Source organism: Myotis daubentonii, chromosome X (genome assembly GCF_963259705.1).
Source record: "Myotis daubentonii chromosome X, mMyoDau2.1, whole genome shotgun sequence".
NCBI lineage: Eukaryota > Metazoa > Chordata > Mammalia > Chiroptera > Vespertilionidae > Myotis > Myotis daubentonii.
Window position 1 is genome coordinate 58,677,067 of NC_081861.1, and position 127,940 is coordinate 58,805,006.

The following is a 127,940-nucleotide window of genomic DNA, read 5'->3' on the forward strand; positions in this document are numbered from 1 at the left end:
CCTGGCCTCTAGTATTTAATAAAATATTAACAATGGTTATTTATATAAAAAATAAAAATTTAAAAATTTAATGAAGTGAAAAGTAGTATCAATTGAGAAGAAATCTTAATAAAAACAATGCCAATTTTAGAAAATAGTTTGTTTCTAATAAACCATTTTTTGATCTAAAAGGTAAAGAGAGAAGTTCTACTAAGTTAATAAAAGTTATGTGAGGCACCACAGACTTATCTACTTTTCTTTCCAGATCACCCCAAAGACAAAGAGGAAAAATAAGTGATGATAAAAAGGAAAATAAGATCTTAGAAATCTAGTAACAACTTTAGTATTGACATTAAGTCAATATTTAGAATGTTAATATTTTTACACAAATACTAGGGAAAGTATTCTTTTGTACAATTGAGATAAACAAAATTTTCTAATTTTTTCTAGACATATTTTCCACCAAAGCAAAATAACTATTATATATAAATCTTGTTTTACTTTGCCATGAAGATTCTTTTTTCTTTTTTTTAAAAAAAAGCTTTTTTAATAACTAGGTTTGGCTTATTTGTATAGCCATATACCTAATCTTTTTAAAAAGATGTTTTTATTGATTTCAGAGAGAGGGTGAGAGAAAGAAACATCAATGATGAGAGAGAATCATTGATCAGCTGTCTCCTGCACGCCCCCCACCTGTGCTCTGACAGGGAATTGAACCATGACCTCCTGGTTTATGGCTCAATGCTGTACCACTGAGCCACACCTGCCAGGCTACCTAATCAATGCGAGTAATAGCCTTGGGCCATCATGACCGGATGGACGACCGAACACCTGTGTTCCAGCGGAGGCGGTGGGAGTCAGGCCTGGGTACATCACCAGTTAGAAGGCATCTCAGGGTGAGGAACAACACCTCAGCCAGAACTCAAGGTCACCTGGCCTTGCCTGGGCTCTCCTCAGAGGAAGCCCTTTCCTCCATGTTCACTGCAGAGGACAGACAGGGATGCCTAAGAGGCTGGGGCCATGGTGCCCCATCCTAACCCTACTTTCCTGGCCTTCACCTGTGGCCCGCACAGAAGGGTATGTATGAGAGCCCTTCCCCTGCTACCTCTCACCACTGCCTCTGGCCATCCCTCAGCACACAGGCATATTGGCTTTTAAACGTGCCCTACTCACTTCCTCTCACTCCCTTCCAGGGCCTCTGCTCTGGATGGGGCCTTTGGAGTCCAGGGCTCTGGGGTTTTACAGCAGAGCTGGGGTGGGAAAGGGTAAACAGCACCAAAGATGGCCGATATGGCCACCCACCTCTGCCTCAGCTTGACCAATTAGTTCCGCCTCAGAACATGGCACTCAGAGAGGATCCCTACTTCCCCAGCAACGACTGTAGGGCCTCGGCCCCAGTACCAACCTCCTCTCCCCCTTGGCCCTCCCCACAGCTGGTGCTTGCTGCAGCTCTGTGTGCCTTACTTAACCACCCCTTCCTTCCCTGTTCCTACAAAGGAGGCTGCATCTTTTCATATCATATTCATATAAACTTTGTAACATTTTGGAAAAAAACAACAAAACAAAACGATGACCAAGAGAATACCAGTCAACATCCGGAGTCCGGCTCAGGAGAACGGAGAGAAGGGAGAATTCCATAAGTTGGCCGATACAAAAATATTTCTGAGTGACTGGCTGGCATGTGACAGTTGTGTGCCTGCAGAGGAAGGAGTCCAAGTTTCTCAGCAGAACACTAAGGACTTCTTCCGTGTTCTGAACCTTTGCTTTGGTTTTCAGAATTCCCTGCTCCCCATCTGTTGGCTCTCTCCCTCTGAGGGGCGCTGTCATCGTCACATGGGTGCAACTAAAATATTGTATCTCAAGAGGATTGACCCAATGTACATACTCTTTATCCGACGATGAAAAAAATCCCAAAGAATAAGAATGGAGGCTACTGTCCTTTAGGCTTAAAAAAAAACCCAGAAGTGCCCTGCGAAGAGCTGAGACTTGGTTCTGTCCACGCACCTCAGAGAGATTGGATGAGGAAATGGCCGGGTTTGGCCCTGACTTTACCCACTTATGTTACTCTTGAAGGTGTCTTTGCCACAATGTGAATAAACTGCCACCTTTTGGAGTAGGGGCTCATACGAAAGTCTGCATTCCCAACTTTTCTTGAAACAGATCTATGTTCTGCAGCTGTGGCCACCGTCCTGAGACCAGGTCCTGTCATGGGAATCAGGGGGCACTGGAGTGGAGCCCCTCCCACCCACCCCCACCCCCCGTCCCCTTTTACATTCAGGGATTGAGCTGAGCTCACTTTGGGGGAGGCCTGGCAAGGGTGACAGGTGTCACAGATAGAAGGATGGAGAATGGAGAGGCAGACACCCTGCTTGGCCCCTCCCTGGGTGGGGTCAGGCAGATGAAGGCTGGACAGCCCGCCCCACAATGGGGTGAGATAGCATCCTCTGTCCACCTCTCACCCCGTGGGCCTGACCACTCCCCTCAGCTCCAGGCAGCCCTCTGCGTTCCACGAAAGCACGCTCTGCCCTCACATGCTGCTCGCCCTAAATGAGAAGGAAGAGAGCAGATGGCCCACAGACAACTACACAGAAAGATAGGGCTCACAGCTGCTGAGGGCAGTAGTGGTGGCAGGAGCCTCTCCTGCCTACATGGCAGCAGCGCTAAGGAGCAGCAACCGAAGTGGTAAGGAGCAGTGAGCAGGCGGGCAGTAAGGAGCGAGGGGTCCCGGACTGTGAGAGGGATTTCCAACTGTTGGCTTAGGCCCATTCCCCACGAATTTCATGCACTGGGCCTCTAGTCTTTTATTATAATATGTTTTTATTAGATTTGACTTTGGTTGGTGGGCACATGGTCCAATATACAGATCTTGTAACATAGAAATCCACATCTGAAACCTTTATGTTCATGTTGACCAATGTCACCCCAATCAATTTAGTGAAAAAAAGAAGGCACTGTTTAGCTATGATGGACTCTTAAATGAGGAAAAAAATATATGTTTTTATTGATTTCAGAAAGAGGGTGAGAGAAGGAGAGGGAGGGAGGGAGATAGAGAGAACATCGATAGGTTGCCTCCTGCACACACCTGGACCAGGTACCAAACCCACAACTTGGGTATATGCCCAGGCTGGAAATGGAACCAATGACTTTTAAGTGCATGGGGGGATGCTCAATCAACTGAGCCACACCTGCCAGGGCCATCTAATCTTTTATTTCTTTAATTATTTTTATTGTTGAAAGTATTACAGATGTCCCTTTTTTTTCTTCCATTTACCCCCTCCTCCCCACTCACATCCCCACCTCAGAGCTTATATGCATATAAGTCAGCAGTTTTCAACCTGTGGGTCGCGACCCCTTTGGGGGTTGAATGACCCTTTCATAGGGGTTGCCTAAGACCATCAGAAAACACATATATAATTACGTATTGTTTTTGTGATTAATCACTATGCTTTAATTATGCTCAATTTGTAACAATGAAAATACATCCTGCATATCAGATATTTACATTACGATTCATAACAGTAGCAAAATTACAGTTATGAAGTAGCAATGAAAATAATTTTATGGTTGGGGGTCACCACAACATGAGGAACTATATTAAAGGGTCACAGCATTAGGAAGGTTGAGAACCACTGAGATAAGTTCTTTGGTTATTCTCTTCCTGTCCCCCATATCTAATTTTAAATGAATTAAAACATTGATCAAGAAGAAAAGTTAAGGCAAAAAGGAGCCCAGGGAACAATAATAATAACTTTTTTGTTATTCCTCACCTGAGGATATTTTTTCCATTGATTTTTAGAAAGAGTGGAAGGGAGGGAGATAAGCAAGGAGGGGGAGAGAGGGAGGAAGAGGGAGAGAGAAAAGAAGAAAGAGAGAGAGAGGGAGAGACATTGATATGAGACACATTGATTGGTTGCCTTTCATACATGCCACAGGGATCAAACCTACAACCCAGGTACATGCCCTTGACTGGGAATTGAACCCAGGACCCTTCGGTGCACGGGCTAGCACTCTAACCACTGAAAGAGCACACCAGCCAGGGCACCCAGGGGATAATTATTGAACAAATGACAAACCTAAGGAAAAATATTTTTTTTCTTCTGGAACATAAAGTTAAGTTTAGAAAAGCTTCCTTTGATAATCTGAAGATTATTAGGGGTTAAATAATCAAATCCCTTCAATAATTAAAGTTCTATATGATCTTAAAGACCAAAATATCATGTTCTGAAAAACAATATGGGAAGTTATTTGGAGCACAAACTTAAAAACAAAAGAGGCCTCTCTATATGAGGTTACCCATTGGGGAAGCTATCACATTTACTTCGAATCAGCTAAAGCTTCTTTTTTTCAGGTATACATTCCACACCATTAAACACTCCTTTGAAACATTTTCTACACTTGGCTTCCAGCACACCAGTCCCTGACTTTTCTTCTAGCTCACTGGAGGGTCCTTCTAAGTCTTTTGCCAGTTCCTCCCCCTCTCTGCTTTTTAATATTGGCACACTCCAAAGCTCAGTCCTTTGCCACCTTCTCTTTTCCAGCTCTAATAAATGATCTCATCCAATGCTGTGGCTATTCACTAATAACTCCCAAATTAATTTTGCCAATTCCAACTTGCACCTTGAAATCTAGACTTGGATATTTAGCTGACTACTAAGCATCTGCAACTTAACATGGTCACAACAAAACTCCTGATTCCACACTCCTCCACACTGGTTCTTCTTCCAGTATGCCTCCTCTCTGCATCCCAGAATTTACCCAGTTGCTCAGTCAAAAATCCAACAGTCATCCTTTACCCATCTCTTTCCCTCTCCTTACGCCCATTATCAGCAGATCAATATCTTCTCTACCTTTAAAGTGAGTCTGAATTCAATATCTAAACATTTCCTCTTCATCAACCACGCTAATCTAAGACTCTTACCTGGAACACTGTAATAACCTAGCTGGTCTCTCTTTCACCCTAAATCCTCTTCAGTCTAACTTCACATATAAGTTCCATATACTAGTAGGTAAGTCAAATTATGGCTTCCCATTATATATCCATTCTGGGCTATAAGGACTTTCACGAACTATTCTCTGGCTTCCCCTTGTTTCGTTTCTTACCATTCCTATTCCTTAATCACTGTTTTTATCTTACTGGCCTATTATTCTTCAAACAGGCCAAGAAAGTTAATATTTTTAAGCCTTTTCACTTGCCTTTACCACTGCCCAGAATGCTTACCCCAAATATTCACTTGGCTCATACACATTTCATTAGGGCCTCTGCATATGTCACTTCTCAAACAGGCCTTCTCTAACCACCTTATCTAAAATAGCAATCCTCTCAACATTCTGTTTCTATTACCTGCTTTTTCTTTATAGCAACTGATTTTATATATTTATTTACTGTTTTATTGTCTGTCTTCTCCAATGGGATATACTAAATTCCACAAAAGCAAGTACTTTGTAGGTGACAGCTGTTATAATCAGCACACAGAACACCTGGCATACAATATGCTCAGTAAACATGTATTGAATCAAAAAAATAATTGATAAGTGAGATTCTATTCTGAACATTATCCAATAATAGTTTAGGATTTTGCTTTAAAAGAAAAAAGAACCATAAAAATGTGCCCTAAAATAAAAAATCCTACTTGATTTCTCTCAAATGATATGAATTTTATTAAAAGAGAGAGTTATTCAGTAGCACTGAAGCAAAATTTAAAGTAAAATTTCAGCAAGATATTCTAGCTATTACAAAGTTTTTAAAAAGGCTTCAGAATTATTCCTGAAAATAAAGTTGCCTAAACACTTAAAAATGGGGTATATACATATATACACACAAACTAGAGCAGTTTCATGAAATCAAACCCGTAATACGTAGGACTGTCTTGATTATTCCACAATTCTCTCTCCTTCCTTCTCTCATTAAGTTGCTACCAGTGAAAACCAAGGAATCAGCCAACTACTTGTTAACTTGGTGTTGGTGCTATTGCTCACAGTCAGAAAAATGGCAGTATCAATGCAGGTTTCAGAGAGACAGCAGAGTATTTTGCATAAGTATGTCTGTGGCTTAACTGCTACTGTATATTACCTGCTGTCATCCATCAAGGCAGCTTATACTCCACAAGAATGTGAAAAATCCCACCACATAATGGATATATCTCTTTATATATAATTGGTGAAAGATAGAGCCTGATGATTAAATCATTTTTAGCTAGTGCATTAAAGAATCTAGACCCCGAAAAGCAAAGCTAGCCACATCAAAGCTCTCCTGAGCCATGATCAAAGGCCAGACCAAGCACTACCTGAGGATGACAGTGTGTTAGTAAAAAGTATATGGAAACTCAAGGTGAGCCTTTTGGCCTCTCTGGCAACGAGGAAGGAATTTAGTCCAGTATGCTTGGTTTGTTTCTGTCAGCATTCATTTCATGTTGATCATGGAGTTTATGCTGTCTGTCAGGGGACAGAAGAATGACGAATACTACTTCGTATGAAAAGTTTCAAGCCTTGTAAGCCCTCTGAAAATAAATAGTCCAAATACTCATTCCATTTCTTTCCCTGTAGGCACAAAAAGGGGAAGATTACTTATTGAATATTTACTATGCTTATTCTCTACCTTCTCATTCACTAAGTAACAGACAAACCAGAAAGTACCCAAAGTTTAAGGGCTAAACATTCCTTTTGTTATATTGGCAAAAAAAAATCAGCTGTTCAACTGAGTAAGAACTGTGAAATAGAAATGGGTCATCACTCCCACGCTCTAGGAATTTAGTATCTAAACTAGATAACACAGGAATAGACATTATTATATTACTGCCTACATTAAATATGTACACAGCAGAGTTTCTAGAATAATGAGACAACTGTGTTTGGGTTTGTTAAATTAGCCTTATAATAACATTCTGAATATATGCAACTGTACTGTAAAATGAGAAACATGGTCACAACAGCAAGAGTCAAATTACAAATAGTTATATTTTTAGAGAAGACTATAGAGGGTACGTGCCAATAAATTCACATAAATGTCATGGGGATGAATTCAGAAGGTAAACACTTCACTTTGACTTTGTGGAGGAAGTAGACTTAAGATTTGGGATAAAGTGAAAATATAAATTCTTCTGATAAAATGAAGCTGTATGAAATCCCTGAAAATGATAAAATAAATTTATTTACCCGAATGGAGCTCACGTTTACTGTCCTTTCTTCTGGGTATTCCTTAAAAAACAAAAACAAAAAACCATACACACAAAATAAAGAAGTGGGGCCTTTTGAGGATGGAAATATTTAGTTAGCAAAAATTAGCAGAACATTAAGATAGCTCTTCACTGATCTATTTGCTACATTCTATTCCTACCATCACTCTTGGATTCCTTTTGAATAAACACCCACTATAACTTTCCATATTTCTTCCTAAAAGCATAAACAGAAGGAAAATAAAACCAGTGGATAAAGTGAGCACTATTTTGCTAATCTATGGCCTTATTTTTAAAAAATTCTGTGTTTAGCCACTGGGGTGGAAATGAAAGGGATGGGGAGGGGGAGGGAATCTTGAAGAATGAGGAGGAAGTATGGTGAGGCACTCTGTGTACACAGTAGATTCTATAAAGCTCTGTAATTCTTTTATGAAAACTCAGACCTAAGTGATCCCATTTATTCCCTGGCCTTAACTATCACCTACTGTATTTCACTGAAAAGCCATCAATTCTAACAAGCAATATATTTTATACATTACTAAGAAAAAACTGCCTATTAAACTATATATAACACAATTTTCTCAACACTTAGAATTTTTTATTTTATAAAGATTATAAGAGTTCTAGATATAGGCAGATTTTGATCATATATCATTTTTATAAACATGAAATGATAAATATATATAAAATTAAGTGGCAAAAGTATTTCTAAAACTTGACATTCAGAGTCCAACTCTTCTCAATCACTTTATATGCAAGAGTTGTGGATATCTAAGTTTGTTCACACAATAGCACCCTCTGTGCCACAGTGCTGATGATGCAACATTTCTTAAAAGAACTAAAAGCTACCAGTACCCAGGATTCCAGTTACATAAAGCTACGCAAGTTTTGGCTCCTGTTTCAAGAAAAGTCTATAACGTGTTTCACTGCTTTCCTCCCCTCTTCCTCCAAGTCATTTGTTTTTTGTGACTTAAAACAGTGTTTCCATAGTCTCCAATTTTCCCCTCAAGCTGCTGCCTTCCATTCTGCAAGGTCTGATTCTGGCAGTCTGCCTGTACACACTCCAAAACAGCAAATGACAACTATATCATGATTGCTGCATGGTTGACATCAATCAGAAGAAGCATCCTGATCTCTAAGAAGTGAAAAAGTATGTTTTTGAAACTGATAACATATAATCCATCCTAATGAATTCCATATTTATTTCTCTAGTTCCAAGCCCCTATTTCAAATAGCCTACTTAACACTTCTTAGATATCTCACAGGCATCTTAGGTAGGTCAAAACGGAACTTGATTCTCAACTTGCCCTTCCCCGAAACCAAATAACCGCTCCTCTTCTCTAATGAGTATTCCTCTTATTAACAAACTAGTGACCTGGTGCATGAAATTTGTACAGGGAGGGGAGGTTCCCTCAGCCCGGCCTGCACCCTCTCCAATCCGGGACCCCTCAGGGGACGTCAGACTGCCGATTTAGTCCCTCTCACAATCCAGGACCGCTGGCTCCTAACTGCTCACCTGCCTGCCTGCCTGATTGCCCCAACCACTCTGCTTGCTGGCCTGATCGCCCCCAACTACCCCCCTTTCTGGCCTGATCACCCCTAACTGCCCCCCCACCACCTGATTGCCCCCAACTGCCCCCCACCAGCCTGCTCGCCCCCAACTGCCCCACCTGCCAGCCTGCTTGCCCACAACTGCACCTCTGCCAACCTGATCACCCCCAACTGCCCCTCTGTGCTGGCCTGATCACCCCTAACTGCCCCCCCCGGCTGCCTGATCGCCCCCAAGTGCCCCTCCCTGCTGGCCTGATCGCCAATTGCCCTCCCCTGCTGGCCTGCTTGCCCCCAACTGCCCCCCACGCCGGCCTGTTCAACCCCAACTGCCCCCCCCCTTGCTTGCCTGCTTACCCCCAACTGCCATCCCCTGCTGGCCTGCTCGCCCCAAATGCCTCCCCCGCCTTGCTGGCCTGATCGTTCCCAACTGCCCTCCCTTGCTGGCCTGATCACCCCTAACCGCCTCTGCCTTGGCCCCGCCACCATGGCTTTGTCCAGAATGTCTGGAAGGTCTCCCAGTCTAATTATCATATTACCCTTTTATTAGTATAGATGGAGCCACCATCAACCCAGATGCTCAATTCAAAAAACTCAAAAGTCCTTTTTTCCCCCCTCACTCCCACTTCTATGAAGTTATCAAATGCTGTCATTCTACCTCTGCAATATATCTCAAATCAGTCTGCTTCTCTTCATTCCACTATCACTATTAGTATCTCTTGTCTAGACTCCAATAGCCTCCCAGTTGGTGCCTCCACTACACTCGAGCCTCCTTTTATAACTCTATCCTCCATGAAAAAGCCAAAGTGATCTCTATTAAAGATCAACTCAGACCATACTACAACCCTATTTAAAAATCTTTCAACTGCTAACATACACTCCTAACAGACCTGTAAGATAAACAGTCCCTGGATTTCTCCAACCTTATTTCATTCCATTCTCCCTCTTGTTCCTTAAACTCTAAATCAAACTGGCCTTCCTTTTTTCCTCGAAACCCTGGGGCCATTTTACTGTTCCCACTACCTGGAATGCTCTTCATCCAGATATTCACATACTGGCTAATTCTCATCTTTTGGAAGAAATCTCAGATCAAATGTCACCTCCTCAAAAAGGCCTTCTTGAACACCCATCCCTGACAACATTCAAGTCACTCTATCACCCCACCCTGCTTATGTCCTACAAAGCTTTTCTCAAAACTTAAAAAAATTATGTCTACTTATTACATTGTTTGCTTATTGTTTCTTCTCATTAGCATATAAACTCCATTGCGGCAGAGATGGTATCTATCTTCCTTAAAATAAGCATTTTATTGATTTCAGAGAGGAAGGGAGAGGGAGAGAGAGATAGAAACATCAATGATGAAAGAGAATTATCAACCGGTTGCCACCTGCACACCCCACACTGGGTATTAAGCCCGCAATCCGGGCATGTGCCCTGACCGGAAACCGAACTGCGAGCACTTAGTTCATAGGTCGATGCTAAACCACTGAGCCATGCCAGCGAGGCAGTATCTGTCTTCTTAATCACTGTATCCCTAGTGCCAGAAGCACAGTGGAAAATAAATAAATAAGTATTAAATGAATAAACAAAGAAACAAATAGCTATTAATTCAAAGGTAATTTATGATTAGAAAGCCTAGAACTTCAGAATTTCCTGAAATGTAGGCTCTAAAAATATTCAAAATATATTTCAACTCAAAAATTGAGCTGCAGCCCAGCTGGTGTGGCTCAATGGTTGAGCCAACTCATGAACCATGAGGTCAGTGGTTCGATTCCCTGTCAGGGCACATGCTGGGGTTGCAGGCTCAATACTCAGTATGGGGCGTGCAGAAGGCAGCTGATCGATGTTTCTCTCTCTCCCTTCCTCTCTAAAATCAATAAAAACCATAAAAAAATCAATACAAACATTAAAAAAAATAGAATCTCATTTAAGAAAAAATGTGAGCTGTTCTCTTTGATTCTGAGAACTGATTGGTCAAATTAAATTCACTGAATTACTTATAAAAATTTGGCTAATTTGAAATATTTACAATGTGATGATACAGTAAAACTGTCAGAATTCAATTATACTAACATGGTACCAGAGATTATTTTTTCCACCTCAAAAGTAAGATACTTAGTGAGCCATTAGCTGGTAATAATCAGGGCTCAAAAAGCACTCTTTTAAAAGAAAGATTGGCATTAAAGCCTTGTTATTTTCAGAAACATACAGAAACATCATCAATTACAAAAATGGGAGTTTCACCTTCTCCTACATGTGCTCTGTGCCACTAGAATTTCTCCTTTCAGAACCAACCTACCTTAAACATTTTAAAAACCATTTTCTGATTTAAAGGAATAGATCAATTCCTAATCACCCAAAACAACTTTGCTTATCTATGTCCAACTTGATATTTACTACTTTAGAGACTGAGTCTTATAAGACACACACACACTCGAAAAGAAAAAAAAGAATTGACTTATGAAAAGCAATTCTGCTCTATCTATGATTCATTACATGCTTTTCCAAATAAGAACTGGATGCAACTGTGTTAAACGGGTATGGAGAAATTGACACCCATTCATTGTTAGCAATAATGTAAATTGGTATAACTTCTACTGAAAGCAATTTGACAATACCTAATAAAATTAAAAAGATATACCCTTTAAAAAAATCCTCACCCAAGGACATTCTTATTTTTTAAAATATGTTTTTATTTATTTTACAGAGAAGGGGATGGAGAGTGCTAGAGAGATAGAAACTTCGATCGGCTGCCTCTTGCATGCCACCTAGGGGGATTGAGCCCACAACTCAGACATGTGCCCTGACTGGGAATTGAACTGGTGACCTCTTGGTTCATAGGTTGATGCTCAACCACTGAGCCTCCCCATCTAGGCAGGATATTCATACTGATTTTAGAGAGAGAGGAAGGTGGGGGGAAGGGATGGAGAGAGAGAGAGAGAGAGAGAGAGAGAGAGAGAGAGAGAGAGAGAGAAAGGAAGAAACAGTGATGTGAGAGAGAATAGAGAACATCGATTGTTTGCCTTCTGTACATGCCCCAACTAGGGATTGAACCCACAACCATTCAGTATACAGGATCAATCTCCAACCAACTAAGCCACACTGGCCAGGACAAAAGATATACCCTTTTAAAAGCAATTCCACTTGGAGCAATTTTATCCAACAGACACAACTACATATGTTTGAAATGATGCATATAGTTTAAGAACATTCACTAAAGTGTAATTTAATAACAAGGTTAAGAAACAACTTAAATGCTCAACTTATAAGTTATATATTTAACTTTTATGTTAGATCCATACAATGAAATACTATAGAGACATCACAAAGAATGAGGAAGCCCTTTATGTACAAATATGAAACAAAAGCCAAGATATTAAATAAAAAATCAAGAAGCAGAAAAGTATAGTATAGTGTTGAAAAATATAATTTACAAAGAAATGTATAATATGATTCTAGAAGGATATTCAAGAAACTGAGAGTGGTTGTTTCTTCATAAAAGTGTCCAGACAAAGACATCACAAGGAAAAATCAATATCCCTGATCCTCCACAAAGTACTGGGAAACCAAATCTGGCAACATGTAAAGGGATCGTTCTCCATAACCACGTGAGATTTATCCCAGGAATGTAGCGTTGGTTAAACATCTGAATATCAATTAATGGAATATACCATGTCAACAGAATAAAAGGCAAAAACCCACATAATCATGTTTGTAGAAGTAGAAAAAGCCTTTCACAAAATCTAACACCCCTTTCATGATAAAAAACATTCAACAAACTAAAACTGGAAGGGTAACCTCATGAAGGCATCCATGGAAACCCCTAACATCATACTGGCAAAATTCTGTTTTCCCCATGATCAAGAAAAAAATAAACCTGTCCATTCTTGTCACTTTTCTTCAACATTCATTGTACCCGAGGCTGTAGGGAATGCAATTAGGCAAGAAAAAAAAAGGCATCCAGATTTTAAAGGAGGAAATAAAATCATCTGTTTGCAGGAAACCCTGAAGAATCCAATGAAAAGCTATAAAGACTAATAAATAAGTTCAACAAAGTTTCAGGATATAAGATCAATATTCACAAGTCAATTAATTGCATTTCTATATAGCAGCAATAAGCAATTGAAAATGAAATTAATAAAAACAATTTCATTTATAATAACATCAAAAATAAAATACTTAGGAGGAGAAACTAAGATGGCGGCATAGGTAAGCACCAGGAAATTGCTGCCTCCCACAACAACTTCAAAAATACAATGAAAAGACAAAACGGACATCATCCAGAACTACAGGAAGGCTGGCTGAGTGGAAATTCTACAACTAGAAGAAAAGAGAAAAGCACACTCAGACTCAGGAGCTGCGGAAGTAGAGTGCAAAGGTACGGAGGCTGGAGCGTGTGCGGAAAGGGGCTGGTACCTGAGGACGCAGCTGTCTTTTTGAATCGGGAGGGAGTCATAAGCTCCCGACTGCTCTGAACTCCGGTTCCGGGAAGTATCTGGGGACCCAGGACTCATGCGGGAAGAAGCTGGACTATCTGGCAGCAGGCAGAACTCTGAACTTGAGGGTGGCTTTCCCTCAGAGGTGCTTGCAGCAATTATCGGGACACTGAGACACATGCGGCCCCTTAGGGCAGGGCTGAGGACCAGCCATAGCTGCTTGCTCCGCCCTTTGATTTCCTGAGACCCTGCCCCACCCAAGCTGCAGCAGAGACTTTTGCATATGAATGTCCTGGCCCTTTGCAACCTGAAAATTACCTAACAAATTGCAGCTGGGCCAGACAGACCCAGAACTTCCAAGAGAAGGCCCAAGGCCCCACAGGAGCTTGCACTGCTTCACAGCTGGGCCTCAGCAGGGCACCTCCAAACTCCAAAAAAGGAAGGGGAATCTACACTTCTCTTCGTAGCTCCTGCTGGGTAACCTCAGGCAAAGGCTAAATTAGCACCTCCTTAGATCCAAGAGCCAGTGTACCCAGTGGTCAGAGGGGGACCATCCAGATTACAACTCCTCAGATCCATAAGGGACACACTCAGGGGGCAGACTCAGTGAACACCAAAGCCCCACTGAAGCAAGTCTTGCCCCAGAAGGGTGTCTTCAGCACAGAAGTTCTCCCACCATAGACACAGCTGATTCTCACTGCCAATTGGCCTGGAGGTCAATTCCTCCCAGTGATCCTACAACAATCAAGGCATAACTACAACAAGACTGTGCACAAAGCCCACAAAGGGGTGCACCAAGAGTTTCTACCTCAGGTAACTGGGGAGGCTGAGCCACTGGGCCCTACAGGACACGTAGCACACAAAACCACTCTACCAACACAGGGAAGCATAAAAAATGCGGAGACAAAGAAACAGGTCACACATGACAGAAATGGAGGAAAGCAAACGACTGGATATAGAGTTCAAAACCACGTATATTATAAGGTTTTTCAAGAATTTTATGGAAACCGCCGATAAATTTAGTGAGACCCTGGAGGATATGAAAAAAGACTAACTAGAAATTAAGCATACACTGACTGAAATAAAGAATAATATACAGAGATCCAACAGCAGACAAGAGGATCCGAAGAATCAAGTCAAAGATTTGAAATACGAAGAAACAAAAAAGACCCAACCGAAAAAGAAAAAAGAAAAAAGATTCCAAAAATATGAAGATAGTGTAAGGAGCCTCTGGGACAACTTCAAGCGTACCAACATCAGAATTATAGGGGTACCAGAAGAAGAGAGAGGGCAAGATATTGAAAACCTATTTGAAGAAATAATGACAGAAAACTTCCCCTACCTGGTGAAAGAAATAGACTTACAAGTCCAGGAAGCGCAGAGAACCTCAAACAAAAGGAATCCAAAGAGGACCACACCAAGACACATCATAATTAAAATGCCAAGAGCAAAAGACAAAGAGAGAATCCTAAAAGCAGCAAGAGAAAGACAGTCAGTTACCTACAAGGGAGTACCCATATGACTGTCAGCTGATTTCTCAACAGAAACCATGCAGGCCAGAAGAGAGTGGCAAGAAATATTCAAAGTGATGAATAGCAAGAACCTACAACCAAGATTACTTTATCCAGCAAAGCTATCATTCAGAATAGAAGGTCAGGTAAAGAGCTTCACAGATAAGAAAAAGCTAAAGGAGTTCATCACCACCAAGCCAGCATTATATGAAATGCTGAAAGGTATTCTTTAAGAAGAGGAAGAAGAAAAAGGAACTCTTACCATTTGCCACAGCATGGATGGAACTGGAGAGCGAATAAATACCACATGATCTCACTCATTTGTGGAATATAATGAACAACTTAAACTGATGAACAAGGACTGATCCAGAGACGGAGAGGCATTTATTGGACTGTCGGGCCTTGGAGGGAAGGTAGGGGTGGGTGGGGGTAAAGGGGAAAGATCAACCAAAGGACTTATATGCAAGCATATAGGCCTAACCAATGGACACGGACAACGGGGGGGTGAGGGCATGAGCGGGGGGCGGGGGAGAGGGCAATGTGGGGATAAGGACACATATGGAATATCTTAATAAAAAATATATTTAAAAAAAATACTTAGGAATCCAAAAGTAAAACATAAAGTGAAAACTATAAAAAAACTAAAGAGGACCTAAATAAATGGAAAGACATAATATGTTCATAGATTAGAAGATATAACATCGTTAAGATGGCAACAGTATAACAAACTGATCTACAGAGCTTAGCACAATATCCAAAATGTAGCTGGTACTCAAAAAAAGAATGATTAAACATGTTTTGCAATTCAGACACAATAAATGTATGGCATTTTCTATTTCTGCCATTATGGTATTCTCTATAAATCTAAAAATCTTTTAACTATCCTTACCTTTAGCAAAAAGGAAATGGCATAACTCAATAGAGCAGGGTGATGGACTAAATTTAAACTGGTTTTATACTTTGCTACTCCAATCATTTTAAAGGCTTCGGGATCAAAATACGATCCTTTCTGGAAGGGTTTGGATGTCCACAGGCAACCAACCATGGCTGTCAAATAGTGATTATATTCTTGATAGGTCTTGCTGCTGAATATGAACTCTGATTTTTTCTGTTGGGAAAGAAAAAAAAAGTGTCATCATCACCTATTCTCCCTTCCCTTCTTATTCCCAGCAGATCATATACCAGTATATCTACACTCAATTTTTAAAATATGGTGACAACAGAGGTTTATCATCCATACCTTTAGTATCAACTCATTTTTCTTTGCAGCTGTCAAATTATTTCGGTATCTAAAAGGATGAACAAATGGAATGAAATGCTTAACATTAAATGCCTTTGAAATGTAAACATACAACTGCACATTTAAAAAAATCTTTTTTAATATATATTTTTATTAATTTCAGAGAGGAAGAGAGTGGGAGAGAGAGAGAGAGACACCAATTATGAGAGAGAATCATCGATTGGCTGCCTGAGCACACCCTGCACTGGGGGATCGAGCCCACAACCTGGGCATGTTCCCTGACCAGGAATTGAGCCTCATGGTTCGTAGATTGAAGCTCAATCACTGTGCCACACCAGTGGGGCAAAAGTATACATTTTAGATATGCAGATGCGCACATACACAAATATCCAGCTATCTAGTTAAGGTTTTAAATCCTTTATGGCACATTCTCCTCAAGGAATAAAAATCAGAGGCTCATATATTGAGCTGTAGATTTAAGATATGCACTTTGACTGTATGTAAATTATGCTTCAATAAAAAGGAAAAAATAAAGAAAATGCTTTTAATGTTTCACTATTAAAAATAGAGACTCAAAAGCAGTCAGTTACTAATACAGAACCTATTTTATTAATGTGGAAAAAAGGTGCAGATAGATAAAGGGTAAACTTAAAATGTAATCTTTTCCTTTGAGCCTGAGAACTATTATCTAATTAGTCTTTAAACATTTTAACCTTGGCATAGTCCTGCAAGTTATACCAAGAGTCTACGCTTAAGGACTAAAAAGAGAAATTTCAGTCCATAAGTGAAAGAATTAGAGGGGATCAGAAATAATACTTACAGTTTCATATAACTGGCAACAGATCCCCTAACCTCCCAGAAAAATGTTCTTTTCACCAGAGAAACTATGTAGACCTAAACCAGTTGTCAGCAAATAACTACTTTTTCTCTAAGCCACAGCAATAAGAATTAACAATGCTGAGTGCAGCAGTACCACTGCATAAAATATGTTAGTATAAATTTTAAAAATCTATACTCCCAGTAACATTTAAATAAAACACACAATTAAAATGGCCTCATACCACAAGGTCATTTCCAAAAGAAAGCCATGTTTCCTATTTCATGGGCCCTGGCATAAAATGGATAATAATTTTATTGTTTTCATATTTTACAAATTATATATAATAAATTTATTATATAGTATATTAATAAATTATAACTTATTGTATAATTGAAAAATGAAGATAAAATTATAATTTACTAATTCATAAAACAGTAAAAAGGCCTTGTACCTGTGCATAATGTAACAGAGCTGGTTTAGGATACTGGAATCCAGACTGAGGAGTGCAAGATAGAAGATCCCAGGAGGAAACAACACCACTAATGGAAGGTTATAATTTATATATATGTCACACACCTTTTGGAGAGAATATAACATCAGTATATAGATTATCCCCCAGAACCCTCAACCAAGTTCATCCAAAGAATCATCAGTAGAGAATAAGCAATAATATACCATCAAGTTGGGGCGTTCCTGATCCATCAATAGAATAGGTAGCCTCAAGCCTGCTTAAAAATGTACCTCACCAAACATTGACCATTATCATAGAGGATTATATTCAGAAGATCATTAAAATCTTTCTCTTTTTCTAGGGACAGATCTCAGAGTTGGTGAGAAAGGAAGCATTTCTTTCTCCTTAAGTTCCATGAATACTGACTTATCCATATATTAGCTAGCTGTCAACCTAGAAAACAAAGGAATATGCTTCTAAGCAAATTTAATACAAGACAGCGAGGTGTTGGGGAAGGGAAGAAGCCAGGAAAACAAATAGTGACTACTTCCTGAATAATAGTTCTGTCCAGGTGACATAAACAATACAAGAGCACCAGAATCATAGGTGCTGGGAGAAATAAAGCTGTTGAAAGATGGGAGCAAAGAGCTGAAGAAACAAGAAGGTACTTTCAATTTTTGCCAAGGGTTGGGACGTATAAAGGATGAGCAAAGAGTGATGCTAGAGACAGACTTCTGTCTAAGGCCAGCATTATTCAGGAGAATGTCTAATAAAGTGGTACCTGGAATTTTCAAAAAAAGCATTTGTTTTTCCATTTTGTTTTATGAAAGTCACTTATTCATGTGAGAATATAATCATTAACTTTAAAATATATAGCTTATTTAACTATGCTAACAAGGTCATAGTCCAACTTAATGATTATAAATAAAATTGAAATAACAGGTGATTAAAGCAGAAAGCCATCACAAAAATCTAAATAGGGTAAATAGGATGTGTACCACCTTCTCATAGAAATCCAAAACAAAGTGCAGCAAGAAAGTACTGTTGCTTTCCAAGCGCAATGCATTAGTGGACAGCCACCCTACATAGTGAATTAGTTCAAACACAGACTGCATGGATCCACTGAAAGTTGTCTCTCTGCAATAAGAAAACACGACAATCAGATACATATTAGCAAAATTCCTCACAATTTCCAAGCTAAAGCTGAATAAATATAGCAAAAGTTGTTAGGTATTTCAGAAAATGATCTGTGTTCTAATGTATAATTCACTTTTTTATAACCACAGTGATTAACCATAAAACTACACAGCACTCTAGGAAACCATTAAGATCAATTCATATAATAGCCTCAGCAATCACTCTACTAGTAAATATCAGAGAAATAAAGGATTAAGTTCCAAACAGACTTTAGATAATAACCAAAGTAGTTAATATCTATTGTCCAGGGATCACAGCAGTCAGCAAATTAGTTTCAAAGCACACAAATCAAAACCCAGTTTTGTCTGAATTCCTGAGCTAAAATGCTGTTAAAAATATTTCACTTTAGCCCTAACTGGTTTGGCTCAGTGGATAGAGCCTCAGCCTGCAGACTGAAAGGTCCCAGGTTCAATTCCAGTCAAGGGCATGTATCTTGGTTGTGGGCACATTCCCATTAGGAGGTGTACAGGAGGCAGCTGATCAATGTTTCTCTCCCATCAATGTTTCTAACTCTCTATTCCTCTCCCTTCCTCTCTAAAAAAATCAATAAAATATATTAAAAAATATTTCACTTTAACTGGAATCTAATTCATTCCTAAAACAGAATTAGTAAAATTTTTGGCATTTTTTCATTCTTTTAGTAAAAAAACATTTTTGCATATTTTACATTCTTCCAAAATCATTGAACTGTATCTCTTTAAATCATGGGTATAATTGGTTCAATTCATCCATCTACTTACCTCTGTCCTTCAATCTACTGTTGAGCAGATTAGGAAAAAATCTAGGAATGTGATTTTATAGCTTTACCCTCTGATCCAGGTAGTCAACAATGGTTATACACATGGAAAAAGGAATAGTATATAGTCTTTGAACTTGAGAGATGATAATGACTCTACCATTTCCCACCATTATGATAGTTCATTGCCAGAAAAAGCAAGGAAAGATTAGGAAACCACCCAAATAAGCGGGAATTCAAGTGTCCATCAGTAGATGCGTGGATAAAAAAAGTTATGTTACATTTACATAATGAAATATTACTCTGTCATAAAAAAGAAGAAAATTTTACCCTTTGTGACAGCGTAGATGGACCTGGAAAACATTATGTTACGTGAAATAAGCCAGTCAGAGAAAGACAAGTACCACATGATTTCACTCATATGTGGAATTTAATGAACAAACTGAGCTACCGAGCAAAATAAAGACAGACTCATATATAGAGAGCAGGCAGACAGGTCTGGTGGGGAGGGTGGTATTGGTGGGGTGGGGTGCAGGGTTTGAGCAAAAAAGGAAAAACAGAGAATTCATGGACATGGGCAACAGTGTGGTGATTGCCAGGGAAGGGGAAGGAGGAAAAGGATGGAGGTGGAAGAGGACATAGAGGGGATAAATTGTGATTGGGGGGGAAAAACAACGAATAAGCGGGCATCCATGTAGTCAGTCAGCCATTTGGAAAACTATTTTAACTATGATTTTTGGCAGCACTTGGTAAATGCAGGTGAAATAAATTTGAACAATGGAGATTGCTTAGAAAAGCATCCTTCAAAGTGTATCTCCACAGGACACTGCTGGCATTTCAGATGAAACAATTTCATGTTAGGGACTATATCCTACTCCCCAACCACTGCAGCTTGTTTAATATCCCTGGCTCCTATGTACTAATGATGGGAACACCCTCTTTCCAGTCACTGTGCCAACCAACAATGCCCCCCCCAGGAGAACATTGCTGAGAATGTTTTCCTACCTTTTGTTCCTCATGATTCACAACTACAATTTACTCCCTTTTTGATAGTCATATGGCATATGGTCATATGATGGAGACATGGCATTATACCCATACCTCCCAAATAGCAGGAATTACTGAAAACTTATAAGAGCTATATTATATAATGACAAGTAGTATTACAACTAGCAAAGGTATCTACATTTTTTAAAATATATATTTTTATTATTTTAAAAAATATATATTTTTATTGATTTCAAAGAGGAAAGGAGAGGTATAGAGAAAAAGAAACATCAATGAGAATCATTGATCGGCTGCCTCCTGCACGCCCCCTTCTAGGGGTCAAGACCACAACCTGGCAAGTGCCCTGACTGGAAATCAAACCAGTGATCTCCTGGTTTATAGGTTGACACTCAATCACTGAGCCACGCCAGCTGGGCATAATCTACATTTATGTCCACTTACTTGTTTTAAGAATTTTAGAAATCAGAGCTCCTTTTTAAATGCCTTCCCAAAATGTACGACACTAATTTAAAAAGGATCCTAGTATTGGGGAAAGAAAATGTAGAAATTGTAAAGTACCGAAATGAGGATGCCTAAAACTTACCCTGCAAGTTGGCCAAAGATTATAGATGCAAACATACTATTCTTAATAGAATTGAGGTGTTCAAAAAGGTTAAGCATTTAAATGAAATTTCTTAATGATAGTGGTTCTCAAACTTTAGCTTGCACCAAAATTGCTAGAAGCATTTGTTAAAGAAGCATTTGTTAAACACACAGACTACTGGATCCTCCCTCCAGGGTTTATGTTAGCAGGTCTAGGGTAGAGCCTGAGAATTTGAATCTCTAACAAGTTGCCAAGTGATGCTGATGGTGCTGGTCCAGGGACCACACTTTGAGAAGCACAGCTTTACTACCCACAAATGCTCTATTTCCTTCCAAAAGTGATACATGATATATGGAAGCATTGCAGTAATAAATATGAAGAATTAAAAACAATTTCCCCAAGCTACTGCCAAGGAGCTTCTCTTTTTTATTCTACTATCAGAATGGGAGATCACTATAAGAATAGGGACATACAAAAAAATAGGTCTGGGCTATCTTTTAATTAAGCTAATCACCAGCTATTTGCAACTGAAGCTGAGGGACCCTGATCTGATAAAGAATGTGACTGATAATATAGGGAATTTGAACACTGATTAGATATTTTAAAATATTAAGAATTACAGTGGGGCCTTGACTTAAGAGTTTAATTCGTTCCGTGATGGAGCTCGTAACTCAAATTACTCGTATGTCCAATCAAAAAGTGAACGAGTGAGACACGTGATGCTGGGCTGATGTTGTGGCGTTCACTGTGACGTTCGCTGCACCAACTAGCGGTGGGGTATCTGAACCTGGCTCGTAACCCGAATTTTAGCTCGCAACTCAAAGCAAAAAATCAGCTGAGAGATGGCTCGTATCTCAAAAAACTCGTTAGTTGGGACACTCGTAAGTCAAGGCCCCACTGTATTAATATTTAGGTGTTATATTAGTATCATTTTTTCAACAGTTGAAATGATGTCTGGGCTTTGCTTTAATATGGAGGAGGAAAGAGAGGTGTTATAGATGAAAAAAGTTAACCATGTATTGATTAACTTGAAGCTGGATGATGTGTACTTGGGGTAACATTATGCTAGTTTCTCTACTTTTGTTTATGTTTGTATTTCCTTTAATACAAAGTTTTCAAAACAATGTTAAAAATAATGTGGAAGATAACAGAACATAGGAGAAGCCAAAGGTTGTAGGTAGAGTTGTAACAACCTATTTAGGCAATTCCTTGAAATTCAGCCTTTTACTTTCACTTTAAGGGTAAAGCACACATTGTTAACAATAACCATCATAATGGAAATTCATATCTATAACCAAAATACATCAGAGAAACAAAAAACAAAACTGTGCAACATAATTACAGATTTTCCTAGCCAGCATCAAAATTGACTTCTTATATATAAGAATACATTTTACAAAGTGAGCTAAACTGAATTAAAGCCAAAGTTGCAAGTTTTAATGTCAGCTCCACAATGTTTTGCTATATTAATTCTTGAAAGTCACTTAGATGCTTAGGATTTACCTTCTGATTTATATATTAGAACTTGAAGAATTAACCCTCCTCACAGGATTGTGGGGAAGAAGAGTGAAAAGTAAATATATATATAAAAAGCCCGTTGCACGAAGATTCGTGCAATAGTCCGTCCTTCCCCTGGTTGCTGGCACCGATTTTCCTCCGGCACCCGGGACCCAGGCCTTTGGTCCAGCCACAGCGGAGAAGCCAAGCCTCTTTAGTCTTTAGTCTTCACTCCAGCTAGAGCCTTCAGTCTTTGCTCCATGCCTGCGTATGCAAATAAACCTCCATCTTTGTTGGGTTGATTTGCATAGTCGCTCTGACTGGCTGGTTGGCGTAGCAGAGTGACACCAATTTGCATGTTTCTCTTTTATTAGTGTAGATATCTCCTATATAGTAAAAACCTAATACGCTAAGTGTCCAGTCCAGTCAGCCGTTCAACCAATCAAAGTATAATATGCTAATGATATGCTAAGGCCGCTCAACTGCTTGCTATGATGTGCACTGGCCACTAGGGGGCAGACAGTTGACCAGTCGCTATGACGAGCACTGACCACCAGGGAGCAGATGCTCCGACTGGTAGGTTAGCTTGCTGCTGGGGTCTGACCAATCAGGACTGAGCAAGACAGGCCCTCCCTCGGTCCCTCCCTGGCTGGCCAACCTCCAGTATCCCTCCCGGGCCCTAATCGTGTAACGGTGGGGGTCCCTCAGCCTGGCCTGCACTCTCTCGCCATCCGGAACCCCTTGGGGGATGTTGGAGAGCCGGTTTCGACCCAATCCCACAGGCCAGGCCAAGGGACCCCAGTGGTGCATGAATTCATACACTGGGCCTCTAGTATATATATTATATATATAAAAGGCTAATATGCAAAGTGTCCCCTCAGGAGTTCAGCCAGCAGACCAGGAGTTCAATAGCTTGCTATGATATGCACTGGTCACCAGGGGGCAGTGCGGAGCAAAGGAAGGCCCTTGTCAGCAGCTGGCAGCCAGGGAAGGAAGGCCCCAGCCAGCAGCCAGAAGGCCCCAATAGGCCACGATGGCCAGCCAGACCTAGGGACCCTACCTGTGCATGAGTTTCGTGCACCAAGCCTCTAGAGTGTGAGTGTGAGTGTGTGTGTGTGTGTATGTATGTATACACATACATATACATATATTTTACACATACATATATATATTTCAGAAAAGTATGACTAAACATTTACAAAAAACAATTCAGTCTCATGCCACACTATTAAAACTCCATATGCAAATATTTTTATACAGATACATCTCTTGTTAAGGGTTGTAAAATAACTCACAGAGAACTGTCCATCACAGTTTTCAGGTGGATGTCCATAGAAAGCCACAACAGCCAATTCTGCAGTAGCTCTTTCAGATTCTCAAGAACACTACACTGAGGGAGCAAAATAAAAAATCATTTGTAAAAACATTCAGACATACCATAGTGTTGAAAACTAACCATCTCAACCACAGACTTAGAAGTGGAAGGGACCATGAAGATGACTGCATCCAATTCAGAATCCAATAGTTGCCGCTCCAACCTGATCAGTCTCCAGGAGACAGATGAGTGCAAGTACAAGTTTATTTTGCCATTTTCTCTACTGGACTGATCCTAGCTTATCAGCCCAGGAACAAACCCTTGTTTCTCTAAATTACATTCATTTACAACATATATTACATCATCAAATACAACATGACCCACCACTATGGTCTCACTTCAGATCCTTTGAGGTTGCTATAGTTTCCCACTCTTTTCACCTTCTGTCTAGACCTGTGGTCGGCAAACCACGGCTCACAAGCCACATGTGGCTCTTTGGCCCATTGAGTGTGGCTCTTCCACAAAATACCGACTTCTGCTCATGGGCCACGAAGTTTCAGTCCTGTACGTGCGCGCCCGCACGTGGTATTTTGTGGAAGAGCCACACTCAAGGGGCCAAAGAGCCGCATGTGGCTCACGAGCCGTGGTTTGCTGAGCCGCAGTTTGCCGACCACTGGTCTAGACCTACAATTTACTCCTTGTTCATGGTGATAAAATTTATCTTGTCTTCTGTAACAGTGGAAAACAAAAAATTCCAGTTTTTCTTTTCTCAGGCCTTTCCTTGATTTTTCCAGGGCCTCATTGACATACAAAAATAAATTTGATGCCGAAACCGGTTTGGCTCAGTGGATAGAGCGTCGGCTTGCGGACTGAAGGGTCCCAGGTTAGATTCCGGTCAGGGGCATGTACCTGGGTTGCGGGCACATCCCCAGCGGGAGATGTGCAGGAGGCAGCTGATCGATGTTTCTCTCTCATCGATGTTTCTAACTATCTCTCCCCCTTCCTCTCTGTAAAAAATCAATAAAATATATTTTAAAAAAATAAATAAAAATAAAATAAAAATAAAATAAATTTGACAGAAGTGTGCTTAGGGCATCTATGAGAATGATTCATATTATCTATAAATTTGAAAGCAATCCATATCACCCCAAAAACAAATACAGGAAAGCTTTTCTTTTTTTTCTTTTTTTTTGCTAATCCTTACTTGAGGATATTTTTCCCACTGATTTTTTAGAGAGAGTAGAAGAGAGGGAGGGGAGAAAGAGAAAAAGAGAAAAACATCAATGTGAGAGAGATACATCCATTGGTGCCTCCAGAATGGCCCTGACTGGGGCTGGGGTTGAACCTGCAACCCAGGTATGTGTCCTTGACTCGGAATCGAACCTATGACTATTCGGTGTGAGGGCAGATGCTCTAACCCCTGAGAAACACCAGCCGGGGCCAGTAAAGCTTTCTTAAACATTCTTAATAAATAATGCCTTAGATACTATCTGAACAACTCTAGTGATACGGTGCTCACTGTTACTTTACAGAAACAGTTCAATTAATATTTTTTAGGATGTGAATGAAAAAGGGGGTATGTGTAAGTTCAGTGACTGAAGTAACCTCACATGGTGATCTGATCATAAATTCCTAACTGGGCAGGTCATAATGGACAGTCACACCCCAGGCCTATAACTTCATTAGTAAGAGGTTTTTAACCAGACCTGGCTGGTGTGGCTCAGTTGGTTGGGTATCATTCCATGCACTAAAAGGTTGCTGGTTGGATTCCAGGTCAATGTACAAGCCTGCGTTGTGGGCTCGATTCCCGTAGGGGGCATGTAGAAGGTAGCAGAACAAGGTTTCACTCTCATGTCGATGTTCCTCTCTCTTTCTCTCTCTAAATATCAAAATTTTTTTAAAAAAGGTATCTCGGGGCTTCCAAAATGGCGACCAGCAGGAAGGTAGGGAGGGAGAGAGTGTGAGAGCGCAAGGAAGTGTTAAAGGAGTGTGCAGACGTGTGTGGTGTGTGTGTATGAGCTAGGGACAGTTAGATTCTGCAGGTCTTCTAAGGGGCTGCTAAACCGGGCAGTCTTAGGCGGCGGAGTCCCACTCCCTGCGCGGACACTCCTGGGCGGCCAGCACAGGCACGGCGACCATGCCATCTTGGGAAACAGAGCTGCTTGAGACTAGGATCCTGGCCTCAGCACCACCCAGTCTGATCTCAGAGATATACCAGGACCCTGCAGCCACTGGGGACAGAGACCTGTGACCACAGCTACAGACCTGCGGACACCAAAAGTTCAGAAATCCCTGCGGCAGATCCGTGAGTAACAGAGCCCATCCCCCCTTCCCGCAGGCTTGTGGGCAGTGCCAGAGTAACTAACTGATAGACCCACCCCTTGCCTGGACCTCAGTGATCCAGGAACTTTAGCCTGGAAGTGCGCGAGCACCTTGGAACTGATCCCACGTAGGTCCGGGTTCAGGAGTCCTGGGCTGGGAGCAATCACGCGAACAGCGGGAATTTGTCCCGCGTATCACAGGCCAAGGGACCCCGATTCTCTGGGCAGGAGGCAGCACCAAGCACCAGTGACTTGACTGTGTTTCTTATCACCTGCGCCTGAGATCCTGATTCCCTGTGCATTCATACTAAGAGCCAGTGACTCCAATTCCTGGTGCAAGGGCACACAGGGAACCTGATTCTCAAGGCAAGGTTGCGCGAAGCAACAGAGACTCTGATACTGGATTCTTGGGGAACTCTGACTCCTGGAGCATGCTAGGGGGCTCTGGTTTTCAACATGCTTCAGGGGGGTCTCTGTTTCAGCACGGTGTAGGCAGGGTCCCTGATTCTAAGGGCGCGTATGAGGCCACATTGAGCGCTGACAACACTGACTCTGAGCGAGCCTGGTTCCCACCAACCCACAACAACCACACATCTTAGTGTCAGAGCTCTTCAGTGACACTAGGGTGGTGGGAGGCTCCCACTGCACATGGCCCAGGCCAACGCAACTCGATGTTTGAACCATCGGGAGATAATCAGAATGAAGAGATGAAACAACACCCAGAGGAAAGACAATGAGGAGTCGCCAAGAAAGGAAATTAATGAAGTTGAAGCATGCAACATGACAAAAAGAATTCACAATAATGGTTGTACAATTCATTCACCGGATGGATGAGAAAATCAACAACCTATGCAAGAATCAGGAAGAAATGAAAAGTGATATAGCTACAATCAAAAACACCATGGAAAGTTTCAACAGCAGACTAGAAGAAGCAGAGGACCGAATTAGTGAATTAGAAGATAAGGCAGAGAAACAAGCTCAATCTGAACAGCAACTGGAGAAAAAAATTAAAAAGGAGGAGGAGAGCCTAAGGGAGCTTCGGGACAACATGAAACGAAGTAACATATGCATAATAGGGCTGCAAGAAGGACAAGAAGAGCAGCAAGGATTAGAAAATCTATTTGAAGAAATAATGTCAGAAAACTTCCCTGATATGGGGAAGAAAAAAGTTACACAAGTACAGAGAGTCCCAGGCAAGATGAACCCCAAAAGACCCACACCAAGACACGTCATAATAACGATGGCAAATGTACAAGACAAAGAGAGAATCTTAAAGGCTGCAAGAGAGAAACAGAGAGTTACCTACAAAGGATCCCCCATCAGATTATCAAATGATTTCTCAACAGAAACACATCAGGGCAGAAAAGAATGGACAGAAATTTAAAAGTGATGCAAAGCAAAGGACTGAATCCAAGAATACTCTATCCAGCAAGGCTATCATTCAAAATTGAAGGGGAAATAAGAAGCTTCACAGACAAAAAAAGGCTAAGGGAGTTTATCACTACCAAGCCAGCAATGCAAGAAATGCTAAAGGGACTGGTGTAAAAAGAAGAACTAAAAAGCCCAGAAAGAAAACAGCCACACAAAAAAATAGAAGTGGCTACAAACAAATACCTTTCAATGATAACTTTAAACGTAAATGGACTAAATGGTCCAATCAAAAGACATCGAGTGGCTGAATGGATAAAAAAACATGACCCATATATTTGCTGTCTACAAGAGACCCACCTCATGAGAAGGGACTCACACAGACTGAAAGTGAAGGGATGGAAAAATATCTTTCAGGCAAATGGAAATGAAAAAAAGCTGGGGTAGCAATACTTATATCAGACAAAATAGACCTCAAAGTGAAGGCCATAACAAGAGATAAGGAAGGCCACTTCATAATACTAAAGGGATCAATACAACAAGAAGATATAACTCTGGTTAACATATATGCACCCAATGCAGGAGCACCCAAATTCATAAAAAAAACTCCTGGAAGATATCAAAGGAGAGATCGACAACAATACAGTCATAGTAGGGGACTTTAATACACCACTGACATCACTGGATAAATCCTCTAGACAAAAACTCCGCAAAGAAACAGCAATCCTAAATGACTCACTAGATCAGATGGACTTAATTGACATCTTCAGAACACTTCACCCAAAAGCCACAAAATATACGTTCTTCTCAAGTGCTCATGGGACAGCTTCAAAAATAGACCACATATTGGGTCACAAACAAAGTCTCCCTAAATTCAAGAAGATTGAAATCATACCAAGCATCTTCTCAGACCACAAGGCCATAATATTAGAAATAAACTACAATAAAAACAACCCAAAATACTCAAACACTTGGAAGCTGAATAGCACGCTATTAAATATTGATTGGGTTACCAATGAGATCAAAGAAGAAATTAAAAACATCTTGGTAACTAATGACAATGAAAACACAACAATCCAAAACCTTTGGGACACGATGAAAGCAGTCCTGAGAGGGAAGTTTATAGCTCTACAGGCCTATCTCAACAAACAAGAAAAAATGGTAGTAAATCATCTAAATCTACAGCTCAAAGAATTAGAAAGAGAGCAACAAGAAAAGCCCAGAGCGAGCAGAAGGAAGGAGATAATAAAGATTAGAGCAGAAATAAATGACATAGAGACCAAAAAAACAATATAGAAAATCAATGAAACAAAGAGCTGGTTCTTTGAAAGGATAAACAAGATTGACAAACCTCTAGCCAGGCTCACCAAGAAGCAAAGAGAAAGGACCCAAATCAACAAAATCAGAAATGATAGAGGTGAAATAACAACAGACCCCACAGAAATACAAATGATTGTTAAAAAATACTATGGACAACTCTACACCAACAAACTGGACAACCTGGAGGAAATGGACATATTCCTAGAAAAATACAACATTCCAAAACTTAATCAGGAAGAATCTAAAAATCTCAATAGGCCAATAACTAAGGAAGAAATTGAAGCAGTCATCAAAAAGCTTCCATCAAACAAAAGCCCAGGACCAGACCGCTTCACAGGAGAGTTTTACCAAACATTCAAGGAAGAACTAAAACCTATCCTCCTCAGACTACTACAAAAAATCCAAGAGGCAGGAACACTTCCAAGCTCATTCTAGGAAGCCAGCATCACCCTAATACCAAAACCAGGTAAAGACAACACAATGAGAAAGACAAAGACCACTAGGGGGTGCACCAAGGAAGCATAACAAAATGCAGAGACAAAGAAACAGGACAAAATTGTCAATGGAAGATATAGAGTTCAGAACCACACTTTTAAGGTCTCTCAAGAACTGTTTAGAAGCCGCCGATAAACTTAATGAGATCTACAAGAAAACTAATGAGACCCTTGATGTTATATTGGGAAACCAACTAGAAATTAAGCATACACGGACTGAAATAACAAATATTATACAGACTCCCGACAGCAGACCAGAGGAGCGCAAGAATCAAGTCAATGATTTGAAATGCAAGGAAGCAAAAAACACCCAACGGGAAAAGCAAAATGAAAAAAGAATCCAAAAATGCGAGGATAGTGTAAGGAGCCTCTGGGACAGCTTCAAGCGTACCAACATCAGAATTATAGGGGTGCCAGAAGATGAGAGAGAGCAAGATATTGAAAACCTATTTGAAGAAATAATGACAGAAAACTTCCCCCACCTGGTGAAAGAAATGGACTTACAGGTCCAAGAAGCGCGGAGAACCCCAAACAAAAGGAATCCAAAGAGGACCACACCAAGACACATCATAATTAAAATGCCAAGAGCAAAAGACAAAGAGAGAATCTTAAAAGCAGCAAGAGAAAGAAACCGAGTTACCTACAAGGGAATACCCATACGACTGTCAGCGGATTTCTCCACAGAAACTTTGCAGGCCAGAAGGGAATGGCAAGAAATATTCAAAGTGATGAATACCAAGAACCTACAACCAAGATTACTTTATCCAGCAAAGCTATCATTCAGAATTGAAGGTCAGATAAAGAGCTTCACAGATAAGGAAAAGCTAAAGGAGTTCATCACCACCAAACCAGGATTAAATGAAATGCTGAAAGGTATCCTTTAAGAAGAGGAAGAGGAAGAAAAAGGTCAAGATACAAATTATGAACAACAAATATGCATCTATCAACAAGTGAATCTAAGAATCAAGTGAATAAATAATCTGATGAACAGAATGAACTGTTGATTATAATAGAATCAGGGACATAGAAAGGGAATGGGCTGACTATTCTTGGGGGGGAAAGGGGTGTGGGAGATGCGGGAAGAGACTGGACAAAAGTCGTGCACCTATGGATGAGGACAGTGGGTGGGGAGTGAGGGCGGAGGGTGGGGCGGGAACTGGGAGGAGGGGAGTTATGGGGGGGAAAAAAGAGGAACAAATGTAATAATCTGAACAATAAAGATTTAATTAAAAAAAAGACAACACAATGAAAGAGAATTACAGGCCAATATCCCTCATGAACATAGATGCCAAAATCCTCAACAAAATCTTAGCAATTCGGATCCAGCAGTACATCAGAAAGATCATACACCACGACCAAGTAGGATTTATCCCAGGGATACAAGGATGGTACAATATCCGCAAATCAATAAACGTGATACATCACATAAACAAATTGAAAGAAAAAAACCACAGTCATATCAATTGATGCAGAAAAAGCGTTTGACAAAATTCAACACCCATTTTTGATAAAAACTCTCAGCAAGGTGGGAATTGAAGGATCATACCTCAACATAATAAAAGCCATATATGACAGGCCCACAGCCAGCATCATACTCAATGGACAAAAACTAACACTATTTGCCCTAAGAATAGGAACAAGACAGGGATGCCCACTCTCACCACTCCTGTTCGACATAGTACTGGAAGTATTAGCCATTGCAATTAGACAAGAAGAAGAAATAAAAGGCATCCAAATTGGAAAAGAGGAAGTAAAACTGTCCTTATTTGCAGATGACATGATATTATACTTAAAAACCCTAAAGACTCCATCAAAAAACTATTAAGACTTAATAAAAGAATTCGGCAATGTAGCAGGATACAAATTTAACACCAAGAAATCTATGGCATTTCTATACACCAATAGTGAATGTGCAGAAAGAGAGACTAAAAAAGCAATCCCATTTACCATCGCACCAAAAAAATTAAGCTACCTAGGAATAAACTTAACTAAAGAGGTAAAAGACCTCTACTCAGAAAACTACAGGACGTTGAAAAAGAGATAGAGGAAAACATAAAGAGATGGAAGAACATACCATGTTCTTGAATTGGTAGAATCAACATCATTAAAATGTCCATACTGCCCAAAGCAATCTATAAATTCAATGCACTTCCCATTAAAATACCAATGGCATATTTCACAGACCTAGAACGTACTCTCCAAAAATTCATCTGGAATAAAAAACGACCCCGAATAGCTGCAGCGATCCTGAGAAAGAACAAAGTAGTTTGGATCTCAATACCAGATATCAAGCTGTATTACAAAGCGACTGTTCTCAAAACTGCCTGGTACTGGCACAAGAACAGACATATTGATCAATGGAATAGAATAGAGAGCCCAGAAATCAGCCCCAACCAATACACTCAATTAATATTTGACAAAGGAGGCAAGAACATACAATGGAGTCAGGATAGTCTCTTCAATAAATGGTGTTGGGAAATTGGTCAGATACATGGAAGAAAATGAAACTAGACCACCAACTTACACCATACACAAAAATAAACTCAAAATGGATAAAGGACTTAAATATACGACGGGAAACTATACAAATACTAGAAGAATCCAAAGGCAACAAAATCTCAGACATATGCCGAAGCAATATCTTCACCGATACAGCTCCTAGGGCATTGGAAACTAAAGAGAAAATAAACAAATAGGACTACATCAAAATAAAAAGCTTCTGCACAGCAAAAGAAACCATCAACAAAACAACAAGAAAACCCACTCTGTGGGAAAACATATTTGCCAATGTCATATCTGATAAGGGCCTAATCTCCAAAATTTATAGGGAACTCATACAACTTAACAAAAGGAAGATAAACAATCCAATCAAAAAGTGGGCAAAGGACCTAAATAGACACCTTTCAAAAGAGGACATTCAGAAAGCCAAGAGACATATGAAAACATGCTCAAAGTCACTAATCATCCCAGAGATGCAAATCAAAACAGCAATGAGGTACCATCTCACACCTGTCAGAATGGCTATCATCAACAAATCAACAAACGACAAGTGCTGGAGAGGATGTGGAGAAAAAGGAACACTTGTGCACTGCTGGTGGGAATGCAGACTGGTGCAGCCACTATGGAAGACAGTATGGAGTTTCCTTAAAAAACTGAAAATGGAACTCCCATTTGACCCTGTGATCCCACTTCTAGGAATATATCCCAAGAAACCAGAAACACCAATCAGAAAGGATATATGCACCCCTATGTTCATAGCAGCACAATTCACCATAGCTAAGATCTGGAAACAGCCTAAGTGCCCATCTGTAGATGAATGGATTAGAAAACTGTGGTACATCTACACGATGGAATACTATGCTGCTGTAAAAAGGAAGGAACTCTTACCATTTGCAACAGCATGGATGGAACTGGAGAGCATTATGCTAAGTGAAATAAGCCAGTCAATGAAGGAAAAATACCACATGATCTCACTCATTTATGGATAATAAAGACCATTATAAATTTATGAACAAAAATAGATACAGAGGCAGAGCAGCCTCGAACAGTCTGTCAAACTACAGCGGGAAGGCCAGGGAGGGTTGGGGGGCAGGAGGGGAGGGTGAGAGATCAACCAAAGGACTTGTATGCATGCATATAAGCATAACCAATGGACATAAGACACTGGGGGGTAGGGGAGGCCAGGGGATTGTCAAGGGCGGGGGGAACAAAAAGGAGACATATGTAATACTCTTTGTAATACTTTAAGCAATAAAGAAAAAAAAGGTTTCTCAGCAAGTACTGTCCATTATTCTTGTGCATCTATGTTACTCCTTTGAAATGCCAAAAGTAATCTTTCCACACCACCTTTAAGGGAGCTCATAATCTTGTTAACTATCCTGAGGTCCAATCCTGTCTTGCTTTCTCCCATCTATATATATAAAAGCCTAATACGCTAAGTGTCCGACCGTTTGGTCAATTGCTCAACCAGTCACTATGATGCGCACTGACAACCAGGGGGCAGATGCTCTGACCAGTAGGTTAGCTTGCTGCTGGGGTCTGGCCGATTGGAACTGGGAGAGATGGGCCAGACATGCCCTGGAGCCCTCCTGTGGTCCTTCCCCAGCCACCTGGCCCTGATCAGCCCCAATGGGGACTGGGTGCGATGGACCGGACACGCCCTAGAGCCAACCTCCTGCAGTCCCTCCCTGGCCTCTAAAATACTTGTTTTCAATGTGCACGAATTCGTGCACTGGGCTTCTAGTTTTCATATAACCTTCCTTAATTCCAATGCATAAAAGAAACTGCAAAACTGTTATTCTCTGCAGCATTTGAGATCTTGTCATTAGTTTGGCTCAAATAAACTTTTACAAAAATTCTCTACAAGTTCACCCTGACCGGTTTGGCTCAGTGGATAGAGCGCTGGCCTTCGGACTCAAGGGTCCCAGGTTCGATTCCGGTCAAGGGCATGCACCTTGGTTGCGGGCACATCCCCAGTGGAGAGTGTGCAGGAGGCAGCTGATCGATGTTTCTCTCTCATCGATGTTTCTAACTTTCTATCCTTCTCCCTTCCACTCTGTAAAAAATCAAAATATATTTTTAAAAAATTCTCTACAGCCTTGGCCGGTTTTGCTCAGTGGATAGAGCGTCAGCCTGCGGACTCAAGGGTCCCGGGTTCGATTCTGGTCAAGGGCATGTACCTTGGTTGTGGGCACATCCCCAGTGGGGAGTGTGCAGGAGGCAGCTGATCGATGTTTCTCTCTCATTGATGTTTCTAACTCTCTATCCCTCTCCCTTCTTCTCTGTAAAAAAATCAATAAAATATATTTTAAAAAAAATTCTCTACAAGTTTGAAACTTTCAGTAAGTAATTGACACCTTTAAAAAAAGAAATTGACAGCTTACTTTCAGGTATAAATAAAAGCCCCTTTAGTAGTCAACTATCTTTTCTTGTACTCTATACTTCTCTGTGCTTCTTTTGCCCTTTCATTGACCCCTTCCTTCCCAAATCTTTCAACTGCAGTTTCCAGAACCTCTATTCCAGGGGTCCTCAAACTTTTTAAACAGGAGGCCAGTTCACTGTCCCTCAGACCGTTGGGAGGGCCAGACTATAGTTTAAAAAAAAACTATGAACAAATTCCTATGCACACTGCACATATCTTATTTTGAAGTAAAAAAACAAAACGGGAACAAATACAATATTTGTATTTGCATGTGGCCTGCGGGCCGTAGTTTGAGGACCCCTGCTCTATTCCATGGTAATCTAAACCTATACCTTCAAAATATGCTTTCTCTGTCTTCTTACACTCATCAAATCTTGGCTCTCCCTCTCCTCCCAGCCAAGGTACTGTTTCCTTTAAATACATTTCCCTATTCCACTTCAACACTTGGAGGTAACATGGCCCCAGCTCCTCACTGCTAATAATGGGAACAGAATGTAAACCCCTTCTTTTAGAATGTAAATATGAAATCAGAAATAAATCTCCCTTTAAAAAGGGAGCTTTAAAAAGATATAAAGAAAACAAATAATCCTCTGGTAATGGACAAGGAGACACCTGATCGGTGGTGTTGCCCTTATATCAATCAGGGGCAAAGCAGATGTACAGTCCTTAGTTCATCCTAGCTTGATGCCTGTGTTGGTGGCCAGAGCTGTTTCATGCCTGAGGCACATACCACAAAAAAAAGAACGAAAACAAATGGATGTTCTATTTAATCAGGTACCACAGGGGGGAAAAAACTGCCTAGCTTTAGAATATTTACAAATGTTTGCTGAGCTACAGAACCTCATTAGCAGTAACATTAGCTGAATTTGTTAGGCTAAGATCAAAGACCCTGTATTTCAGATTTCACTTTGCTGTAGTTAGTTTTTCTCATGAATTTGATTACTCTTTGGTTTTTTTAACCCAACTCAAAAGCTATCTATCTTCAACACTATTTCCAAACTATTACTCCACCTTTCTTACATAAAAAACCTTTCTCTTTTGTTGTACACTACCTTTACTTATTATTTTTCTGTATCTCTCCTATCTACCTCCTGGAAACTAATCTACATTCATTGAGAACCTTAGCACCCTCTGCCTCAAGTCCTGCCATCAACACCTCAGTCATGTCAGTGTCCATGAAGATGGTCAACCTAATACTTTAGCTTCACAGTTCCTTGACCTCAAACCAAGTAATTTTCACCTTCACTCTACCTTAGTTACCTACTCACTGCCACACATTAAACTTTACCATAACCTGAACTGAACCACCTCCAAAATCTATTATTCTTTCTTTGTTATGACCTCCTATTCTTCTAGTTTTCTCACACCAACTCCAACTAGTTATTCTTGCTCTAACTTCAGAGACATTCAATCCCTTGATTCTTCCTTTTTAATGTTACTTTTTATTCTTTTTAGCCTTCTCTTAGCCTCACCTACCTATCTACAGTAGACCACACTGTTGATAATTCACAATTCTCTTTCACTCCATTCCACCAGCAAAATCCTAATTGATTCAACCCCATCACTCACTTTACTCCTACATCTAAGCTAAAGAAAAACACACAACTATACAGATTGGCACCACTCCAAATTTATGGTCTCCAATTTCATCTGGGCCCCAAATGAAGCTCAATAATAATTTTATTTCTCTTCAATTAGCTCTGTCTCTTATTTTTATCAGTGGCTGTTCTAGGCACTGAATCCCCCTATTCATTTCTATTCTCTACAACGCACTTATTTTGAGAAATTTAACATGTTTAGTCACAAAGTATTTCAATTTCTTGTCCTTTCTTCCAACTGTGTGTGAGTATGTATATATGTGTGTGTGTATGTGTGTGTGTGTGTGTGTGTGCGTGTATATATATATATATATATATATATATATATATATATCCTTGTCCCAGTCTTAAAGAATAAGTAGTACATGCCAACCCTCAACATCCACCACTCAAGCAAATCCCTTTATATAGTCTTAAATCAGTACCTTCATGTTTCTTCTGAAACCCTGCATCATCAATTATTTCCCATCCTTCCTCCATTTTCCACCTCTCCCTTTTCTTAACTAGCTCCTTCTATTCTAACTATAAACATGCTCAGGTTTCTCTCATTCTGGAGACAAAAAGCAAAATAATCCACCACAATATTCCCTTGATTCAAAGTCCTACTATAGCTATCTCTCTACCTGTTCTTTTCAGCTAAACTTTTGGAAACATAGCTATACTTATTGTCTTATTTTTGCTTCTCACTGACTCCTCAATTTCTACAATCTGGCTTCTACCACATTCCAATGAAACTGTTCACAAAGATAGCTAAAATCTGTGAATTATCAACCCTCCCCCCCCCCGCAATTTTTTGGTCCTTATCTTTCTGGACCTTCCTGGGATAATGGCAATATTATTATTTCATTCCTTGATATCCTGTATTGTTTATTTTCTTGGCACTATTGTTTTCCGGATTCTTTTCATATTTTTTACAAATTAAATTTACAACATTGGTTAATAACATTATATTTTAATGCTTCTTGAAAAGGTTCCCTCATAGACTCTCCTTTTTAGCTGAGAATTAAGTAAGTATTCCTAAATTCTGTCCTTAGCCCACTGCCTATTTCCCTTTCTCAATCCTTTCCTCTCCTCATCTCCCACTCTCAAATACAAATATATCCCTCATATAAAATAATGGTTCAACCTAATATTTATAGATAAGTAGCTCTCTATACTGGTGGAATAAGAGAAGAAATAAATAACCAAAATAGAAGGTCAGAAGAGAATTACAAAAAGCTGTAAAATGAAGTTCCTGAAAATACATTAGCTGGAAGTGGTGTGTATTGTCATATAAATGATATTGGTCTAGTAATAAATTATAAATAATACAAATAAATTTCAAATCCAAGTTAATGTAATAGGTAATTAATAAAATGCCATTTGATTATAACAAATTCTAGGATAACATATTTTTCCTGTAAATGTGGCCAACAGTGGGTGAACTAAGTTGAAGAAAAGTTATAAAAGAAATATTATTTATGTTGTCACTCTTCTGGAATAGGAATAACCATTCTATAAGAATGTGGCTCTCAAACTCAGGTAAAACTCCTAGAAGCCACAGTAGTCCTTTTGGAGACCCCAAATGAGTAACACAAGTTATCATATAAGGTTGTTACAATTTTATTAGCAGAAAACAACACTATTATAAATATATAGTATGAGTGTCACAGGGAGTTTTGTTTGCTTTGGTCATTACAGTTTTCCCAGTACCAAAAAGGGTGTCTAGCACATAGTGGATGCTCAATAAGTAATGGTGAAATGAGTAAGTGTATCTACAAAAATATTGACGACAACAATCAAACTAAATATGCTTAAGTATTTCCCAGTTTGTTTTTTATTAATACTTATTTGCAACCTGTTCATTCACTTTGTTTTCTGCTATAAGAAGAAACAGTTTAAGAAAACTGTATGCAACCAAAATCTTAAAAACAGAAAATTATGCATTAACTTTTATTTCAGTAATGTAGAACCTTAAGTCCAGGTCCAACAGAATCCTGTTAGAAAACCATTACCATAATGTGAGCTTGGAATCATACCACTGGCCATAAGATAATATTCCTTACTCAATCTAGTCAAGATAGTGGGGTTTTTTACCTTGAAATAAATGGTTGATGTAAAGAAGAGCTGTGCCAGACGGTCAAAAATAAATGGTTTCACCTCTAGGAATTAAAAAAAAAGTATTCAGAATCCTTTTCATTAATATTACATTGAATTACATATTATTACAAGTTTTCATAATACATACCAGAGAAGCTGCTAAAAGGAAACCAGCTCATAAGTTGAAGGAACTGTGATCGACAACAGAAGCCATCCCAGAGAGGAAGGCTCTTATACAGGAATGCTTCACAGGAATCAAATCCCTCCTGTAACACAAGTTGATAATAAATAACTCTTATGGAACTCTTTTATGGAACTCTTCAGTCTTAAGTGCTCTCTAAGCAACCAGTTTATTCTGTGATATATTTATTTTACCCTTAGATTAATTTTGTCATAAATATAAATAAAAGCCAAACTTCCCCATAAAAAGGATCAGTTGATGAATATTTGGATATACTGCCATCTTTATCAACATAGTTTTCAAATATCATAAACTTCATCAATTGGAAAGGAGGTAAAAAGTTACAGAATATTTTAAAAAATAAAATTGTATTATTTTGAAGTGCAGCCACTTAAGCAGCCAACCAAATGTATACAAGGCTGGAATTTCATTAGAGATCACAGAGCAAATCCAAACGCTAGGCAGCTCCATCTAGGCTGTTTACGTTTCCACCAAGATGAGTAGCCAAGGCTTTCCTTTTTCCATTTGTCACCTTGAGCCTTAAATAGTGGTATACACCAGCCCCGCCGATGTGGCTCAGTGGCTGAGCATCAAACCATGAACCAGGAGGTCACGGTTCAATTCCCAGTCAGGGCACATGACCAGGTTTGGGGCTTAATCCTCACTAGGTGGTGTGCAGGAGGCAGCTAATCAATGATTCTCTCTCATTGATGTTTCTATCTCTCCCTTCCTCTCTCTAAAGTCAATAAAAATATATTTTAAAAAATAGCAGTGTGCACCAGAACTCCATTCTCGACCTTCTTTTGATAACATGAATTCTCTGGACAACCTTATCCATAACATAGCTAAAATCACCACCTATGCCATGAGGAGTCCTAATCTGTACCTCTATCCCAAGTCTCATTCCTGAGCTCTAGAATTCTTATCTAACTGCCTACTATTTATGACCTCTTACATGTCCCACAGGCATCTTTTAAAACAAATTTATCTTTCCTTCAAAGCCTGCTCCTCCTATATTCCCTTTCTCCCTGAATGCCATCATCATCCTTTCAAGCAGGAAACCTAAAGTCAACCTAAATTTATCCCTTATCTTCACCAGTATCCAAACCCAATTTCCAATTCCATTGTTTCACACCAAATCCTTAAGATGTATTCAACGTTTATTGAGCATCTCTTTTGTATCAGGTACTAACCTGAACACCTGTACATGAAAAAAATTTAGACATGGTTCCAACTCACTGGGTGCTCATGTGTAGAAAAATAGATGCTGAAAGTGCCATGATACAAGTAAACATAAGAGAGCTAAGGGAGCACATAGAGCAAATATTTAAACCAGTGTTAGGTAAAGGTTTCCCAAAGACACCTGAGTTGCAGCTTAAAGTACAAGTCAGGACTATCCAGGCCAAAGAATTGGTGGAATATATTCGACATTTTAAATACATTTGTTGATGCCCTGGCCGGTTTGGCTCACTGGATAGAGCGTCAGCCTGCGGACTGAAAGGTCCCAGGTTCGATTCCAGTCAAGGGCATGTACCTTGGTTGCGGGCACATCCCCAGTGGGAGGTGTGTAGGAGGCAGCTAATCGATGTTTCTAACTCTCTATCCCTCTCCCTTTCTCTCTGTAAAAAAATTAATAAAATATATTTAATAAATAAATAAATAAATAAATAAAAACGTTTGTTGATTATAAGAATACAAGTAGTGACCCTAAGAAATTTATCTTACCAGCTAATTCAATTAATTGAACACATCCAATTACATCTTCAGTTTTTTCTCTTATTTGCATAATTTAACAAATAATTTTCTTCAAACCAAACAGTAAAAGACAAATGTCACTCGGCCTCATTTATAATGAGTTTTGAATTGAGCAAATATTGTGAAATGTGTTCACTAGATAACCAAATACATTTTAGTAAGAAGCGGTGGAGTGTATACAAGTGGAATCTTACTTGTAAGAAGCACTCTGCCTTGATGATAGTGTCCAGGAAGTTGGTAAATTCTTTTTCACATTCATAATTATTCACCTGGTACCAAATACATTCTGCAGCAGAAATATTAAACATAAGCATCAGGCTGTACAGCAATAAAAACTACATAAAACATAATTACCATAACTCTAAAATAAATAAATGACAAATATACCCAAGCAATCAGTCTCATACACCTCTACACAGCTGTAGATTGCAACAGTTATGTAGAGGTGATAGTGAGATGTTCTTCACTAATACAGGGGGAAAGCCTATAGTTAAAAATTCACATATATGAATGTGATTAGCTTTTATGTCACATAATGATCTAAGATACTCTCATTTTTCTATTGTTTGAATTTTAAAACCATGATGGGTTACTAATTATTTAAACCCTTTCAAAATTTAAAAATTCTTTTTGTTCTGCTTTTACTTTATTAGTATTTATTTCATGCTGAATTTACTCCTGGACCATAAGTTTTTGTTTCTTCAGTTTTGTCTGGGGTATCTTTTCCTTCTGTGCAGCCTCTTCTGGTTTAGGAACAACCTGCTCTTCTTCAGTAAGGAGCATCTCCATGTGGCAGGGAGAGCTCATGTATGAGTTAATCCGCCCATGAGCTCTGTAAGTTCTGTGTTGCATCTTCAGAGCTTTGTTCACCTAGATGCGCTTAATGACTAGAGAATCTGCATCTAAACCTTTAAGTTTAGCATTACTCTCTGCATTTGTAAGCATGTGCAGCAAAAATTCAGCACTCCTTTTGGGCCACCGACCCTGTGTCCAACCCCACTGTTTGGCCTGGGCACACCATGAACGCCACCATTATAACGAAGGAATGGCACACATTGCTTCTGTAAACTGGCACCCTCACATACTTGGTGGCTTTTCAAATATGCATACCCTTGGTGGCCTGGGCAGTTTCATGAGTGTTTCAAAGTGAACACGAAGATTTGAACCTCTCAATTTGCATGATTTTGTGGGGTTTTCTGGGTCAAATGAATAGAGAACCATTTTCAGAGGTCATCCCTGGCTGCTTTTGGGAAGAGTAAAAATTTAAAATTCTTAATATTATTTTTTATATGAAAACTTCCATTTATTAAGCAACCACAGTTCCAAGTATTATCTAAAACATTAAAACACTTGTTCAAATAACTAACTAAATAAGTAAATTTATGAATGCCCTAAACTTCAATTAGGGTGAGCTGAACTTTAGTACATATAAATCTAATAACTGTATCATGCCCTACCTAAAGAAAAATTCCAAGTAGAGCAAGGTGTGTTAACTTGGAACCAACTAAAATTGACTTTTAAACACTTGAAGAGTTAGGAGTTGCCTATTCAGGAAAAAAAAAACAATCTAGCAAACAAAGTATTATCTCTAGAGAAATAGACTCACTTGGAGGAATCAAATTATCAGGATTTACCATGGCCCATATGAAAAACTCCCTCACTGCCGTTTCCTTCAATTCTATAATTAAGAAATCTAATGACTAATTTTGCTCCAATATATACTCATAACAGAGAGGAGATACTCTAGTTGGCAAAAATGAACATTTTGGTCACCAGAATCACTTCTAGTAGGAAATAATAAGGCAAAAATCTCCTCTGGATTTTATTAGCACTGATCTGTAGGTTTTGGGGACTTAAAGGCAAGTTTCTAGACATACAAAGATGCAGAGGCCTTGCACTGTAATGGTCATCAAAGTGGAGCCACCCAATGGGTTTTGGTGGCCACCAGGAAGTATTTCCTTAACAACACACCTCCTTTCTTACTGCCCTTAAAATTACAAAAATGGAGGCATTCAGGCTGTGAATATGATTAATATCCAAGAAATAATGATAGCAGATGAAGGCTCCTCCTGTCTAGAATCTGGCACCCTTATAAAAGAAACCCATTTGTAAACTATCGTGTTCCTTCCTTAATCATCCAACTTTTAAGCATCAATTTTTACCTTCTTGTAATGTTTGACTCAACCAATGATAGAGCCTCAGTAAAAGTGATTCATCTCTGACACAGTTAATATAGTGAAGTAGCAGAGAGTTGTTTAGCACTGCACCCATCTGAGAAGGCAGCTGCAAAGACAGAGCAATCAGTCAACTTAAGTATGTAAAAAGTAGGTCAGAGCAACAAGTAAATCATCAGATAGGAAATACATCACAAAAAGATCAGCACATGGTCCAGTCACATACCTCTAAGCAATGAATGTTCTGTAAGAGTTGAGGGAAGCTTTTAAGCTGTTCTCCTGAAAATGCTCTATTCCTACTGAGATAATCAGAAAGACGCATCCCTTTTTTTCCATATTCTTTATTGTGGCTACTGGAATTTAGCACTGGTATAAGTGAATGAGAATTCCATTTCTAAAGAAGAAAGAATAAAATATCAATGAACTAAGCAGACTACAAACTATAAATGTAAAAGTAGTTAAGGTGGTTCAATGAATGGAGTTTGAATGTGATTTGCATAGAATCCTGGGTAATGAAAACATATTTAAATATCTATAATCTCTTCCAACATCTGAATGGTTATTTGTGGATTTAATAAAAGAAGTCCTCTAAAAATCATTTGAGGTCTTTGATACTTACTCTTTTTCTAGGATGGACAGTAGCTGGACCTAACATCAGCTTCAGAGGTTCTGGAGAAGGTTCCTGATTCCTTTGCCTCAGAGCAACTAGAGCTGTCTTCCACAGATTCTCTGAATTCTTAAAATAGATCTATAAATTTGGATGTAAAGTAAATAAGAGTAAGTACCCATAAGTTGAAGCAACATAAAATCTAAAACTCTTCATTAATTTAAAGTAGATTGATTGTAAAATATTTTGCACCCATGCAAATCCATTTAAAAGATTTTTTACTTATCAAGAATCTATCAAATACATCAAATGGGATAGAAGTGCCAATCCCTAAAAATACTTCACAGAAACAGTATAATACTAGATCTTAACAGTATGCTGCCCTGGCCAGTGTGACTCAACTGGTTGGGCATCGTCCTGTTCACCAAAAGGTCACCGGTTCCATTCCTGGTCAGGGCACAAGCCCAGGTTGCAGGCTCAAACACCAGTAGGGGGCGTACAGATGGTAGAGGACCTATGTTTCTCTCTCTCCCTCTTCTCATCTCTCAAATCAATAAAAATGTGTTTGTAAAAAATAAAAATAAAAAATAATTTAAAAATAAATTTAAAAAACAGTATGCTGTAAACATTTCAGTCCAAATCTGTACATTAATAAAAAAAATATTTCAATCTCAATATGATTTATCACTCCTTAATCCCTTACCTTCTTCACAGGCAATGATACAGAAATCAAAGTGGGAACAAAGAACTTATACAGCGACAACAAAGCATGGAGATAAGGCTGCCTTCCCTGAAATAAAATAAAAGAGTTTTCAATCTTCAATTCTCTGGTAAGAAAAAGAATAACAATAAAATAAACAGATTGGGCATATATTCAGATACTAATTTTACTATGTATAACCGCTACATGAAGATGCTATACAAAATCGGGAAATGAATAACCAGGCATTTAAATCAACTGTCATAAAACAACCCTTGCCAACTTGTTGTCTTCTCTTTTATGACTTATCCTGCTATTTTAGTTCTTCCTTATATTTTCTCTTTTCTTCTTTGCCCATGCCTTAAGCTTACCAGTGACACCTGCTAGCACAGCTTACTCTCAGGGGTAGCATATTCATGACTCAAAGTTTACTCACTCTTGATTTGAACAGGAAGATGGAAGACAAGAAGGAAAGCCAAGAAAATAGAGCAAGGGAAATATTAATACACTAGAGGCCCGGTGCACAAAAATTTGTGCACTCGGGGGGGGGGGGGTCCCTCAGCCTGGCCTGTGCCCTCTCACAGTCTGGGACCCCTCGGGAGATAACGACCTGCTGGCTTAGGCCTGCTCCCGGGTGGCAGAGGGCAGGCCCAATCCCTAGGTGCAGCCCCTGGTCGGGCTCAGAGCAGGGCCGATTGGGGAGTTGGGGCGCTGCACCCTGACATGCAGAGCAGGGCGGATCGGGAGATTGCGATGCCACCATCAGTCACGCTCAGGGTAGGGCCGACTGGGGGGGTTGGGACACCGCCCCCTGTCACACTCAAGGCAGGGTCGGTGGGGAGGTTGTGGCGCCACCCCTTGTCACGCAGAGCAGGGCCAATCGGGGTTGGGGCGCTGCCCCCTGTCACTCACAGAGCAGAGCCCATCAGGGGGGTTGGGGCTCCATACCCTATCATGCACAGAGCAGGGCCAACCAGGGGGTTGGGGAGCTCCCCCCTGTCACGCACAGAACAGGGTCCATCAGGGGGTTGGGGAGCTCCCCCTGTCACGTACAGAGCAGGGCCGATCAGGGGGTTGAGGAGCTCCCCGCTGTCACTCACAGAGTAGGGTCGAGAGGGGAGTTGGGGCACCGTCCCGTCACACACAGAGCAGGGCGGATCAGGGGGTTGGGGCACTGCACCCTGTCACACTCAGGACAGAGCCCATGGGGAGGTTATGTCTCTACCCCGTCACACACAGAGCAGGGCCCATAGGGGGCGGTTGGGGCGCCGCCCTCTATCACCCACAGAGCAGGGCCGATAAGGGGGTTGGGTAGCCGCCACTGTCACACTCAGTGCAGGGCCGATGGGGAGGTTATGGCTCTACCCCGTCACACACAGAGCAGGGCCCGTGGGGGGGGGGATTGGGGCGCCGCACCCTGTCACACACAGAGCAGGGCGATCAGGGAATTGGGGTGCCGCATCCTGTCACAAATAGAGCCGCAGAGCGATCAGGGGGTTGGGGAGCTCCCCACTATCAGGCACAGAGCAGAGCTGATCAGGGGGTTGGGGCGCCTTCCCCTGTCACGAACAGAGCAGGGCGGATAGGAGAGTTGTGGCCCCGCCCCCTGTCACACATAGAGCCGCAGGGGGTTTGGGCGCTGCCCCCTGTCACGCTGATCCCGGTGCCAGGAGGCCTCGCGGCTCCGCTGATCCAGGTGCTGGGAGGCATATTACCCTTTTACTATAAAGGATAGAGGCCTGGTGCACGGGTGGGGGCTGGCTGGTTTGCCCTGAAGGGTGTCCTGGATCAGGGTGGGGGTTCCCACTGGAGTGCCTGGCCAGTCTGGGTGAGGGGCTGATGGCTGTTTGCAGCTGCTCACACACCCTTCAGGGTGGGGGTCCCCACTGGGGTGCCTGGCCAGCCTGGATGAGGGCATGATGGTTGTTTGCAGCTGGTCACACCCCCTGCACGGTGGGGGTCCCCACTGGGGTGCCTGGCCAGTCTGGGTGAGGGGCTGAGGGCTGTTTTCAGGCTGGCGGGTGACTGAAGCTCCCAACTGCTCCTTTTTTTCTTTTTTTCTTTAATCTGGGCCAGTTTTAGCTCTGAGGCTTGGCTCCAGCTCTTAGGCCTCCACTCCTGAAAGCAGGTATCTGGTTTGTTTGGGTTCTATAATCACAACACTGTTTCAACTCCAGCTCTGAGATCCCGGCTCGCTGAAAGCAGGTTTCTGGGGTTTTGTTTAGCTTCTATATTAGTAACAATGTTTCAAACTGCAAGCTCAGAGGCCGGCAGCGGCAGGCTGGAAATGTTGGAGTCCTCCATCACTGAAGCAAGCAAGCCTCATGTTCGCTTCAAGCTGCCTGGCTGCCGGCCGCCATCTTGGCTGGCAGTTAATTTGCATATCGCCCTGATTAGCCAATGGGAAGGGTAGCAGAGGTACGGCTAATTACCATGTTTCTCTTTTATTAGATAGGATTATCATAATTCTTGAAAAAACTGATTAGGAAATCTAACAATTGGTATGCAGCACCCAAGCTGCTTCCTATAACTGAAATAAGTCTTAACAAAACCATTAATTTTACAATGATAGGAGTCATTACTGCTGGATACACGTGTTTGATATATCTGACTACCCAGAGCTAGCATACCACTAAAATGAATTCCAAGGAAATAACCAAAATGCTTTATCATAGTATAATTTTATTGAATCAAATACTGTATAAAATAAGGGAGGCAGAAAATGGGGCTTAGAAATACAGTATTCCTATTTTATAACAGCTTCTTCAAATTAAATTTATTTTAACAAAACTGAAATGGCCCAGTTTATCTATGCTGAAATATCTTCTGACCTCCGTGCATGTACTCATATCAATTAGTATCAGAGCGTTTGCTTTCAGCTTAAATGTTTTTAGATAGAGCAAATATTTAGTAGGGAAAACTTTAGAATTTATTGCCTACTTAACTAAACCTATCTTTGTTGTTAAAAAGTTAACACTTTCTTCTCCAAAAAAAAAGAAACTTTCAGTTAAACATGGCATATTGAACATATGTGTTTAACCCTGGGTCCTCCCATTTACTAAAAAGTAAAGGAATAAAAAAGGCTTAAAGCACAAGTTCAAAGAGAACAAGAGAGAAGACAACAGGAAATCAGAGATCTCAATAAGATTTTGAAACCTAGAATGAAGATGAAAAAATAGTAACCAACTTAACAGAACAGAGAAAATGAAGCCTAAGGCAACAACAGAAAAATGCCTCAAAATATTCATGCTTGAGAACCCCCAGAAAGACTCAGGAATTTGTGAAACCAGATTATCCCTGAAAAGTGGAACTGCAAGAGGGGAAAGAAACAGGACTGGCTGAAAGCCTACATGAGAAGCAGGTAGACCCCAAATTCCTTCACTACACTTTTAGGCAAACATCAGGGTTTTACTCTCTGAAGATGAAGCTAGATTCAGATAGCAGGCACAACAGAGGGAGGGTGTAACCAGGACCTCTCTCCACCCCTTTCCACAGTTTATGCCCCAGAGTTCTAGCAGCCAGGTTCCCATCCCTATGATTGTTGATTTTGTGTCAACTTGGCTTGGCCATGGGGTACCCAGGTATTTGGTAAAACATTATTCTGGGTGTTTCTGTGAATGTATTTTGAATGATCTACTTTTAAATCAATGGGTTTTGAGTAAAGCAGATTGTCCTCCATAATGTAGGTGAGCTCATTCAATCAGAAACTTATCCTATCTACACTAATAAAAGAAAAAGATGCTAATTGACCATGACTTTGCTACACCCACCAGCCAATCAGAAGAATATGCAAATTAACCCAACAAAGATGGACGTTAAATTTGCATACTGCAGGTGGGGCGGGCAGTGCCAGACGCCACCCACGGGATCCAGGCCGCAGATCAGGAACCAGAGAGGCCAGCAATCACCCTGGCCAGAAGCCTGAGGCCTGGGCATGGGCAGAGCGGGCCATCGGAGTGGGCTGGGGGTCCCCTGCTCAGGCCTAATGCCCCAACCAGAGGCCTGAGCAGGGGCGGAGCCTGCGATTGGAGTGGGCTGGGGGTCCCCTGCCCAGGCCTAAGGCCCAGGCCAGAGGCCTTAGGCCAGGGCAGGCGTTCAGAGCGGCCTAGGGGTCCCCTGCACAGGACTAACATCCCTCTGGCCTGGGCAGGGTCAAAGCCTGCGATCAGAGTGGGCTGAGGGTCCCCTGCCAGGCATAATGCCCCAGCTACAGGCCAGAGGCCTGGGTAGGCGATCGGAGCAGGGTGGAGACCCCTGTCCAGGCCTAATGCCCTGGCCAGAGGTCTTAGGCCTGGGCAGACGATCGGAGCGGGCTGGGGGTCCCCTTTCCAGGCCTAAGGCCCCAGCCAGATGCCTGAGGCCTGGGTAGGGGTGGAGCCTGTGATACCACTGGGCTGGGGGTCCCCTGCCAGGCCTAACACCTGGCCTAAGGCTTTAGGCCTGGGCAGGGGCTGAGCCAGGGATCGGTGTGAGCTACAGAGGAAATACCTTTTCTGACCACTCATTGGCTAAGCTCCCTGTAGGCCACTGGTAATATTCTTAGTAACTTGGGTAATAAGAATACAAGAAGGTGATCTAGGGTTTTTCACCACACACCTGGAAAAAAAAAATGAAGGTCCGCTGCTGGAGGGCTAAGAAATGTCATATTCTGCCTTGGCCACTTTGGCTCAGTGGATAATGCCTTTGCCTGCCGATGGCAGGGTATGGGTTCAATTCTGACCAAGGGCATGTACCTAGGTTGCAGGCTCCTCCCTGGTCTGGGCCCAGATCAGGGCTCATGCAGGAGGCAACCAATCAAAGTGTTCCTCTCATTTTGATGTTTCTCTCTGTCTTTCCCTTTCACTTCCACATTCTCTAAAAATCAATGAAAACATATTCTCAGGTGAGGATAAAAAAAAAAAATAAAGAAATTATTATTATATGAAAGACACATCTTGAAAATGCCTAAAGAAAGTTGTCATTTTTTTCATGGTGACGGGACTGGAGTCCGTGTTGATGAAAACACCTTGGTGGCTGCGGTGACTGGCAGTGGCTGCAGCAGCGGGGTGATGGGGCTGGTTCCTTCCCATGATCAGCCCGGTCACCTCCCACAAAGGGAGGCAAGACTGTGGCTTACGCCCTATCCCCAAGGGGAGCAGGGAGCGGGCCTAAGAAATCAGTAGGACATCCCCTGAGGGATCCCAGTATGTGAGAGGAGGCAGGCTGGGCTGAGGGACACCCCCCCCCCAGTGCACGAATTTCGTGCACCGGGCCCCTAGTCTATATATCCTATCTAATAAAAGAGAAACATGGTAATTAGCCATACCTCTGCTACCCTTCCCATTGGCTAATCAGGGCGATATGCAAATTAACTGCCAGCCAAGATGGCGGCCGGGAGCCATGCAGGCTGAAACTAACATGAGGCTTGCTTGCTTCAGTGACGGAGGAAACCAACATTCCCCGCCTGCCTTGCCAGCCTCTGAGCTTGCACTTTGAAACATAATTACAAATATAGAAGCTAAACAAAACCGCAGATACCTGCTTTCAGCAGCAGAGGCCTCAGAGCTGGAGTCAGAGCTAAAACTGGCCCAGAATAAAAAAAGAAAACAGGAGCAGTTGGGAGCTTCAGTCACCCGCCAGCCTGAAAACAGCACTCAGCCCCTCACCCACACTGGCCAGGCACCCCAGTGGGGACCCCCACCGTGCAGGGTGTGTGACCAGCTGCAAACAGCCATCACCCCCTCACCCAGGCTGGCCAGGCACCCCAGTGGGGACCCCCACCCTGAAAGGTGTGTGACCAGCTGCAAACAGCCATCATGCCCTCATCCAGGCTGGCCAGGCACCCCAGTGGGGAACCCCACCCTGATCCAGGACACCCTTCAGGGCAAACCAGCCGGCCCCCACCCGTGCACCAGGCCTCTATCCTATATAGTAAAAGGGTAATATGCCTCCCAGCACCGGGATCAGTGGAGCCGCAAGGGCTCCTGGCAGCAGGATCAGCGTGACAAGGGGCAGCGCCCAAACCCTCTGATGGCCCTGCGGCTCTGTGTGTGACAGGGGGCGGGGCCACAACTCTCCTATCCGCCCTGCTCTGTTCGTGACAGGGGAAGGCGCCCCAACCCCCTGATCAGCCCTGCTCTGTGCCTGATAGTGGGGAGCTCTCCAACCCCCTGATCGCTCTGCGGCTCTGTGTTTTACAGCGTGTGGCGCCCCAATCCCCTGATCAGCCCTGCCCTGAGTGTGACAGCGGTGGCGCCCCAACCACATGATCGGCCCTGCTCTGTGGGCGATAGAGGGCGGCGCCCCAACCCCCCCCCCCCCCACTGGCCCTACTCTGTGTGTGATGGGGTAGAGCCATAACTTCCCCATCGGCCCTGCCCTGAGTGTGACAGTGGCGGCACCCCAACCCCCTGATCGGCCCTGCTCTGTGGGTGATAGAGGACGGTGCCCCAACCCCCTGATCTGCCCTGCTCTGTGCATGACAGGGGGCGGCGCCCCAACGCCCCAATCAGCCCTGCTCTGAGCCCAACCAGGGGCTGCACCTAGGGATTGGGCCTGCCCTCTGCCACCCGGGAGCAGGCCTAAGCCAGCAGGTCATTATCTCCCGAGGAGTCCCAGACTGCGAGAGGGCACAGGCCGGGCTGAGGGACCCCCTCCCCCCCGAGTGCACAAATTTTTGTGCACCGGGCCTCTAGTCTACATTAATAAAAGAGAAAAATGGTAATTGGTGTACGACGATACCCTTTTCATTGGCTAATCAGGGCTATATGCAAATTAACTGCCAACTATGATTGGCAGTTAACTGCCAACTAAGATTGGCAGTTAACTGCCAACAAGATGGCAGTTAATTTGCATATGTAGGCACAATGCAGGGAGGCGAAAGGGAAAGCAGGAAGAAGCCCCCTGCCACTGACAGTGATCGGAAACCCAGGGGGGAGCTAAGAGCTGGGGGGCAGGGCAAAGGCGGCCCTGGGGCCGCCTTTGCCCTGCCCCCCAGCCTTGATCGGAGAATCAGGCGCCTTTGCCGCCCTGGCCAGTGATAGCAGGAAGTAGGGGTGGAGCCAGCGATGGGAGCTGGACACGGTCGAAGCTGGCAGTCCCGGGAGCTAGGGGTCCCTTGCCTGGGCCTAAAGCAGAGCCCACGATCGCAGGGCCGCTGCAGCTGCGGGTCCCCGCTGCCCAGGCCTGACACCTCTGCCGGAGGCCTCAGGCCTGGTCAAGGGGCCGATCTGGTGATTGGTGATCGGAGGGTGATGAGGGTCAACTCCTCTGGCCGAGGCATCAGGCCTGGGCGGGGGACTGAGCCGGGGATTGGGGGGATATGATGGTCCCCTTGCCCAGGCCTGAAGCCTGGGTCAGAGGCGTCAGGCTTGGGCGGGGGGTGGAGCAAGCGATCAGAGGGAGATGGGGGCCCCCTGCCCAGGCATGATTCCTGGGCCAGAGGCCTCAGGCCTGGGCGGGGGCCAGAGCCAGTGATCGGGTGGAGATGGGGGTCCCCTGTCCAAGCCTGACACCTCTGGCGGAGGCGTCAGGCCTGGGCAAGGGGCCGATCCTGCGATTGGAGGGTGATGGGGGTCAATGCCTGAGGGCTCCCAGTATGTGAGAGGGGGCAGGCTGGTCTGAGGGACACTCCCCCCCTCCCAAACACACACACCCAGTGCACGAATTTCGTGCACCGGGCCCCTAGTATATATATAAAGAACCAGCGGCCCTCACATCCAAAACAACCAAAAGGATGACCAAACAGGGTGAGTGGGGCAACCAGGCCAGCAGGGGGTTTAGTGAGGGATGACCAAATGACTGAGCAGCAGCCTGCATGGGGTGACCAGGCCAGCACAGGGGACAGTGAGGGGCGACCAAACAACTGAACAGCAGGCTGTTTGGGGTGACCTGGCTGGCAGGGTGGTTAGTGAGGGAAGACCAAATGACTGAGCAGCAGGCTGTGTGGGGCGACCAGGCTGGCAGGGGGGTTAGTGAGGGACGACCAAACAACTGAACAGCAGGCTGCCTGGCGTGACCACAGGCCAGCAGGGGGGGGCACTGAGGGGCGACCGAACAACTGAACAGCAGACTGCAGGGGTGACCAGGCTGGCAGAGCGGGGAAGTTGGGGGTGACCAAGCCAGCAGGGGGAGGCAGTTGGGGGTGACCAGGACAGCAGGAGGGGCAGTTAGGAGCGACCAGGCCAGCGGGGGGAGGCAGTGAGGGGTGACCAGGTTGACAGAGGGGCAGTTGGGGGCGACCAAGCCCAGGGGGGTAGTTGGGGGCAACCAGGATGACAGGGAGGCAGTTGGGAGTGACCAGGCCAGCAGGGGGGCAGTTGGGGGCCAACAGGCTGGCAGGGGTGCAGTTGGGGGCAACCAGGCTGGCAGAAGGGGGCTGTTGGGGGTGACCAGGCCGGCGGAGGTGGGGGCAGTAAGGGGTGACTATGCTGGCGGGGTGGGGGCAGTTAGGGATAACCAGGACGGCAGTGGTGCAGTTGGGGGTGACCTGATTGGCAGGAGGGGCAGTTAGGAGTGATCAGGCAGGCAGGCGAGCAGTTAGGAGCCAGCGGTCCTAGATTGTGAGAGGGATGTCTGATCCCCAGGATCAGGCCTAAACCGGCAGTTGAACATTCCTCAAGGGGTCCTGGATTGGAGAGGGTGCAGGCTAGGCTGAAGGAACCCCCCCATCCCCATGCACAAATTTCATGCACCGGGCCTCTAGTCCTATCTAATAAAAGAGAAACATGGTAATTGGCGTACGACCGCTACCCTTCCCATTGGCTAATCAGCGAGATATGCAAATTAACTGCAAGCCAAGATGGCGGCTGGCAGCCAGGCAGCTTGAAACTAACATGAGGCTTGCTTGCTTCAGTGACAGAGGACTCCAACCTTCCCCGCCTGCCTTGCCGGCCTCTGAGCCTGCAGTTTCAAACATTGTAAGAAATATAGAAGCTAAACAAAACCCCAGAAACCAGCTTTCAGCCGCTGGGATCTCAGAGCTGGAGCTGATACAGTTTCAATTATAGAACCGAAACAAACCAGATACCTGCTTTCAGGAGCGGAGGCCTAAGAGCTGGAGCCTCAGAGCTAAAGCTGGCCCAGAATAAAAAAAAAAAAAAAGAAAAAAAGGAGCGGTTGGGAGCTTCAGTCACCCGCGAGCCTGAAAACAGCCCTCAGCCCCTCACCCAGACTGGCCAGGCACCCCAGTGGGGACCCCACCCTGAAGGGTGTGTGACCAGCTGCAAACAGCCATCATCCCCTCATCCAGGCTGGCCAGGCACTCCAGTGGGAACCCCCACCCTGATCCAGGACACCCTTCAGGGCAAACCAGCTGGCCCCCACACGTGCACCAGGCCTCTATTCTATATAGTGAAAGTGTAATATGCCTCCCAGCACCAGGATCAGCGGAGCCGTGAGGCCTCCCGGCACCGGGATCAGCATGACAGGGGGCAGCGCCCAAACCCCCTGATTGCCCTGCGGCTCTGTGTGTGACAGGGGGTGGGGCCACAACCTCCCTATCCGCCCTGCTCTGTGTGTGACGGGGTAGAACCATAACCTCCCCATGGGCCCTGCCCTGAGTGTGAGAGTGGCAGCACCCCAACCACCTGATCGGCCCTGCTCTGTGGGTGATAGAGGGCGGCACCCCAACCCACCCCCCCTCCACGGGCCCTGCTCTGTGTGTGATGTGGTAGAGCCATAACCTCCCCATCGGCCCTGCCCTGAGTGTGACAGTGGCGGCTACCCAACCCCCTGATCGGCCCTGCTCTGTGGGTGATAGAGGGTGGCGCCCCAACCTCCTGATTCGCCCTCCCCTGAGTGTGACGGGGGGGGGGTGCCCCAACTCCCCTATCGGCCCTGCTCTGTGCATGACAGGGGGGAGCTCCCCAAGCCCCTGATTGACCCTGCTCTGTGCGTGACAGGGTATGGAGCCCCAACCCCCCTGATGGGCCCTGCTCTGTGCGTGACAGGGGGTGGCGCCACAACCTGCCCATCGACCCTGCCTTGAGTATGACAGGGGGCGGTGCCCCAACCCCCCAATCGGCCCTACCCTGAGCATGACTGAGGGTGGCATCACAACCTCCCGATCGCCCTGTCATGCTCTGTGCATGACAGGGGGCGGCGCCCCAACTCCCCAATCGACCCTGCTCTGAGCCCGACCAGGGGCTGCACCTAGGGATTGGGCCTGCCCTCTGCCACCCGGGAGAAGGCCTAAGCCAGCAGGTCGTTATCTCCCGAGGGGTCCCAGACTGCAAGAGGGCACAGGCAGGGCTGAGGGACCCCCTACCCCCGAGTGCACAAATTTTTGTGCACCGGGCCTCTAGTATATAATAAAAGGCTAATATGCAAATAGACCAAATGGCAGAACAACCAAACAACCGGTCACTATGACATGCACTGACCACCAGGGGGAGCACATGAAACATGATGGGCGTCAGCCATGGCAGGATGGTGGAGCAGGTGAGCGGAGGTGCTAGTCACTGTCATCAGAGCGAGCCTCTGGTGGTTACTGAAAATTCTTTGCTCCCGCGTGCCGTTGTCCTGACCAGTACTCACACCTACTGCTAGCACCGGCCCCGCTTGCACCCGCTGCCAGTGCCGGCCCCAATCACTCCGCACCGTTAGCACATGGGAGCGGTGGTGGTGGGAGTGGGCTGCCAGCAGACAGGGGACCGGGGGCCATGGCAGGAGGGGCCAGGCAGGGGCACGGAGGATTGGCCAGACCCGCCCCTGTGCCCACTGCAGCCTCGTGGCCCACAGTTCCTTTCAAAGTGCACGAATTTATGCACTGGGCTCTTAGTATAAAATAAAAGGACCAACCTCCCTGAAGCAAGAGAATTCTCCAGCAGTCTGCCTTTGGACTCAAACTAGAACATCAGTCTTCAGCCTTCTGGCCTACTCTGAAGATTTTGAACTTGTGAGCCTCCATAATCATGTGAGTTTATTCCTTATAAGAAATCTGTTTAAATATATACACACACATATATATAGGGTGGGGCTAAAGTAGGTTTACAGTTGTGAGTATGCGATACACAGTTTATTCTTGCATTATTTATTAATTACTGCATTGTTTTTCATACAAACAACTGTAAACCTACTTTTGCCCCACCCCGTATGCATATCGTATTGGTTTTGTTTCTCTGGAGAGGCCTAATACACCCCATAGGCAGGAGAGATCGAATTCCTCTCTGGGAAAAATGACACAGTCATCTAGGGGGCTCCCCAATAAGAGAAACATCAAGATCTGACAATGAACAAATCCTGCTCACACACAGAAGTTTCCAATCACCATTTTGGTGCTTTATCATTACCAATGAATAAACATCATTTACCAGGCATTAGAGAAAAGCCATGAAAAAAACTAAAGAAAGAAACTCTAAGGAAACAAATCTGAGAATATTTTTTTAAAAAATCACAGCCTAAGTCACACAAGCTCATGCCTGACAGAGGAAGAATCCCAGAAACCATTCTCACCAATCCTTAAGATGAGACTTAACTCCCCCTTCCTGTTCCAAAGATCATTCTCAACAGGCACTGGTGTTTTAAAATATATTTTTTTTTTTTGTTGATTTCAGAGAAGAAAAGAGGGAGAGAGAGAGAAACATCATCATTGATTGGCCCCTCCTGCACACCCCACACTGGGGATTAAGCCCACAACCTGGGCATGTGCCTTGACTGGGAATCAAACCGTGACCTCCTGGTTTATAGGTCAACACTCAACCACTGAGCCACACTGGCTGGGTGGTCATTGTACTTTTAAAATAACAACAGGCCTGCTCCAAATCCCACCATTCATGCTTGCCACCAGAAAGACTATTTCTGCATTTTGCTTCCTCTGTGGATCAGGAGTTATGGGGCATGGGTGGATATAGAAGGGATTGAGGCCTTTATAGGAACCAGAAATTCAAGAAATTTACATATCCAATATATTTGTTCTCATGTGCTGATTATGGCTATTATCATTCTGCGTATATGTTTGGTTACATGTGAGCATGGCTATGTCTTCTAGGCTTCATATTATTGGACTTGAACAAATTTAACAAAATCCAGCTAATCAAAACAATTTTATGAATGCATCCTTATAAATGGGCATTGATAATGGAATAATTTAGTAATATACTGTATAGAATGCTAATAATGAAGCCATACAATTAATGTTTGTTTAAAAATTTTAGACAATCATGTACTAAATCATACACTTGACCATACACCATTTCAATTAATTCAAATCACCAAGATCTTAATGGTAAGAATCTTGTTATTCTGTTGAAATGTTTTGCTGTTGACATGGAAAAAGTACATCTTCATAATTTCTTTTAATGTGAAGTGAAATGTGATTTGGAAAAAAAAAATATTTTCATTAATATCCTCACAGAGCTAAGAAAAGATATTTTACCCATAGAAGCAAAACTGGAAACTATAAAACAAGAACAATCATTGAATTGTACTAATAGGAAACCTCACACTAGAGAAGCATGAATGTGCACGTTTGTGTTTTTCATTAAATTTGAATGCCCTCAGGTAGGTCATGCAGGTTGTAGCAGTTGGGCATAGGCACTACAACTTCCTATTGTGTTATACCCAAAACTTTACAGATTTCTGTTACCTGGAAGGTATAGTGGAAATAACAATGCAAGAGGGCTGTAAGGACAAAAGATAATGGTCAGAGAATATACTGAAGTTTAAGTATCCAGAAAAGAATGCTTTTTCCTAGATCATATCCATACAAAAAGTAAACTAATAAAGTAGCTGTTTCTTACTACTCCCTGACACTTATTTTCCAGCCATACCAACCCAGTTCCCTAAACAGTTTCTGCTATTTTACATCTTTGCTCATGCTGTTCCTTTTGTCAGGAGTGTCCTGCTCTTCCTTCTTGGCCTAGTTAAATACTATTCATCCATTAAAACTTCTCTCAAGTATCACCACTCCTCCTTGACCCCAGTTTTATTTGTTGACTGAGTTGCCTAGGCAAAAAGCTCCTTGAAGGTAATAACTCATTCCATTTTATATCCCCAAAGCCTAGCCCAATACCTATCACAGAATACACTGGCTAGTTTTGGGTCTTTTTGGTACTCACCATTTTTGCCTGAAGATCAAGCAGTTTTCGCACACGAAATGGTTGGACTAGTAAAGGTTAAAAAAAAAGAAATATTATGTATGTAGTTCAGAATAAACAGGACCCATGTGGCTCATATATATAGCTTTTTCTTACAACACATCAAGAATATAAACACCCTGTTCAGTTAAACCATTAAGCAGATGCTCTTAGATAAAAGTACTAAAAAGCAATTCCCACAAAATCATGTCATAGAACTAATGGTAACAGTTAACTTTATAAAGGCCAATACAAATGCTAATTCCACAGAGTGAATGTAATATAACTGTAATAAAAATACTCACCATTCTCTTTTTTGGTAAGTAAATATAAGAAATGGCAGACATAAGGGCACTGTTAAAAGAAAAAAACTTTTAAAAAGAGAGAAATGACAATGCATCTTGAACAGGACAGCAATACAGTCTCCTCAAACATAGATCTTATACTAATTAAGTAAAAAGGACATCACTGAACAATAAAGCTTCTCTTTATCATACTACACAGTAGTGATTAAAGACAACAGTTTTAAGTTGTATCTCATGATGCCATTTAAAAAAATTATTTTTGGTATATAAAAACACTGCAGGCAGTCTGAAAAATAGAAAAACTCCTTCTACCTAACAAAAATTCATATATTCCTTCTAAAAGCCAATATTTATTAAGATACAAAAATTTTATCCTGAATTCTCATGTTATTTGGTAATCAAAATGATCATTTTCAATGACCTTAATATTCCAGTGAGTGGATATAATCCATAATTTAATTTACCATTTAGCCCAAAGTTTGTCAAATAGCACACACTCAATAAATTTATTACTTAAATTACTGAGTGACTGGTTCCATTATACCATTTCCCTTTGAGTGTCCACTTTTTGAGGTTTTATTCTAGATGAAGGGTCAGCAAACTCCAGTGCACCTGTTTTTGTAAATCAACTTTATTGGAACGGAGCCACACCCCATTAGGAAATTGAAAAATAAATTATTAAATGGGACTGAGGAAGGTAACAAAAACAAACTTTTTAAAAACAAACTTGTATTTTTGTAGTCATAACTCTAAAGTGTAAAGTCTAAAGTATGGCATTACACAGAGAAGCATCAATCAGAATGTCAAACCTCAGAGAGAAGGTAGGGGCGGGTGGGGTGAAGGGGGAGAGATCAACCAAAGGACTTATATGCAAGCATATAGGCCTAACCAATGGACACAGACAACAGGGCGGTGAGGGCATGGGTGGAGGGGATGGGGGGGAATGTGGTGATAAGGACACATATGTAATAACTTAATCAATAAAGAAATTTAAAAAAACATAAATAAAATATGGCATTACATATTGCCTCTTAGCAATGGATTCAGAAAGACTCTGGACATACCTGTAAGAAGAATGAATTTAGATATAGGATCCTTTTTTTAAGGGAAGAATACATATTATGACCACATATGCCATATTCGACAAAATATAACTTCCAGTAAAAAAAAAACCCATTATCTCACACCCCTAAAATATGATACATTAGTAGCACTATCATATTGGGTATGAAACAGAAGCAAGTGTCACACAATCACTTGCCCTAGGCACAAACAGCATAGGAAACCTGACATCTGACATACTCCCTTCATCCCACCTAGAAAGGAAAAACTTAGATGTACCTAGGACTTTACAACTGCCTTTCTGGCAAATACCTAACCACCATATCTGAGTCACTCCAGAGTCAGGCTCCCACCAAATTACATGAAAATGACTTTTCTGAAGTAATGCTTTTAAAAGTTAGGCTCCTGATTTCTTAATCAGGGTGATATTTGCACAAATGCATTTGGTTTATAAAAATTTATTAAGCTAATCAATTATGATACAGGCAATTTTCTATATGTAATTGTACTCAAATAAATTTTTTTTCTATTTTGTAAGTTTCTTTTTTTTTTTTTTAATCCTCACCCAAGGATATTTTTTCCACTGATTCTTAGAGAAAGTGGAAGGGAAGGGGAGAGACACAGAGAGAGAAACACCAATGTGAAAGAGACACATAAATCAGTTACCTCCTGCACGTACCTCAGGGCTAGAGATCAAGCCTGCAACCGAGGTATGTGCCCTTTACCAGAATCAAACCCGCGACCCTTCAGTCCACGGGCCAACGCTCTATCCACTGAGTCAAACTGGCTAGGACAATATTTTTTTTCTTTATATTTTATTGATTTTTTACAGAGAGGAAGGGAGAGGGATAGAGTTAGAAACATGAGAGAGAAACATTGATCAGCTGCCTCCTGCACACCCCCCACTGGGGATGTGCCTGCAACCAAGGTACATGTCCTTGACCGGAATAGAACCTGGGACCTTTCAGTCCTCAGGCCGACGCTCTATCCACTGAGCCAAACCGGTTAGGGCTAGGACAATATTTTTTTAAATATAGAAGAAAAAGAAGAAAACCAGAAAAAAAACCAAGATGGCGGCATAGGTTAACGCCGGAGATTGCTGCCCTCGAACAACCACTTCAGAGATATAACTAAAGGACAGAACAGACATCGTCCAGAACCACAGGAAGGCTGGCTGAGTGGAAATTCTACAACTAGGAGGAAAGAGAATATCATACCCAGACTCAGAGGAGGCGCAGTGCTGAAGTGAAATACTCAGGTGCGGAGTGCGCGCTCGGAGCGGGCTGGCGGCCGAGGGCGTGGTTGTTGTTTTCAATCGGGAGGGAGTTTCAGACTCTGAGCTCCAGATCCGGGCGAGTCTCTGGGGACCAAGACTCAAACGGGAGAAGCCGGACTGTCTGGCTTCAGTCGGAACTTGAAGGCAGCTTTCTCTCCGAGGTTTGCAGCCATTGCTGGGACTCTGAGAGGCAGAGCCCCTAGGGACGGAACTGAGAGCAGCCATAACTGCTCGCTCAGGCCCGCCCTGTAGATCCCTGGGGACCTGCCCCGCCCAAGCCCGGCGCAGAACCATTTGCCCGATAGCCTCAGGCAAATGCTAGATTAGCACCGCCCTAGAGATCCAGCACAGAAGCCCTCCCACTGCAGACACAGCAGACTCTCATAGCCAGTTAGCCTGGAGGTCAAATCACCCCCGGTATTGCCGACATCATTCAAGGCTTAAAGGCAACAAGACTGCACACAAAGACCACTAGGGTGTGTACCAAGAAAGCATAAAAAATGCGGAGACAAAGAAACAGGACAAAACTGTCAATGGAGGATATTGAGTTCAGAACCACACTTTTAAGGTCTCTTAAGAACTGTCTAGAAGCTGCCGATAAACTTAGTAAGGCCCTCGAAAAGACTGGTGAGACCGCCGATAAATGTAGTGAGATCCTCAAGAAATCTAATGAGACCCTCAATGTTGTGATAAAGAACCAACTAGAAATTAAGCATACACTGACTGAAATAAAGAATATTATACAGACACCCAACAGCAGACCAGAGGAGCGCAAGAATCAAGTCAAAGATTCGAAATGCGAAGAAGCAAAAAACACCCAACTGGAAAAGCAAAATGAAAAAAGAATCCGAAAATACGAAGATAGTGTAAGGAGCCTCTGGGACAGCTTCAAGCGTACCAACATCAGAATTATAGGGGTGCCAGAAGATGAGAGAGAGCAAGATATTGAAAACCTATTTAAAGAAATAATGACAGAAAACTTCCCCCACCTGGTGAAAGAAATAGACCTACAGGTCCAGGAAGCGCAGAGAACCCCAAACAAAAGGAATCCAAAGAGGACCACACCAAGACACATCATAATTAAAATGCCAAGAGCAAAAGACAAAGAGAGAATCTTAAAAGCAGCAAGAGAAAGAAACCCAGTTACCTACAAGGGAATAACCATACGACTGTCAGCTGATTTCTCAACGGAAACTTTGCAGGCCAGAAGGGAGTGGCAAGAAATGTTCAAAGTGATGAATACCAAGAACCTACGACCAAGATTACTTCATCCAGCAAAGCTATCATTCAGAACTGAAGGTCAGATAAAGAGCTTCACAGATAAGGAAAAGCTAAAGGAGTTCATCACCACCAAACCAGGATTAGATGAAATGCTGAAAGGTATCCTTTAAGAAGAGGAAGAAGAAAAAAAAGGTAAAGATACAAATTATGAACAACAAATATGCATCTATCAACAAGTGAATCTAAGAATCAAGTGAATAAATAATCTGGTGATCATAATAGAATCAGGGACATAGAAAGGGAATGGACTGACTGTTCTTGTGGGGGGGAAAGGGGTGTGGGAGATGCGGAAAGAGACTGGACAAAAATCGTGCACCTATGGATGAGGACAGTGAGTGGGGAGTGAGGGCGGAGGGTGGGACGGGAGTTGGGAGGAGGGGAGTTATGGGGGGAAAAAAAAGAGGAACAAATGTAATAATCTGAACAATAAAGATTTAATTAAAAAAAAGAAAAAGAAAAAAAGTAGGCCACCTTCCCTCCCTCCAGCTGAGCAAGAAACTCTCTAGTCAGAATCATGAAAACTACTCAAGTATATCACAATTGATTTGACAAACATTTATGAGTAGTTCCTCCTATTCATTAATTCACTCATGCAACAAATATTTATTGAGCAGTGAATAAAACAGACAAAAAGGTCTGTTCTTATGAAGTTCATAATCTATGTGCCATGTTGTGTTACCGAATACTTGGGTTATAAAAGGCTCAGTTCCTGCATGGAAGAACTCAAGTCTATTGAATTATTATAAGAAAGGGGAAAACATGCTTTATTATTTCCCATTTTTTACAAAGTATGTGTAAAAATTCATTCATATTGCAATTAGTTCAGTTTATGAACAAAACGAACATGATGTCAAAAGTAAGGGAGAGTCAAACATACTAATCATCATTCACCCACTCTTACATACCACAGGACTAGCCTCTCCCAAGAATTTATAACCATGAGCTGGGCCCTATGTAAGTCTGCAGTTTGAATTTACACTATTGATATGACCAAGACAACCTCAAGCAAAGAATTTAAAGTGATTCTAGCTTAGTTATACCTCCCAGACAAATCAGGTATCTGATAAGGGACTTCTATGTAAAATATAGAAAGAACACTTATGACCCAATAATAAAAAGACAAGTAACTCAATTTAAAAATAGGCAAAGGATCTGAATAGACATTTCTCCAAAGATATATAAATAGCCAAGAAGTACATGAAAAGATGCTCAACATCATTAATCATTAGAGAAATGCAAATAAAAACCACAATGAGATATCACTGTATACCCACTCGGAGGGATGTATCAAAAAGTCAGATAAATAAGTATTGGTGAAGATGTGATGAAATTGGAACCCTCGTACACTACTGGTGGGAAGGTAGAATGGTGTAGCCACTGTGGAAAACAGTATGGTGGTTTATCAAAATTCTAAACATAAGAGATACAGTAATTCCATTCCTAGGTATGTATCCAAAACAACTGAAAGCAGGGACTCGAACATAAACTTGTATACCAATGTTCATTGCAGCATTGTTGATGTTAGCTGAAAAGTGGAAACAACTCAAGAATCTATCAAGAGATGAATGGATAAGCAAAATGAGGCAGATACATGCAATGGAACATTATTCAGCCATAAAGTTCTGGCAAACGCTAAAACATGGATGAACCTTGAAGACATTATGGTAAGTGAAAGAAGCCAAACACGAAAGAACAAATATCATATGGTTTCATTTATAAGAGGTAACTAGAATAGGCAAATTCACAGAGAAAGAAAGTAGATTAGAGGTTATCAGGGGCTGGAGGGAGGATAAATGGAAAGTTACTGCTTAGGGCAGTGATGGCGAACCTATGACACGTGTGTCAGAGGTGACACGTGAACTCATTTTTTTGGTTGATTTTTCTTTGTTAAATGGCATTTAAATATATAATATAAATATCAAAAATATAAATCTTTGTTTTACTATGGTTGCAAATATCAAAAAATTTCTATATGTGACACAGCACCAGAGTTAAGTTAGGGTTTTTCAAAATGCTGACATGCTGAGCTCAAAAGGTTTGCCATCACTGGCTTAGGGTAATGAAATAGCTCTGGAAATAGTAGTGATATTATACAACACTGTGAATGTAACTGAAACTAAAGAATTATATATTTAAGAATACTCAAAACTATCATAGGCCCAGCTGGTATGGCTCAGTGGTTGAGCGTTGACCTATATGAACCAGGAGGTCATGGTTCAATTCCTAGTCCAGGCACATGCCTGGGTTGTGGGCTTGATCTCTGGTGGGGGGCATGCAGGAGGCAGCCGATCAATGATTCTTTCTCATCATTGATGTTTCTCTCTCTCTCCCTTCTTCTCTGAAATCAATAAAAATATATATTTTTAAAAAACTGTTGTTATCCTATATAATGAAAGGCAATTATGCAAATCAACTGAATGGTGAAATGACCAATCGCTATGACATGCACTGACCACCAGGGGGCAGATGCTCAATGCAGGAGCTGCCCCCTGGTGGTCAGTGCACTCCCACAGGGGAAGGACCACTCAGCCAGAAGCCAAGCTCATGGCCAGGAGCCTCTCCCACCTCTGCAGCAGCACTAAGGATGTCTGACTGACAGCTTAGGCCTGTTCCCCGTGGGGAGCGGGCCTAAGCCATCTGTTGGACATCCCCCAAGGGCTCCCAGACTGCAAGAGGGCACAAGCCAGGCTGAGGGGTGCCTCTCCACCGAGTGCATGAATTTTCACGCACCAGGCCTTTAGTCTATAATAATAAAAGTATAATATACAAATTGACCAAACAACCGAACAGGAGAATGACCACCCGGACAACCTTCCAGATGACCACGCTATGATACCCACTGGTGCCAGGCCAACCAAGGAGGGTGTGATGCAATTGGCTGGGGGCCCGGCCATTGCCCCATGATCACCCTGCAGAGGGAGGCCCAGGCCACCAGTGGGAGGGGCAATCGATCAATTGGGGGGGGCCTCCACCATCACCCCAAAGAGGGAGGTCCAGGCCACCGACCAGCAGGCTGCGGTGGGTGGGCGGGGCCTCCCTCTGCTGGGGTGCGATCAATAGCCAGAGAGCCCTGCAGAAGGAGGCCCAGGCCGTTGGCCAGCAGGGCAATCAATCAGGGGACTCCATGACCGCCCCAAAGAGGGAGGCCCAGGCCACCAACCCATGAGCCCTGGCCAGGTGGGTGGGGCCTACCTCTTTGGGGGCAATTGATTGTGGGGCTCCCAGAATGTGAGAGGGCACAGGCCAGGCTGAGGGCTGCCCACAGCCCAGTGCACAAATTTCACACACTGGGCCTCTAGTAAAATATAGCAGGTTAAAAAATGAAGTGTTGATACATGCTACAACATGGATAAACCTTGAAAACATTATGCGAAGTAAAATAAGTTAGTCATAAAAGATTATAAATGATTCCATTTCTATGAACTTTCCGGAATAGGTAAATCTCTAAAGACAAAAAATAGACTAGGAGTTGTTAGGAACCCCTAAATAGGGAGGTGGGGGTGATAGCTAAAGGTAATAGGTTTTTCCGGGGTAATGAAAATGTTTTAAAATTTTCTATACTCATGGTTGCACATATCTGTGAACGTATTATAAAGCATCCTTACTTTAAGAGGATGGATTGTATTGTATGTGAATTATACCTCAATAAAGTGAAGATTTTTTTTTTAAGTATCGTGAGAGAAAAGGAACACAGATTACAATTAGACTGATTCAAAAACAATGGAAAGGAGTCCATGGAATACTATTGTCAATGTTCTGAAAGAGTTTAATGCTAGAGTTCTACACACACCAAAACCAATTTTCAAGAACAAGGGCATAGTAAAAGACATTTTCTAACAAAGACAGAAAGTTTAGCACCAAAATGTTCTCATTGAAAGAATAGTCTAAAGGATATACTTTTGAGAAAAAGGAAAATGATCTAGAATCATATATGCTATTTAAAAGGTCTGTGGTGCAAAGATATTGGTAAATGTGTAGACAAATCTAAACAAATATCAACTATGAAGATAAGAATAATGTCTACTTTTGTGTATATGAAGAGGATGGAGAAAAATGAACTAGAACTAAAACCAGACAATAACATATAATCTGAGAGGAGTATAATCAGCGTTAAAGCATTCTAAGGTCCTGGTAGCACTCAAGATGAAGGTAAAGATAATGGTTACCTTTAGACCATGGGTCCTCAAACTACAGCCCACGGGCCACATGCAAATACAAATATTGTATTTGTTCCCGTTTTGGTTTTTTACTTCAAAATAAGATATGTGCAGTGTGCATACGAATTTATTCATAGTTTTTTTTTAAACTATAGTCCAGCCATCCAACGGTCTGAGGGACAGTGAACTGGCCCGCTGTTTAAAAAGTTTGAGGACCCCTGCTTTAAACTTTAAGGAAAAATAAAAAACACGCCCTACCTGGTTTGGCTCAGTGGATAGAGCGTCAGCCTGTGGACTGAAGTGTCCCATATTTGATTCCAGCCAAGGGCACATGCCTGGGTTGCAGGCTTGATCCCCAGTAGGGGATGTGCAGGAGGCAGCCAATCAATGATTCTCTCTCATCATTGATGTTTCTCTCTCTCTCTCTTTCCCTCTCCCTTCCTCTCTGAAATCAATAAAAATATTTTTTTTAAAAAGGAAAAAAAACATTAAAAATTAAAGTTTAGAAACATTTAAAATGTTTAATTCATTAAAAAAAATAAACCCACCTGGCCAGTGTGGCTCAGTGGTTGAGTCAACCTAGAAACTAAGAGGTCACGGTTTTTTTGGTTTTTTTAAATATATTTTATTGATTTTTTACAGAGAGGAAGGGAGAGGGATAGAGTTAGAAACATCGATGAGAGAGAAACACCGATCAGCTGCCTCCTGCACAATCCCCACTGGGGATGTGCCCGCAACCCAGGTACATGCCCTTGACTGGAATCGAACCTGGGACCCTTGAGTCCGCAGGCGGACGCTCTATCCACTGAGCCAAACCGGTTAGGGCAGAGGTCACGGTTTGATTCCAGGTCAGGCACATGCCCGAGTTGCAGGCTCAATTCCCAGAAGGGGGCATGCAGGAGGCAGCCAATTGATGATGTTTCTCTTTCATTGCTGTTTCTCTCTATCCCTCTCCCTTCCTCAATCTCTAAAATCAAAACATATTTAAAAATAATAAATCAATTATATGCAAACTGATGTATTTTAGGAAATATAGCTATATATTCCAAAAAAGAAAAAATAGTAAAAGATTGAGACTGTTTTACATTTTACATTATATATGCATGTTAATAAAGGTACAGTAACACCTAGAGAACACACACAGAATGTATTAATGTCCAAACATAAATAGGAACACCATAATCAATCCAAAATAAGAGAGTCAGAGGGAAATAATCAGAAAATCATAGGTAATTTTGAAAGTTCAAAATAAGATATTTGAACTTATTTCTATTATATCAATAATCACTACAAAGGTAAATAAACTAATTATCTAGGTAAAAGCAAAAAATCATCAAAAAGGATTTAAAAATAAATCCTAGTTAGTTATATGCTATTTAAAAGAGGCAGCTAAAGCCTGGCCAGTGTGGCTCAGAGGTTGAGTGTCAACCTATGAACCAGGATATCGAGGTTCGATTCCTGGTCAAGGCACATGCCTGGCTTGTGGGCTCGATCCCCAGTGGAAAGCATGCATGAGGCAGCTGATCAATGATATTCTCTCATCATTGATATTTCTCTCTCTCTCTCTCCCTCTCCTTTCCTCTCTCTGAAATCAATAAAAAAAACATAAAGATATTAAAAGAGGCATCTAAGGCATGTGGGGGAAAAAAAGGATTTTTAAAAAACCAAAAGATAGAAATAAACCAAGCAACTACCAGCCAAAATAAAGTCAGAATAGCAGTGTCAATATCAGACAAAATAAACTAAAACAAAAAGCATTTCTAACAACAAAGGGTTACTTCATGATAAAAGGTTAGATTCAACAGGACAGTATGAAAACTGTAATTGTGCATACACCTAATAGACTAAAAATATATATAGCAAAAATTGGCAGAACTTTAAGGAAAAACTGACAATTTTGCCTTCATACTGGGAGATTTTTACCATAACCTTATTCAGTAATTGACAGATGGGTAACGATAACAAATTCCAATTCAAAAAACTACATTCCTTCACTCTACTTCAGCAACTCATCCCATGATAACTCTGAGTCTGGTCAACACACTGAACCACCTCCTCCTGAAATCTTTTTTTAAAATATATTTTTATTGATTTCAGAGAGGATGGGAGAGGGAGAGAGAAACATCAGTGATGACAGAGAATCACCGATCAGCTGCCTCTTGCATGCCCCACACTGGGGATTGAGCCCGAAACCTGGGCATGTGCCCTGACCAGAAATCGAACTGTGACCTCCTGGATCATAGGTCGGCACTCAACCACTGAGCCACACGGGCCAGGCTGAAATCTTCAACTCCAATGATACTTCCTATGATTCCAGCTTTTAATCCCAATACACGTCTTGAATGTCACCAACGTATCATGAACCTTAGCTGTGTGGGCTCCCTATCTGCAGTCTTCTGTCTTTACCGTCTTCCCCTTTTTTCTCTAGACCCCCTAGTCCATCAGCTCAATCACTCTCTTGCCTCCTTGTCTGACCCTGGACAAATTATCTACCCTTGCATATTAGTAACATTACAAATTTGTACTCTGTAACCTCATCTGGTCCTTCAAAATTTCTGCATCTCTAATCATCTACTATGCCCATTTCCATCAGGAGCTATTTCAAAATTTATACTCTCTCCTTAAATATTATATTCTATTTCCCCCTCTTCACTCTCAACAGAAGACCTTGCCTCTTACTTGACTGAAAAATCACCGAGGTCACCAGTCAGGAATTCCTTCATGTCACTTACTAACCCACAAATTTGTTAGCACCAACGCCTATCCTTTTTGCTTATTGTCAGGAGAGGTATCTCTCTCCCTGTTGAAAACAAATTTCTGTAACTCTAACCCTGATCCCTAGTCTTATTCTGATACCTCTCCTCAAACCCCCATAGAACCCTATGGGTACTATCACAGGATTCATCATACTGTACTTATCTTTTCCCTTACTAAATGTAAAGACCTTCTAGGCTCAGCCTCATACTAGTGGCTTTCCTTAGCAAAGCTACCTAACTTTCCAGGACTCAGTTGTCTCATCTCTAAAATGGAAATGATATAATTTTCCATAAATCCTTGCTCTAGTCATGTGACCCTACGTAATTATTTGACTTTTCTGTGCCTCAGATTCCTCATCTCTAAAATGGGAATAAAAGTGGTATGTATTGCACACTTACAGCACATTTCAGTTTGGCCTAACCACATTTCCAGTGCTCACTAGTCATATTATGTCAGTGGCTAATGTATTGGACAGCAGAAGTACAAAAATAGCAGGTACTCAATAAATGTTTTGCCCCCAAGAATATTGAAGTAAGTCCGGCCTGTGTGGCTCAGTGGTTGAGCATCGACCTATGAACCAGGAGGTCACAGTTCAATTCCTGGTGAGGGCACATGCCTGGGTAGCAGACTCCACCTCTACTGGAGAGCGTGCAGGAGGCAGCTGATCTCTCTCATCATTGACATTTCTATCTCTCTCTCTCCCTCTCCTTTCCTCTCTGAAATTAATAAAAACATATTTAAAAACAAAAAGAATATTGAAGTAAGGCCCTGGCCAGGTAGCTTAGTTGGTTAGAGCATTGTCCCAATATGCCAAGGGCACATACAAGAATCAACCAATGAGTGCATAAGTAAGTGGAACAACAAACTGATGTCTTTCTCTCTGTCTCAAAATCAAGTAAAATAAGAATATTGAAGTAAGGGAAAAAAAGAGGTTTCAGACTCTCAGAACCAGAAAGAAATACTTTACATAGTCTTCTAACATTTCTTTCTTTTACATTTTAACATCTCTGAAAATAGGACTAATCCTGTCATCAATGTTATGTGACAATATTAATGGTAGAATCCTTTCATAGTGGTCCGTAAGATAATGATGCATCTTACAACTGAAGGTATCTTGGAGTTCATGAAATACTGTATCTACATATAAATCACCTAGTGCCTGGCACATAATCCTCACATGAGTTAACTATTAAGTCTTATTTATATTTGTATTTGCAATACTAGTTAAATACCTGGCATAGTTTATATTTAATATATTCCTTCCAAACTATCCCCTTCTCAGAAATTTCCTTTTAGTATCAAAGCTACCATCATTGAGTCATGCTGACTTAAAAAACACAGATCTTTATTTCTTGACCCTTCCCTTAATCCAATTTAAGTACCAGCTCATGTCAATTCTTCTTTTATAATTTCCCCTAAAATACATCCTTTCATTTTTTTATTCTCACTGCCACCACCTTGGTCTAGGACAGTGAGTCTCAAACTTTTTGGTCTCATATTTACATTCTTAAAAAATTAGAGACCCCCTTCCCCAAAAGCTTTCATTTATATGGATATCTATCAATATTCATTATATTAGAAACTTTAAAATGTGTATTATTCATGAAAAATAATAAACCCAATACATGCTAACATAAATGACATTTTGTGAAAAATAACTATATTTTCCCAACAAAAAATTGACTAGAGTGGCACAGACTTACATTTCTACAAATTCCTTCACTGTTTCTGCCTTAATAGAATACAGTTAGATTCTCTGCTTCTTCCTTGAACATGTTAAGATATGCTGTTCTATTTTGACTATTGCCAGATAAGAGGGGGTCAGGGAGATGGGTGAACAAGGTGAAGGGATTTAGAAGTACAAATTGATAGTTACAGAACAGTCATGAAGATGTGAAGTACAGCATAGGGAATATAGTCAATAATATTGTAATAACTATGTATGGTGTCAGATGTGTACTAGATTTATTGGTGTGATCACTTAGTAACATATAAAACATTGTATGTCATCTGTAATTGAAAAATAAAAAATTATTAAAGTTAAAAAAGCCATGTTGTTCTGATTGAAGTACATGAAGAAAACCTAGCCTCACACAGATATGTAGTTAGAAAAGAAAGGAGTATTTTAATAGCCTTTTCAGAAAATCGTGAATATTAGTCTTTGGTACTATACAAAAACTTGATTAAGAAGTAGTTTCTTGCCGAAACCGGTTTGGCTCAGTGGATAGAGCATCGGCCTGCGGACTGAAGGGTCCCAGGTTCGATTCCGGTCAAGGGCATGTACCTGGGTTGCGGGCACATCCCCAGTAGGAGATGTGCAGGAGGCAGCTAATTGATGTTTCTCTCTCATCGATGTTTCTAACTCTCTATCTCTCTCCCTTCCTCTCTGTAAAAAATCAATAAAATATATTTAAAAAAAAAAAAAAGAAGTAATTTCTTAAAGGTTAGTGGCTATGTGGACTCTGAAACCTTATCAATGAACATTTACTCTGTTCCATTAAAATTCATTGATATATCTTGCATTTTGAATGAATTTTTTATATATGCATGATTTTATATCATCTAGAATATATTGGTTCACTGAGTTCCAAATATTGACACATTTAATTACACAATATCTAACTGACATACCTCAATGTGGGGTTGGGGGGATGAGAAGAGAATTTATTTACTTATATACATAGCCCATGGACCCGGGCAACAGGGTAGTGAAGACCTGGGGCGGGGTGTGAGGGCTGAAGGAAGGGGGAAAGGAGGAGAGAAATGGGAGATATCTGTAATACTATCAACAATAAAAACAAATTTAAAGTTAAAAAAAATAAAAATCATATTCATGTCCTGGCTGGTGTTGCTAAGTGGTTAAACCATTGACTAACACACCGAAGGGTCGCAGGTTCGATTCCCAGCCGGGTGGCACAAGAGGCAACCAATCGGTCTGTCTCACTCACATCAATGTTTCTCTCTCTCCTCCCCTTCCCTCTCTTCCACTCTCTCTAAAAAATCAAAAATCAATGAAAAAAAATACCCTTAGGTGAGGATTAACAACAACAAAAATGCTTAACAAATAAAAATCACATTCATTAATACTGCAACTACCAATCTCATCTGAAACGTCTTTAAGTCTTTTTTAAAATACATTTTTATTGATTTCAGAGAGGAAGACAGAAACATCAATGATGACAGAGAATCATTGATTACCTGCCTCTTGCACGCCCCCTACTGGGGGTTGAGCCCACAACATGGGCATGTGCTCTTAACTGGAATCCAACCCGTGACCCTTCAGTCCGCAGGCTGATGCTCTATTCACTGAACCAAACCAGCTAGGGCTCTCTAAGTCTTTATGTAAGTTGTAAAGTTTACAATGGCAGATACAAATTTTCTAAACTTATAATTTTTACTTGAAAGCTCAAATTTTACCATTGGCAACAAATATTGCCATTTGTTTTCTTTGAAATGACAGTCTCACCATCTGTCCAAATGCCCATGTCTAAATAACCATAGTTTATATGTCAGTCATTCTTTCAATTTAAAATGGTATTTCATGAAAAAAGGCTAATAGTTTAGCTCACAACTCAATCATACAAGTGCTTCTCCTCAAAACACCTATTGTACTTTAGTATGCAGAAGAGGTTTATTTGTGCTTTCCATTTCATCACACAGAATATTGAAGACATATTTTAAAGGTTGAAATTTAATAAAACTAATGAGTTAATTTTTACTACTTCATTTGGGACATGCTTAAGTGAAACTAGCATTCTTTTTTTTTTCTGCAGTGAAGAATAACATGACCACTAGCAGAGCTTGGCTCCACTGTCCTGATTTGGACTAAGGCACCAGCAGTTTTAACCACCATTGCTTTAGCACCATCAGTGCAAATGCAAACACAGTGAAAATAGCACATAACATCTTGATATTGCTGTGAAAATAATTTTCAGGAGGTCTGAAAGGTCTCAGGGAGCCTCAAAGAGACCACAAAACATTTAAGAATTGCCAGTCTACAACTTCGTCATGTTGTACCTGGATTACCACATTAGTCCCCTAAATAGTTTTCCTAACTCTAACCTCCCTCCTAGTTCATACTGTTTGGCATAACTAGATACAGCTTCCTACAATGTTCTTTCAACATGTTCTGCCCAAACTTTTTCAATGATTTCCCCACTGGATAGAGGATAAAGTTCAATTCCTTAGCATCACATTCAGAAATCTCTACAATCTCTCCTCACTCAACTTTTCAAGCCTTACAACCCACCACCGCCTCACACCAACTGTAAATCAGTCAGTCTACTTAAGGTCTCCTATCTTACTTAGACACAATCTACACATCTCACAACTTTGCTTGGAATAGTCCTGTCAAACATCATTTCTTTTTATCAAATCTCAAATCCTATTCAATCTTCAAGGCACAGCTCAATACCCAAACCCTTTATAATGCTTTGTCTAATCATTTTGGTTTAGTTTTCTCTGCCTTCCAGGAAATATCGCATCAATTATTCTCCTCACACTATTATATACTGTCTTTGATAATTTAGTTCTTGAGTTATTTAACTTTATGTGCTTTCCTTAATCCCCCAAATGGATTATAAATCCCTGGAATACAGAAACCATCTGCTAAACTTTGAATCTTCTGCACTGCCTAGTTCAATGCAATGAACACAGCAGAAATGTCAATTTTTAAAAATTAGAGGAATTTGGTTAGATGAATGGTTCACATGGTCTTTGAAGTCTTCCAGGTGGACAGTAGATTGTTTCTTAGAATTATTCATGTTTTCAATGGGAGTAATTATGCTATTTAAACAAAATCAGTCTACTGGCATCTCATGAAAAGCAACCCTCTCCTTCTCATTAATTCTGATGAAGATTTTGCAGTGTTAGTCAAGAAAATGTAGAATAAATGACCCAAAGGACACCATGTAAGTGGTTTAAAGGGGAAAAGAGCAATCACTGCTCTCGGTCAGCAAAGAGACTCCAATGCGGAGTTAATTATATTTGTAACGTTGTATTTCCTTAAAAGTAGATATAAAGCAAATACAGTAAAAAAATTATACTTGTTACTCTGAGACAGGTGCAAGGGTGTAATGTTATTCTTTATACTTTTCTATGTTTGCTACCTTTTCAAATAAGGAAAAACACATTGTGTGGCACTTTGAAGCACATGTGGTATGTCAATATACAAGCACATGCCATTTGATTGATGCATGATGCTCTTCAATTTTTACTTACCAGTGCATCATCTTGCAATGAAGCAAAAAAGAAGCCATAGAGCAAGTTAATTTTCTCCTTGTGATCAATGAAGTCAAACACTGCAACCAGCCAACGATAAAAAAGTACCTATTGAAAGACAAATGCTTATCTTTAGAGAAATATAAGTGGCACAGAAGAACTTAATTCCCCCCTCAGGGCTGTTTTAGAAGCCTCTAGCACAAAGCCAGTTGGTAGATTTTATCCCTCAGTAAAAATTTCTGTTTGAACAGCGTCCTTGCATCAAGCTATATTGTTCCAAAACCATAGGCTTTGCACAAAAGGCCAGTACCATTACTCCATAAGTGGCTCGTCCTTGCCAACCCTTACTTTGGCTGCACATTAGAATCACCTGGGAATCTTTTTAAAATCCTGATTTCTAGGCCTCATCCTCCAGAAATTCTGTTTCTTTGTTACTAATGTTGTGGCCCCACCCCATAACAAAGAAACAGAATTTCCGGAGGATGAGGCCCAGAAATCAGGATTTTAAAAAGATTCCCAGGTGATTCTAATGTGCAGCCAAGGTTGAGAACCACTGCCTTAAGTGGTTCTGAAGGACTTATTTTCAAAGTGATTAAAAAGATTACCTTGGTGCTACCGCAACACTTGCCAACGCAAAGCCAGGAGACCGCCTTAACCACAGAATCCTCTGATATTAGAGTTGCTGGAATCATGCATCTCAATATCCGAGAGTTTACAGCACTCCCTGGAAAGCAGACAAACTCTAAATTAAACTTCATTTTAGTATCTTGATACTTTACTTACTCACTCTTGGTCCTAAAAATCTCACTTTATAATGAACGCAATAAAAAACATGAATAATATTTGACATCTCTTATTATCATTATAAAATACAGTTCAAAAAAATGTACCTTTACCTTCTAATATATAGCCCGGTGCACGAAATTCGAGCACATTAAAAGGGAATTAATTGTCCTAACTGGTTTGGCTCAGTCGATAGAGCATCAGCCTGAGGACTCAAGGGTCCTGGGTTCGATTCCGGTCAAGGGCATGTACCTTGGTTGTGGGCAGATCCCCAGTGGGGAGTGTGCAGGAGGCAGCTGATCGATGTTTCTCTCTCATCGATGTTTCTAACTCTCTATCCCTCTCCCTTCCTCTCTGTAAAAAAGTCAATAAAATATATTTTTTTAAAAGGGGAATTAATTAGCAGATATATTTTAACATTGCGATTTTCCCTTTCTCTATAATAGAAATGTGAAAGATGAAAGGAAATTAGTAAAATGTATATGAAAATAATATATAAATTTATTAATAAACAGTAACAAAAGGATATAACAGAGGCATGATATAAAAACGACAAAAACATGATATAAAAACAAGTGATGCAAACAATGACTGATAAAGTGATTAAACTTATTCTAATATCTCCTGTACACCACATTAAGAGTGAAAACACTTTCAGAGTGCTTGACTAATTTCCCTTGTGATGAAGTACTTAGAACTTTAACTGTAACATTACATGCTCTTCAAACTCGAGAGAAAGCAACATATAACTGACCATGTGCAAAAATGGGTGCAGGTAGGAATATTCTTACTCTGTCTAGAGTTTGTCGTTGTGATTTATTAATAGTCATCACAAATGCTGGCATCACGGGAAACCATTGTCGAATCAATTTAAATGGGAGGCCAGTGTCAGATGGGGACAAATTAATTCTTGGAATCAGAACAGCCTCTCCCTCTGCAGATCCTGTTAATACTTCAGCTTCGATAATGTTAGGTCGTAATCTTTTGATAATAAATCTGGTACCATTACAAAGACCCCATTTACCATTGAGATTTCTCAATAGCATGATGACTGCACCCACTTTCAATTTTAATTTATGACACGGCATTCCCAAAGGAGTAATACTATTAAGAAATTTGATGGGAAAATTTTCCTTTGTTTCTTTGTTATGGGGTGGGGCCACAACATCAGTAACAAAGAAACAGAATTAAAATTTTTTAAAATAATTTTTATATATATTTTATTGATTTTTTTTATAGAGAGGAAAGGAGAGGAATAGAGAGTTAGAAACATCGATGAGAGAGAAACATCAATCAGCTGCCTCCTGCATACCACCCACTGGGGATGTGCCCACAACTAAGGTACATGCCCTTGACCGGAATCGAACCTGGGACCCTTCAGTCCGCAGGCTGATGCTCTATCCACTGAGCCAAACCGGTTAGGGCCAGAATTAAAACTTTATTGTGGGGAGCCGCTACAGTGTTTTGGACAGGTTCAAGCCTTGGACTGATGAGAGGGCACAGTCCTCTCATTACCACATGCAAGTCCCAGCTTGGAGGGCAGGGCCCTCCCAGCACAATTTTATAGCCAACAGCTGTAGTTGTAAGCTTGAACCTATGGTCCGAACACGTGGCCCCAAGTGCCTGAGTGATGTGGGCTTGTAGTTGAGTAGGATTGAAACCCAGAAGAATGTTTGTAAATATCTTTGTCACGCCCTTACTTTGCCTCGTAGCATCTGCTATAAAATAAAGGTGTGGCTGTGGGCATGGTCGCTGTCTCTCAGAGAAGCAGCATCCCACCAAGACCCAGTTTTCAGTCTCTTGTCTGTCTTTTCTAAACCTTTCAGCCGCCCCCACTCAGGTTCACCCCTGGCCATGCTGGCATGCAGCACACTTTAGAAAGATCTGCCTCCATGCTCCCAGGGCGGGTTCCTGCCTCAAACCCCGCCCTTACAGGAAACAGCTCCAGGAAACAGCTTGTGGGAGGGTGCAGCCGGTGCCAAGACAACCCCTGTAGGACTGACTTCCTCCTGCTCAGTCACTGCTGTTCATCTGTATGTGATGAACACCACCCATGGTTTTTATATAAGTAGATTATAAAGCAAATTCTTTGGCTCTAATGTTTCTATTTGAAAAGGGAGGATGAGTTCAGGGTTTCTTTTGGGGGTGACGATATGTTTGGCAATTAGAGAGTGGTGATGGTTGCACAAACCTGTGAATGTGAGTTTTGTACTTTTTGTTGTTTTTTTTAAAAAAACAACAACCACCAGGAATTGGATGCTTCAAAAGTGTGAATTTTATGGTATGTGAATTATATCTCAAAAAAGTACTCAGCAGAGAATTTCAAGGATTATTCTTTTGTTATTATTTTTAATGACACAATAGACTCTGGTTTATTTAAAGCTACTGATAGGCATCTTACATGGGCTGCTACATTTAAGAATAAATAAATATATTTGTATACTCCACTCCCCCCCCCTCAAAAAAAAAGTGGAGAGGACAGCAGAATGAACAGCTATCCTTGGAATTAGATGGCAGTAATATTCTAAACTGGTCCAATTTTTCCATAATACTCTCTGGCTTCCATGATATCCTCCCATCTGGCAAGATAAGTGATTTTGCAAAAAGCTTTGTATACACCCTATATTAAATTCTGCTTATTAAGGCTTTAAGAATTAAATAGGTATCTCATTAATTTCTTCTTTTGTATTTAAACACTGTTTTATTCACATTCTTGTGTGGTGAGCATAATCATTCAGTGAAAAAACATTGTTCTCAACTTCTCATGCAAGTAGAATTCTCAAAAACATCTTGGATGCATGTGTCTTTAACCACTGTTTTAAATGCCTTAAAGTGTGGCAATCACCTTCATTCACTATAATAACACTGTTCTCATCTTCTCCCACAAGTAGCATTCTTAGAAATATCTTACATATGTCTTTAAACAATTTTATATGCATTATAGCATGGTGATCACATCCATTCACTGAAATAAGGCTGTTCTTTACTTCACTTGCCAGTAGCATTCTCAGAAACATCTTATACACGTGTCTTTTTTTTCCCTGAGGGTGAAGACCTCTATTTTTTAAAATAAAAATTGTATATATTTAATATGTATGACATGATGATATGATATATATACATAGTGAAATAACAACTAGTCAGGCTAATTAACATATTATCTCCTCACACAGCTACCATTTGTTTGTGTGTGGTAAGAGCACCTAAAATCTACTCTTAGCAAATTTCAAGTGTTCAATACAGTATTATTAACTACTAGAGGCCCAGTGCACAAAATTTGTGCATGGGCAGGGGGTCCCCTCAGCCCAGCCTGCACCCTCTCCAATCCAGGACCCCTCGGGGGATGTCCAACTGTCAGACATCCCTCTCACAATCCTGGACCGCTGGCTTCTAATCGCACACCTGCCTGCCTGCTTGGTTGCCCCTCACTGCTCCCCCTGCCAGCCTAATCACCCCCAACTACCCCCCCTGCTGGCCTGGTCACCCCACACAGCCTGCTTGTTCAGTTGTTTGTTCATCCCTCACTAACCCCCCAGCCAGCCTGGTCATAGGCAGTCAACTTGTGAGGGCATGGGGGTTAATTTGCATATTACCTCTTTATTATTATAGGATAGTCATCATGTAGTACATTAGATTTCTAGATTTATTCATCCTAACTGCAATAATACATTTCTATCAATTTCTACCACATCATTCTGTGGAGAAGAAAGCAGTGATAGCAGATAATGAATCACAAGAATAAAAACCTGCTTTCCACTCTGTGTTTCCTTGTTTTTATTTCTCTTTTTTCCCTCACTCCCATCCCCTAACCCTTCTAAAATTTAAAACAGTCTCACCACAAACACTTTACACATGTACCAAATTCAAAGGGGTTATTCATTACAGACTATTCTGACATCCCAATGACTTTGAAATTAATTTCTAGAGTCTAAAATTAAAGTCTCTTTGCACCCAATTATGGCATTTGTATCACACCTGTCCCTGAATACACATTACAACTGAGCAAAAGAGCTACATGTAAAGATCTAATAGTGATGGGGGATATCATAGATATAACTAAAAAGGGAAAAAGCAGTTAAGGAAGCCACATTTGACATCACAAAATTCCAGGTTAACAAAAAAAAGTTAGACTAAAAAGCTAGAGATTGTTTTTTCCAATCATATATAGCCCAGCCGGTGTGGTTCAGTGGTTGAGCGTCAACCTATGAACTAGGAGGTCACAGTTCGATTCCCCATCAGGGCACATGCCCAGGTTGCAGGCTCAATCCCTAGTGTGGAGGAGGCAGCCAATCAATGATTCTCTCATCATTGATATTTCTATCTCTCTCTTCCTCTCTGAAATCAGAAAAAATATATTTAAAAAAATAAATAATATATAAAAGTTTCTAAGTCTGTGGCATGCATTTTGAAAGAGGCATGCATCTGCCATAAGGCCTGGCAAATGTCATAAAAGCCTTCTAAGCATTAATTTCTGATATATCAAAAAAGAAAAGAGAAATTTCAAAATAGAAAATATCTGTACATTCTATATATGTTTTAAGGGCAGAAGGTAGAGAGAGATTTTTTCTTGACACTAATCAGTTAACCACAGATTCATGAAAAGATATTAGAAGCAACAATCTGAAGCCACTTACGAGAAAAAGAGCCAATTTATTTTTTCAAAATCTTTTTTTTAAAGAGATATTTTTAATATATATTTTTATGGATTTCAGAGAGGGAGAGGGAGAGGGAGATAGAAGAGATAGAAACATCAGTGATGAGAGAGAATCACCAATTGGCTGCCTCCTGCATGCTCCCCACGGGGGACAGAGCCCGCCACCGGGCATGTACCCTAACCAGGAATTGAACCATGACCTCCTGGTTCATAGGTTGACGCTCAACCACTGAGCCACGCCAGCTGGGCTAAGAGACAATTTTATTAGGTCAAATTTAACTTTCTAGGAAAACACAGAGAACTAATCAAGCAAAAGCCAAGAACTGAAATACCTGGGAGTCATATATTGAATTCAGCTAGTAATATGTTGTTGCTTTACAATACACACACAAACACACACCCTTGTAAGCATGATGCTAGTGTATTCACAAAGGACTACAATATGCAAGGGCCAGGAAATAGAAAAAAAAGTATCCAGTTTGGATAGTGGTCTTAATTCTCAAAAACAAGAAAAAACAGGTAGAAAAACCGATAGCAATAACCCTAGAAGGTAAGTTAGGAGGTCTGAATTCTCCAGTGATGGCTCTGACATTTACACAAATCTCTATAATGACTCTGGGCCTCAATTTCCTCACCTTTAAAATGAAGATGTACAGGGTCTAAAATACCTTCCAAGTCTAAATGTAAATGAGAGTAGGTTAAAACATTTTTCTCAAATAAAAAGAATACTGGGAAGATGTTATTTCTTTCTAAGAACCCCACTCCCACGTCCATTCCAAATGAACTTAGAACAGGAAAGGAAGCATTTATAAAAAATTTTAAAAAAAGCATCTTGACTGCTAAGGTCATAGATGCTGGAATGGAAATAGCATCAACAGGGACTTGTCATAGATAAGTGAACCCAAAGGCAATGAAGTAGACCATATTATCTTTTAAGGTGCCTTCCAGCAACATTTAAGTTATATGTATTCTTCTTGAGTCCGCAGGCTAATGCTCTATCCACTGAGCCAAACCAGTTAGGGCATATATGTATTCTTCTTAAGAGAAATACTGAAAATGGCTCCCATGTATTTGGTAAGAAGAGTCTATACATTTTACTTGTCAAGTTATGTGATAACTAGACATTTCAACATATGTACATAGAAACTTTTGGTTCATAGAGTTATTAGAATGTAAGAAATTACAATTTTTATTTTATGAAGAGAATAGTAAAAAAAAAAAAGAACTGCAACTGATTCCAAAGAACAACCTAATTCAAAGTCTGGGAGGCAAAACTAACAGCAAACTCATTTATCCTCTTGACATACCAAATTTGCCACTGAGTGCCACATTTAATAGGACGTCAATTTCTTCTGGAGCTAACCCATTCTTCCAAGCCACACTTTCCACAGTTTTCAAGTGTTTTTCCAAGGTTTTATCTTTACTCCGGGAAGTTTTAAAGGGACCTAGAAAAAGGAACCATATTAAATAGTGGGGCCTTTAAAATTCTTTCAGTCTCTAGCCTCAACAATTACAATTTGGGATACCTTAAAGCAGTGGTTCTCAACCTTCCTAATGCCGCGACCCTTTAATACAGTTCCTCATGTTGTGGTGACCCCCAATTTCATTGTTACAAATTGAACATAATTAAAGCATAGTGATTAATCACAAAAACAACATGTAATTATATATGTGTTTTCCGATGGTCTTAGGCGACCCCTGTGAAAGGGTCGTTCAACCCCCAAAAGGGTTGCGACCCACAGGTTGAGAACCGCTGCTTTAAAGGAATAGCTTTATGCATAAAGTATCTTCCTAAAAATCCTTCAAAGCTTTTCAAACTCTAGAATATTTTTTTTTTTGCAAGGCAAATATCTTTACTCCTGCAGGAGGATGTACACAGACATGGTATGGGAGCACATGCACATTGAGCAGGTGTCTGCTAGGGCTTTTGTTCCTTTCCTTCACTCTTGATTGGAAGAGCTTAGGCACCCAGTCTTGCATGATGGGCTAATTTAAAAGAAGGGGTTGACCTTTGCCGTTTCAAAATGGTGGCCTCCAGAGGAGTTGCAAGCCACTGAGCTAAAGTGGTGGCTGCCTAAACTCCCTTCTTTGACAGAAAAGATTACTTGTTTATTCTCACAATTCCCCCTTTTCTTATTTAACTCTTTTCTTCAAACTCAGCTAATATTCATTGATTTTCATGCTCTGCAGTGTCTAGAAGATTATTTTGCTGTTTGGTCAATGAGGTTTCAATTAACCTTTAGATAAGACCTCTCATACATGAGGGATAATATAACATCCCACCTCTATCATTCCCTTCCATTCTCTGAAACATTGCTAAATTGGAGAAAGCATCCTCAATTTAAGAATTCTCAGCTAACTCAAAGCTGTCAATCCCTGTGGGGCCTCAGTGACGGTTCTGTTTGGCTGTGTTGTCAGAGATGAATGTATAACATTAACCCCCAAAATTACACATATTAATGCCAACCTATTCTCCCATGTCACCCTGCGGGTGGCATCTAGCTGTTCACTATCCCTTTAACTGCATCTCCAGTATAGTTAACAAGCCTTTGCTGGTTACAGTAAATATAATTAATCCAATCCACATTCTTGTTTAGAGTGGGCCACCAGAACAGGACAGATTCTAACCCTGCAGCAATCTGATCTGTGTGTACATGGGGATCAAAGAAGCCCTTGGACTCTCTCTCTTCTTCCTACTCTGTCTGTCCATTGAAAAAGGTTTACGATATGCCAAAGTGGAAGGGATACCCAATTGTATCAGAGCGCAAGTTCCACTCCATTTGCTGGGCAAGGCCCAAGTCAGGGTTCCCCAAAACACCACCAGACATCAGCACAGGGTATTGACAGTGCACCATGACTGGCTTCTGAGGATACTCAGCCATTTACACATCTGGATAAATTTCCCATAAACTCCAAGTACTGTTCCCCCCACACCTTGAGAGGCAGGAGCTATAGTTTACATCGGAGAATGGGGACCAGATTGTTTTGGGGACCCTTGCTCTTTACCTCAACAAGGAGAGAGTTTTACAGGAAGCGTTTCCCAAGCGGTTTCCTCCTGACACAGGGCAAGCACACATTCCATCTGGTTACGGTCTGAGGTCCATCCGAATGAAAATGGGACCACTTGGGCCTCTAGCCTTCCTGCCACGCAAGCGTAACAGTCGCTTTTATTTAGGGTGCGTACAGAATATTTAATCCATTCCACCCAGGCATTCGCTCCCTTATATCCTACTTCTATTTACATGGTGGTGGCAGTGGCCTAAGGGATCAAACTCTAGAATATTTAACAGCAACAGCACCTTCAGTAAGGAAAACTAAATCATGCCTTGGCATCTCTGCTCTAAACTAAAAGCACTGATTTTAGACTATAAGTTGTTCCAGTACTAGGGCATGATTCCCAAACTTTGAAATCATGTTAGGAGCCTTTAAAAAGTCCCAATGCCCAGGTTGCATCCCATACCAATAAAATCAAACTAAGAGTAGATGCCAGGCATCAGTGTGTTTTAAAGATTTTCGGGTGACTCCAATGTGCAGCAGTTTGGAAACCGCTCTGCCAGGAATGTGCTTTGCTGTTGTATACTAGTACCTAGCATACCCATATGTAGTAAGAGCTCAATAAATGTCTATTAAGCAGAGAAAAACATTAATGAGCCAAAATATGCTCTCCTTTATAATTCCTCAACAAAGAAGTCTAGAATATTTTGATAGAAATAGGACTTTCATAAGGAAAACCATCTGTCTTACCTTTCTCAAAGTATCTTACTGCTATCTGCAGAGCATCTTCTGCTTGCTCATCAGCATCAGCTTGTTCAGAATCTTCCACTGGACTGCTTTGTCCATGTTTCAAGGTGCTCCTTGAGTTGCTTAGGTCCTCTTTCAGTTTCCAAGCCAAGAGATTAGTCTGATAACTATTACTATGTTGTGAAGTTCTTGGTGCCAGAGAGCTCTTAACTCTCTTTCGAGCTGACATTACTGCACATGTTCTATGCAGAAACAAGTGTCATTACCATTAACCAACCAAACTGTCCCTTTCTACTCCACAAAGATAAGAACCACATCTGAATGTATTCTAAACATTTAGTACATACTACCTAACATACAAGTATACCATAAAAAAACTGACAAAAATCTGGGCAACAAAACTTATAGGTTAGCTTTCTCAGAAAGTCCTTGACCTAAATAGGAACAGAGAGAAACAACTCTCCAAGTTAACACTGACCAGCTGAACTGGCCTTCCTGGAGGAAAAGAATACGGGTAACATAGCAATTTTCTTAAAATGGCTATATCACATAAGTGTGTCCAAAATTAAGCCATCTTATGAACTCAATCTTACTTTCTCCCATCACTCCTATTTTTCTCCACCTCTCCTTAATTTTACTTTTCATCTTTTATGCTCCCTACTTTATGAGTGCTAAGTTAAAATTGCATAGTTCAAAAGTCAAACTGGTGTGCAAACTAAGGATTATCAGAACAGAAAAATTCCCCATTAATTAACTCACTTATTCAATAGGTAATTACTGAACATCATCTATATTCCAAGCACAGTTCTAGCTACCAGGGATAAGATCATATAATAGTCAAGGTCTCTGCTCTCATGAAACTTATGGGGGTGGTGGTGTGAGAGTCAATAAATAAGTATATAGCTAATAGTGAACATAATACACAGTGATGTGATAGAAATGAGGTGGAAGTGAGAAGCTACTTTGGAATAAGTGTTCACAGAAAGCCTCCCTGATTGACCTTTAAACTGACTTTTGTATGCCAGAAAGGAAACAGCTATGTGAAGATGTGCTGGAAGCGTATTTCATGGAAAAGCAAAACTAAGACTTGCTAAGTCCTTGAAGCAAGAGCTTTGTCTGTTAGGAAAACAGTAGCAATACCAGTTGGGAAGGGAGGGGTAGTGATATGAAAGTGGGAGATGAGGTCAGAAAGGCAGCCAGGGACTACCATACTGGGATGTGTATGCTAGAGTAAGGAGTTTGGATTTTTAAGTGGCAACTATCGGGTAGGGAGAAGTGTTAGAGAGGGGAATGATGCCATCTGATTTATGTTTTAAGGCCACTTTAGCTGCAGTGTGAAAAATAGAATGCTAGGGGTCAAGGAGTGGAAACAGGGCAATTAAAAGGGTCTTGCAGAAGTCCTGAAGAGATGTAACTGTAGCCTGAACTAGGTCTAATGTACAGCGGTGGAAAAGGTAGAAAATGATTGTGTTCGTGATAAGTGTTGGAGATAGGCTGGGCAAGATCATGATAAAATACTGGATGTAGGGAGAAGGAAAGAGAGGAACCCAGAAGACTTCTGAATTTTTGGCTTCAAATGACAAAAACTAAGGGAATGGTCGGAATGACACTCAATCCCACGTCCCTAGAGCAGATGAGACCAGAGCAGGAGAGCAATATGCGTGTCTAAACCTGTGGGAGAGTCCAAGTTCCGAGTTGTTCCCTATGTTCCTTTCAAAGAAAGGCAAGCGAACAGCTTCAGACCCCACCCGGTTGACCGATCCCGTATCTTCCCAAGGCTTCCCCGGCGCCTCCCCACCCCCCCACCGCCCGCTTTCCAGGCTCGGGGAAAACCCTACCCCAGCCACATCTTGCAGGATAGTCCTGCTCAGAAGTCAAGGAGCTTCTCTGATCTCGGAATCCCCCTTTCACGCGGTATTTAAAAGTACGTTACCTAATACACTCTTCTGTCCCCGAACCTCCGGAGTTCAAACATTACCTCCAGGATTCAAATGAGCGAGCCCCGCCTTGCGCACAGTCTTCCGCGCAGACGCAGGCGGCGACCTGGCGGAGCGGCTGCGCTCTGCTGAAGTCTGATTGGTTGGGTTTCAGCTCTACAGCGCAAGGCGGCGCGCGCGCTGAGGCTGACGCTGACGCTGACGCTGACGCTAATGCCCACGCAGACCCAATTCGGTGCGTCGCTCGCCCCACCCACTAGGTCCCTGGTACTTGTGGTGAGTGGGCCGTTGGGGCAGGAGCAAACTGATTGGCTGGCGTTTCCGCTGTCCTAATAATGTTCACATTCTTTTATTTTGCGTAAAACAGATCAGCATCTGAATCCTTGAACTTAACAAGATTAATTATAGCGATGGCTTTGCCCAGATTGACCCCAAACGTCGCGACTTGGCGGGAAAATATGAAACTGCAAACTTTGCAGTAAAGACTGCCTCTCCTATGCTGGGCAAGAGACTTAGGTTAAAGGATCTGTGACCTCTATAGCTATCATTTTCCCCATGTGAAAATAGGAGGTGGAAAGGAAGGCGGGGGAGGCTGGATCTACCCTCCTTTTACCGAGGATGGGTACCCATACCTTCAAGGGTTTGCTAAAAACGTGTCCTGGGCCAGATGTGGCACCTTGCACATAACCAGCCAAGTCTACACATAAAAATTCCTAACTTTGAGGAGTGATGGACCTTAAAGAAATTGGCTAAAATAGCAACAAAGGCTTAGTATGAGACCTGAGCGTAGTCCCTGGTTTAATCTCTTACTAGAGTAGGAATCAGAGAGGAAAGATATAAACTTAACAGCTGTCGCTGATTTTTTTTGAAGCCAAAACATATCTATAAACTGTAGGTAAAACTGTAGAAGGAAACTTGGCTATTTTAAGGAGACATGAAGAATCACAGGTTAAGTTGATGTATTTGGGAGATTACAGCAGAAATGACTGTTTATCACATTTTATATTTGTATGGTTTTTCAGAGCACTTTAATGAACTCATTTAATAATGCATGAGAAATGAGTGTTCAGTATTTCCATGGTAGCTATTCTTCCTTTTCTACTAAAACTGAACATTTCTCAAGAGTCATTTTAATCATTTCATAGGCTCAGTTGTAAATTGAAAGGGCTTTTAAGCTTTCAATCCCCCTTCTTTTTTGTAGATGATGAAACTGGGGCCTTGAGTGAGGAAATAACTTGGTTAATGTGACAAGTCTGTGACACTGGAACTTGTGCCACTTCGTGGACACATATAGTGAGAGAAACTGGTTCATCTTTATTTAATACTAGGGGCCCGGTGCACGAAATTCGTGCACTGGGTGTGTGTGGGGGGGAGTGTCCCTCAGCCCAGCCTGCCCCCTCTCACATACTGGGAGCCCTCAGGCGTTGACCCCCATCACCCTCCAATCGCAGGATCGGCCCCTTGCCCAGGCCGGACGCCTCTGGCCTAGGCGTCCGGCCCGGGCAGCGGGGACCTGCAGTGGCAGCAGGGGCGCCGCGATCACACGGGCTCTGCCCCTGCCCCTGCAGGATGTCTCTGGCTGAGGCGTTCAGCCCGGGCAGCGGGGACCCACAGCTGCAGCGGCCCCGCGATCGTGGGCTTTGCTTTAGGCCCAGGCAAGGGGCCCCTAGCTCCTGGGACTGCCAGCTTCAACCATGCCCAGCTCCCATCACTGGCTCCACCCCTACTTCCTGCTATCACTGGCCAGGGAGGCAAAGGCACCTGATTCTCTGATCATGGCTGGGGGGCAGGGCAAAGGCGGCCCCAGGGCCGCCTTTGCCCTGCCCCCCAGCTCTTAGCTCCCCCCTGGGTTTCTGATCACTGTCAGTGGCAGGGGGCTTCTTCCTGCTTTCCCTTTTGCCTCCCTGCGTTGTGCCTACATATGCAAATTAACCGCCATCTTGTTGGCAGTTAACTGCCAATCTCAGTTGGCAGTTAATTTGCATATAGCCCTGATTAGCCAATGAAAAGGGTATCATTGTACGCCAATTACCATTTTTCTCTTTTATTAGTGTAGATACCTGCAATTTTCTCTGAAATCATTCTTCTACTTTCCCCTGACATCACCTAATGAAGCAGAATTCCCCAAATCTGGAAATTGCATTGAGATCCTAATTTTATAGCTTTCGATCACAGAGGTGTGGAGGAACCTAAATGAGATTGGAGAATTGGTAATCTTAATATATTAAGTGACTATACATCCCCTTCTCTTTCTTCTCCCTTTTCCAGGCAAAAAAAGAGCCCAAATCCCTTGATATTACCCTTACTTTCCAGATTTTCAATATTTGTCCCAACGGTTTCCTCCACATTTCAATTTTTTTATTTTGAAAGAATGAGAGAAATAAGACAGAGAGGTATCAATTAATAAGAACAATGACATTGAAGAAATACAATAATTTACTCCACACACACAAAACACCCCCACCCCTTTTCCCATTCCTGGCACAATAATATCAAAACCATCAAAGCACATCTAACAAGAGGAAACATCAGTATGTAATGAAGAAAGCAAATTTTCATACTGCTGGATCCAACTAGCCCATATCAAATGTCCTTCCCTCAACTAAACTCCACCCACTGGAATAATAAAGAAGTGCAGAGGCGACAACATTGGGGGTAACTTAGATCTCTGCTTACACTAGCAAAGTTCAATGAAAATTCAATAGGAGTAGTGAATCTATTTGTCAGGAAAACACTGGGTACAACTCTTCGGTCAAATTTCACATGATTTAAGAGAACAGTTTGAGATTCACAGACTTCTAACAAGACTAATCCCTGCTCCCTCAGCCACAACAGTGGAGAAGCTGTCAAATCCTGGTTAGCTGCTGAGAATAATACTTCCAATTTCATCACTTGAAGAACTAGATTATCTATTGACTGCATATATTCCTTATTTTAATTAAACTCAATATGGAGTATTTAAAATTTAAACAACTGTTAAAAGTATAGGCAAATTAATTTTACATATAACTCAGTGCCTTAAGTTGAATGACCTTTTTCTTTAAGTGGTAGGTTTAAGTTTTCAGTTTAATTTATCAAGGGATTCCTCCATCCCATGGGAATACATCATTTGTTTGATACCAAAAGTAGATTCTCTTTATAGGAGATTTATGTTATTCTGTCTTCACTAAACTGGGTTTATAAAGGGAAGGATACCTATGCAGGATTAGTTCAAGATCAGAGCCTTTTCCTCCGCATGTGCATGCACACACACAGTAAATACATTTTCCCACACATACAGTCTCACAGTCACATGCTTGCTGGAGTCCATCTCACAAAAACACTTCAGTAGTTAGCCATATACATGTACATGCAGCAAGATGTGAGAGTTCCCCAGAGTGATTAAAGATGGTGCACATATGTCTGTCTATGTGGGGAGGTCATTTTAGGGTATAGGTGTACACAAACTAACAGGGCCATTAACTTGTAGATTATATTTTCCCTTCACCCCCCCCCCCCAAGATAAATAAAGCAAATGAAAAACACACAGTGACATCTTCCTGGGTATCATGGAGGCAACTGCCTGGAAGGTCCACTTTTTGCACTTCCACTTTTCTATGACAACTTCATTTTGCCCTGAGGGGCCTTCTCATATAAGGAGGGCTGCTCCTCTGCTTTCCCCGCATTTCCTATGTTTCCTTGGGGTGAGAACTTCTTCTCAGAAGACCGGTCTTCAGGCTTTCGGGCAATCAGCAGGCGGCAGGTGAGTAGGATTCCAAACACCAGGGCATGGGCATAGCGTTTGAGAGGATCACCGACTAGCTGATGGAAGAAGAGCACAACCAACACCAGCAAAAGCAGGAAGAAGTTGGCCACATCTTTGGGACGTCCAGGCACAAGGGTCATGACAATGCCACAGGCCACCTCAAGAGCACCAATGCTTTTACGGAGGAGAATGGAATTGATTCCCATTTTCTTCAGCAGAGGAAGTGCTCGGACATAGGTCTTGTAAGCACGTTTCTAAAGTGGAATACCATAAGGAAATCACCGCATTACCTATGAAGTTAACACAAGAAAGGTCCTCCTTCCCCACCATTCCCTTTCCACACCAGCCAAGGGTATCCCATGTTTTTTTACTGTTCCCCAAGACAAAAGCTTTGTAATTAAGATAAGAAGGAAAGCAAGCAATCTGCTGAGATCCCTGTAATTTAAATGATTTAAACTGTAGTAACAGCATGGAAAGTAAGAGAATTTGGCTTTATAGTTTAATTTTTTTCCTAATTATAAATCATAAACAACATTAAGAATTTAAAAGAAAATTCATCAGGTCCATAAAAACTGGTACAGATTAGTCACATCCACAAGTGCCTGCCTTGTCCAAACCCAGATGCATATGAATATCAACAAAAATGAAACAAGGCAAGGCACAGTATAGTAAAGCCTCACTAATTTGGACTTCCCTAATTTGAAATCTATGATAATTCAGAAACTTCAGCTGAGCTGGAGCTTATATTTGTGACATTGGTAAAAAAAAAAAAAATGTGTCTGTGCTAAAGCAAGTAGAAAATTTAAATGTCTGTAAATGTCAGTCCCTTGTGTATCTTTAAAATATAGTAAGACAAAAATTATTCTCATGGTCATTGAGATAAATCCCCAGGCCTTTACAAGACACTCCTTTGATTAGCTTGGTCCAACTTCATTAATTTTAATTCAACAAATACTTATTGAACACCTACTATGGATTATTCGATGGAGATATACAGATGAATAAGACAGGGTCAAGAAGCTCTTGGTCTAGTGGGGGGAAAGAGATACATAAAGAGCATTATAAAGCAGCATGGTTAGTGGTATATAACAGAGGTCTGCACAATGTCTAATTGTAGCCCAAAAGGAGATATCATAGGACAGAGGAGGGAGTCACTGGATATATTACAAAGTAATATAATTAGATTGACCTTAGCCTAATAGATAATCATATTTTTCACTATTCATAGTGGCCTGATCCTCAGAATAAATTGATAAGATTTTATTGTGTCTCATTGGGTTTGCCCACTGCTTTGTTTTCATTAAGTATCCATTAGTTCATTCAATATTTATTGTTTCCTTATGCTAGGCACAGGACTAGGTACTCTGGATAGAGATATTAATTATTCAAAGGCCCTCTCTTCCTGAAGCTTGAGTTTATAAGACAAAGAATAGTTATGCAAATACATAAGTGCAATAAAGTATTATGGGTGAGTCTGGCTGATGTGGCTCAATGGTTGAGCATTGACCCATGAACCCAGAGGTTATTGGTTTGATTCCCACTAGGGGCACATGCCCAGGTTGCAGGCTCAATCCCCAGTAGGAGGAATGCAGGAGGCAGATGATCTCATCAATGTTTCTATCTCTCTGTCTTCCTCTCCTTTCCTCTATCTCTAAAAAAGCAATGAAAATATTTTTTTAAAAGTATTATGGGTGCTGAATAAAATTATGTAAGTGGGTACAGTGGAGGTACACCTGAGGGAATGGTCAAGTCTTCCTAGATGAGGACTGAGAAAAGCTAGAGTAGAATCTTAAAAGAAGAACAATTGTTTGTAAGATCAATAAAGAAAGTGTATTGCAGGCAGGGGAAGCCGGATGAGCAAAGGCCCTGAAAAACAAATTAGACTGGTGTATTGTGCATACTTCCCCAGTTCAGCATAGGTTGGTGGAAGGAGGGGAGACATGAAATTGGGGAGATAGATATGAATCAGATCACATATGTTGTGTTGTGGAGCTAGACATTATCCTATAATCAAAGGGGAGCAATATAATTTGCTTGTAAGGAAGCTGCCTCTGGAAATAATGTGGAGGATGGATACAAGAGGTATGCCTGGAAGCAAGGAAACCAGGTAGAGACCTGGACTAGAGTAATGACAGTAAGGCTAGAGGGAAGGGAACAGAGTCAACGATACTTTGGATGCAAAATCAACAGAATTTGATGTCTTATTGGATGTGGACACTGAGGGAAAGATAACTCAAGAAAGATTCTCTGATCTCTGGCTTGGGTGCCTGGATAGAAGTTTGGGAATGAACATAGGGGAACTGGTTGGGAGTGGCAGAGGGCAAGAAGGAGTGAGGAATTTAATTTGGGTTTTTTCTGAGATGAAGTATCTCTAAGACATCTAAGTGGAGACATTTGGTAAAACAGTCAGTAAGAAAGGTCTGCAGTAAAAATAAAAAATGGATAGTCATCACTGTGTCCAGGTAGAATGTATACAGTGGGAAAAGTTGTGTGACACACATTTAAGAAATGGGGACAGGAAAAGTGTCCACAAAGTAGACAAAAGAAACTATGGTCAGAAAAGTATGAGGAAAACTAGCAGAGACAGGGTCATGGGGGCCAAGAGGAGTTTTAAGAAAAGACTAGTCAAATAAATATTCAGAAGTGGAATTGTTGGGTCATATGGCAGTTCTATTTTAATTTTTTATCAACTTCCATACTGTTTTCCATAGTGGCTGAACCAATTTACAATCCCACCAACAGTGAATAAGGGTCCCCTATTCTCCACCTTTATCAGCAAAATAAAAACACTAATTTGAAAAGGTATATGCACCCCTAAGTTCATGTACAATAGCCAAGTTATGGAAGCAACCTATGTGTCTATCAATAAATAAATGGATAAGATGTCACATTCTCTCTCTCTCTCTCTCTCTCTCTCTCTCTCTCTCTCTCTCTCTCTCTTCTCTCTCTCCCACCCCCGGAATATTACTCAGCAATATGAAAGAATGAAATCTTGCCATTTGGGATACTATGCTTTTATGCTAGCAGCTAGAGGCTATTATGCTAAGTGAAATAAGTAAGACAGAGAAAGACAAATACCATATGATTTCACTTATATGTGGAACAGAAACAGACTCATAGATATGGAGAACAAACTGATTGTTGCCAGGGGGAGGTTGAGGGGGATGGTTGAAAAAGGAGAAGGGGAATAAGAGGTACAAACTTCCAGTTAAAAAATAAATAAGCCATGGGAATATAGTGTCTAGAACAAAGAATATAGACAATAATATTGTTAATAATTTTGTACAGTGAGAGATGGTTACTAGACTTATTGTGCTGATAAATTATAAGGTATAAAATGTAGAATCACTATATTGTACACCTAAAACTAATATAATATTGTATGCCAACAATACTTTAATAATTTAAAAATTAAAATAGAAAAAGGAAGATGATAGTCAAAAGCACCAGATGCAAGACAAGTATTATAAGAATTGGGCAGAAAGCCAACTTGACCTCTCAGAAGCATCTGGCACTTAGAATAGTGTTCATACTCTCTAGGTTTCAAACAAATGTTAAGTCATTTCTCTCACTTCTGGACAAGTGAATGCACCCTTATTTCATGAATTACCATGAGTGGTACAAGATAACCCTCTATGAGGACTGTTAAAAGACAGATGGCATAGTTTAAAAAGCATGGGTTTGGATTCAAACAGGCTTGGGGTCAAATCCCATCCCTGCCTCTTTCTAGTTGTGTGTCCATAGGCAAATTATTTGAGCTCTCTGAGCCTCATCTTTCTTAGTAGGGCTGTGACTAAGGTTAAGTAAGTGAGGCTATTTACCTTGAGTAAAAATTTTAAGAGAGTACCAAAAATACTAATTGATTAAGGTAAATAATATCCATAACAAAAAAGTCAAAATTTTAAATAAAGGCAGGATGCAACTCTACATTTGCACAACCCTGCCTCACTCACCTCTCCCTAATCCCATTCCTGTATGATCCTGTCTTTATTTAAAATTTCACCGTACCGTAGTCCCTACTCTGCTCCTGAGCATATAAGAAAATACAAGATGTTAGTCTTCCTACCTCTTTCCATTTTAGTTTAAATTGGGGATTTTCAGAGAAAAATTAGGAGAGAGGTTGACCAGTAGGAGAGTAAAACCCTGGGCTGAATTGAGCCAGACCCACATGGAACAGAGCAGAGCTGAGGGTTAGGTCACCTGGTGGTGAGGAGAAACCTGCCCATTTCCCCTCACTATTAATCTAGATGCCACCTGCCCACTCTCTCCCCCTCTGCATTCTGGTGACTGTAGTAGGGGTACATTAGGGAAAGAAATCTAGACCGAAGAGGTTTGCTTAACACTTTTAAATAAGACTATTTCTATTAGTAACACAAAGCTTTCCAGGAGGCAATTACTAAATCCTAAATGTAAGCTTCTGGCATGATGAACACGGTAGCGAAGAAGAATTTCTTACCATCATTTTAGAATCAAACCTTCCAGATGCTGGCTGAGTGGCTTCTGCAAAGTGCTCCTTTTTTGGTTAGGGCTAACCACCCATTATTCAAGAATAGATTCTGATCTACACTATAGTGGAATCTGTATCCTAGGGCCAAATTCCAGGCCTTTAAATCAAGTTCCTGTGACTTCCGTGATTTTTTTTCTCTCTACTTGGCGTAACTCCATATTACTTTTTCAGTTGTTTATCTAACCTCTTAAACTGCAACTGTGGATATTTTTATGCAGCTGTTGTCTCTTTCTTTCCTCCTTTTCTCAAGAAGAAACTGTATTTGGGTAAGTTATGTCATCAAATCATTAGTTCAAAGCTGAATAGGTACAGACAGCATCTATTCTCCAAGACTCCAGACAGGGAGTACTTAATTTGTTAGAAATAGAACTAAGCTTAGATAGGGTCTTGATATCATAGGAAGTGTTTTATTCTTTTTTTCTGTGGAATAGGATGGAGATATCAAAAGATTGCCAGTCCCATCAATGTTTAGTCCAGGCCACCTCAGTTCTAACATTAATAATAAAGAGGGTTGTTGTAGGAATAAAGAGGCTTGACTGAGTGACTCTCCCAAAAGACTCTTGCAATTCACTGTGTTAGGTCCATTTTCTCTCCATTGCAATGACCCAGACACTGTAATCACAGTTTCCTATTAGGGAAAGGGAGCAAGAAAGAGAATGTTTCAAATCCCGTAATCAAAGGCAATCATTCAGCAATATCCTTGGACCAGGATTCTTAAGATAAGCTAAATTCCAATTTCCCTTTTGTCCCTAGATTGCTTGGAGAAAATTGCTAAGTATTTTATTACCTCAGTTTCCCATTTTGTAAATTAAATAAGCATTTTGGAGATTTAGTCAAAGAATCATAGCATCATAGCATCAACCAAGGGCCATAGGTACACATTAATGAACTACACCATTAGAAATCCATAAATTTACAAACCACAGTAATTATTTTAATAATAATAGTGTTGAATCAAGCAGATCCATTCTTGTCATGTGGGGCGATATGACTCAGTTATGAATCAAAAGCATATGTAGTTTTCCTTTAGTCATACCTTTTTTTGTCATTTATTCTTCACAATATTTCACAGTCCATGATCTCATATTAATGACATTAAATTTGAAGAGCTCAAAAATGTCTAATAATATTCATCTTTAATTACAATTAACAACAGATCCAAGCCAGATACTAGGATAAAATAGGAATATGGAACAAGTGTTTTGGTCCACTTTAGTTCACCAATGCCAATTAAGTAAAAGAAAAAATAATTTGGCTGATATACTGCATTATCCCATTTATATAAAGGTCAAAAGCAGGTAAAACTAATTTATATTGTTAGAAGTTAGTATACCAATTGCCCTTAGGGAGGTAATAACTAGAAAAGGCCATGAGGGGCAGTTTCTGAGGTGCTGGTTATGTTCTGTTTCTTGATGTGGGTGCTGGTTACATAGGAGTAAATATTCCTTGCACTTAACGTGCACATTTTAGTATGTATGTTATACTTCAATAAAATATACAGGGAAGAAACTATATGAAAGCAGAAGAGGATACTGACAAAAATACTTGTCAAAGCCCATGCTATGTACACGACAAAGAGTGAACCTGATGAAGACTATAGACATTAATCATTATGTATAAATATTGGCTCATCAATGGTATCAAATGTAGCACACTAATACAAGATGTTAATAATAGGGAAAGTAAGGGAAAGGGGATATATGGGGACTCTGTACTTTCTGCTTAATTTTTCTGTAACCTACAACCCTCCCCAAAATAAAGCTCATTAATTAAAAAGAAATCTTAGTCTGGTTGCTATCTTACACCATAATGCCTATATAAATGCTGCAAAATTTACTGACTCAAATATGATTTACCTAAATCCCTGTAGGAGAAAATGCCACATGTGGATCACAGATCATTTCTTAAATGCAATAAAAAGCCATTATATGTTTAATTGCCAAATATCCACATGAAGGATAAACACATTTTAAGCACTACATATAAAATATAATATATAATAAATATAATATACTAGAGGCCTGTTGCATGAAAAGATTCATGCAATAGGCCTTCCCTTCCCCTGGCTGCCAGCATTGGTTTTCCTCTGGCACCTGGGACCCAGGCCTTCGCTCTGGCCAGAGCCTCCTTCAAGCCTTCGCTGCTCCAGCCGGAGCTGCCTTCAGTCTTCGCTCCACAACTTCGCGCCTACATATGCAAATTAACCGCCATCTTTGTTGGCGGTTAATTTGCATATCTCGCTGATTAACCAATGGGAGGTGTAGCAAAGGTATGGTCAATTACCATGTTTGTCTATTATTAGATAAGATAACCACTTCATAGAATGCTCACCTAAAGAGGAAGCTGGGAACCCTAGTCCTACTAACAAAGGTGGATCCTTCCCTGATTGCATTTTAGGGCAAAAGAGTCTGATTTCTACTCTCAGTCAAAAGTCACTCTGAAACAAGCACAATTGTTGGCCACTGAGAGGTTACAAGCTCCCTGGCATAAGCTCCATTGTAGTTTAGCTTGGGATGGCTAGCTATGGAACTAAGCAAAGTCATTTTACAGCTCAGGGTCACCTTCCTCTCTGAGGGAATAAACGTACTGTGCCACTTCAGAGAGCAGTCACATCAGTGAATTACTGTCTTATTGCTTAGTTGGAAAGCAATGAATGGCAGTGATTGGAAGCATAAAAGATTACCTATGGACATTAAATAAACTGCCCAAACATATCTGGAGTGTTTGCCCAGGGTTACACAAACAGGAGGGCACTTAACTATAGATAAGCATATAACTCAAATCAACAAATCTTCCCTATGATAGGATGTAAAGAAGCAGAGACTTGCCCTGTCTTCCTGAAGGCCAAAATCCCGTGGCTTCATTGTGAAAGGATTTTTGGTGTTTCTTTTACTATTTCTTATGTGGCCCCTTGTGCTTACAGGATGGAACCTCTGCTATAAGGAGCTGAATGTACAGCAAGTAAACCATTCATATTTTCCTCATCCCTACACAGATAGCTGCTTAGCAGCATTTGTGAGTGCGCTTTCCAATTTCAAGTGAATTAATAAAGGTATTTGGTCAGAGGAGTGGTTGGTCATGTTAAATTCCCATGGGATTTAGAATACTTCATAATGACAACTTCCTAAATCTGGAGGAGATATAGGACAACATGCACAACCTGGGATATTCAAGAAAGGCACCTGGAAATTCTGCATGGGATCCACTGTGCATTACCCAACAGCAAGTGTGGACTTTTCAATATTAGCTGATTGCTTAAAGTCTATTCACCAGGGAAAATGAAAATAACATCTTGCTCTTCTATATGCCTGATTTTAACCCCTCGATTTAGGAATTCCTCAATTGAGGAAATCACTGCATTAAATAGAATCAATTATCAATATCACCTCACTCAGAACATTTTTGGAACACCTATCATATCCCAATACTTTACCAGATGCTTCCATATGTAATCTCAGTTAATATTTACAACAATCTTCTGAGGTAGGTATTATTATCCTCATTTTATAGATCAGGAAATTGGGGCACTAACTCAGGATTCAAACTATATGACTCAAAACTTATACTCTTTCCACTAATTTCTCCTGGCTTCCCTAGTAGAGACAGGAAAGAAGTTCATGGTCATTTGTCTGTTTGGTTTTTAGCAGTGATCCTTCAGAGAGGTGATAACACCTAAGCATTGCACTAATGACTTTAGAACAATAAAAAGAAGTTGGCAGAAAAGAAAAAAATCTGAATTTGAAAAATTGATTTCAAAGTGAAATGAAACCCCAAGGTATGAATTGTGGCAGTTGAATTTATGCAAATTTATACAGAAAAAGGAGAGAGAATCCATTTAATGACTCCTCTATTGAGAGTACTGAATCACGGAATCTGCTTACCCTATGATCTTGGATCAGTTATCCATCAGTAAAATAAGAATAAATAATAATAATGAAAATAATAATAAATATTAAAACATTTCAGAGTTGTTTTAAAGAACAAATAATATTAAAACAACAGCAGCAACAATATTTTGAGATCTTATCAATAAAGGCCACCACTGTCAATATAAGACTAACTCCATTGATGCAGAGGAATCATTTCTAAATTGAAAACAAAAAATCCCAGATAATCATCTCAGCTGATCTAAGGTTGGGGTCCTGAGGGGCTGTAGCTCCCTTCTAAGAATCAGGAAATAGCTCTTAAACGGTATAATTGAGAATCAGAGAGAAAGCTGAAGGATGGTAACCAGCCAAGACAGTGCTACAGTGATTCATTCATTCATCCATCCATTCAACAAATATAAATTAAGCACCTTCTTTGTACTATAACTGAATTTCCCTCATTTCCTATGGGTTCAAGAATAAAGCTAGGTCAGTCCAGGCACTATTCAGTGGGCCCTACCTCAGACAGCCATCTCCAGCTTGGGGCCCAGTGCTCAATGCAGGAGGGGGCTCTGAAAAAGGACAATCTAAAAATCCCTCCCAAGCTTAATACTATTGTGAAGTCTATCTTCCAGCTAATTTAGATATAGTTCTTCCATTCGCTCCAGGTACCCCTGAGCACAGAAGCACAGAATTATGTGTAAACACACACACACACACACACACACACACACACACACACACACACACACACAATGGTTCTGTACTGCTGTATTAAATTATATCTATTTGAATATGTTCCTTTGAAATCTTCACATTTGTTTCTTCTGCCTTTCATTAGATTGCAATAGACGGCTCCACTCCCTAAGAAGAAACCTACTGTAAACCCATTTGTGGCTGCTCCTCCTCATGAGCTCCTGCCAAGCTGGTAGAAAGCTTCCTGGTGACTCCATTTTAGTTGGATTGCCTGAAGAACCTAACACTGTACGTAGAGTGCAACTTAGGGAGTGGGGGGCTGGAAAGCAGCTGAGCAGGGTCTGGGGGACAGGGAGTATACTGAAGAAGGGTACTGTGTCCCCAAGGAAAGGGAAAGCTTAAAATACCTAAGGTGCACAAAAACATATAAATATATGCAAAGTAAAGAAAAACAAGAGCATATTCATTTATTTGTGATCTAACACTACACTACTACTGCCAAGACAAAAATGTAGTGGCATTCCCCCTCCACCCAGTCCCTCTGCCTTTAGTGACTTTTGCTACCTCATCTCTCCTCTGCAGGTTGCCTTGGATACTCTGACCTGATTTTAATTTAATCTGGTCAAACATGTTGGGAGGAGGGGAAGGAAGAAGGAGAAACTTATTAGAATTTGCCACTGGGGCTAGACCCGGGCCCTTGAGTACCAGCTACCCTCCCCCATCCCAGGGTGATCCTGTGGTGAGGGAGACATGGAAAGCACCAGCTCTAACCCTGAGACAGAAGCCAGAGCTACCTGCAAACATTTTCTGAGCATCTACAATTTATTTGCCAGTCTCCATCCACATGCAGCTCACGCTGAGGGGCCCTGGAAGATTCCACAGTGGGCTCCAGGATTGCTATGTATTCCTATCAAGCTGTGGGGCTATTCCTCCTTGCCACAGCCCTAAAGAGGAGTCCCTCTTGCCTCTCTTCTCTATCTCTCTCTTTCTCTCTCTCTCTCTCTCTCCTTATTCCTTCTCTAAGCTCCTTTCCTTCTTGACCTTGAGAACCCAGTAATGGGCTCCCTCTTATTTCTGGCAGTCTGGCAAAAAGAAAAAGTGAGAACCAGCTTCTCTTCAGCTGAGGCTGGGAAATAAAGAGTCAAAGTGACAGGGGGAGAGGCCAGAAACTGAAAGTGCTGGAAACATCCCCTGCCATCTCCTCCTTCTCTAAGGCAGAAGAACAAGTCCTCTTCATGCGAACTGGCGAGCCCAGCCCCCAGGTTGCAGAGATGTTTTGGCCAGTCACCTTCTGTGATTCCAACTCTGCAGAGGGGAAAACCTTCAGAGGGCCTGGCTCTGGGCATCCAAGGGAGGCAAGGTGGGGATTAAGGACTATTGCAGGAGAGAAAAGGCAGACTTTGCAGATTGTGCAGATTAGCCCACAAACATAACAAAATAAAAACAAAACATCCAGCTCTCCCCTGAGAGAAGGTGAAGAAGCAAGCTCTTGGTGACCTTTATTTGGGCCAAGACTGCTTTGTCTCAAGGATACAGACACACGCCCAGGCTGCTAGGGGAATACTATCAGCTCTCTGCTAGCAATGAGGAATACCTTTCCCGCCCCTAAAATTTTGTTTTAGTAGCCCATTCTCTCCCAGCTCTTTCCCTTCTTCCCCTTTGTTCTTCCCGAAGATAAACTCTCCTGCTTGCTAAACTCTTAGCTCCAAGGGGAGGAATCAGACTTGCAGACTGGTTGCCCGACTTTGGGTGTGCTGGAAGAAGGGAAGGGTTCCTGCTGGTGACAGGTGTTAGGCAGGTCTCAGCCTTCTGGATTGCTTGGGGATTGAGGGGTACTCGCTGGGTAACCCCTCCCCCAACAGGCATTCAGTGGCTGAAGAGCAGTTGCTCTCGGCTTAGCCCACAAATAAAATCTCTGCTGACCAGCTGCTTCTTCCAAGCTGTAAAGTTGTTGGGAAGACCGGAGGGTCCGGGTGGGGTGGGGGTTAAGGGGATGGGACTGAGGACTAGGAAGAAAAGACCGGGAGAGGAATTCGCTATCCCTTGCGGGTGGGCTCTTCATCGCCCATTTGCTTCACTTACCATCTCATTGTAGGCATCCTTGCTGAGCCTGGGGGTCAACTTGATAGTCCCCATAAAAACAAAGAAGAGTCCTAGGGCCACTGAGAGGGCCACGACAGTTACGGTTCTGGGGGATGCCATGGAGTCACCAAGGCTGGTCCCAACTAATCCTCTGCTTTGCGCACCCTGTGTGTCTAAAGCGCTGGCAGTTAAGACAGAGAAAACAAGAGGGACGCTGCAGAGGCAGCAGGCAGCTAGAATGACAAAGGGAGAGGAGGGAGCTGGAGAGAAAAACTGAGATCCAGATTCTACCTCTCTCACTACAACAATTGCTGGGTCCTAATGCCCTACGTCAGCTCCTCACTGGCCAAAAGCACAGTCTCAAAGTTAAAAGAAGCCCTAAACTGAGATGGAAACTTGAAGTCTTAAATGGGGGAAAAGTAGGTTAGGCTTCAAACTCAGTTCCTGAGCTGCCTCTAGACTGAGGATTAGGAATGACCTCATTTCTACCACGTCCCACCAGGCGCACTTTTCTTCTCTATAGTCCTCTGTCATTCATTTTTTCAACCTCTCTCATTTTCTCCCCTTTCCTTTCTCTCAGTCAAATCATCAGTCCCCAGAGTTGCTGTTTTCTGCAGTTGGTAACACTCAAGGATAAAACTGCAAAGTTGTCAGATTTCATTACTGCCAAAGAAGACTTTCTCTTTATCTTCCTCTAAAACCTTCCATGGCTCCCATTGCCCAGTGGTTTAACTCCAGAGTTTTAAGCTTTTCATTCAAGATCCTTGGCTTATCTTCCAATAGCTCCCACTGCCAGGTGCCACCCTTCATCTCCTCTCTACTCGTGGCCCCATACAACCTGAGCTTTCCAACCTCCACTATATTCCCTTTCACTACTCCCTCACTCTTCACTAACATTCAATCTTTTCTTCAATGTCTCCTCATTCATAAAGACTTCCCTGATCCATTCTCAGCTGGATTTTATTTCTTTCTCCTCTGATTTCCTATAAAAACCAATATTTATTGGCTGTTTTCTGTTTATTTATTGAAAGTGCTAGGCACTACCCTTTACTTGTATTAACTAAGTTATCTTTACAGCAATAACATGAGCTAGGTATGAGCTCCCATTTTATGTATGAAATATTGAAGGATAAGGAAGTTAAGTAACTTGCCCAAGAGTATATGCTAGTAAATGGAGAGCCAGAATTCCAACCTAGTCAGCTATTTCCAGAGCCTGAGTTCTTAACCATTGCTCTACTGCCTCTCCATATAATAATTTACATAATCAGTATGGCACTTACTTGATATTGCTTAGCACTGTAATTACACACACACACACACACACACACACACACACAACCTATTTGATAGGCAGTGTTCCAGAGTCAGCAGTCTGGAGTCAGACTTAGAAGGTCCAGGTTTTAAATCCCAGGTCTGCCCCTAACTCTGTGGCAGATAACTTATCTGAGCCTTCATTTCTACATTTTTGCATAACTTATCTGAGCCTTCATTTCTACATTTTTAAAAATATATTTTTATTGATTTCAGAGAGGAAGGGGAAGGGAGAGAGAGATAGAAACATCAATGATGAGAGACAATCATTGATAGGCTGCCTCTTGCACACCCCACACTGGGGATTGAGCCTGAAACCCAGTCATGTGCCCTGACCGGGAATTGAACCATGACCTCCAGATTCATTGGTCAACGCTCAACCACTGAGCCATTCCAGCTGGGCCATTTCCACATTTATAAAATACTAGAGTCCTGGTGCACAAATAATGCACAGGTGAGGTCCCTCTAGGTGGCCTGCAGGGATTGGGCTGAAACCCGCAGTCCAACGCCGCCTGCAGCTCCTACCTGCTGCTCCCGCTCATCCTGGCCCCACTGTGCCTGCCACGGGCACATACCCAATCAGTCCTGATTGGGAGAGGCTCACGCTGCTGCAGCAGCTCTTGACAGGCTTGAGCCCTGTGTCTGGCACCCTCCCAAAGAGAGTGGCCTGCGGGATCAGGCTGAAACCGGTTCCCTAACATTCCCCAAGGGGTTCTGGATTGCGAGATGGCACAGGTCAGGCTGAGGGACCCCACTGGTGCATGATGGGGCCAGGGATGGAGAGCGGGAGGGCTCTAGGGCATGTTTGACCCATCTTGGCTGGACCCCAGCAGCAAGCTAAACTACTGGTCAGAGCATCTGCCCCCTGGTGGTCAGTGCATGTCATAGCAAGCAGTTGAATGGCCTTAGCATATCATTAGCATATTATGCTTTGATAGGTTGTTCTGCTGTTTGGTCTATTTGCATATTACCCTTTTATTATATAAGACTAGAGGCCCGGTGCACAAAAATTTGTGCACTCCGGGGGGGAGGTGGTCCCTCAGCCCAGCCTGTGCCCTCTCGCAGTCTGGGACCCCTCAGGAGAAAACGACCTGCTGGCTTAGACCGGCTCCCGGGTGGTAGAGGGCAGGCCCAATCCCTAGGTGCAGCCCCTGGTCAGGCTCAGAGCAGGGCTGATTGGGGAGTGGGGGCACCGCCACCTGTCATGCACAGAGCAGGGCGGATTCGAGGTTGCGATGTGACCCTCAGTCACGCTCAGGGTAGGGCCGATTGGGGGGTTGGGGCACCGTCCCCTGTCACACTCAAGACAGGGTCGATGGGGAGGTTGCGGCGCCACCCCCTGTCACTCACAGAGCAGGGCCCATCAGGGGGGTTGGGGCTCCGTACCCTGTCACTCACAGAGCAGGGTCAATCAGGGGGTTGGGGAGCTCCCCCCTGTCATGCACAGAGTAGGGCCGATAGGGGAGTTGGGGCACCGCCCCCTGTCACACACAGAGCAGGGCCGATCAGGGGATTGGGGCACTGCAGCCTGTCACATATAGAGCCACAGGGCGATCAGGGGGTTGGGGAGCTCCCACCTATCAGGCACAGAGAAGGGCTGATCAGGGCGTTGGGGCACCTTCCTCTGTCATGAACAGAGCAGGGTGGATAGGGAGGTTGTGGCCCCGCCCCCTGTCACACACAGAGCCGCAGGGCGATCAAGAGGTTGGGGAGCTCCCCCCTATCAGGCACAGAGCAGGCTGATCAGGGCATTGGGGCGCCTTTCCCTGTCACGAACAGAGCAGGGCAGATAGAGAGGTTGTGGCCCCGCCCCCTGTCACACACAGAGCCGCAGGGCCATCAGGGGGTTTGGGCACTGCCCCCTGTCACACTGATCCCAGTTCCGGGAGGCCTCACGGCTCCGCTGATCCTGGTGCTGGGAGGTATATTACCCTTTTACTATATAGGATAGAGGCCTGGTGCATGGGTGGGGGCTGGCTGGTTGCCCTGAAGGGTGTCCTGGATCAGGGTGGGGGTCCCCACTGGAGTGCCTGGCCAGCCTGGGTGAGGGGATGATGGCTGTTTGCAGCTGGTCACACTCCCTTCAGAGTGGGGGTCCCCATTGGGGTGCCTGGTCAGTCTGGGTGAGGGGCTGAGGACTGTTTTCAGGCTGGCGGGTGACTGAAGCTCCCAACCGCTCCTTTTTTTCTTTTTCTTTTTTTTTTATTCTTGGCCAGCTTTAGCTCTGAGGCTTGGCTCCAGCTCTTAGGCCTCCGCTGCTGAAAGCAGGTATCTGGTTTGTTTGGGTTCTATAATTGCAACACTGTTTCAACTCCAGCTCTGAGATCCCAGCTGGCTGAAAGCAGGTTTCTGGGGTTTTGTTTAGCTTCTATATTTGTAACAATGTTTCAAAATGCAAGCTCAGAGGCCGGCAGCAGCAGGCGGGGAACGTTGGAGTCCTCCATCACTGAAGCAAGCAAGCCTCATGTTCGCTTCAAGCTTCCTGGCTGCCGGCTGCCATCTTGGCTGGCAGTTTATTTGCATATCGCCCTGATTAGCCAATGGGAAGGGTAGTGGAGGTATTGCTAATTACCATGTTTCTCTTTTATTAGATAGGAGTAGAGGCCTGGTGCATGGATTTGTGCACTGGTGGAGTCCCTCGACCTGGCCTGTGCCCTCTCACAATCTGGGACCCCTCAGGGATGTGGGAGAGTCAGTTTTGGCCTGATCCCGGCAGGCCAGGCCAAGCGACCCTACCAGTGCACGAATCCGTGCACCAGGCCTCTAGTATGCATATAAGATGTTTGGTTAATATCTGCCCCCCCTCCTCCCTTCCCTCTGAGATTCATCAGTCTGTTCCATGTTTCCATGCCTGTGGTTTCTTGCTCCTTCATTGAGCGTCTGCCCTCTGGTGGTCATTGGGTGTCGTAGCCACTGGCCAATTGGCTGGTCAGCTGATTAGCCAGTTGCTAAGGCTTTTATATATATAGACTAGAGGCCCGGTGCACAAAAATTTGTGCACTCGGGGGGGGAAGGGGGGTCCCTCAGCCTGGCTGGTGCCCTCTCGCAATCTGGGACCCTTCAGGGGATGACCACCTGCTGGCTTAGGCCCGCCCCCCGGGGGATTGGGCCTAAGATGGCAATCAGACATCCCTCTGACAGCCCAGCAGCCCTTGGGGGATGTCCACTTGCCAGTGGGGAGCAGGCCTAAACTGCAGTCAGACATCCTTAGTGCTGCTGAGGAGGCAGGAGAGGCTCCCACCACCACCGCTGTACTGGCAGCCATCAGCCTTGCTTGTGGCTGAGCAGAGCTCCTCCCATGTGAGAGCGCCCTGACCACCAGAGGGCAGCTCCTGCATTGAGCATCTGCCCCCTGGTGGTGAGTGTGTGTCATAGTGACCAGTCTTTCCCAGTCCTTCTGCTGTTAGGGTCAGTTTGCATATTACCCTTTTACTATATAGGATAGAGGCCTGGTGCATGGATGGGGGCTGCCTGGTTTGCCCTGAAGGGTGTCCTGGATCAGGATGGGGGTCCTGCTTGGGTGCCTGGCCAGCCTGGATGAGGGGATGATGGCTGTTTGCAGCTGGTCACACCCCCTTCAGGGTGGGGGTCCCCACTGGGGTGTCTGGCCAGCCTGGATGATGGGATGATGGCTGTTTGCAGCTGGTCACACCCCCTTCAGGGTGGGGGTCCCCATTGGGGTGCCTGGCCAGTCTGGGTGAGGGGCTGAGGGCTGTTTTCAGGCTGGCAGGTGACTGAAACTCCCAACCTCTCCTTTTTTTTTATTTTTTTATTCTGGGATTTATTTACCCTCTATGGCTGTCACTGGAGCTGAGAGCCAGCTTTACCTCTGAGGCTCGGCTCCAGCTCTGAGACCTCGGTTTGTTTGGCTTCTATAATTGAAACACTGTTGCAACTCCAGCTCTGAGGCCCAGCTGGCTGAAAGCAGGTTTCTGGAGATTGTTTAGCTTCTATAATTGCAACATAGTTGCTTAGACTGCAGCTCAGGGGCCGGCAGCGGCAGGCACGGAACCTTGGCTTCCTCCATCACTGGAGCAAGCAAGCCTCCTGTTCGCTTCAGCTGCCTGGCTGCCGGCCGACATCTTGCTTGGCAGTTAATTTGCATATCACCCTGATCAGCCAATGGTAAGCATGTCGGTGGTACGGTTAATTACCATGTTTGTCTATTATTAGATAGGATGGGGGAAAATTCTGCCTCAAAGGCTTTTTGTAAGAATTTCATACATGTAAGTCAATTGCCTAGCAAGTGTCTAACATGTGATTCCTTGATGAATATACACTGAGTGGCCAGATTATTATGACCACCTGACGTTTGTAGGCAAATTAGCTATAATTTCGCACTAAAGTTGCTAGAGGGCCAGACCATTATAAATAGGGAAGCAGGTTGTTTACCACGACAGCAGAAGTGATTTTTTTCCTGAAGATATGGGTAAACAACGTGTTTTAACAGCCTTTGAACATGGGATGATTGTTGGCACTCAGAGCCATGGAGCGAGTATCAACAAAACAGCCGAAGGCCTGTTCGAACACTTTTGCTGTCTGCAGTTACCAAGATAAAACATCTCCAATTCACACAGGAACACAAGGATTGGACAGTTGAGTATTGGAAAAAAAGTCATGTGGCCTGATGAATCACATTGCCAGTTGCATCATGCAGATGGCAGAGCGAGAATTTGGCAGAAACAGCATGAAAGCATGCACCCCACATGCATGAGTACAACCCTTCAAGCTGGTGGGGGCAGTGTTATGGTTTGGGGCATGTTTTCCTGGCATGATTTGGGCCCTTTAATTCATGTGGAACCACGTCTGAATAGCACAACATACCTAAGTATTGTTGCTGATCAAGTTCATCCTATCATGTTGATGGCATATCCCAATGGAGATGGCTTCTTCCAACAAGACAATGCGCCATGCCACGGTGCTCGTATTGTGCAGGAGTGGTTTCAAGAACATGAGGGAGACTTTACCTTGCTTAGGTGGCCCCCACAATCACCAGATCTCAATCCAGTTGAGCATTTGTGGGACGAAGTTAAAAGAGCCATCAGGCAACTGGTTCCACAACCATCAAATTTCACACAACTGGACAGTGCTATTCATCAGGCATGGTGTCAGAGTCTTCACATCACCTTTCAACATCTCGTGGAGTCAATGCCAAGAAGAATCACCTCAGTATTGAAGGCAAATGGTGGCCCAATGAAGTACTGATGGGGTGGTCATAATAATGTGGCCACTCAGTGTAGTTCTCCTCTTGCTTCTTCTGCCTTTCAAATCTACTCCACAATTAGTTTAGATTACAACCATTTAATAGGTAGGAATAACTTCTATATATCCTCCATAGTACCTAGAGCAACACCTTTTGTGTGCCACATCTTAATTAATCTTTGTTAGAAAAATTGATGAATTTAAATGCAAATATCCCTGGAAGTGGTAACACTTTAATATTTTTTTAAATATGTTTTTATGGAATTCAGAGAGAGGAATGGAGAGGGAGAGAGGGATAGAAACATCAATAATGAGAGAGATCATTGATGGGTTGCCTCCTGCATGCCCTTTACCAGAGGATTGAGCCCAAAACCCAGGGATATGCCCTGACCCAGAATCTAACCATGACCTCCTAGTTCATGAGCTGCATCATCCAGGCAACACTTTAATCTTTAGCATTCGTTTAAATCTTATGGTGGAAGAATTTCACACTCTTTTCTTATTAAAATTCAACCTATAAATTACTGAGTGCCTACAATGTGCATACTGTAGGAATACACAAATAAATGAGTTATAAACCTTGTTCCCAATGGGCTTGTTTTATAGTAGAGAATTGGGTTTATTAAAGAGGAGAGAATTTCTTTGTACATACAAGAAAGACTGGAAAGAATAAACCAAAATGAAATGTTTGTCTTCATTATGTGTCTTCCAAATGTCCTACATTGAATATGGCGGTAAAATGGGCACTTAAGGAAGCCCATTCATACAGTTAAGCAACTGATTAATATGTGTGTGTGTGTGTGTGTGTGTGTGTGTCCCAAAATGCACGCAAGAAGTAATTTTGATAGAAAACACAGGTTTATAATTTAAAATTGTAAATTTTTTATTGATTCATAAAGTATACAGTATAGGGTTATGTATGGAATAGCATATCAAGTAAATGGCCTCCACAGCTTTGCTGGCACATACGCACCCTTTTGTTGACATTTTCCGTGACCGTTTTGCATAAATGTGGCCAATTCTGATCACCAAAACGGGAAATTACACAACCAGGAAATGACTCATGCAGTAAGTGAATTGTTTCTAGGGCTTTAGGCACCGTCTTTTTGAAACCACATGTTGTCCACATCCATATCTTTCAATTTTGGCACAAAAAACTGGATTATCATGTCGCTATAGCGAGCACCATTAACTGTTACTGCCTGAGCAGCTGCATTTCGGTCATGGAAAATTTCAACATAAGAGTGCGTATGTGCCAGCAAAGCTGTGGAGGCCATTCACCTGATATGCTATTCCATACATAACCCTATACTGTATACTTTATGAATCAATAAAAAATTTACAACTTTAAATTATAAACCTGTGTTTTCTATCAAAATTAATTCTTGCGTGAATTTTGGGACACCCTTTACTATTTGCCCTTTCAAATTATATGATAATGGGAATAATACTATTCATTATAAAAATGTATAAAATACTGAATAATAAGTAATATAAGGAAAAATAATTCATGACCCTAACATGGAGAGATAAACATTGTTAATAATTTGGTCAATATTTTAATGGACCTTTTTCTTAATTACCTCTCTATGTACAAAATAGATATAAATTAGTTTTTCAAAATTTGATTCTACTTTAGAGTCAGTTTTATACCCTGCTTTTTGTAACTTGTTAGCATCTTTTTGCATATCTAGAGTGTCTTCAAAATCACATTCTTTTTTAAAAAATGATTTCATAATACTTCAGCATCATTTAAATGTACTATAATTCATTTAACTATTCTCTTATTGCTAGGTACTAATGTTGTTTCAATGACTGTTGCTTGTGCACATGAGGATGTTATGCATATCCTTGTATATAAAAATTTTCTGAATTCCTGAATTTTTCTTAGGATAAATTTCTAGAAGTTGAGTGGGTCAAAATTACAAACTTTTTTATTACATGTAATTTACATATATAAAGAGGTAACATTTACTTATTACTTAGAGAATGCCCGACCCTATACTCAGTGACTTGCATATATTGTGAGATTAGTACTGTTAATTCTCTGCATTTTATGAATGAGGAAATGGATCAAGGAGTGAAGCAGTTCCCTTAGTTCAAATCAGGGTTACCACCTTTGGGGTACTCAACTTAAACCTGTGTTGTTTCTCAATATGCTGCTGCTGTTCCTTTAGTTCATATAAGAGGTATGAATGTTTAAAAGGCTCTTGATACATACTACTAATATGCTTTCCAGAAAAGAAATTTACCCTCCTATCAGCAGTACATAAGTGTGTACACTTCACCACATCAGATCTGCATTGAGAATTTCAGTTTTTCATCTTCACCAATTTCATTCATTTAAAAATTTATTTCATAAAATATTAGTGTGTTAGAATATTTTTCATATACTTATTAGTTATATGTATCTCTTCTGTTTATGTCCTTTTCCATTTTTGTATTGGTGGTTTTGATTGATTCATAAGAGCTCTTTCTAATATACTAACATCAATCATGCTTTTAATATTTTTCCATTTGTGTTTGCCAATAAATTTGATGGTGTCAACTCTAGCAATGCTTTTATGATTTTTTCCATTGTTTTTATGCTTAGAAAGGTTTTCCCAGTCTCAGGATTAAACATTTGCCTATATTTCATTAAAGTTGTCTTATGTGGGTTTTGGTTTTTTTGTTTTGTTTTGTTTTTTACATTTAATACTGATGACTAATTCAGTCCTCATTGGTTTGTGATACTTTGGTTATTGTATATCAGGTTCTTATCTTTTTAGTAGATCAATCCCAAGACTTTTTTTGTACAACTTCTTTCTTTCTTTTTTTTAAAATATATTTTATTGATTTTTTACAGAGAGGAAGGGAGAGAGATAGAGAGTCAGAAACATTGATGAGAGAGAAACATCGATCAGCTGCCTCCTGCACACCTCCCACCGGAGATGTGCCTGCAACCAAGGTACATGCCCTTGACTGGAATCGAACCTGGGACCCTTGAGTCCGCAGGCTGATGCTCTATCCACTGAGCCAAACCGGTTAGGGCTTATTTCTTTTTTGATTCTTGTTACAGCACTAATATGTTTTAGACATTACAACTATGTATACATTGTACTATCTTGCCTAGTATACCTTTTACTATCCAAGTCTTCCATCATTATTATTCTTTTTCAAAAATTTTTTGCCATTTTCTCCTATTTATTCTTTTAGGTGAACTTTAGAATCACTTTATCAAGGTAAAATAACATTGAATTTTGACTAGCTTGAATTAAACATGTAATTTTTTAAAAGTTGCTCTCTTATAAAATACAGTTTTCCCATCCAGAATTATGGTATCAATTTTCATTTATTTAACACTAGATTGCCCAAGGAAGTCATTTTGACTGCTTTTTAATTTCAATTAGAAAAACAATTATGTATATAAGGACACAATGTCTTAGAATTTTGTGACTTTTTGTATAACATATAAATGTGTTTATTAATAATTATAGTTACCTCCCCCTCCTTTATTTCTGGTATATATATATATATTATACCTATATTGCCCAAAAGCAGTCATTTTGACTGCTTGGGAAATTTTAGACTCTTATTATTGAATTGAGTAAATTTCTTATATGACCAGTTCGGCTCTGTATTGAAATAACAGTTTTCCTTTTTTTTTCGATTACCGTCACATGATAACATACAAGTACATGATAAATTGTCAATACTTGATAAGTTGCAGTTGCTCAATAAGCTAAACTAGTACTTGTTATTCGAATCTTTATGCAGTGATACTTGTTCTAATAAGTTGTTTATTTTATTTCTTTTGCGCACTAAATTCATGAAAGAAATGTCGAATAGAAGTGAGTTATTGGAAAAGCTAAGGAACATAAGTGAAGAGTGCTCCGATATTATTCTTTCACAATGCAGTCATTTTGACTGCTTTTGGGCAATATAGGTATATACAAAATTTCAGTCTTTCTAGTGTTAAAGCTTGGTTGCTGAGAGATATACAAATATCCTTGTTTTTTCTTTGTATAGTCTATTCATTTTTAAAAAGTTATTCCTAGGGACTTTATGCTATTTTTTAAAATCATGAATGGATTTTTTATCTATTATATCTCTAACTGGTTGCTGATGGCTTACAGGAAAATTATTGACTGGTATTCAGCCACTTTGCTATATCTTCTGAACTCTCTTGTTAAGTCTATGAGTGTTTCAGTTGGTTCCCTTGGGTGTTCTCTGTATAGGCAACTGAATCGGCTGCAAATAATGATGATTTTGACTCCCTTCCAATAGTTATACCACATTCCTTTTCTCACATCTTACTGTGTTAGCTACAGGCCAGCTTCTAACATGTGCTTGGCCTGGGGCAAGAGTGAAAAATGGAGGCCCACTTACCATACTGTCAAGGAACCATGACTTAAAACACAAAGAGAAGCAAGAAAGCCAATGCTTGTTAGTACTGGGAAACAATATTATGGAAGAATTTATCGCTATTGAGAGAGAAAGAACTTGACAAATCAATTTATTTTCTCTTACTAAGCACTTCTCAAATTCTTCCTGCATATCAAAGCAGTGTCTGACCTCAGCAGCAGCATAACTCACAAACCTTCATGGCCTTTTGTTTCAAGTACATAGGGCAAGAGATAACAGTGTGGTAATTGCAGGGGGCAGGGAGGGCTAGGTGGAGGTGGAAGAGGGGATAAATGGTAATGAAAATAAATAAATAAATAAATAATTTTTTTAAAAAAAATTCTACCTGGGTAAAGGTAAACCCTTGGTGCTTTGGGGTCTTCAGGGATCACCCCTGGATCCTGCAGTTCCTTGCATCCAAGCTATCGCTGAGTGGTGTGCGCATGTGTGAGGGAGGTGAGGGATGGTGTGGCCCTGGTGCTATTGATGCTTTTGTTTATAGCCACCAGGCTCAGACCACATGCTGGGACAAGAATGGGGGGGGGGATATGGGGGGAATGCAGGGGGTGTCCTGTATTGGGTGGAGATCTGTACAGCTGCCTTTGTTCTATAAGAACAGAAGGGAATCCCATTCAACAAGCAGCTGGGGATGGAAGTGAGTGCCTTGTCCTTTCTCCGGCAGCCTCCTTTCATTTCCCCTCTGCACCTCCCTCAACTGGAGGCTCTACATTCACCCTGGACCATTTTATGATCACATTAAAGAATTATGCTTATAGACATAAACCAGATTTCCTTTGAAAGATACTGCCCAGGATGTAATGAATGTGACTCTCATGTGCCTTATCTCTGGCTACTAGCAGAGACTCACCATGAGATTGCAATTTTATCTTTATTTGGCTCTGGAGGTAAGATAGAATACTAGATTTTTAAACTTAACTTGAAACTATACTGAGATCTAATATCTGGTCCCTCAAAGAGGTAGCCCTCTTTGATGTCTCTTAGGGCCTGATAAATTCTGTTCTTTGTTTTTCTTTTCTTTTAAATTTTTATTGATATTTAGAGAGAGAGAGGGAGAGAGAGAGAGAGAGAGAGAGAGAGAGAGAGAGAGAGAGATTTGTTGTTTCACTTATTTATGCATTCATTGGGGATTGAACCTGCAACTTTGGTGTATCAGGATGATGCTCTAACCAATTGAGTTACCGGGCCAGGGCAGAAATTCTGTTCTTGATACATCTCTCTCCTTAAATCCTACTACCTCTTAGATATTTGTAGGTTTTTGCTTCAACTGTAAAGGTCTCTGGGTGGTTTCTGTACCAGGCGTCACAAACTCACATGCCACCAGAAGGTAAAGAGTTAATATAAACATGTAAATCCTCTAAGGTAATAGGCAACAGATATTAAGGGTTTTTTTTTTGTATTGTGACCCCTGAATACTCTAGAAATTCTTGGTGACAGCTAATGAGGCCACCAGTTACAGTGCAGACCATCTTGCATTCTTCAGTGGTTGTCAAAAGGTGGTCTGAGGATCCCAAGTGGTCTGTTATTTCCTTGAGGCACTTTTGGGTTGTTCTCTTAGAGTATTAGGGTTACTTTGTTTTTGGTTTGCTTTTACTTGTTGTCTTATCCAAAGAAGCATCATTTTTCACATTTGTTATGGGAGAGGTTTGCAAGGTAGATGTTCTGCAGAGTCATTTACCTTATCATAGTGGTTCTAAAATCTAACCGAAAGATTGTGAGATCTATGTAGGCTAAAGTGGGATGCTTTAATTTTATCACTAGCTACCATCTAGTGAGTGATCATTCTGTGCTAGGCATTGTACAATTATAATGCATTACATACACCAGCCCATTCAATCCTCAAAGACGGCAATATGAAACAAGTCAAATGGGTTCTATTATTATGCCTATTTTTACCCATGGGAAAATTGAGGCTTTGAGAGGGTAGGCCATTTGCCCAATGTTATCTTCTCATTAGGGGCAGAGGTAGAAATTGAGTCTGCACAACAGCAGAGCCTATTTTTTGTACCATTATTGATTCTTAACCTTGCCTGAAAGAATCACCTGCAAATTTATTTTCAATGCATATAAGTAGGGCCTGTCTACAGAGATTCTGATTTAATTGGTCTGGGGTAGGGTGACCAGCACTTATATTTTTTAAAAGCTTTCCAAGTGATTCTAATGTGCAGCCACACTAATGAACACTGCAATCTGCTTTGTTGCCTCAAAACTCAGCAACCTCAGCTGTATCTCAGGGAAATACAAGGTACGTGCTGGGAAATGAGTGAAAAGTGAGAGAAACAAGTTTATGGTGGGGTGAGTTTTATGCTCTACTTATGCCTCTCTCTGTCTGATGAAGGCAACATATGTTCTTTATAAGGTAAGTGTGAATAACACTCTCTGAGGAGAGTTTGCACAGCAATGGCTCTTTCCGCAGCTTCACAGGTAGTGCTAATTCAGACCCTACATGGCATCAGACTGAATGTGTCAGTTGTATCATAATCCCAACTGACAAGCAGCTATACTAGGAAAATACTGTTCTTCTACTTTAACTCTTTGAGTTGCTTCCAAAAGAAAAACAAGATCATATTGTACATGCATCAGCTTTTTGTAGCTGTCAGGACTATGTTGGAATCTGAGCCTAACCCAGATATGTCCAGCCCTTTTTAGATATATTATGTTCTGTGAGCACTGCCTATGTGCTGTGTTCTCTCCCATGGTGTAGTTTCTAGCCAGTTGTCTGGTCTTCCTGGAGAGGCAGAGGCAGCAACTGAAACCCAAACGTCAGATCTTTGCCAGGATCCCTGAGCACTGAGCCATGAGGAGAGAGCAAGCCTGCTTTGTTTCATTGTACCTGTAGTCTTTTTTGCCCTTGACTGGAGGCCATGGAGTACAGAGTGAAGGTCCTCTACTCCAGAAACATCAGCATCACCTAGAAACTTGTTAGAAATGCCAATTCTCAGGCCCTGCCCCAGACCCACTAAATCAGAAACTCTGGAGATAGGACCCAGCAGTCTGTTTTAACAAGCCCTCCAGGGATTTTTATGCACACTAGAATTTGGGAACTGCTGGTTAAAAATAAAAATATTAAAAGTGGAGACAGACACCAGACAGCTGAATTCAAGTTCTGATTCCACTACCTGCTATGTGACGTTGGGCAAACTACTGATCCCTCTCTAAGTCTCAGTTACCTCATCTGTAAAATACAACTACCAATTTTCTTATCTATAAAATAGGTACTTACATGGGATAATGCACATAGATCACTCAGCACAGCCCAAAGTACAGAGTAAGGATTCAATAAATGTTGAATCTGTATTATTATCATAAGGACAGTTCTGGATAATCACTTTCATTTCCAATGTGATTGAATTCCTTTGGAAAATATCCTAATTACTATAAGATCAGAAACCAAAATGCATCTTAAAACTCAATGGGTATGGGACAAAAGTATTTAATATACCAGTTTCTTCACAGAATTGTTGAACATAAAGGGAGGCACTTTAAAAGCAATCTAGTCCAACCTAACAATTGCTTTTAAAAGAAATAACAGGTGCATAGCATCAGGAAAGGAAGATAAGCGGCTGAGGATGGTGATTTGGAGAGGAGTGAAATTATAGCCCCTCAGTTGTTATAAAATTTGGGCCCTTGATGCTGAGTCAAGGCATGAAGTTGAAGTCCATATACTGATAGCATTCTGGTGTGCAGCAGGACATGGGACAGATGTCTCCATGTTATTTCTCTATATTTAGCCTTGAGGGATGAGCGGCCATAGTCAGAATGCTATTGACATTTAATTGCAAATTTTAGCACTATAAAAAGCAAAGGGTTGGGATCTTATTAAGTGAGAAATTGAACATCAGCACCAGCCATGTACATCTGAGGTAGTAAATATCTGTTACCCTAGAAACCAGAACATAAAGGTAGCTAGGTAGTTTGGTGACAGTTTCCAGGGTAATTCATCCCACATAGAACATAAGAGTTTTTCTATTATGTTAACTCACTCTCTACATGCCCACTGGACTTTCACTCAATGTTTCACTATCATCTCCCTCTCCCAAAAGACTCCCTTTATGACTTTCCTATTTTTTTAAATGCCAGTGCCATTTTCCTAAGCACTATTGTCAAAACCCTTGATAAAAATAAATAACAAACAAACAACAGCAAAAAAACTCCCTTGATGTTTATCATGAACCAAAAGGCCCCAAAAGTAATATGCATCTCCACACCTAAGAGATATATTTCCTGATTTAGACACATAAATCAGGAAATGATGACTCTTCAATTGAAAAATATTTTTTAAAGTTCACTGTAGTTGAAACTAGCCATCTTTAACTCTTCCCCCAAGCAACTTCTTGTAAATATAATTTGTAGATATTCTGCCAATGAAATTAAGATGCTTCCCAGTATCTCACCTGGGAGCTACCAACTTAGAATGAAATTCATGTTAAATGAGCTGTTACCTTGGCAACTGTAGCATGTAATGAGGATAGGAGGCAAGTAATATTGTAATGACAGAAGATTCTGGTAACTAGTTAGAGACAGTGGAAAAAAGAACATGGGAGAGTCAGTGTTTGTCCAGCACTGTTCAAGTAACTGGAACACCAGTCTGGTAGATGTGTTACAAATAACCCAGTCAAAGAGCCCTCAAAACCATTCAGCTCCATGTGTTCAAATTGCAAGTGAACTTCTGATTGCTAGTTTGGTCTCTCAGGTATATTAATAGCTGGTAGGTATAACCCCAGAAAGGAGATAAGAATATTTCAGTCACTAAAAACTATATTTTTCACTGGCATCTGGCTTGAAAGCCAGTCTCCTATAAATCCTCAGAGTACATTAGTCCCTAAGAGTCTGAATCACTTCCACAGGAATTGATCAAATCTAGTTCTCAGTTTTACAGTCTGGACTATGGGGTTTTCACCACGATTCATCAATTCACATTTTTCTCTGATATTTTACTTTTTCTTATTATCAATGTAATGCCTGTCCGTTGAAGAAAAATTGGAAAGTATAGAAATGAAAAAGCAGTCAAAAAATGAATCACTCTCAAGCTCACTATCTAGAGTAAACAGTATCTAAATTAAACACTCAGCATATTGCCTTATAATGGATTTTTTATTTGCAAACTTCAGATTACACTGAATGCTCAATTCTTTATTTTACCTTTTTAACTTAAGGTTGCCTTACTCACATATTTCCATGTTACTACAAACTTTCAAAGACACAATTTTAAGTTACATTTTTGTTGAAGAATAACATACATACAGAAAAGTATACATATCCAAAGAGTACAACTCAATAAATTTTCACAAAGTGAACACACCTGTATAACCAGAATCCAGAATATTACCAGCTCTCAGAAGCTCCCTAATGCCCTCTGCCAATCACCCCACTCCCTAAAGGTAATGATAGCCCTGGCTGATGTGGCTCAGATGATTGGGCATTGTCCCATGCACTAAGAAGTTGCTGGTTAGATTCATAGTCAGGGCACATGCCCAGGTGCAGGCTCCATTCCTATCAGGGGGCTGCCTAAGCAGATAGATGTTTCCCTCTCACATTGATGTTTCTCTTTCTCTTTCCTTCTCCCTTCCTCTCTCTCTAAAAATTAATAAAAACATTTTTAAAAATAACGGACAAGAGGGTGGTGAAGACCTGGGGATGGGTAGGGGCTGGGCAGACAGGGTTAAAGGGGAAAGGGTATAGGAGACATCTATAATACTATTAACAATAAAAAATATATTTTAAAAATGAAGGTAATGGTGACATCCTGACTTCTAACACCATACCATGAATGTAATTTTAGTGGCTTTGCAATAGTTTATGGAAAGACCATATTTTATGTAACCATTCCCCATTTATCTAATGTTGGACATTAAAGATGCTTTTTATTTTTTAAACTAGAGGTCCAGTGCTCAAAAATTTGTGCACTCGGGGTGGGGGGGGGTCCCTCAGCCCGGCCTGTGCCCTCTCGCAGTCTGGGATCCCTCGGGAGATAACGCCCTGCTGGCTTAGGCCTGCTCCCGGGTGGCAGAGGGCAGGCCCAATCCCTAGGTGCAGCCCCTGGTCGGGCTCAGAGCAGGGCTGATTGGGGAGTTGGGGAGCCTTCCCCTGTCATGCACAGAGCAGGGCAGATTGGGAGGTTGCGATGCCACCCTCAGTCACTCAGGGTAGGGCGGATTGGGGTTTGGGGGACGGTCCCCTGTCACACTCAAAGCAGGGTCATGGGGAGGTTGCGGCGCCACCCCCTGTCACGCACAGAGCAAGGCCCATCAGGGGGTTGGGGCACCACCTTCTATCACCCACAGAGCAGGGCCGATCAGGGGGTTGGGGCGCCGCCACTCTCACACTCAGGGCAGGGCCAATGGGGAGGTTATGGCTCTACCCCATACACACAGAGCAGGGCCTGTGGCAGGAGGGAGGGTTGGGGCGCCGCACCCTGTCACACACAGAGCCGCAGGGCGATCAAGGGGTTGGGGAGCTCCCCCCTATCAGGCACAGAGCAGGCTGATCAGGGCGTTGGGGCGCCTTCCCCTGTCACGAACAGAGCAGGGCAGATAGAGAGGTTGTGGCCCCGCCCCCTGTCACACACAGAGCCGCAGGGCCATCAGGGGGTTTGGGCCCTGCCCCCTGTCACACTGATCCCGGTTCCGGGAGGCCTCACGGCTCCGCTGATCCCCGTGCTGGGAGGTATATTACCCTTTTACTATATAGGATAGAGGCCTGGTGCATGGGTGGGGCTGGCTGGTTTGCCCTAAAGGGTGTCCTGGATCAGGGTGGGGGTCCACACTGGGGTGCCTGGCCAGCCTGGGTAAGGGGCTGAGGGCTGTTTTCAGGCTGGCGGGTGAAGGAAGCTCCCAACCGCTCCTTTTTTCTTTTTTGTTCTGGGCCAGCTTTAGCTTTGAGGCTTGGCTCCAGCTCTTAGGCCTCCACTGCTGAAAGTGGTTTCTGGCCTTTGTTTACAATGTTGCAATCCTGCTGGCTGAAGCCCGGCAGCGGACTAAAGCAGGTTTCTGGGGTTTTGTTTAGCTTCTATATTTGTTACATAGTTGCTTAGAGTTGCAGCTCAGAGGCCTGCAGCGGCAGGCGGGGAACGTTGGAGTCCTCCGTCACTGAAGCAAGCAAGCCTCATGTTAGTTTCAAGCTGCCTGGCTGCCGGCCGCCATCTTGGCTGGCAGTTAATTTGCATATTTCCCTGATTAGCCAATGGGAAGGGTAGCGGTCTTATGCTAATTACCATGTTTCTCTTTTATTAGATAGGATTCTTTATCATTTAAAGTATCACATATGTCTCCTTTTCCCCCCATTGACCTCTCCCCAGCCACTCCTACCCCTCAGCACATGCCCTCATCTCCCTACTGTTGTGTCCATTGGTTATGCTTACATGCATGCATACAAATCCTTTGGTTGATCTCTTAGCCCCCTTACCATCCTCCCCTGCCTTTCTTCTGAGTTTTCAAGCTCTGTTTAATGCTTCTATGTCTCTGGATCTATTTTTGTTCATCAGTTTGTGTTGTTCATTATGTTCCACAAATGAGTGAGATCATGTGATATTTATCTTTCTCCGACTGGCTTATTTCGCTTAGCATAATGCTTTCCATGGCCATCCATGCTGTTGCAAATGGTAAGAGTTCTTTCTTTTTTATAGCTGAGTAGAGTTCCATTGTGTAGATATACCACAGTTTTTTAATCCACTCATCTACTGGTGGGCATTTATACTGTTTCCAAATCTTAGCCATGGGAAATTGCACTGATAGGAACATAGGGGTGCATATATCCTTTCTTTTTTTAATTTTGTTTTATTGCTTAAAGTATTACAATGGGTATTAAATATGTCTCCTTTTTTCCCCCCTTGACCTTCCCCCAGCCTCCCCTAGCCCCCAGTGTCTTGTGTCCATTGGTTATGCTTATATGCATGTATACAAGTCCTTTGGTTAATCTCTTACCCCCTGCCCCCAACCTTCCCAGCCTTCCCGCTGCAGTTTGACAGTCTGTTCGATAATGCTCTGCCTCTGTATCTATTTTTGTTTATCAGTTTATAATGGTCTTTATTATCCATAAATGAGTGAGATCATGTGGTATTTTTCTTTCATTGACTGGCTTATATCACTTAGATAATGCTCTCCAGTTCCATCCATGCTATTGCAAATGGTAAGAATTCCTTCTTTTTCACAGCAGCATAGTATTCCATTGTGTAGATGTACCACAGTTTTTTAATCCATGCATCTGCTGATGGGCACTTAGGCTGTTTCCAGATCTTAGCTATGGTAAATTGTGCTGCTATGAACATAGGGATGCATATATCCTTTCTTATTTGTGTTTCTGATTTCTTGGTATATATTCCTAGAAGTGGGATCGCTGGGTCAAATGGGAGTTCCATTTTTAAGTTTTGAGGAAACCCCATACTGTTTTCCACAGTGGCTGCACCAGTCTGCATTCCCACCAGCAGTGAAGGAGGGTTCCTTTTTCTCCACATCCTTGCCAGCACTTGTCGTTTATTGATTTGTTGATGATAGCCATTCTGATAGGTGTGAGCTGGTACCTCATTGTTGTTTTGATTTGCATCTCTCAGATGATTAGTGACTTTGAGCATGTTTTCATATGTCTCTTGGCCTTTTGTATGTCCACTTTCAAAAAGTATCTATTCAGGTCCTTTACCCATTTTTTGATTGGATTGTTTATCTTCCTTTTGTTAAGATGTATGAGTTCCCTATAAATTTTGGAGATTAAAACCTTATTGGATATAATATTCGCAAATATGTTCTCTCATGCAGTGGGCTTTCTTGTTGTTTTGTTGATGGTTTCTTTTGCTGTGCAGAAGCTTTTTATTTTGATGTAGTCTCATATGTTTATTTTCTTCTTAGTTTCCATTGTCCTAGGAGCTGTATTGGTAAAGATATTGCTACAACATATGTCTGATATTTTGCTACCTATAGATTCTTCTAAGATTTTTATGGTTTCTCATCTTATGTTTAAGTCTTTTATCCATTTTGAGTTTATTTTTGTGTATGGTATAAATTGGTGGTCTAGTTTCATTTTTTTGCATGTATCTGTCCAATTTTCCCAACACCATTTATTGAAGAGATTGTCTTGACTCCATTGTATGCTCTTGCCTCCTTTGTCAAATATTAATTGAGCATAATGGCTTGGGTCGATTTCTGGATCCTCTATTCTGTTCGATTGGTCTATATGTCTGTTCTTGTGCCAGTACCAGGCAGTTTTGAGAACAGTGGCTTTGTAATGTAGCTTGATATCTGGTACTGTGATCCCTCCAACTTTGTTCTTCTTTCTCAGGATTGCTGTTGCTATTCAGGGTCTTTTTTTATTCCATGTGAATTTTTGGAAAGTTTGTTATAGCTCTGTGAAATATGCCAATGGTATTTTAATGGGGATTGCATTGAATCTATAGATTGCTTTTTGCTGGTATGGACATTTTAATGATGTTGATTCTACCAACCCATGAACACGGTATATTCTTCCATTTGTTTATGTCTTCCTCTCTCTTTTTGCAACATCTGTTGTTTCCCAAGTACAGGTCTTTTACTTCCTTAGTTAAGTTTATTCCTAGGTATCTTAATTTTTTTGGTTGTAATGGTAAATGGGGTTGTTTTTTTAGTTGCTTGTTCTGTGAGTTCATTATTGGTATATAAAAATGCCATAGATTTCTGGATGTTAATTTTGTACCCTGCTACATTGTGGAATTCACTTATTAAGTCTAGTAGTTTTTTGATGGAGTCTTTAGGGTTTTCTATGTACAATATCATGTCATCTATGAATAATGACAGTTTTACTTCTTCTTTTCCAATCTGGATGCCTTTTATTTCTTCTTGTCTGATCGCTATGGCTAGCACTTCCAGTACTATTTCAAACACAAGTGGTGAAAGTGGGCATCCCTGTCTTGTTCCTGTTCTTAGGGGAAATGGTTTTAGTTTTTGCCCATTGTGTATGATGTTGGCTATAGGTTTGTCATATAAGGCTTTATTATGTTGAGGTATGACCCCTCTATTCCCCCTTTGCTGAGAATTTTTATCAAGAAAGGGTGTTGGATTTTGTCAATGCTTTTTCTGCATCAACTGATATGATTATGTGATTTTTGTCTCTCAGTTTGTTTTTGTGATGTATCACGTTTGTTGATTTGCTGATATTGTACCAGCCTTGCATCCCCGGAATAAATCCCACTTGATTATGGTATATGACCTTTCTAATGTAATGCTGGATCTGATTTGCTAGAATTTTGTTGAAGATTTTAGCATCTGTGTTCTGGGACATTGGCCTATAATTCTCTTTCTTTGTAGTGTCTTTATCTGGTTTTGGGATTAGGGTAATGCTGGGTTCATAGAAAGAGCTTGCAAGTGTGCCTTCCTCTTGAATTTTGTGGAATAGTCTGAGTAGGATAGGTTTTATTTCTTCCTTGAATGTTTGGTAAAACTCCCGTGTGAAGCTGTCTGGACCAGGGCTTTTGTTTGCTGGAAGTTTTTGATTACTGTTTCAATTTCATCAGTAGTTATCATCCCATTCAAATTTTTTTATTCTTCCTGATTAACTTTTGGAAAATTGTATTTTTCTAGCAATATGTTCATTTCATCTAGGTTGTCCAGTTTGTTGGAGTAGAGTTGTTTGTAGTATTTTTTTTTAATTCTTTGTATGTCTCTGCTTTTAGATGTTACTTCACCTCTTTCATTTCTGATTTTTTTTTAGTCCTCTCTCTTTGTTTCTTGGTGAGCGGAGGTAGAGATTCATCAGTCTTGTTTATCCTTTCAAAGAACCAGCCCTTGGTTTTATTGATCTTTTGTATTGTTGTTTTGTTGTTGTTGTTGTTGTTTGTGAGATTTTTGGTCTCTATGTTTATTTCTGCTCTGATCTTTATTATTTCCTTCCTTCTGCTTACTCTGGGTTTTTCTTGCTGTTCTCTTTATAATTCTTTAAGTTGTAGGGTTAGATAATTTATTACCAGTTTTTCTTGTTTTTTGAGGTAAACATGTAGAGCTGTGCACTTCCCTCTCAGGACTGCTTTCACTGTGTCCCATAGATTTTGGATTGTGTTTTCATTGTCATTTGTTTCCAGGATGCTTTTTATTTCTTCTTTGATCTCTTTGGTAACCCAATCATTGTTTAATAGCATGCTATTTAACCTCCAAGTGTTTGATTTTTTAATTGTTTTCATTTTAGTTGATTTCTAATGTTATGCCATTGTGATCTGAGAAGATGCTTGATATGATTTCTATCTTCTTGAATTTGAAGAGACTGCCTGTGTCCCGATATGTGGTCTATCTTTGATAATGTCCCATGTGCACTTGAGAAGAATGTATATTCCATTGCTTTGGGGTGAAATGTTCTGAAGATGTCAACGAGTTCCATCTGATCTACTGAGTTGTTTAGGATTTCTGTTTCTTTGTCGATTTTTTTTGTCTAGAAGATTTATCCAGTGATATCAACGGGGTATTAAAGTCCCCTACTATGATTGTATTGCTGTCGGTCTCTCCCTTGATATCTTCCAGAAATATTTTGATGTATTTCGGTGCTCCTGTATTGGGTGCATATATGTTTATCAGAGTTATATCCACTTGTTTTATCGATCCCTTTAGTATTATGAAGTGGCCTTCCTTATCTCTTGTTATGGCCTTCACTTTGAGGTCTATTTTGTCAGAAATAAGTATTGCTACCTCGGCTTTTTTTTTTTTTAATTTCCATTTGCCTGAAAAATATTTCTCCATTTCTTTACTTTCAGTCTGTGTGAATCCCCTGTTCTGAGGTGGGTCTCTTGTAGACGACATATATATGGGTCATTTTTTTTTATATCTATTCAGCCACCTGATGTCTTTTGATTGGAGCATTTAATCCATTTACCTTTAAGGTTATATTGATAAGTACTTGTTTGTAGCCATTTTTATTCTTTATACTTGTGTTCCTTCTTCCGTTTCTATTTCTTCTTTTTACAACAGTCCCTTTAGCATTTGTTGCATTGCTGGCTTGGTAGTAATAAACTCCCTTAGTCTTTTTTTCATATGTGAAGCTCCTTATTTTACCTTCAATTTTGAATGATAGCCTTGGTTTGAATTCAGTCCCTTGTTTTGCATCACTTTGTATACTTCATTTCATTCCCTTCTGGCCTGATGTGTTTCTGTTGAGAAATCATTTGATAATCTAATGGGAAATCCCTTATAGGTAACTCTCTGTCTCTCTTTTGCAGCCCTTAAGAATCTCTCGTTGTTGTTAACATTTGCCATTGTAATTATGACATGTCTTAGTGTGAGTCTTTTTGGGTTGATCTTTTTTGGGACCCTCTGTGCTTGTGTGAATTTTTTCTTCCCCAAATACGGTAATTTTTCTGTCATTATTTCTTCAAATAGGTTTTCTAATCCTTGCTCCTCTTTTTTTTTTTTTTTTGTCTTTTCATAATTTTCTTTCTCTTGCTCCTCTTCTTGTCCTTCTGGCACCCCAATTATATGGATGTTACTTCATTTCATGTTGTCCCAAAGCTCACTTAAGCTCTCCTCTGCTTTCTAGTTTTTTCTCCAATTGCTGTACAGATTGGGTGTTTTTTTTCTACCCTGTCATCTAACTCGCTAATTCAGTCCTCTGCTTCTTCTAGCCTACTGTTGAAACGTTCCATTGTGTTTTTTATTGTGGCTATATCATTCTACATTTCTTCTTGATTCTTACTTATGTTGGTAATTTTCTCTGCCAGCCGGTTTAGGAACTTTATGACCCTTACTCTGAATTCTTTCTCTGACATATTGCTTGCCTCTATTTCATTTAGTTCCTTTTCTGGCTCTTCCTCCTTTTCTTTCCTTCCGGAGTTGTTTCTTTGTCTCCCCCCATTTTTCTGTCTCTCTCTGGCCCTGGGACCCTGCTTGGGGTTTGAGAGGTTGAAGACTCTATTAGGCCAATGATCCACAAATCATTAGCCCAGAGGCTGGGTCTGCCTTGAGTCTCATATCTTTATTGTTTCTGATCTGAGTTGTATCCCTTCTCCCACGAATCTGGTCCATCAATTGTCCATTTCAGATGCTTGGGGTGGTGGGTGCACATGCACAGTTCCTCTGATGTGCAACTCCCTGTCAGGACCCAGTGCCCTCTGGTATGCAATTCACTGTGGGGCCCTGGCAGCCATAGCAGGCTGGTGCCTTAGATCCCTCTGGCAGTGCCCACGCAGCGCTGTCCTGTGGCCCCTGGCTGGGCACACCAGATTGCCCCTGCAGTGCTCTCATGTGGCTTGGAATGAAGCACATGCTGGGTTGCTCTGGGTCACCCTTCCTTGGGCCCTGAGTGAAGCAGGCACAGGTTTCTCTGGGTCACACTCTGTGCTCTCCTGTGGCCTGGAGTCGGGAATGGGCTGGGTTGCTCTGGGTCACTCTGGAAGCAGGCCCCAGGGCTTGGGGTGGAGCAAGAACCAGATGGCTCTGTGTCAAGCTAGCACTGTGGTACGCAAATCCCAGCTCATGAGCCACATGCGGCTCTTTGGTCCCTTGATTGTGGCTCTTCCACAAAATATCACATGCGGGCGCACATGTACAGTGCGATTGAAACTTCGTGGTCCATGCACAGGAGTCAGTATTTTGTGGAAGACCTGGTATTTTGTGGAAGAGCCACACTCAAGGATCAAAGAGCCACGGTTTGCTGAGCTGCAGTTTGCCGACCACTGGGCTAGCAGCATGATTCTGGGGCCCAGGGCAGGGTTGGGGCACAGGTGTCCCGCTGGCTTGTACTCACTGTAGGGTTCTGGAGCCAGATCCTGGGATCTTGGGTCCCGGCAGGCTATTGAGGAGGCCTGGTGCAGGGGGTCACTCTGGTGAGTGCTCACTGCTGATGTCTGAGAGCCTGCCGGAAGTTACTGTGCCACTCAGTGCCAGGGCACAGTGCAGGTTCCACATGGGTTATGGCTGGCAAGCAGCTTTCTCTAGGTGTCCTCTGCCCTTCCTTGTTGAAAATTATCTCCTCAGCTGTGTCTAATTTGTTAATTCCAGGTAGATGTTCTCTGATTTAGTTGCCTTTCCAGCCTGGCCCCAGGAGGAGGTGCACAATACTTTTGCCTATTCAGCCACCACTTTTCTCTTAAAATCTTGAAGATGGTTTTTATTTTTGACCCTGAAACTATTTGGGCATATTTCTTTATCCACATCTCTACTTCCTTAGAATAGATTCCTAGAAATTTCTGGGACAAATGTTATGAAAATTTTAAAGGCTCTTGATTCTAATTGCTTTCTGGGAAGGGTATCAGTTCACAGTCCTGCCAGCAATGTGTGAGAGTGCCTATGTAACTGTCTATATAACTTGAGGAATATCAGTGCTTTTTTATTTTTTTAGTTTTTTATCAGTGCTTTTTAAATCTTCACCAGTTTGATATGTAAAGTAATATTATCTACTTGATGTAATTTGTGTCTTCTGTTCTTACCAGTGAGGTAGAACAAAGCACTTTACTTTATATTTCTTTTCTTTTTTAAATTTTTATTTTTGAGAGTATGTTTTTTAAAGCTGGAGATAGTGAAACAAGGAGGGGCCTACTATAAAAGAAGCAACAGGAGATAGCCTAGGCGGGGGCTGCATTGGCTCACTGGAAAGTCAGAGAAAAGGTCGCCTTGGAGATAGGGGGTTAGCCCAGGATGAGCTGCTGCTGCCCATTGCTCCCATGGTTGCAAGTCTCATGGGGTCCCTTACTCAAAAAGGATATTTGAGTGGGCATGCCCCAAGGACTGTGTTCCTACCCTATATTTATTTTCCTGGAAATTATCTTTTGGTGCCCTTGCCAAGGTCTTTATTGAGGTCTTGTTCTTCATATCAGTTTATATAAGCTCTTTATATAGTAAAGATAATGACTCTTTGCCATTCCTGTATATCTTGTTCTGTTTGTTTGCTGTTAATTAATTTGTTAATTACATTTTGTCATATAGAAGTTTTTAAGGTTTATGCATTAAAATCTACCTACATGATAGGTTTTGTGTTTTTTTTTTTTTAACTCCTTTTCATTTTAAAAAGTCCTCTTCCATCCACATTTCAGCATAATCACCTATATTTTATTTTAGGGATTTTATGATTTGAGTTCTTTTACCTTCAACTAATTCATCTGGAAGTTCAGTTGATGCATGGTGGTAGGCTGAAATTTCAATGGGCATCAACTGGGATGCTTGTTAAAAACCCAGATATTCCTGAGCCTTAACCCCTGAGATTTGGATTCTGTAGGTGTGAGATGAGGTTCAAGAGCCCTCATTTGTTACACTCACCCAGCCAATTACATTGCAGAAAAGCCCCCATCCACATTTTGAGAAATTCTTGCAGATGCTGTGTGGCAGGCCTTACTACAGAGAATTAGCTCCTCCCATCTGCATGACTGCAGCAGTTTTCCTCAGCTTCCAGTTCACTGTACCTTAGAATCTGTTCTACACACACCTACTAGGATTCTCTTCCAGAAACATCTCATGAAAAACTCTTCATTAGCTGCCAATTGTTAAGGAACTAGATCAAACCCCTCAGCTCAGCACTCCAGAACCTTCATTATCTTCCTGGAACTATTCATCTGATCAGCTGGATCTCCAGTTATTCTGGAACCACTCTCCTAGCCAGCCAGACCTGCCTCCTCATGGGCCTTGGGACACATACTGTTCATTTCTGTTTTCATGCTTCTGCCCCCCCCCCCCACCTTTCAGGTTATTCACACCTATGCATTTAACTCACTTCTCACATTTTCTTCCTTCTCTGACTGCTAAGAAGATCACTGCTTTCCTAGAATTATCAAAATCCATTGTTGCATATTCTCACTTTGTGTATCTTATCTTTCCATCAGCCCATACAATTGAGAGGGCATGTCTTTTAGCCTCTAATACAGTCCTAGTTGGAAGGGAAGCACACCTGAGGAACATGGTTAGTGGAACCAAACTAGCCATAACTGCCAAGTGATTTTAATACATGTTATTTCTGAGAGCTAATGCCATAGCCCTCGGAAATGTTTTGCTTGGACAAAAGGAACATGTTTAAAATATATATATATTTAATCCACTCATCTGCTGATGGGCACCTAGGCTGTTCCCAAATCTTAGCTATGGTAAATTGTGCCACTATGAACATAGTGGGTGCATATAGCCTTCCTGATTGGTGTTTCTAGTTTCTTGGGATATATTCCTAGAAGTAGGATCATCTACACAATAGAATACTATGCTGCAGTGAAAAAGAAGGAATTCTTACCATTTTCAACAGTATGGATGGAACTGAAGAGCTTTATGCTAAATGAGATAAGCCAGTCAGAGAAAGATAAAGATCACCTGATATCACTCATTTATGGAATATAATGAACAACATAAACTGATGAACAAAAACAGATCCAGAGAGAGAGGCATCGATTAGAGTCCAGCCGTGGGCAAACTACGGCCCGCGGGCCGGATCCGGCCCGTTTGAAATGAATAAAACTATTGAAAAAAAAGACCGTACCCTTTTATGTAATGATGTTTACTTTGAATTTATATTAGTTCACACAAACACTCCATCCATGCTTTTGTTCTGGCCCTCCGGTCCAGTTTAAGAACCCATTGTGGCCCTCGAGTCAAAAAGTTTGCCCACCCCTGGATTAGACCGTCAAACCTCAGAGGGAAGGTAGGGGAGGGTGGGGGTAAGTGGCAGAGATCAACCAAAGGACTTGTATGCATGCATATAAGCCTAACCAATGGATACAGACAACAGGGGGTGAGGGCATGAGTGGGGGCATAGGAGACAACAGGGCAATAAGGACACAAATGTAATACCTTAATAAAGAAAATAGTTTTTTATTGATTTCAGAGAGGTAGGGAGAGGAAGAGAGAGGTAGAAACATCAATGATGAGAGAGAATCACTGATCAGCTGCCTCCTGCATGTCCCTCACTGGGGATTGAAGCCACAACCTGAGCATGTGCCCAGGACCCTTCAGTTCGCAGGCCGTTGCTCTATCTACTGAGACAAACTGGCTAGGGCAAAAATGAGCATGTTTGACAAATTTCTAGAGTCTTCATTTTGTTGTGATTTGATTTACTGATAAAGTTAAGCAAAGTTTATCTTGGTTTCAGTTCTTATTTAATTTAATAATATTGTTTAGCACCTATTGTTACTGTTGTAATTAGCTAGTTAATAATAGGAAGGAGCAAAGAGAAGGCCAGACATTATAAGAACAGTCATCTGGGCAACTTCACCAGGAAGCAGCAATTTCACATTCCCCGGGGAACCACTGGTCGGTTCCCTGAATATTACTGGGGTAAGGGGAAGATGGATGAAAGTGCAGTGAAGTTGAAGTGATATAGGGAAGATACCTACCTATCAGTCTGCCCTGGAACAAAGATAATTGGCCAAAGAGGGTGGAGCTACTACAAACTGGGGAAATCTTAGAAGATTAAAATCCCCAGACAAAGGAATTCTTTTTCTCTTGTTCCTTTGGCTTTGCCCCTGCTTCCTTGCACTCACCCCTGTTACATTCATAGACATGTGGCCCTAGGCCAGCCGTGGGCAAACTATGGCCCACGGGCTGGATCCGCCCGTTTGAAATGAATAAAACTATTGAAAAAAAAGACCGTACCCTTTTATGTAATGATGTTTACTTTGAATTTATATTAGTTCACACAAACACTCCATCCATGCTTTTGTTCCGGCCCTCTGGTCCAGTTTAAGAACCCATTGTGGCCCTCGAGTCAAAAAGTTTGCCCACCTCTGCCCTAGGCCCTACATGGCCCGACATGCAATGGACTACAGCTGGGAACACAAACAAATCTAGCCTTATGCTGGTCTGGTCTGTGCAAATATAGAGTGGGAATGGCTTTAATCCTAGCTCTGGGGAAGACACAGCTGGAGTTTTTCTTTGGCAGGACAGAGGGAGATGGACCTTGGAAACTCACGGATTTAATTTCACGCAAATAAATACCACTCATTCTTCTGTGTGAATCTCAGAAAATTCCTCTTCTGATGACATTGCAAGAAGCTCACTTCTACTGACAGCAGAGGGGGACACAGAGTGCTCCCCACCAATAACACTATGACATGTCCATTTACTCACTTGTCACTGGTTGAAGAGTCTAACCTTTTCTATAATATGGGGTATTTCTTTCCCCTCTTACAAAGGTAATGGTTTCTCTTTTATAAAAAAAACCCAACACCCTGCTTTATCAGATTAAATGGATATGAAAGGATTAATGGCTAAATGATTACATTATAGCTTCCTTAATATCTGTTCTCTCTTTACCCCTCAGGGTCTGCCTTCCTCAATGACAGACCTGCTTTAAATAAGTTTGCTTGGATGCCCAGAACAAGTGGGGAGGAGGGGTGAGTGAAGATAAGCCCTTTCCCTTTCAGTAGACAAGGTGGGATTCAGTTCAATTAATCAGATATTTATTGAGCTCCTACTGGGCACATGTCTTTATTGCTGTACTCACTAGGGCTAGTGCATTGTCTAGCACATAAGAGGTACATTATGCTCTGAATAAATAAATAAATGAAATGTTGACTATCAAGTGCTTTCCATTTAAAGCCCAATCAGTATTGGGCATAAAAATTAAGTGTAATTAAACATAGGTTCACTTGCTGTAAATTTATTCCACTAAAGCAACATTTTTTACAGCACATACATGTGTGCATCTTTCAATGTTCTCTCCCTTACTCATTTGGCTGGGCTCCTGACTCCTCAAAAAATTAGAGGACTCGTTGAATGTAGTCTAGGAACTGGTAAATGAACTAGTTGTCTCTGGCCTCCTTCTGAGTTCTGCAGTTGAAGAAAAATATTATTTCCCTGCGGTTTTAGTATTTAGTAGCCTTGCCTGGGATCCACTTAAGAAACCATAGTTATCTTGTCATAACATAATTCTTTTAGGATGCATTATAGAATAGAGGGAGAAGGAATGCCTGGAAAAGTCTATGGCCCAAAATAGGGCTGCTTTTTTAAAAAAAAATTATCGAGAGAGAGAGAG

The 127,940-nt window shown here is 41.6% G+C and overlaps 2 protein-coding genes and 2 pseudogenes across 2 annotated transcripts; 1 reads left to right on the forward strand and 3 right to left on the reverse strand.

The window, feature by feature from the left end:
* Positions 1-5,345: 5,345 nt before the first annotated feature.
* Positions 5,346-83,359, reverse strand: CENPI (centromere protein I). The gene is made up of 21 exons (XM_059680145.1): positions 83,236-83,359; positions 81,306-81,544; positions 78,869-79,006; positions 72,730-72,848; positions 72,125-72,232; positions 56,372-56,420; positions 56,049-56,095; positions 43,015-43,101; positions 42,324-42,452; positions 41,931-42,098; positions 41,693-41,813; positions 39,725-39,816; positions 37,743-37,860; positions 37,592-37,656; positions 23,474-23,568; positions 18,159-18,294; positions 17,158-17,282; positions 15,887-15,935; positions 15,536-15,754; positions 7,132-7,173; positions 5,346-6,516 (listed from the first exon to the last, which is right to left on the reverse strand). Exons 2-21 carry the CDS (start codon positions 81,529-81,531, stop codon positions 6,415-6,417), a joined length of 2,235 nt encoding a protein of 744 aa, XP_059536128.1. The 5' UTR covers positions 81,532-81,544; positions 83,236-83,359; the 3' UTR covers positions 5,346-6,414.
* On the forward strand, positions 34,503-34,647 carry LOC132225422 (small nucleolar RNA SNORA48; annotated as a pseudogene).
* Positions 40,203-40,751, reverse strand: LOC132224305 (large ribosomal subunit protein uL22-like; annotated as a pseudogene).
* A 2,240-nt stretch (positions 83,360-85,599) lies between the features above and the next one.
* Positions 85,600-98,402, reverse strand: TMEM35A (transmembrane protein 35A). The gene is made up of 2 exons (XM_059680146.1): positions 98,136-98,402; positions 85,600-87,238 (listed from the first exon to the last, which is right to left on the reverse strand). Exons 1-2 carry the CDS (start codon positions 98,253-98,255, stop codon positions 86,834-86,836), a joined length of 525 nt encoding a protein of 174 aa, XP_059536129.1. The 5' UTR covers positions 98,256-98,402; the 3' UTR covers positions 85,600-86,833.
* Positions 98,403-127,940: the final 29,538 nt, after the last annotated feature.

What these genes read in the sequence shown, in the direction of transcription:
- CENPI (XM_059680145.1), bottom strand. Translation starts at nt 81,531, where the DNA reads ATGTCAGCTCGAAAGAGAGTTAAGAGCTCTCTGGCACCAAGAACTTCA. An exon ending in TTGATCTTCAGGCAAAAATG is followed by an intron (nt 43,102 to 56,048) that starts GTGAGTACCAAA and finishes ATTTTATTTCAG; the next exon opens with GGAAGGCAGCCTTATCTCCA. An exon ending in AGAACATTCATTGCTTAGAG is followed by an intron (nt 41,814 to 41,930) that starts GTATGTGACTGG and finishes CTGTCTTTGCAG; the next exon opens with CTGCCTTCTCAGATGGGTGC.
- TMEM35A (XM_059680146.1), bottom strand. Translation starts at nt 98,255, where the DNA reads ATGGCATCCCCCAGAACCGTAACTGTCGTGGCCCTCTCAGTGGCCCTA. An exon ending in AGGATGCCTACAATGAGATG is followed by an intron (nt 87,239 to 98,135) that starts GTAAGTGAAGCA and finishes ATTCCACTTTAG; the next exon opens with AAACGTGCTTACAAGACCTA.